General features: G+C 44.2%; 4 protein-coding genes and 1 long non-coding RNA gene across 5 annotated transcripts in view; 3 read left to right on the top strand and 2 right to left on the bottom strand.

Annotated features, from left to right (window-relative positions):
• Positions 1-856: 856 nt before the first annotated feature.
• LOC132589682 (olfactory receptor 10V1-like) lies at positions 857-21913 on the bottom strand. Its single transcript, XM_060262414.1, has 4 exons — positions 21314-21913; positions 19830-19879; positions 9314-9475; positions 857-1823 (listed from the first exon to the last, which is right to left on the bottom strand). The coding sequence occupies exons 1-4, from the start codon at positions 21911-21913 to the stop codon at positions 857-859; spliced, it is 1779 nt and encodes a 592-aa protein (XP_060118397.1).
• Positions 21914-39139: 17226 nt separating this feature from the next.
• LOC132589754 (membrane-spanning 4-domains subfamily A member 12-like) lies at positions 39140-77955 on the top strand. The gene is made up of 8 exons (XM_060262478.1): positions 39140-39189; positions 54121-54166; positions 57177-57388; positions 58406-58531; positions 60959-61015; positions 66985-67092; positions 71949-72062; positions 77197-77955. The coding sequence occupies exons 3-8, from the start codon at positions 57182-57184 to the stop codon at positions 77290-77292; spliced, it is 708 nt and encodes a 235-aa protein (XP_060118461.1). The 5' UTR covers positions 39140-39189; positions 54121-54166; positions 57177-57181; the 3' UTR covers positions 77293-77955.
• A 9718-nt stretch (positions 77956-87673) lies between these two features.
• On the top strand, positions 87674-112503 carry PATL1 (PAT1 homolog 1, processing body mRNA decay factor). The gene is made up of 19 exons (XM_060261234.1): positions 87674-87835; positions 93335-93446; positions 93716-93930; positions 94041-94115; positions 94856-95050; positions 95543-95644; positions 96744-96833; positions 97235-97446; positions 97545-97634; positions 99014-99197; positions 99583-99706; positions 100303-100400; positions 100606-100665; positions 101302-101450; positions 103246-103405; positions 104462-104617; positions 106190-106281; positions 110179-110328; positions 111334-112503. The coding sequence occupies exons 1-19, from the start codon at positions 87821-87823 to the stop codon at positions 111353-111355; spliced, it is 2301 nt and encodes a 766-aa protein (XP_060117217.1). The 5' UTR covers positions 87674-87820; the 3' UTR covers positions 111356-112503.
• Positions 112504-122846: 10343 nt separating this feature from the next.
• Positions 122847-124065, bottom strand: LOC132588795 (uncharacterized). Its single transcript, XR_009556525.1, has 2 exons — positions 123613-124065; positions 122847-123390 (listed from the first exon to the last, which is right to left on the bottom strand). It is a non-coding gene; the product is annotated as an uncharacterized LOC132588795 (long non-coding RNA).
• The window catches only part of OSBP (oxysterol binding protein), a 26404-nt gene continuing 5964 nt past the window's right edge, over positions 123740-144179 (top strand). The window contains exons 1-5 of the mRNA XM_060261219.1: positions 123740-124095; positions 131516-131724; positions 139329-139579; positions 142735-142933; positions 143123-143225. Of these exons, the coding sequence (XP_060117202.1) occupies positions 123740-124095; positions 131516-131724; positions 139329-139579; positions 142735-142933; positions 143123-143225 (1118 nt within the window). The remainder of the gene's footprint in view (positions 124096-131515; positions 131725-139328; positions 139580-142734; positions 142934-143122; positions 143226-144179) is intronic.

Consider the following 144179-nt stretch of genomic DNA (forward strand, 5'->3'; position numbering starts at 1 on the left):
TTTCCTCATAGGACTGAGGTCTTACCAGAGCAGAGTAAAGCGATACCATCACTTCACGTGATTTGGACACTATACTTCTGTTGATACAGCCCAAAATTGCATTTGCCTTTTTAGCCACTGCATCACACTGTTGCCTCATGTTCAGCGTATGGTCCACTAAGACCTCTAGATCCTTTTCGCACATACTACTGCTAAGACAAGTCTCCCCCCATCCTATAACCATGCGTTGGATTTTTTACAATAAGAACAGACCAATTAGCCTGCCAGTGGAGGGAAGGGGAAAAGCCCAAGGAAATGTTTCAAGTTTAATGGCTTGGAAGCGATTAGGGGAGGGGGGGTACTGCTCTGAAAAACCACTCTTGGAAACTACGGAGATACAGAGAAGTGACAGCAAAATGCTGGGGAAAGGATATGGAAGGAATTTCAAAATATGATGGGAGAAAGGTGAGTGCGCATGTGAATATGGAAGCAGGTTTTTAAAGTGACGGAGGTGGGAGGTGAGACCTGTAGTAAACACAAAAACAGAAAGGGCCACTGTTGAATAAAATATTTTAATTTGGAATATAAAAACTTCTCAAATGCCATTTAAGTTGTACAAGTACAAGCTGGCTCCCATTCTTTCCTTCGGGTTCCTTGGCTGAGCAAACAGCAAAAATATTACACTGTGACAAGACAGGACAGCTAGAATTCTTCAGAAAAGAAGAAAAGAGATAGGGCGGCTCAGTCATGGAAGGGGGGGGGGGGAGGGGACAGAGAGAAAATCTTGCATCTGAAGGAGGGAAGGGGCTAGGGCCATCATAACTTGTGCTATTGTGCTCCCACCATGGTGCAACAGTAGTCAGTATGTCCAAGGCTGTCATTGGAAAAACACTTTTCTCCTCAAGATTCTTTTCAGTGCATTTTTTAACTCCTTGTTCCTCATGCTATAGATCAGGGGGTTCAATACAGGAGTGATAAAAGTGTAGACTACAGCAACCACCCGACCTTCCTCTGGTGAGTAGCTAGAGCTGGGGCGTAAGTATATTAAACTGCCACAACTGTACTGTAAAAGGACAACCATTAAATGGGAAGAGCAAGTAGAAAAGGCTCGTTTCCGGCCTTCAGTGGAGTGGATGTGCAAGATGGCTGTCACTATGAAGGCATAGGATATGCAGACTAGGAGGAAAGGGATTGTCAATATTACAACACTGATAATGAAGAGGGTGACCTGATAGGCATGAGTTTCACTACAGACTAGCCTCAAGACAGCAGGAAAGTCACAGAAAAAATGATTGATCTCATTGTTGCCACAGAATGGAAGTTGCAATATCAAGACAGAGAGCTGAATGCCAAACAAGAAACTTATTGTAAATGTCCCAGCTACAAGACTCACACAAACTGTCCAGTTCATAATTGCAGGGTAGCGCAGTGGGTAACAGATTGCCACATATCGGTCATATGCCATAACCGACAACAGGACACAATCAGCACCTCCCAAAAAGATAAAGAAGAACATCTGCATGCCACATCCAACCAAGGAGATGGAGGCTTTTTTCACAGATGCAAGATTGACTAGAGTAAGTGGTGCAATGACAAATGAGTATGCAATCTCCAGAACTGCTAAATTAGCCAAGAAGAAATACATGGGATTATGGAGAGACCTTTCAGTACAGACAGTGAACACAACAGCAGAGTTCCCAAGGAGGCTGAGCAGGAACAAAATCAGAAAAGTCCAGAAAATCAGCAGCTGTATCTCTGGCAGAGTTGAGAAAGGATGGAAGTGAAACTGTGTCATTCCAGTTTGGTTTTCATTCTCCAATGCCATGTAAACTGGGATATATGATCTGGCACAGGATAAAATGAAAGATAAAATCAATCCTAGGGAAGCTGATGCCACTCTCAATATGTTCATTTTCTGTACCAGCCAGGCAGACTGATTTTATAAAATGAACCAAGTTGCCACTGCAGGGCATAAGTCTCCGTATTGCAAATGAAAATCTTGCTCTCCTAAAAAGGTATTTCTAATGAATATGCAATTGGAGTGCACAACCATAACCTGGAAATTTCATTTTCTGCTTCTCAGACCAAGCGTAAATGTCAGCAAATCATTCCTACAAGGGTTTCTTGTGCTAAATCTTTCCTGGACCTCTCTGTCACCACTTTCCCTAACAATCCTTCTGTTACTAGTTTAACTTTTCTGACATTATCCTTACTAATCCCTTTACTGAACCCGATTCTTTTCCTACACTTTTGTCCAGTTCACCTTTTTGAGACCATATTTGTTTGGAAGTAAAGCTCCATTAAGATCAATGGGTCTTACTTCTACAAAAAAATGTGTTTGAGATCAGTTTGTAAGCTGTGTCATTTTGCATTCTACATAGCATCTGGTGCCCCACAGATAAGAAATAAATGTTAAATAATTGTAACTCTAGCACAGTACATTAATGTTATTATCTATTAGACTGATTTAAGGATTGCATTTCAGTGTTGGAAATAATTTTTTTTCTTTTTCATTTTTATTAAATTTTAAAAATGCAAACATTAAAGATGTAGAATTCCTAGAGTGCACTTAAGTTTATAAAAATCATATTCACATTTTATATATACACACAAATATACATACATTCATACATACATATATGCACATAATTTTTCATATAATTAAACATTCCCATTTTCTTACAGAAATGCAGATCAGTTACGGAAATTAATACTTAATCCATATTTGTGATGCATAACATCAATGAAGAAGGCTACTAGTATTCATGAAAGAAAGCTTTTGTCTCCGGTCAACATACGCTATCCATAGTTAATTCTGAACAAGACTAACTTGTCTTGCATTGTGCCCATTGTTGTTATATTTAAGTCATTGTAAGAATAACATAATGGAAATTGATAGAACTTTCTAAAGAACCACCATATATTTAAGAGTTTGAAGGGAAGAACAGCCAGTTTATTGTTCCTCATAATCACATAGAAAACTCAAAATGATAGAACATTATCCATAATTTCAGTGTTGTCCCTCTTCTGCAATTGGAAACAATGAAAGTGATACAAACAGTCGCACGAACATGGGAATATTGTTACATTATGTTAATTTATTTATGTTCTACAAATATGCTAAACTAGGTAACAAAAACTAATTAAATTTATGTTTATGCCTCTTGGTACCTGAAGATTCAGTCCTATGGTGAGCAAGTAAGAATTACCATAGAAATATATAACTGCTGCTCCTGTTCACCATTATCACCTCCTACCCAGCCCTCAGCAACCAAATGAAGGCATTCATTTTGAACATTTTTCAAGACTGGGGACATCATTCTTAACTATAGCAAATTCACTGGCAATGGCAAATATATTGTCAAAGCTCTTGGAAGACAAACATCAAAATTCTGATCCATGTTCAAACATCTACCACACAACCAACATTATTTATTTGGGCCAATTGTATTTTTACCTAAATAGAGCTGAGGCAATCCCTCTTAGATGTTATCAAAAGTAATGTCAGCAGTGTTTTCACCACAGCTCTTAAGTCTTTACATATCTTGCAGGGTCCTTAGGGAGTGAGCTAATCCCAATGCCTCACTCAGAAAGGTATTTACAAAAATTAGTTGCTCATATACATTGCACAGGCATATAAGAAAGACTATGGCCATCACTGTAATTGGACAGGTATCTAACCAGTGTGTTTTCCTCTAGCATAGAAATGCAGCAATAGGAAAAACAAGGTATAATTTTAGAAATGTAGATGAATTTATTAGGCAAGTTGTAATGGACTAAGCAGTTAGCCTAAGTAAGCAGGAAACAGCTTGCTCGGATTGGCTAAGCTGCAGCCATGGATACCAAATGTATCAGTTTGCAAGAAGGTTTGCAGTGGGTGGGGAAACACCTCACATTTCAATTCAGCTTGAGTACCAAAGCAGTTCAGAGTTGGAAGTTAGCTCTGAAGGAGTTCAGTTGTGACAAGCAACTGGAAAGGAGTTGAGAAAAGCATGTGGACTGAGTTCCTTGTAAGACAGGACTGATTTTAGGGTTTCTGTCTGTGAGAGAGTTATTTGGAAGAAGGGGCAAAGACAGGCTCTTTCTGTGAAGAAACTCTTTGAGAGGTAGCAAAGGGGAACTGAAGACCCTGCTGAGGCGATCTGTCAGCACTTCAGGGCAGACTCCTGGTTTAATTTAAGAACACACAACCACACTAAGAGAGAGGCCAGATCCTTGTGACTGAGAAGAAATCCCAGGAGACAGACAGGGACATTAGCTGGGTGGGACTGAGACACACAGGACCGAGGGACTTGTGAGATAGCACTCAAAGGTGTGAGTCCTGAGGTATCACTCTAAGGGCTGGGGTGTGCCTGTATGCTAGTAAGAGAGAGTCTGTGTGGGGAAAATTCTGGCACAAGTCAGATAGTCCTCAGTGTGAAAGACAAAGAGTGTGTGGCCCTAAGAACATAAGGACATAAGAGAAGCCATGTTGGATCAGGCCAATGGCCCATCCAGTCGTAGCGCCCCATTTACCTCCGGATCTTCTCTTGGATTTCGCACATCTTGCTCCGGCGCTGCGGTTTGCTCCGGCGCTACAGGGATTTTACGCCGGAGTATGTTTTTCAGCATGTTGCCGGAGTTTCCGAAAACCTCCGGATCCACTCCGGATCCACTCAGCGGAGTTTGCTGTGGGAAATCCATCCACGCCGGATCGACTGCTTTGTGGGCGGCACCCTCTCCCTTTCCGTCCTCCCACCCCATCCACCCCCTTGGCCAATCATCAGCCTTTCGCGGCGCTTCCCCGAAGTGCCGGCGCGGCCATTTTTTTTTTTTTAAACTTCACAGTTTTGCGTAATAGCGATATTTCGAAATTAACAAAGGGGAAAAAAAAAACCCTCCTGGAATAGTTGCGTTATTTCGCTGTTGCGTTATCCCCCGCCTCTTCTCCCTTTAGGGGCCCCGGTGGGGGGACCGCGGCAGCCCCCCCAGCAGGCCTTTTCCAGCCAGTTCGTTTCGGGTCTAGTTTGGGGAGGGCGAGCGGGAAGGAGGCGGTTTCAGCGGGCCGGCGGAGGGGCCCCGGCAGCTTCGACTCTCCCCAGCTCAAACCCCCCCACTTCACTTCCATTTGCGCCCCGCTTGACCCCGCCGGCTTCCCGCTGCCGCCGCCGCCTTGGCAAAGGGAGCCCAGCCGCCCAGAGACATTTGGCGGCGGCGGCACTTCTCCATTGTTGGGGGGGGGGAATCTAGTGCCGGTGCGGGCCAAAGCGTTCATGTGTGTGTGTTAAAAACGGAATGCCTCCCTCAGCTGTGCCACCAGGATTTCTGGACCTGCACAAAATCGCCATGTATAAAATGGGAAGTTGGAGTCCTGCATTCTTCTCCCTGGCTACATTCCGCTCGGTTAGAAAATAGACGGAGCTCGCTCTTCACACCCGCCACAGAAGGGGAAGGAGAGAATGGGGCGGGGGGGGGAGCTCTGGCAGCAGGAATCAGTCAGGTCCCCCGTTGCAAGCGCCAGCCGGGGAGGGGAAAGAAAGAGAGCGGAGGAAATCCCAGCTTCGCCACCCGGGAGGGAGCGAAGGGAAGAAGCTGCCACACACACACACACACAAACCCCTCGATTTCTCTCTCTTCGTTATTGCGATATTTCGCAAATTCAGAATTTGGGGGGGGGGATATAGTGCTAGGAATGCTTCTGTTAATACATAAAGGACTGTGGAGGACTCTACAGCTGCAGCCAATCCATGAGCAACAGCAGCACACGTGATGCGGTTTGTCCACGAAATGAAGGGGAGGGAACAGCTCGATGTTACGTTAGTACGTTAGTAGGTTAGTACGTCATTACGCAACCAGACTTGCGCTTAAAAAAAAAAATGATTGACAGGGCATCGAACTCAAGCCGATGCCAGTGGGAAAACGATTTGAGCCGGGGCTTCAGGGAAGGCGACTCCGCAAAGAGTCACTAGTGGGAAAACGAAAAAAATGATCCGGAGATAATTGCGCCGGGGAATAAGGGGAGCAAACGCTAAGTGGGAAAACGGCCTCTGTGTCACACATTGCCCAAAAAAACCAAGTGCCACCAGTGGGGCTAGAAGCCCTCCCACTGTGCCCCCAAGCACCAAGAATACAGAGCATCACTGCCCCAGACAGAGAGTTCCAACAATACGCTGTGGCTAATAGCCACTGATGGATCTCTGCTCCATCCCCTCCTGAAGCTGTCTATACTTGTAGCCACCACCACCTCCTGTGGCACTGAATTCCACATGTTAATCACCCTTTGGATAAAGAAGTACTTCCTTTTATCAGTTCTAACCCAACTGCCCTGCAATTTCATTGAATGCAGGGGCGTAAACTTTTCAATTTCCAGGGTGGGGGCTGAAGCCCAGCCAGAGACATTTGATCCAGTGACATCATAGGGAGGAGCCAGTGACATCACAGGGAGGGGCCTCCGTTATCACTACCTATGAATTTATGGAGAAGCTCCCTCCCCATAAATTTAGGGAGCACCGCCCCCCCAAAAATGCCCATCTCTGGTGACTAGAAATTGTTTGTTTTAGTTGAACATCTGCCTGCAAACTGATTTGTTAAATACCAACCAATTAATATTATTTCACTCCCTTCCTTGCCTTTTGTAAATCAATAAATACACTTTTTGGTTTTGAATTTAAAAATGTCTGGTGCTTAGTTATTATCTGATGGGATTTTATTTGGTATGCCTGAGGTACTGGGTGAAGGGGACAGAAAACTTCCCCCCAAGCTGACCCTGATGGTCCCTCACACAAGTCTTGGTTGCTAGCAAGTTTACATTATAAACTTTATATGTCTACATTATATGTCTTTTTAGCCTGTCAAATTGTTGTTCCTTCCATATTGGCCATCACTATATCAGATCCTGTGCTCCCCACCTAATTAAAAAACACAATACTTTCAGCTAGAGAAAGAGCCACGCCCATGACCTCCCTAGCAACTGGTAACTGACCATGATAGAAAAATTAATATGACTTCATGAAACTCATCTCAAACACTCTCTCACACTAACCAAGAAAAGACTACAGTGCCTCCTGTACCACAGACCTAGTGGTCAGTAGGGCTCCACATAGAACATATAGGTGACCGGGTTCCTAGGACAGTGTTCTGCCTTGGTAATTCCATAGCCAATGTTCATAAAACTATGAAACACATTTTTATAGATGTTTCTGTGGTGGGAAGGGAACAGGAATTCTGGTGAGGGATGTATGGGCAAGGAAGAATAGGCACTGCAGCTGCAGGTAATCGGCTTCTACACAATGATGGGTTGTGCCTCAGTGAGGAAGAGGGCCGCAATGAAAAAGGAGAAGTGGGTTCAAGGTCAATTTTACAAGGCAAAACCTTCATTTTTAGTCTCCTTCTAGCAATACCTTTAGCTGGAAAGGGATGGGGCAGCAGGAACAGACTCTAAATCTCCCACACCAGAGTATAATTAATTAACCACTGAGCTACAGAAACAGAAGGACTTCTCTTTTATCTCCTGTGATAGTTTGTTCTCTGCCAGCTTAGTCCTAGGACTCCCAGGCAGATATAAAGTACTGAAAGAATGCTATTTTGAACTGTAGTCTCATATAAGGACTTTTACATTTCCTCCAATGGGACAAACAACAGTTCTCCGGGACTCTTTGCAAACAGTGTGAGAAGAAAGGATTAAACATTTTCCTTTATACATTATGGGCTTTTGTCTAAATTAGCATCCCTCATACTTGCTTTTTAAAAGAAAAAATGAATCTCCCTGCATCATGGCTTATTTAGCCTAAGATATAGCAAAGTCCATATAATCAAAGTGATCTCAATCTCTCAATCTTGGCTTGACTTTGCGAATGAAGATTTAAGAAAGGTGCAGTAGTCCACGTCTGCTGCAGGCTTGCTGGTGGCTGACAAGACCAATGCGGGACAGGCAGGTCCGGCCACAGTGGCTGCAGGGAAAAGTCTGATTTGGGGTTGGTGCTGTAGCAGTACGATTCTTCCTCAATCTCCTTTTGTCCTCAAGACCAGCTAAGCGTGTGTTCTCAAAGGAAGAGACAGCCTGGTGGATGGTGTGCCTCCATGCTTTGTGATCTGAGGCTAGGTCAGACCACTGGTGATGGTTAATGCAACAGGTACCAAGGGATTTCTTCAAGGAGAAATGCCATGAACAATAATTTCCTCTTATCCTTGCTCTTTGAATATTTCCTGGCAATTCCACATCAAATATTATATTGACCTCATATTAAGCTTGGGGCACTTTAAAAACTAATGGATTTATTGGATTAATAAATCTTATTGTTTAAGCAGCTGCAAGACTCCTATTTTGTTTTGCTGCCTTATCATTCAGCTGTGGACATACCTTATGTGTTCTCACTGATAAAAGTCTGCTCTACAATAAAGCAGTCTCTAAGATGCCACAAGAGTCCTCTTGCTTGCTTGTTTTTTTTTCTGTATTAGACAAACATGGCTACACTCTTCCTAATTCGTCATTGCAACTGGAAGCTTTAATTACAACCATCAACAAACAAATATAACAATTTCCCCACAGAACTCCTCATGGTTAAAGTGAGAAGTGGCAAACAATTCAGTGATCTCTAAAACACAAATCCTCCAGTGATAATTCTTTGAGTACATACCTGCCATCAAGTAGAACACCTTCAATAGAGTGGTAGCATTAGCACTCACAATGACAGAAAATGAGTGGACAGTTTCCACTTAGAAAAGATCTGGATGCACATTTGTTAATTTTAGATTCAGAGGCGAGGGTGCTTTTTATGCAGTCTCCAGATCATGGAACATTCATTTTGGATGCCTGGCACATTATATTCTGTCTGCTACATTTTCCCTAAAGAGCTTAAAACTGAACTGACAACTTTCAGTCTAGAACTGTCTTTTTTCCTCTTTTGCTGTCACTTTTTATGTATAGTTATATGTGAGTATAAACTGTAACCGTAGTAATTAAGAACTTTTGAGGTGAGATAGAGATATTTTAAAAATGTGTTATAGCCTATGCAGAGCCTTCAGTTGCTGAAAAATTAAAACACTGATAGACCTCTTAGCCCTCCTAGCCTGACCCCGCCCCCCCCCCCCCCAAATTAAGCCACCTTTCTACCTATGATCAGATGAATGGCCAAATATTTTTGGAAAAGAATTGGTCTAACTTTTTATATTTGATTACATGTCTCATTCTATTGGGTCTGCCATAGACTGATCTGACAAAATTCCAGAGGAATGTTTCCTATTATTACAGGCTCCTCAGCAATTTTGTTATTTCACATGCAAAGCATTTTCTTGAGGGTGAACAGCGGACACAGCTTCCTTAGTATCTATACTCTTAGAAGAGGTTCTTCCTTACCTGTGTTTAACATAAACATTGGCAATTGCTGTCTGTCCTGGCTGTGGAGTCCTTTCATACCTCCCACAGTCCTTGGGGAGTGAGTGGCTGATGCAGCCTTCCTTCACATTGTGGATGTCTGAAGGTGCACCTAAGAGCCGACCAAGATCAGTAAAGAAGGCACTGAGCAGTGTTAAGGGGAATTCTCAGGAGTGCTGAAAAGAGCAGGAAAATTAATCCCAGTTTTCCATAGTACTCACTTAACATTTAATGCTATAGGAAGGAGTGTTTTAATCAAATATTGCCAATAGAGATTTCTGGGTAAAAAAGGGTAAACAGTGACTACAAAACAGACTGACTGAAGATGGATGGATAAGACTGGCAGAGAACCAATGAAATTAATATTTGTATTAAATAATGCTGATTGAGTGATGCAGACAACTGTGTGTGCACATGTGCATGTAGGTGTGCATGCGTACAGGCGTGCGCACACACACACACACAGGGCCAGCTCTACACTGTTATTGTTATTTTTACACAGCTGGTCAAAACGTCTAGTGAAATGGAATATAAAGTACTACCTCGTCGCTGTGTTCAAGACTGCTGTGTACAAGACATATTTGACTACTTTGGAATTGAAATACTACATGGTTTCCTCAGGAGCTGCAGGACCGAGGATTCTTCTGAAGTCGAAGGGCCATTGGTTGAAACTCAAGACTTTGCCTTTAAGTGTTCTCATTTTTGTCCTTCTTCTGTATTTAATATGGGTTTTCTGTACATCAGGATATGTTAATATAGAATATTTTGTATGAGAGTGTTTAGAATAATAGAATTTATTCATTTACTTATTTGTTTTCTTTTTTTGAGGCTGGTTGTCACAGAATCTTAGGGTTTTCTCCTGTCATCCACCTGGGAATTGGCCACCCTAGCCCTGCCATTACTGTTAGGGTTACTTGCTGCATATAGAACAGCTCTTAGACATCTACCAAGAGTACCTACATACATATCCTTATTTCACCTCTGTTCTAGGGTTAACAGTCCCCTATGATGACAGCATTCAGTTGTGTGCAGTCATCAAGTTGCATAGAAAGAAATGAAAAGTAGCTCATTGGGTACTGGGTACTCAGTGCATGCTGTAATTACTGTTACAACAGCTGCAAATCAAAGGTGTGTGTAGCAAATGACTGACATCATGTTGCTATTCAGTTGCACAGTGAAGTCCAACTCTTTATGATCTCATGGACCACATCACATCAGGCCCTTCTATCTTCCACTGTCCTCCTAAGTTCGCTCAAATTCATGTTTGTTGTATCAATAACCCTGTCTAACCATCTCATCCTTTGCCATCCCCTTCTTCTTGTACCTTCAGTCTTTCCCAGCATCAGGGTCTTCTCCAGTGCATGCTCCCTTCTCATTTGGTGGCCAAAGTATTTGAGCTTCAGCTTCAGTATCTGACCTTCCAGGGAACAGTGAGGGTTGATTTCCTTTAGGATTGACTGAGTTGATCTCCTTGATTGTTACCAAGAGAATCTCCAGTATATTACTCAGGGAAGTAAAACAAAAATTCTTGTACAGTGTTGTGCGTTTACTGCAGTGAGGCTAGTGTTCTTTACATGGAGTATCCATGAGAAAGATGAGTGGTGTGTGGAGGGTAGCATGGAGACAGTAGGAAACTCTTGACCTCCTTTCAAAGTGGGGGGGAGTACAAATGCATAGATGCACACGATTCCAGGTTGCGGAATGCACTAGCCACATGTCTCTGTTATAGAGAGCTGCATAGTATTTTGAAAGGAGATGTTTTTGTTTTTTTCAGGTTTAGATGGTTTTATTGAAGAGAATTCTTAGTATAAACAAATCATGAGTTAATACAAGGGTTACATATACACTAATGGGAATAACCAATACAATAACACACATTGGATATAAAAAAATAACAAATAATCTTCCAACAATATAAATAATACTTCATAACCAAGAAAAACTACGTAACAAGACTAAAAAGAATAAAAGGGGCAAACCAATACTAAACTTACGTGATTAAATACATTAGGGTAAATTATAACCGCAAGAAATCTTTATATAGTTTAGATTTGTTGTAAGAATTAATATAAAATGGATCACTATCAATTTTTTCCAAGATAGGGAGCCAGGTCGCAATGTACTTGGAGTAAGCCTGGTAGGGGAAAGGAGATGTTAGTGTGAAGCCAAAGAGGGAGGGATGGTGGCTCAGTGGTAGAGCATCTGCTTGGTAAGCAGAAGGTCCCAGGTTTAAACCCTGGCATCTCCAACTAAAAAGGATCCAGGCAAATAGGCGTGAAAAACCTCAACTTGAGACCCTGGAGAGCCGTTGCCAGTCTAAGTAGACAATACTGGCTTTGATGGACCGAGGGTCTGATTCAGTATAAGGCAGCTTCACATCTGCACATATGATCTTGATAAGTCATTCATGTGTTTTTCAACTTGAGCACTGCGATCAAGCTCTAAAATCTTTTGGCTGTCCCTGGGCTAAAAAAGGCTAGGCTTAATTCCACCAGAGCAAGAGCCTTCTCGGTTGCGGCCCCAATACTTTGGAACACCCTCCCAGAAGCCATCAAGGCCCTGCGGGACTTATCGCAGTTCCGCAGGGCCTGCAAGACTGAACTGTTTCGGATGGCATATAACATCTAATGGGAAAGGGCTGCCACCACATCTGGATCTATCGCGCTTTACTGCCTAGGATTTGTACGTGCTGAGAAAGAAAAATATGATATGATCCGCCGGAAGTAGCACCATTGCAATTTATTTGTTTATTTTATTGTTTTAATATTGCTTATTGTTTATTATGTATTTTATGCTTTTAGCCACCCACCGTGAGTCCACATAGAATGGGTGGGATATAAATATAACGTAAATAAATAAATAAATTCTGAAGATCTGTTTGTGTTTTCTGACAATTGGATTTTTGTAAACTAGTAGTATACTTTTCATTAGCTGCACGCCATTTCAAATTAGGTGTCAATGTTCCACAGGTTGATATGAGGGGACAGAGTGGGAATGAAGCACTTTCTGCAGTTTAATGTGCTGTGTATGGGGCTTTCTGTATGCGCTCTTACTTCCTGTATTACTGAAGGGTTCAGTAAAAAGAACGAAGGATAAGAAGTATGTATGTGGGTGAAGGAACTACATCCCTGTTTTCCACTTCCAAAGCTGATGCCATTTCTTGTCTTAAAGAGGAGCTCACTGTGTATATTGTACTTTGCAAATCTAGCACTATGTGTATTACCTACTTTACAGGGTTGTTTTTAAATTATTGTTTTTAATTCAGGAAAACAGTGTGCGTACGGAAGAGAAAAGGGAAAGAAAAAAGGGAGTCACACAACATAATTGAGTTTGTGGAAGTCAACCATGTAGTACAAAATGTATAGGACAGAGAATATTTCCCTTTCATTCCCTTCATTATAATTTAAATATTATTAAATAAAATACAATAGTTCTTATTTATTTTGGGGTACATTTGTGTTCATCATTTAGGTTCAAGAGTAATAACTAGTCTATTTTGATTACAACTCTAGTTTCATAATTACTACACATTCAATATAACATTTTCACCACTTCTACATATTCATTAGAACCTTTAATAGATTAGAAGTATACCAAAGTATAAATAAAATATATTATATATCTCATATTGAGAACCCATTTGTATTTGAGATATTACATTTGGAACATATTCTAATTCTATTTCATTACTATACTAGGTTTGCCAGGTCCAACTCAAGAAATATCTGGGACCTTTGGGAGTGGAGCTGGGAGCAAGGGTGTGACAAGCATGATTGAACTCCAAAGGGAGTTCTGGCCATCACATTTAAAGAGACCACACTCCTTTTAAATGCCTTCCCTCCATTTGGAATAATGAAGGACAGGGGCACTTTCTTTTGAGGCTCATAGAATTGGACCCCCCCAGTCCAATCTTTCAGAAACTTGGGGGCTTTTTTGAGGAGAGGCACCAGATGCTATGCTAAAAATGTGGTGCCTCTATCTAAAAAAAAACAGCCCCCCCCCCCCGAGCACCAGATACCCATGGATCAATTTTCCATTATACCTTATGGGAATCAGTCTCCACAGGCAGGGCTTTCATTGTAGAAAAAGCCCAGCAAGAACTCATTTGCATATTAGGCCATAACCCCTGACCAGTGTTCCCTCTAAGCTCCCTAGTGTGAGCTAGTTCACAGATTTTTAGCCTCCAGCTCACACATTTTTTTTCTTAGCTCAGGAAAAACGGCCCCAGAGCACAATACTTTATGCTGTAGCTCACAATTTTAATGCCAGTAGCTCACAACTTTAATACCAGTAGCTCACAAAGCAGAATTTTTGCTCACAAGACTCTGCAGCTTAGAAAGAACATTGCTGCTGACATCACTATAGTTTCACACAGACTGAAGATTCAGCAAGCTGACCTCATGATACGAGATAACATTCTCAGGTGCAGGGAGTGGAACTGTGCTTATCTCTGCCTCCCTCTTTGTTCCCAAGGCTAGAACTATGGCACCCTGGTAACCATAATTAACTGCATTCCATCAAATTAGCAGTCATAATTTACATCAGTGGGAAATGACCAAGCTAGGCTGCAGATGGCTCCACCATTTCACCTTACTCTGACCCCCAAGGCCATATGCCTAGTAACAGGGTTACATCAATTTGATGTAATCTGCTAGAGATCTGCTTGGTCTATAGGGCCCCAGACCACACTGAATCTTTAGCCATTAAAAAAAAATAGCTATTGCAACCTAGAGCATGGCTCACCTTTCGGAAGGTACCATTCCTTGGTTCCGGGTTGTGACATCAGAACATCTTGAATGCTTGCTTGCTGTGAGTCTGGCACCTTTGCCTGTCCGATGCTAACTCCGGAGAGAGTGAACTTTTGATTGTTGAATGTCTTCAGCTAAGAAAGGTAATATCTGGTAATTTTGAACCGATATCTTACTGCATAGCTCTCTCTCTCTCTCTCTCTCGGCTTGGCTTCGCGAACGAAGATTTAAGAAGGGTGCAATAGTCCACGTTTGCTGCAGGCTCGCTGGTGGCTGACAAGACCAATGTGGGACAGGCAGGTCCGGCCACAGCGGCTGCAGGGAAAAGTCTGATTTAGGGTTGGTGAATTTAGCTTTGTTGTTTTGATTTCTCATTGCTAATGTTCTCTTTTAAATATTCTCGCACACTTTTAATACATTATTTTAAATCACATTTGTGGTGTTTTGTCCTTCAGGTGTAGAGTTCCCAGCCTCCCGCTGGGGGCAGGGCTTCCCCCGGTTTTGGGGCCTCCAACCCACCAGCACAGAGCTGGCTGGCAGGGGGATTCCTGTGCCCAATATGCCCAAGGTGATGATGTCACCCATAAAGTAATGTCATTACGCTGGGGACACTAGCATTTGGGTAAAAATTGCTATTTATATTACAATTATATTTATATAATATATAAATATTATATTTATGTTTATATTAAAAATAATTACTGGAGAGCCAGTTTGGTGTAGTGGTTAAGTGTGCGGACTCTTATCTGGGAGAACCGGGTATGATTCCCCACTCCTCCACTTGCACCTGCTGGAATGGCCTTGGGTCAGCCATAGCTCTGGCAGAGGTTGTCCTTGAAAGGGCAGCTGCTGTGAGAGCCCTCTCCAGCCCCACCCACCTCACAGGGAGTCTGTTGTGGGGGAGGAAGGTAAAGGAGATTGTGAGCCTCTCTGAGACTCTTCGGAGTGGAGGGCGGGATATAAATCCAATATCTTCTTCTTCTTCTTCTACTATAGAATCCAAAACTGAAAGCAATTAATGTTTGATCAATATATCAGAAGTGAATCAAAATGAAATATACTAATAGATGAATTAGTCAATGAATCTATCAAGTAAACTCCCCCCCTTCCCCCCCCCATCACTCTATAAAATTGTTACTCAAAATCATGAAGTAATTGATCCCTAAGTGCAATATAAACAGATGACAAGTATAATATTCAAACCTTAAATGTGAACAAGTATTCAGATAGTCATCTCTTGAACAAGGCTATTTTAAAAGAGAGAAGAAGAGTATATTCCAAGTTGTTAAAGAACAGGTGGTTGCCTAGCGCTGCTTGAAAGTTGCAGACCATAGGCAAATCCCCAACCATGAATTTTACCTAAGGGAGCAAAAGAATCTATAACCTTCCCGCCCCCTTCCTTCTTAACATCTATAGTCAATGCTGTGGAACTGTTTAAAAATAGAAAGTCAACTGTAGACATATAAACTAACCATACAAAACAGAGATATTGTTGAAACCAACTTCTGTGATATTGCAAGTCAAGTAGCAAAGTGTCAAGTAGCAAGTCAAGTAGCAAAGTGGAAGTGGCTTCCATCGGAGAAATACCATTATGCCCAGTTATACTGGGTAGATTGTCTGGAGAAGGCAGGGAGTGGTAGCGTTGCTTCATTGATCATCAAGTATGGTAATAGCCAATACTCCCTGTAAGCTGTGGAGTCTTGTGAGAAAAAATTCTGCTTCATGACCTACTGGCATTAAAGATGTGAGCTACTGCACAAATTAGTTTGCTCTGGGGCCATTTTTCCTGAGCTAAGACAACAATGTGAGAGCTGGAGGCTAAAAAAAAAGTGAGCTAACTCACACTAACTCAGCTTAGAGGGAACATTGGTCATAGCCTTTGGAGATATGAAGCACTTGCAGTAAGTCAAGTCCAGAGTTCTCATCTGACATTTGCAGAACAGCCCATTATGTGTGACTTGAAGCTTGCTGGATGGAAGCCATTTGTAGTGAACATTGGAGGCTTATAAATGGGCAGCAATTGGCTTCAGTGTTTTCTGAATTTTAAGTGCTTCTTGGAAATGTCAGGAAACACCAGTACATGAAGGTCTTTGAAATGAAGAAACCCATGCAGTCTAGCTTCCTCCAATATAGCTTTCCTCTTTCTCCAGCCACCACATTGTATGAGGAGATCTCTAGGTCCCTCTCTCTGCAGATTTTAAAAGAGGGAAGAAGAATATATTCCAAGTTGTTAAAGAACAGGTGGTTGCCTAGCACTACTTGAAAGTTGCAGAACATAGGTAAGCTTGTAAGCTTTTAAAATGTCAGGTGCCATATTCAATTCCAAATTTTAATGCAGAGGCAAGCAAGGAAGTCGAGAATTGTATTAAATCCTGGGATTCCTCCACCCCCTCTGGGATCCCTCAATTTCAGTTGTTTTGATTGTGATTCAAGCATAAGAAATCTGTCCTGGGATTGCACTTCAAATACCCTTAGGCCTGTTACTTCCTCCTGTAGTTTAAGCCCTGTGGAGTAGACAGTTTGGGAGGTTTTAGAGAGAAGCATTGATTAACTTCCAAAGTGCCCCTTGCCAGTTGCATGACTTGCATCATTTGGGTCCCGAGTTTCTCTTCCATGCTATCAAACAAGGTAAGCAAATTCATTTTCTATACCACAGTTTCAACAAGCTGTGAGATAGATTCTTTGTCCGCCTTTTTTGGTTTTTCTATCTTTTGTGTCCCCTCAGGATTCTCAGGAGGAGACAGAAGTTATGGGAGAATGAAGAGTAGTTTCACAGTTGGTGGAGAATCCCTACCAGTTTTGCCCACAACACAAGTAATTCTGCAGCTATTTATATATTTTTATTCAGGGAAGTAGTGAGGAGAGAACAGGAGTGGGAAAATTAGGCAGCCACCATCTTGCTCAGTGTTGCCGCACACACACCAGCATGTACATTCTTGGTACTTTGAATAATGGTTCGTTCAGTACACTAAGGTGTTTGCTGGGAACGATTAACAGACAGGATTCTTTATTATGATGTAATTTCTTATCTCAATTCAGTGCCCAGCATTCCTGAACAAGAAAAAGCTGGACCTTCCAATCAAAGCAACCTGACTCCTGAAGAACCACCTGTTGCAATGGAAGGCCTTGAGTGGCTCACAAGGGCCAGGTATAGAAGGGTATACAGCCTCTATGTCGTAGCAGACAAAGTGATGGCCCAGTCTCAGAGGCATCAGACTCAACATATGGAGGAAGGAAGGCATCATATGAACCTGATTCAGCAATGTGCACATGAGGACAAGGAGATACTGTATCAGCCTCTCAGTCATCTATCTAAAAACACTAATTGGGAAAATAATAAATTTGAATAAACAACATTGATTAACAATACTAAACAGCATAATAAGAAATATATTTAAATTTAACTATGTACAACAGTCTTACTGTTCCCCCTCCCACAAGTCCAGCCAATGCCTCTCTCGTGGACCTGTTATCATTCTGCACAGCCTCATTTTTTCTTTGCATTTTTTTTTCCCCAAACAATTTTTATTTTGAATATAATGTTTGTAAACAGAGGATAACTTTGTTACAGTAATGCCTTGATTTTCATTCCACATACATACCGTTATATAAAATAAAGTTATACAGCTATAGAGTGATCACGAGAAAAGAATACTCTTGTGGGTAACCCGTTGGTTAAGTGAAGAAGAAAGAGTGGTGTCAACCTCTATCCTATCCAGAATTGGATACCACTTTGCATAGAAATCGTTAGCTGCCTTTATCGGATCTATGGTGTCTATGCCGGCTGTGATTTTTTCCATCGTGATGAAGTCCCAAATTTTGAGGATCCAATTATCTATGGACAGATTGAGCTTAGATTTCCAGTTCAGGGCTATTATGTTTTTGGCTGCAGTTATAAGCGAGATAATAAGGGATAGTTTAGAACTTGTAGCCTTTACAGAGTGCCAATCATTTAGAATGATGGTCTCAACTTGTCTTGGGATTGTAGTTCCGGAAATGTTTTCTACCTGGGTAATAACCTTTTGCCAAAAAGAGTTGACAATCGGACAGTCCCACCAACAGTGTAGTGATGAGGCTTGCATGCCACAATTACGCCAACAAAGTGGGGAATAGTTATTGTCGATACTGGCGAAGTGCAAGGGAGTGCGGTACCATCTTGACATAATTTTGTAGTTCTGTTGAAAAATTGCTATTGATTTGGTCTTGCAGACTTCTGATTCCCATATGGCTTCCCATTGTGTGTTGGTAAGTGTGAGTTTGCATTCTTTGTGCCATTTTTCGCAGTAGGATGGTAGACTGCTACAGGCCTGCTGTAGTAGAATGCGATAGATTTTAGAGATGAGGCCCTTGGTATTTAAAGAGGGTTGAGAAATCAGATATTCAAAGTCCGTTTTGGGCCTAGTGGTAGCCAATTTTGAGAAAGAGCTGTTAAGGAAGTGGCAGATTTGTAAGTATTCAAACCAGGGGATCTTAACTTCTTTGCATTTTAACATATGAGCCAAATGCTACAACTGTTGAGGAAAAGGAACAAATGTTCATGATTGTAGCTGGACAGTATGAACTGAAAAAGAACACACTGTCAAAAAAGGCAGAACCTTCCAAACACCACACTGCAGCAATTTAGAAGCACAAAGATCACCTGGAAACAGAAGAAAGGAGTTTTTAAAAAACTGGCTCACTCCTGCTTTGTAAATGGGACATAAGCCTGTTTGTATGAAAAGATAAGAGAAAACCATTGACAGCCGTCAGCAGAAACAGATTACAGAGGCTGTTTGAAAGGGGCCTAGGCTGCAAATTAGGCTTGCCAATTCCAAATTTGAAAATTCCTGAAGATTTGAGGGTACAGCCTGGGGAGGGAGGCATTTGAATAACAGAATCATAGAGCTGGAAGGGACCTCCGGGGCCATCTAGTCCAACCCCCTGCACAATGCAGGTTTGGGGTAGGGATACACCTCAGTGGGATATAATGCCATCTATCCTTCCAAGCAGACATTTTCTTTGTGGGAACTGTTCTCTGTGGTCTGGAGATCAGTTGTAATTCCAAGAGATCTCCAGGCCCCACCTGGAGGCTGGTACTCCTACTGCAAATACCTGTAGGTCAGCACTCTGAACTAAAGATACGTCTTCTTGGTATGGTTTTGGGATCTTGCCAATTGAGATCCAACAATACAAATTCTGAGACAGAACCAAATAAACAGCTTTAGTTTGTATTACTGGATTGTCCTGGACTGGCTTTTAAGCTTTTTAAAAAAGTGATTATTCTTTTTTAGGCAAGGATTTAGATGCTGATAGAATTTTTTTCAGCCATTTGTGAGAATGGTTTATACTAGAGCTTTGTAATGGAAATAATGTTTCCATTACACAGCAGCCCAGGGCTTTTTTTGAGCAGGAACGTACAGGAACACAGTTCTGGCTGGCTTGGCAACAGGGTGTGTGGCTTAATATACAAATGAGTTCCTGCTGGGCTTTTTCAGCAAAAAAGGCCCTGTGTGAAACAATGGTGATGTCAGGGGTGTGGCCTAATATGCAAATGAGTTCCTGTTGTGATTTTTCTATTTAAAAAGCCCTGCAGCAGCCTAAGCCTTTTTAAAGAGATTTTAGGAGGTGTTACAAGGTCATTTTATTTGCTGGGGCTTTTAATGGAACGGAGTCTAAAGAGAGGGAGGATTATTAAGGGGTATATTATATCTAAAATTTGAGTTTGTAAACTACCATGAACTACAGGGAAAGGTGGGATATAAATATTTTACCTAATAAACATGGGTTTCTGGTTCATGGTTGTAGCCATGGCTGACTCGATCTGTTGGGCAACAGACTTTGATATGGGAGTGTTTATGGGTATACAGTTTGACTGATATTTGTCACTTAAAATATGTAGCCTGGAGTACCACTGCTTCCTAGATAGAACCAAAGCAATGAGCACATTAAAACTTTAACATATCAGCATTTACATCCCAGACAAAATGATGACAGTGAATTCTGCTTCAGCCACTGTTTTCTTTAAAGGATAAAATATAATTTTGAAATGCATTAAAAAATTGTCCCTCTCTTAAAGATTCCAGAATTTCATGTAGTAATCTAAGTGACACTGAGACACTTCTCCTGTTTTGATAACTTTCTTACTATTTTATTTTAATTCAGACTAATGTAATTCACCTTGGGCTTTACAGATGAGGCTATGTGAAAAGTTGTTATGAAGATTAAAGTTTTCTTTTTCTATTAAGCCTGTTAATTTCAAGATCAAGTACCCTGGAGGCTTGTTAGAACAACCGGATCTCTTTTGAGACATTCACAAATTAACAGAATTCTCTGATGATTACGAAGGATGCTTCTGGATTTTACAAGCTGATGCATCAAAGAGACTTGATTCTCTAAAGAAAACATTAACCCATGCAGGGAGCCAATTATCTCTCTGGGCCAAGAATCTCACAAAATTAGGTTTCAGTTCTCAAGACACATTCCCAAGCAGTAATTCCCTTAGAGAACTGGGTTGAAAGTTACTGAAGTTTAAGTTCACATCAAGTATCATTGGCTCTAATCACTTTCAACCTCCGTTCTCTCTATATGAACAAAACAGTGTCTCCCAATATGCAGAACAGTTGGCTTGTACCTAGAAGAACTGGATTCAAATCTTATCTCATAGGTGATTTAACCACAAACATGAGGTTATACATGCAGGTATCCCTGCACATGCCTTTCCAAAACTGGGTTTTGGATCCTCAGTCTCTGTATATATTGGTACAGACTGAAGGAAATCAGCATGTGCATTTAACTATGATGGTTTTATTACTAAAAGTGGATACAGCAAAAGCAAGAAGGAAAGCAGTTTAGCAACTGGCTATGAAAAACAGGGTTAAACGGAAAGAATGGGGGATCTCTGCTTAGACTGAGAAGGACTGGAAATTTAGGGAGAAGAGTTATGATGGAGGCATGGGTCGGGGTAACCAGCAGAAGTCAAGCTTGACTGCAGTTTCTCACAGAGTGTCTATGGAGCCGCGATTGTATGAGGCATCCCAAGCTTCCCGAAACCATCCATAATCTGTTGACTAATAAAACAGAGTGGATCAGGTACCGGTTGTCAGCATAATGCAATACAATGACCACATATTATCGATGGGAACCCCTCTCCAGCATTTAATTGTAACATAATAAAGCAAATCTAGCTAGGAAAATGGATATAACATTGTAACGCAAAACTTGCAAGGAAAATAATAAAAAAAAATAGAAAACATACCTTTCCAATCTCATCACCAAGACGTATGACCTTGGAAAACAAACGTGACTCGAGGGCTTCACAAACCTCCATCACTATTCCATGAACGGTGGACACACCGATGCCGAACTGGACACTGACCAGACGATAGGTTATTCCATTAGCAAGGTACCAGATTCCTGCAGCGAGCTGTTTCTCGGAGTGAACAGGAGACCTCATCCTTGTTGTTTGTCTGTCCATTTTATCCTTAACAATGGAATAGATCTCCAGGAATGTTCCTCTGCTCATCCGGAAGTGTGTTATCCATTGCTCGTCACTCCAAACAGCAAGCACGTAATTCTCCCACCAACCTACGCTACGTGGGTACACCCAATAATTGAGTGAGAAGCGCAAGCCTGCAAGATAGTGCCAATGAAGCATATTGCAGCGAGTGCACATTCCATGCAGTCCAAGGCCACTATCGGACACCGACGATGAGACTAGAGACCTAAAATTGCGCCTTCGTTTCCGGGATCTATTGACATGTGCATTGATGAGTTGCCTTGCCGTGTGTAGACACAGAACAAGTACCTCTATCATTGAATAAAGGCACGCCACAGTCTCGGTATCAAGACTCTCCATTGTGAGTGCTGATATCGCAGTAGAAATGGCTATGGGGGATGCTACCGCCAATATTAAGGTATGCTTGAACCAATAGTGCAGCTGAAACACCACACGTGATGTAGTTAGCCCGCGAAAAAAATGGGGGAGGGCCAGTGGTTTACGTCATTGGGTTATGTCGTTACGTTGTTACTCAATAACGCAACCAAGCATGCGCTTAAAAAAAAAAATCTGAAAGGCTTCCGATGTCAATCCGATTGTAATGCGAAAACAATTTGCCGCGGAGCTACACACGAAGTTACCCCGCAACAGAGACCTGGTGCGAAATCCACAGAAATGATCAGAAACAAAAAAATCCGCAGAGAAACGGTAGCAAACGCTGAATGCAAAATCAGTAAGAGTGTCTATGTGCCTCAACCTGAAATGGCATTTTATATGGCCAGTTTCCCTATGGTAGTCCAACAGGTTCTTTGCCTTATTTAAGTAGTCTCCCTTTCCTTTTTCTACTGTCTTAGTAAAGTTGTCAGCTAGGCGTTGGGAAATACTTGCAGAATTTGGGGGTGGGGCAGGGTTTGGGGAGGGGAAGGACCGCAGCAGGTTACATTGCCATAGAGTCCATGAACTGATCTTGGTTGTCTGTAGATCAACTGTATTATAAAAGGAATATCTCCAATTGCTATCTGAAGGGTAGCAACCCTATGTATTAGGAAATCCAGGGAATGGGTCTGTGGCAGAACTCAAGAAGGCTTCATTGCAGGAACTAGGAACTGGATTGCTGGAGCAGAATATGAGTGAGGATGAAGAGCACAAGATATGAGAGCCCAGAAACCATGGGTTAAAAGGGGAAGGGGGAGACAGTGCAAATTCTGCCTTTCCAGAAGTGTGAATGGAATCTATATGGCAGGGGAGACAGACTAGAGACAGAACCCAGCCTGTAGGGTTGCCAGGTCCAACTCAGGAAAAAGCTTGGGACTTTGGGGGTGGGGGATGGAGACTTTCCCATTCCCTAAAAAGATAAATAAATAAAATACTTGAGTGCAGTTCCCCTGAATACAGTCTTTTTCTTGTCCTCATTTTTTGTCTTCAAAGGGTTCCCAAGTAGTTATATTTCCACTAATGAAATTTGTCATACCCCCACAAGTCCCTTGCCAGGCTTTGTGAGCATTTCCAAGCATGGCTTTGTTAAGGAACACACACTCACAAAGCAGCCAAAATAAACACAAACAGTTTGGAAGCTCACATTTTGTGGTCTCACTGGGCAATTTACTCATGGGAGTTCTTCAATGTAATAAACTGATGTATTCAGACCAACTTCTTCAGTCTAACACAGAAAAATCAAAGTTAGGAACAGAGCAGTCTCCCACAGACCCATAGGAGGTGGAGTTTTCTTCCGTCCCATAATCAGGCACTAGTTTACTCTTTACTATCCATTTTATTATACAAATGATTTCTGTAACGAATGCAAAGCACACAGAGGGACTCTGCTCTTTTTCTTTCTTACTCACTTCACACACTCAGCAGGAAGATCCACATGGCTCTGCCTGCTCACCCTGACCCCCATGCAGATTTCCTCCTGCTGAGATTTAAAGGCACACACACCTTCCAAAACACAGTTTGCAAACTTCTTCTAAACGTGCCCAGATTTAAAACCGGTGGATAGCAGACTGCTGCCTTAAAGATACAGTACAAATCTTCACAGTACTATCTGCGTCTGAAAGTTGAAAAATACAGCAGGAGGCAGTACCTTTCTACCTCAAGCATCCAGGACTGGATTCCATTTTGAGTTTGTTGATGAACTTTGTATTATGAGTTGGACTAAAAAGTTATATGAATTATGAACAAGAATAATTATGAGTAAATGATGTATTGAATGATTATAATATGATTAGTGTTCACAGCGTTTTATTTATTTCCAAGCATCTGTATGCTGTGGTTTCCTATTGTGTATAGCAGTCATTTTGGAGGTGGCAGGGAGAAATGCAACATGCCCCCTTCCCTTCCTGACAGGATGCAGCAACAGGAGATCTGTCCGCTGCCCTCTACCAGGAGCCCACTGGCCCTGCCACCTCTCTGCCCAGCCCAACTGAGGGGAGCGTTCAGCCAGGTGGAGGGTTCAGGTAGGTGAGGAGCAAGTAGGATGTTTTGCAGAGGGACCGGTCGCCGCAGTCTGGCCCCGACAGGCGAGCTCTGGCAATGGGAGAAGCTGAGCCCACTAGGCACGCAATTCCCACTCCCGGGTGCTCAGCCAGGAGGAGCAGGTCTGAATGGGTGGTTGCAGGGGAAGGGGAAAGGGGAAAGGTGGAGGGGGCTGTCCTTCCCTTAGCCCGGGTTGCAGCACCACTTCCTCCACTTGCACCTGCTGGAATGACCTTGGGTCAGCCATAGCTTTCACAGGAGTTGTCCTTGAAAGGGCAGCTGCTGTAAAAAGCTCTTTCAGCCCCACCTACATGGTGTCTGTTGTGTGGGGTGGGAAGGTAGCGGAAATTGTGACCGCTCAGAGTATAGGGTGGGATATAAATCCAATTTCTTCTTCTTTTTCATCCTCCTCCTCCTCCTCCAGCTCAGCCAGCCTTGCAAACAAGCCTCATAGGCAACAACAAGGAAAAGCTTTGCAGTCAGCCCTGGGAAGGGGAGGAGAAGGAGAAGAAGGGGGGAGAAAACTTCCTCAAGAGAAGGAGCGGCAGCAGTAGAGAAGCCAAAGTACACCAGCGCTGGGGTGGAGGGAAGGGAAGGACATGGATGCTGCTTGATAGCGGCAGCACAGGCACCGCGGCTGCCCTTTACCTGCCCCTTGTGGCTGCCAGCCCTGGGAAAATAAGCCAAGTGAAAAAAGCAGCCCCGAGTTTTCCCCTTCCCAGGGTGGGGAAGGCAGCAATCTAGCGCCGGTGCTGCCCCCCCACCCCCATTTTTGAGTGGGGTGCATTTTTTTACTCTTGCACTCTCCCTCAAAAATATGTAGATCCGGCCCTGCAAGTAAGTGGGTGGGTATGAGTGTGTGTGTGAGAGAGAGCAGCAGCCCATGTACTTTTCAGATCTCGTTGTGGAAGCACCAGAGCCAGTTAAGAGTGTGTGTGTGAGAGAGAGAGAGAAAGCACAGTGAAATGTGAGCTTGCAAACTGTGCATTTTGGCTGCTTTTTGTATGTTTACACTTTCATTTACTAGAATTGCAGCTATTGGTGGATGAGGAAACGATGACTATTCAGGTGACCTGCACTGCTGTATTTTTATGTATTTATTTTGGAAATGGAAAAGTCTATGACTTTGAGTAACTGATAAAGACCCTGTGAGCTCATATTCCAATCCTTTTTTTGTTTCTTTTTAACTCCAGAGAAGTTAGGCTTCCCAACCCTCCCGCCCTGGCGAGGGACCCCAGGATTTCCAGCCTCTTCCCCCGCTCCCCAAAAAAACGGAAGCAGGGGGAGGGGGGAAACGGCACCAAGGAGCGTCACGAGCCACCCCATCTCGGAGCGGGCGACACCGCTGCGCAGCTGCCGCCTCTTCTCCGCTTCACCGTAGCTCCTCCTCCGAGATGGGCTCAGGTTGAGCCTATCTCGGAGGAGCAGCTAAGATGAAGCGGAGAAGAGGTGGCAGCAGCGCAGCGGCATCACCCGCTCCGGCTCTGAGGTAAAATCAGAGAAGGGGAGGGTGGAGGCAGGCCAGGAGCGTGGCGAGCCGTGAGTCTGGGTCCTAGGTCCTCAGGCTGAGCCCATCTAGGAGGAGCAGCTACGGTGAAGCGGAGAAGAGGCAGCGGCAGCGCAGCGGCGTCGCCCGCTCTGCTCCGCCTCTGAGGTGAAATCAGAGAAGGGGAGGGTGGAGGGAAGGAAGGCATTTAAAAAGTTGTGAGGTCCCTTTAATTGTGATGGACAGAACTCCCTTTGGAGTTCAATTGTGCTTGTCACACCCTTGCTCCTAGCTCCACCCCAGTGTCTCCTGGCTTCACCCCCAAAGTCTCCTGGCTCCACCCCCAAAGTCCCCAGATATTTCTGGAATTGGACTTGGCAACCCTAAGAGAAGTGTCTGGGGAAGGAACATGATTATGGTCTGGTTCAGGTCCATAGGCCTAAATTCCGGTTCAAGAGGTCATCCATAACATAAGGGGAGATAGATTCAGGTGGGTAGCCATGTTGTTCTGAAGCATCAGAACAACATTTGAGTCCAGTGGCACCTTTAAGACCAACAAAGTTTTATTCAAGGTATAAGCTTTTGTGTGCATGCACACTTCTTCAGATACAATGAAATGGAAATTACCAATCCATACATATAAGTAGAGGGTAAGTAGTAAATTAGCAGACAACATAATGAAGATGTTTAACAGATTCAAAGAACAAACAGGAATAACAAGCTTAGTTTATATGATTATCATTTGTTTGGGCTCAGTTCCCTGCAGGGGGGGCAGGGCATAATGAAGGAAAGAAATACATCACATTTGGAAAGTGATGGGCATATGTACCCTTCTTGATTGTGGAATGCTGAGAGTAATTAACTGAGACCCTGCCATTATGCTCCATCCATCTTCTCTCAAGCATCCAGTATCCTCTTCTTTGAAGTGGGGCAATTGGCTGGGTGCATCTAACTCCCTGTCAGTGAGGTCAAGTTTACAGCAATGCAAAAGAATATTCTCTGCACTGTAGAAATGGACATGCTGACTTTACATGTATTTGTCCCCAGATTACACCTTCTGCTGTGAACCTCCATGGCGGGAGAACCTCCCCCTCCGGCCCAGGGGCTTGGCAGCTCTGTGTGACTCCCACGTTGCAATTTGGCCTCCCCTGTTTTAGTGTTTCTTTTAAAAGAAAGAAACCATTGGTCTTCAGGATGGGGGAGAGGATAAGGAGTATGACTATGAAAGTCCATTGAACAATGGGGTAGACATGGAAGGGAGTGGGCAGAACAAAGAAAACCAACAGTCCAATTTTTTTTAAGGGAGTGCTGTGATGCCGCTAACAATACCATTGATAACAACAGAACCCTCCCTTTGAAATCCTCATTACTGAAAGCATGTATGGAAGAAAATGAACAGTCTCCAGAAATGTAAGAATCCATGGATAGGGCAGACATGCAGAACAATCATGCCCAAACCAATTCCGATGCTTGTGGATTCACTGTCAAGAGAATCAGGAGTAAGTTGAGCATGTGAGGAAGCCCTCAGTTAAAACTTACAGGTGGAAGACAGGAGGGGGAGGTATTTGGAACAGGAAAACAGGAGGCAGGGAAAATGTTGCCCCCTCCCCCCCCCTCTTAAGGTAGCTACTAGAAGAGCTCTAAAGTAGGGAACACGTTGCAAAAAAGACCATAAGAAAACATATGTCAGAACATAAGTGGTACTTGATAAGAATATATCATCCTTCTGTAATATATATTAATAAGTGTAAACTTCTGCAGTTAAGGTGCATCTCTTTTCTTGCATTGATATTTCTACCAATACTCAATAAGAACAGTTCTTGAAATAAGGTGGCTGTTTGAGTGCTGTCAGTCACCCCTACCAAATATGGCTTCTCTTGGCACATTGGCACTATTACGTGTATTTTTATGCATCTTGTCAATGGGGACTGAGACCTCTCTCAGTCTTTGATTTTCCAGGGGGAGAAATGTATTTGTATCCTGATCCCTTGTTTCTAGCATGCAGTATGGTGTGCTGTCGAACCATGGCCTGGGACACCCAAGTCCTAATCCCCACCCTGCCATGGAAGCCTGTTTTGTCACTCATTCCACCTTGTGGGGTTGTGGAGAGGATACAGTGGAGAAAGGGGAATACTGTAAGCCACTTTAGGTCACCATTGAAGAGAAGAGTGAGGTATAAATGAAGTAAAATCAACAGTGGTATCCAATCCCTTATCCTCAAAATCTGGTAGAGATTTAAAGACAGATAAGAATAATGGTTTACATTTAGAAAACAGGGCAGTGAACAGCCATTTCTTAAGTCTATACTGTCATGAGCCTTAGCAACCAATAGTTTGGGGACCAGGTCATTAAATGATGTAAGGATGGAAATACCTTTGCTTTCTCTTCCATATTTGCAATTGGGGGAGGGGGCAATTAAGAGTTTAGCTGCACCACTTTGAAGGCAGTGCTTAGCTCTGCCTCCCTCCCTGAATTGATTGCAGGAAAAGTGTCCACATGGCCACTCTCCCTGCAGCCACCCTGCTTTCCCCCCTTTGAGCTACAGGATTTTGCTTGGTTTTACTGTTTCTCCAGGTCAAAAGAGAAAAATACAGGGGACCCAGAAGTTGTGCTCTGAATGAGCATGACATCATGTAGAACAGCGGTGGCCAACGGTAGCTCTCCAGATGTTCTTAAATCTTTGTTCGCGAAGTCAAGCCGAGAGAGAGAATTATTATTTCAGCAACTTCATAATTTTATATACCGCATGTGCATACTTATGCACATATATACACAATAGTGTGCAAATAGTCCAAATCATGAATAAGTCCAAATCATAAATCCAAAAAGAGCTTCAACGGACCGCTAGCAGAGTAAAAGCCCATTTTGGATGGCTAGGTCCTTCCTCCAGGGAGCGTCTTGCAAAATTTGTGGCATATGTGTAGAAAATATTCACAATGTTCAAATCCAGGTGGAGGCAGCAGCGTTCCAATTTTGTGCATGAATTTGTGAGAGATTTGATTCTATGCAGCTTCCTTTGTTTTGGTGGGACTTCATGGGAGAACTTTCCAGGTGGTTTTTAGAATGGCCAGATTGTTCAATCTCCACAGCTGAGGCAGAAAGTTCTTAGTCCAATCTGCACATGTCAAATGATTACTGTGGAGCAAATTAGATTCTACATTCATGTCTGAGTCTGATTTTCTGAGAACTGAAACCGCCTTATAGAAATCCAGATTATTTCGTACCATTTTACACTCCTGGTCTTGTTCACCGCGTTTTCTGAATTATATACAACACAATGGTTGTATCGACGTGCTTCATCCACAAAGTGGGGTCATTGCTCTCATTTTCTGTGGTGCCGTGTTGGTATGAATTTCAAGATCGACAAAGCTTTACTCATAATAGAGAAGATCCAAATAGGCAGCTGTGTTGGTCTGAAGTAGTAGAACAAAATAGGAGTCGATTGCACCCTTAAGAGCAACTTAAAACCTTTTTGAGATTGTATCCCATTACTGCCTTCCTCACTCTCTTGTTAACTATAAAGGCCACACCATTTCTTCTATGGGACTCTTGGCCACAATAATAGATGTAGTGATCCTCTGAGTTAAATTCACCCATTCCCGTCTATTTTAGTTCACTGATTCCCAAGATGTCGATGTTCAGTCTTGCCATCTCTTGTTCGACCACATCTAGCTTACCTTGATTCATAGATCTTACATTCCACGTTCCAATGCAGTATTGTTCTTTGCAGCATCGGACTGTTCTTTCACCATCAGACACATCCACAACTGAGAGTCCTTTCGGCTTTAGCCCAGCCGCTTCACGATTACTTGAACGCTCTTCCCCAGTAGCATATTGGCCAGATTTTACTTGCATACATTTAGGTTTATGCATGCCTGCTTTGAGAATCAACATGGGCTAACAAGGCGCCATTAGCACACTGACCTTTATTGCTAAAATGATCTGCCTCTCATTTTGCACTTAGACTACTGAGACGCGTTCCTTGACAAACTGTTTAGATGGGGCTTCCTTAAACACGGAGAAATGGAAATTAGGCTGGTTTAGCCCGCAATACTCTTTTGCAGGGGTGGCCAATGGTAGCTCTCCAGATGCTTTCTGCCTAAAACTCCCATCAGCCCGAGCCAGCATGGCCAATGGTTGGTGCTGATGGAAGTTGTAGGCAAAACAAATCTGGAGAGCTACCGTTGGCCACCCCTGCTAGTCTACTCTATGTAGGCGGTCAATTGCTGCAGCATCCCATGTTCTGTTCAAGGCAAGATTTCTGCTTATTAGTATATGTTCTGTGTCAGAACTGCAACTCAGTGGTGGGGGGTGAGTACAATATTGCAGCTAATATACAGTAAGAATTTATCCTACTTTTAAGCATATGTGTGTCAACTGGTGAGATATTGCGCTTTGATTTCTAAGGTCAACGTAACTTAGGACAATGAGATGATTGGACAAGGAAGCAAATTTTGAGAAAATCACTACGTTTTTATTTGTTAATCTTGACCCAAGTTACTGTTAGGCAAAACTTGAAAATGACACTGAGGCTTACATCAAGGTTTTCACACTAAGGGAAAGCACGTGTGAGCACATATAGGGATGTCAGCGCTGAATCCCTCCCTCCCCTCATTTCTTCCTTCATTAATTCCCTCCATAGTGGATCATGAACATCTGATTTTCATTTTTTTGGTAACTCAAACAGTGACAGTTCTGGCTCGCTGCTATAAAAGTATTTGACATTCATGTTTTGAGGCTCTCAAACATCTGCAGTGTATTCTATGGGACTCTTAGTTAAGCAAGGTTTGCCAACCCTGGAGTGCAGCCTAGAGTGTCTGAACATATACATACATATGAGTAGTATGTGTAAAAATGCAATAATAAAGGTGCATTACATCCCCTCCCCCCAAAAAAACCCCCAGTGATATCTTGAAGCAATTCACAGCACAAAGCAGCCATGAAAGTAAGCTGGTGGGTTACTGCCTCAGGGAACGTAGGTATTCAAGACTGCTTTCCGGGTGTGTTGACAAGAGCTAATTTGCCATGTCTGTCCATTGCATCCTCCTAAAACTTTTTTTAAGCATTTAAAAAAGTTTCATTTGAATATTAAGTGTAGCAATGCAAGATCTTCATGTCCACTCTTCAAGGCAGCACGAAATTAAAGCTTTAAAGAAATGCAAAACAAAAAGTTAATTGTTCACCCATCATCAACCTAAGGTTATTCTCCTGAGAGCCCCTTCCTTCCACCCTCCCCCCTCACCACTCCTATCTCTCAAACATCTGTTGTTCATGTTTATTTGCTCTGAAATGTTTGAATTTCATGTCTTTAGCCTCTAAAACATATGCTGCTTATTATATGTTCTGCTTAGGTTAAGCAAGTTTGGGATCCAATGGTGCAGAGTTATAGTGTCTGCTTATGTGTCCTTCTGCAGCAAATGCATGCCCAAGTTACAAGCTGCTTGAAACTATGGAGGTGGGAAGGGGGGGGGGGGGCAGGTTTTCCAGAGAATACTGTTCTGCTTGAAAAGAGTTCCTTTGAACAGTCTTTAGAAACAATCATTTATTGCTTTATGACCTTCCATTTGCCAGACTGGAGAAAACATTTGTCTCTTTAAATCGCTTACAAACAGATAGGTGGCAGTTCGGAGAAGAATTTGCATTTAAATGTTGCTTTATCCCCTCATTCCATGTCTATTTGCCTTCCTTTCTTCTTTTTTTAATGCTTTGCACCCTCCCTTCCCCCCCCCATCGCTTTGTTGAGGCTTTGAAAAACTCTTGATATGCCCGTTTTGCTGCTCTCAGAAATCTGATGTTTATTCTATGTGGCTCTTACATTGAGCAAGTTTGGCCACTACTTATCTACACCAAGCAAAAACCATGTAAGAAAGCTGGGTTACCACTTCAGAGAATGTAAATATTCCAAAATGTTTTTGATGGGGGAGGGGGTTTGATAACGGGTGATTTGGAATTTCCAGGACCGTTGTACTCCTCAGCCGCTATTTTCAGCATTGGAAATGATCCTTTATATTTGAATATTAAATGTGGCACCGTGAGATCTCCAGTTTCTCCCTTTAATTTAGCAGGAAATATAAAGAAATATAAAACACACCATTAATTCTCAAAGATTTCAGGTTTTCACGGCTGGTAACATCATTAGGGATTGTAGAATCTTTAGGGCTCAAGTGCCGTGCTCTACTGGAGAAAGTTTTTCCTTCTAGACGTTTCGTTCTCAGCTGCGGAGAACATCCTCAGTGGCGTTGCAGCCGGAGAAGGCGCTCTGACCTTCTTGGCTGCTGTGCATTGAGTGAGGCCAGGGCTGCTGGAGAGCTGCTATTTCTAGGCTGGAGAGGGTGTGGTGAAAGGGCAATTGTTTTGTGGATGTGCCCATTGTTTGGTGGGGCTTCCTGGAAGGGTAGTGAAAAGGAAACTGGCTGTTGAATGTGACCATTGTTCTGTGTTAATTGCTGGGAGGGTTGGAAGGGGTGTGAAGAAAAGGAAGATGGTTGTTGACTGTGTTGATTGTTCTGTGGAATGTACTGGTTGTTCTGTGAATTTCTGCAATTTATAGTCTGTAGGGTGTTATGCAGACCATTAATTGATAACATTAAACAGTTATCAAAGGAACAGTAGAGAAAGGGAACACACACACTTTCCACGGGCAGTGCCAGGGGTTGGCAAACCACCTTTTCCCCTTTAAATCCAGTGCCAGATGCTGGCAGACTATTTTTCCCCTCTGACAACCCAGCCCTAGAGGCTGGAAAACACCCTTTTCCCCTGGCAATCCAGTCCTGGAGGCTGGCAAACTACCTTCCCATCTTAAAAGTTAGAGAACTGGAGAACAGAATTGGTGAGTAGCTAGCTGTAGAATGAGAGGCACTTTCTAAGCTCACAGCAGAAGGAACGACAAGACACACGTCACATAGGAGCCACCAACAGCAATTGTTGCTGAAAACGCCACCTGCTGGTGGTAATGAAGAAATGCAACACAAAGAAGTCAAGACATCTACACTCATGCCTTAGATGGGGAGCAAACAGGAAAACTCCACTTAAAAAGTGGTCTCGAAAGTCAGGAAAAACACCGTGCTGGAAACGGCTTCAATGCCGATCCAGGATTTGAAGTGTAAATGATAGCCAAAACACTGGAGCAAAACAGAAGTGAGGCCAGTTTGTAATGTAGATGGTCAAATCTGAAAGCGCAGGATTGCTGGATCTTTTGCCCAGTGTAAAATCCCCCGAGATCTGCAGAGATTTGAGAATGGCTGTCCCTCACATTTTTAAAATTGTAACTAGCAGCCAAGGATGCCCCCAACTCAGATCAAGACTGTGGCAAGGGGGGGAGGTTAATCCTTTCTCCTGTGCTATTTGTATAACATCAGTTTTGTCCCCCTGCACCCTGTGCTGGCTAGAAGAAACATGCAGGCAATCATAAGGGTCTTCTTTTGGCTCTTTCTTTATATTTGCACTAGAGAAAATGTCCAGTCAGTGAGCTTACAAAGATGTAACTCTGCTAAGGACTGTACTGTCAAACAAATCTCTTCTTAATCTTTCACAGGAAGTGAAGTACGTTTCCCCCTTCTTACACACACACAAAATTAAAAAGCATGAGAAAATGTTCAAGCAAATAAGGATGGAGCATACAGTCTGATCCTATGCAGATTTACTTAGAAGCAATTCCTATTGAATTTGATGGGACTTACTCCCAAGCAAATGTGGACAGCATTCTTTGGTAAGTTATCACAGCCGAGAAGCACCACATTATATGTGGCAAAAGATCAGCATTCTTTTATCACTTCACCTAAAGAAATCTTGTACCGGTCATTCAATAAACAGCTACCTAGTCCAAAATTGCAGAAACTGTTAAATTAGCCTTTGAATATGAAATCCTCTTGACTCATTGGCCCTGTTGTTAGCGTATTTGCAGGATTACATCCGATCAAAACCTCAGATATTAGTTGGCAACCTACAAGTCTGTTAGAGAAAGGCAGTGTAAATGTAATTTAAATTAAAATAAATACCTTCATTTCAGCCATAAAGACTGAAAGACGACAAGCATTCCCTCCATTTCAAGTATGGATTGTTAAATCGCAATTTGTGAGCAAGAGGAGCACTTTTCAGCACCCTTGAATGGCAAGAGCAGGCCTCAGCAGAAGTATTTTAATAAATTAATGTATAAATACAGTAAAACAAGCTGAACAACTTGTTATTACAGATGATGGGGAGGATCCACTTCTAGTTGTTGGGACTCATAGAAAATCTAATTTTGTTCCCTCTGTGAAAAATCTGACCATCCAAATCTCTGGGAATGCAGAATATTTTTCGAATTATTAAAACGTACATTTTAAAAAAACATCAGAGAATGGGGAAATGTGAAAGGCAGCTTGACCAACGCTCATAGCTACGTTTGTGGTTATTTCAAGGTTCCGGGGAAGGGGAGGGGGGAAGGGAAGACAATGAAAGAACAATCAAGAACTCACCTGGTGGTTCCTGCAGGACTGTGCAGTAAAAGTGTCTTGCAAGTGTCATTACTTATCTGCTCTTCAGCCAGGAAAGAAAAAAGAGATCATGATGAAGAAGGGAGGGTGGCAAAGCTCATAACTGGCTTCATATATTGAGGGCAGGGCAGGAGACACAGCACTTCGGCAAGACCCTCTCATTTCCCATTTCCAAAAAGCCATGGTATATAGCATGCCTAGTCCCATAGGGGAGTGGCAGGGAGACAGGGTTTTTGTTCTTCTCTGAAGTCTAAGATATGTTTACAGGCACACACCTGATAGGAAAGTGAATTCTCTTGGGCCGCAGTGAAGCAGGAGGGAGCAGAGGCTTGAAGCCACCTGGTGATGAAAAGTGAAGTCCAAATACAAACTCAGTTCACTAATGTATGTCCTGTTTCTTGGGCTAAGAAAATAGCAAACTGCATGTTTACAGAAAGCAAGAGAAGAATGTGGCACAGGGGTGCCAATCAGAGACTGCAATTCCTAATTAGAATCTCCAGGATAATTGTCATCTTAGAAGTGAGAAAGAAGATAATTCTTGTCAGAAAAGTGAAGGCAATTTGCAAGCAGTGTACAGTTTGTTTGTGTACATATCATGGTGTCTGTAGCTGTTCAGAGGCAAAAGAGAAAGAAAAGCTATTTGTGCCTACACCATATGGAGTGCTGTATCTCTCAAACTCTCTTTAAAACAATTTAGTGAACAAGGAAAAAAAATCCCTGATAGCTTGCTGTCCTGCCCAAATATTTTCTATCATTGTCAACAAAAAAAAACCCTACCCCCCTGGGGTGTGCTGCTTTCTGCAGTGACTCTAACGGGACACTCCTCAGGCCTTAAAACAAGAGGGAAGGGAGATTCTCATACCCACCTCTTCCTCCTCCTCCCTGCTGCCATCCTCCTTGGCCTGTTTCATGAGCCTCCTTTTATCTCTCTCCTCTCTCAGGGTTAACTCCCCCTCCCTTCCCCCTCATTAGTACTGACCCCTGCTTGTCAGGGTTGGGCTTCTGCCATTGCTCCGTGGGTCCCTGCCTGCCCTTGAACGTTGGTAATTCTACACCCAGATTTACCCCAGTTCTCATGGTGAGGCATGTCTTTCCCAGCAGGCGCAGTGGTGGGACCAGACCAGATGAGGTCATCCATGTCTCGGGCTCATATGACTTCTGCTTCTCCTGGCTCCCTCCAAATCCCATCAACTGCCTGCCCCTTTGGGTGGCTGGCCCAGGCCTCCAGGATGGGCCCAGTCACTGTTCCCAGCTGCTTCCAGTTCCAAACAACCTCCGTAATCTCCCTGTCACGCTGAGCCTTCTCCTCCCATATCTGCTGGCTCTGGTCATTCTCCATGGCCTCCAGATCACTCACAGCCTCCTCTCCTGGGCTCTGTCATCTCCAGTTTGCCTGCTCCTCCTAGCTGCAAGTCACGACTCCTCTTGACTACAGCCAGCCCATGCTGTTTGCGCACCCTCCCAGCTCCATTCCCATAATTCTGCTGAACTGCTCTTCAACTGTCCTTATGGCTGAGATAAGGGGGTCTGGCAGATCTTCATCATGGGAAAAGAGGTGTCCTGAAAGGGGGTCGTAACCCCAGCCACTGGGGCCAACCAGCCAGGAAGGGCCTAAACTGGATGCCCCCCAGCTGTTCACCCATTGCAGCATTCTCAAAGACTTGGGACATGTAGTCTGCGTTGAGATGGTTCTTCGTGGGGTGGTGTCTCACTGTAAAGCTGAAAGGAAGCAGAGAGAGGTACCACTTGAACACACATTGGTTGTGGTCTTTCATTCACTCCATCCAGAGTAGTGGGGCATTACCACTAAATTGAAGGGATTATTGAAAGGTAGTATTGCAAGCCCCCAACAGGCCACTTGATGGCCAACACCTCTGTGACAAGGCGACCACCTTAGTATTCACCCCCCACTAAAACTATCACCCTGTTGCTTCAGTTATCAAAATTTTCCATCAGAAAATGGCATGGTAGACACAGGTAAAGATTTAAACAACTTTTGTTTATTTGAACAGACTGGAAGGGAAGGGAATCAATATGTACATAGGGTTTGGGATTAGGAATATGTAGGCAGACAGTTAAAAACTAAACACAGAAGTGCCTCTGTCAGAGATTTCTGACTTCACAAGAGACAGTTTTACACTTATAGATGTTTGACTTTCACTGAAGCTTTAGCCAATGTTGGTTGGCTAAAAGGTTGGTTGGCACAGATTTTCTTTTTACTTTACACTTGATAAGCATATAGTCTTGAGATTGTACTCACCGTTGTCCCTTTGGTTAAGACTAAGGACTTCCCTCTAGACCAGCAGTTCCCAACCGTTTTGGCACCGGGGACCAGTTTCATAGAAGACAGGTTTTCCATGGACCAGGGAGGGGTGTATAGCACTGGGGTTTTGCCACCCCTTCACCCCCATCCCTGCCCCCCCATGGGGGTCTTTAAATGGGGGGAGAGACTGGGGCTGCTTCTGCTGCCTCCCCACAAGGTGGTGGAAGCTGCCGATCTGCCTCCCCATTCCCATTTAAAGACCCCCGCCGTTCAGCTGAAAGTAATATTATCTGCTGTTGTCTAGGCACATGCTTGCTATGTAAATAGCATAAACTACAATAGCCTCAGAGCGAGACTGCTGTGCCAATGCCGACACGCCATTCTACCACTTTCAGTCTTCCAAATCTGTGACCTGGGAAGCTGAAAGCACCATTCCTGTGCGGCCCAGATGCTAACAGGCCACGGACCAGTACCGGTCTGTGGCCCGGGGGTTGGGGACCCCTGCTCTAGACCCCTTTTCTCTGGCAAGACTGTTAGTATCTCCTCTTTAAGATAAATAACCCGGGACTTTGGTGTTTGAGGGCCTTTCAATGCCACTGCACACCCTTGGCCAAATCCTAATATTTCAGACTGACAGTCTTCTGCCAGGGCTCTTTTTGTAGCAGGAGCTTCTTTGCATATTAGGCCACACCTCCCTGATGTAGCCAATCCTCCTGGAGATTACAGGGTTCTTCTTACAGGGCCTACTGTAAGTTCTTGGAGGATTGACTACATCGGGTGTGCGTGGCCTAATATGCAAAGGAGCTCCTGCTACAAAAAGAGCCCAACTCTTCTCCCACTGGACAGTAAGCTTAATACTGGAGAACTAAACTCTCCTCTCAAGATGTGATTCTTCATTTTACACACAGAGAGACTGTTTGTGCTTTTGGGAACAGTCTCCCACCAGAGTCTCTCATATATTCCAAGCCACTCCACACTGGCTCTGACACAGACTCTGCTTTATTAGGCTTTTCTCACACAAGAGAGTGTCTCAAGCAATCACTCCAACCAATTTCCAACTGCCCCTCTCTCCAGTGGCTTTCTCCAACTGCCTGACCCCCTTTCCCAACAGTTAGCTGCAGTTCCCCAATCAGAGTGAGTTCCCTCAGCTCTCACTCATATGCACTGTCTCTAAGCATGCGTATGCCTGCAGCCCTTCACAGCCTCTTTCTCTACCGTGGTGTATTTCTATTCTGTTGGCTGTAATTTCTGACTTATGAAGAAGACCTCCCACAAGCTGTCTGTCAGGGGGCTGGCAAGGGTGGTGAAGTGGGGTATGAATTGACTGTAGTACCCCACTAAACTGAGGAAGTGCTGCATCTGGCATTTGGTTACCAAGCAGGGCCTCTGCTCTAGTGTAGTCACTTTATCTGGCACTGGGCAAAACTGCCCTTTTTGTTCCAGGAAGTACTAAAGTCTGCAGAACTCCATGTGGCTTTCTTCAGTTTGGTCCAGAGCCCGGTGCAGGCCAAGGTTTGGAGAACCTGTTTGAGATGCTAAACATGGGTAAACCAGCCTGGGCTGCACAAGATAATGTCAAGAATGTAGGCTAGGATGAACCCAGCACACTGGGTTAGAACCCAGTCGCCCAGTCACTGTAATGTAGCCACTGCCCTGTGGAGTCCAAAGGGCATCATGCAAAAGTGATATAGGCCTTCAGGGGTAGTGAAGGCAGTCGTCTCCCAGTCTGCCAGATGCATTGGGATCTGCCAGTACCCCTTTGTGGGACTGAGAGCCATGAGGTATTGTACAGACCCATCCCCAGGAATGTTGTTATGCAATGGGTGGGCAGGGTTATCCACCCTGGCTGGTGGGAGAAGATGCCTGGGCACTGTTCTAGGAGGCACTGTACATCCAGTTGTTGCACCCTGGTCAGGTTGGGGTCCAGGTGTGGTGCCATGATGTCAGGACCACGGAGGCCCCGTGGGGGCCCTGTGGCTGAGATATGGAGCCTGGCAGAGCTTCAGCATGAGGGGGAAAGGCATCCTGGGAGGGGGTGGTAGCCCTTGCTGCTGGGGCCAACCAGCCAGGTGGGGTCTTCTTGTCCATCAGTCCAGGCATGGCTGTGCTGGGGCTGGATAATCATATTTGTCCACCTACAGTACCTTCACTTAACTTGCCAAATTGAAACAAATGGCAAAAGATGTCCACCTGGTGGTATATATGTATACTATAATTGTGTGAAAACAGACCTCATAGCTAAAAAGGCCTTCCATTCCCATGCCAGATTCCTTCTCCTATTCCTTCTTTTGATGAGCCAGCACAAGTACACTTTCTGCTTGTTCCACCTCTAGATGCTGAGTCCTGCAGCTCTTGGACAAATATCCTTCCTGACTATCATCAATATTCTTCCAAGTACAACCAAGTTTGTGATATTGTGAAGAATACAAGCAAGAACAGAAGAAGGAAAGAACAAAAGGGAAAGAACAAAAGGGAATTACTCTGTCATCAGCCTCCGACGTCAAGAGGCCATCCGATAGACAAGTTGTTTGCAGCCCTGCTGGTTCAAAAGCCAAATCTCCAAAGCCAAGAACACAGTCCATGTAATACCATGCATTAGGACCAATCTAACAATACATAACAGTGTAAAAGCTTCCACATGTACCTAGGCTTCCCAATCCCCAGGTCCCAGCGGGGGATCCCCTGTTTTGACAGGCTTCTCCCCGCCCCAGCCAGCTGGCTGGCGGAGGAAGCCCCGCCCCAGAGTCATCCTGTAGTTTTAGAGCTCCTGCAGGTTTAGAAACCTGCAAACAGTTTTTAACATGTGTGCCTTTAAGGCTGAGTAGGAAGCAGGAAACAGGAAGGGCTTCATGGGAAAGGATCAGTAACAGTTTCCTCAGAGAACGGCCCCTCCCTTTCTTTTGCTTTCGCTTTCAGAGCAAGAAAAGAACAAGACCCAGTAAGTATTTGTGTGTGAGAGAGGGGAGGGGGGGCAGGGGATTCCCTGGTTTGGAGGCCCTCCCCCCGCTTTAGAAAGTTTGAGGGGGGGAGGGAAATGTCTACTGGGCACTCTATTATTCCCTATGGAGAACGATTCCCATAGGGAATAATGGGGAATTGGTCTGCGGGTATTGGGGGCTCTGGGGGGGCTATTTTTTTGAGGTAGAGGCACCAAATGTTTAGTATAGCATCTAGTGCCTCTCCCCAAAATACCCCCCAAGTTTCAAAATGGTTGGACCAGGGGGTCCAATTCTATGAGCCCCAAAATATGGTGCCCCTATCCTTCATTATTTCCTATGGAAGAAAGGCATTTTAAAAGGTGCACTGCCCCTTTAAATGTGATGGCCAGAACTCCCTTGGAGTTCAATTATGCTTGTCACACCCTTTTCCCTGGCTCCGCCCCCAAAGTCTCCTGGCTCCGTCCCCAGATATTTCTTGAATTAGACTTGGCAACCTTACATGTACCACAACTCTTCATCAGACCAGACATTACAAAAAATATGAAAAAACAAAGAAAAGGTTTTTTCAGGTCATGGTTTAAAGACCTCTGCCAGCATATGGAAGCAGGTAAAGAAGAATCAGGTTGCAAGTTACTGCAGGCCACAAAATCAAGAGGTAATCAAAATCAAGAGGTAATAAATCCATTACATTCCATAGCAATAAATCCCCCTATTTCCACTGAGAATCCTTTAAAATGCTTTTCATTGGAGCTGTCTGAAGTGTATTCTCTAATGCAAAAAATTCCCCAAAACCCCCAGATATAAGACACCTTTATATTTGAATGACACAGTGACCCACAATACGATTTCACAGGCATCTTAACAGCAATAAAACGCACAAAATGAGGATGGACTCTCACCAAGTGCAGTGAATAGAAATATCACAAAACAGAAGGCATAGACCACATTCCAAGAAATGTATACATTCAGCTAGTGTGACATTTCACGTATGAATAAATAATTTTGGTTTAAATGTGGCAGATATTATTTGTAAAACAGTGAGACAATGTCCTTGTGTGTCAAAGAGCAGAAAGAGAGAACACTGTGCTCAACAGGCCATCATCAGATTGGAAGGACACTGATAAACAATACACACAAGTTACTTGCCCCAAATATTTGTATTCCTCAGAATGACAAAATGGGGGATGGAGGAATCAGTATTAATCAGGAATGAGATGTGAACTGGGCATGTGTGAAATAATTATACGATTACCCATCACTGTCCAGATCCACTGTGACCACATTCTGCTTTCTTCAGTCTGGTCACAAGCACATAATTATTCAAACGGATATTGGGGGAGGACAGTGTCCTAGTGCAGGTTTTGGAGTGGCACATGCATTGAATGCTACATAGACAGCCCCACAGTGGGGCAAATAATGCACTCTTGGGCCATTCTGGGGTGAGAAAATAGCAAAGAAGGAAGGCACAAGCCCACTCCGCCCCCTGCATGACAGTCCTGCGGTTGACTGCGAGAGAAGTGAATTGGGCTTGGGGAACCCAGACCTGACATTTAAAAAGATGTCTCGTTTGGCCAGCTGGGCCCATTCAATATCTATCATGACCACCTCTGAATGTCTGTAACAACAGGAGGGGAGCACAACAACCTATGTTAACTTTGTAGTGGTGTACAATAAGCAGAATCCTGGAGGACTGCAAAATGCATTATGAGAGGGAGCTGCTTTTGAAAAGTTCTCTGGTTCCAACTGCTGCCATTGAAATGCTGTTTAGGATCCCCACTTTAATCATATAATGTCATTTCTCTTTCCATGCTCAATTTACACAGCAAGTTTTAACTTTCAGAACCATAAATGGTCTTGAAACCACGATATCCAAAGGACTGTCTTTTCCACATGAACATATCCAGGCCTTATGGTCATTGCTGAAGGCCCTGCGTTGTGTGAAAACACCGTCCAAACTTCCTCCTCCATAAGGCACATTGGTAGCTTCCCTTTTCTATTTTTAGGAAGGTTACATCTGCGCATAATTGGATAGCGTGCAACCGTTGCACTATAAGCGGTTATGTGACCAACCATGAAAACATGAAGCTGCTTATCTGAATCAGACCATTGGTCAATCAAGATCAGAACTGAGTATTCAGACAGGAAGTGGCTCTCAAGGGTCTTAGGTAAAGATCTTTCAGAACACCCACTACTTCGTTCTTTTTTCAAATAAATGCAGTTGCCAGAGACTGAGCCTAGGACCTTTTGCATAATGCTCCATCACCAAGCCACAGTTCCTTCCAGTCATTTGCAGATTGCAAGTTACAATGACTGCTATATCACAACTATATCCAAACATGTCTAGAGACAGCCAAAACCTGTCAAAATCCTTCCCCCCCACCCCCGTCCAGGACTAGCTGGTTGATGTAGGATTGTCAACTTTGCGTTGGGAAATTCCTGGAGATTTGAGGGCAAAAACAGGAGGGCAGGGGTGGGGAGGGGAGAAACTTCAGCAGGGTATAATGCCACAGAGTCCACCTGCCAAAACAGCCATTTTATCTAGGGAATTGATCTTTGTAGTCTAAAGATCTGGGTAATGCCAGAAGATCTCCAGACACAACCTGGATGCTGGCAACTCTAGCAACAGACTGAATTTTCTTTCCTTCTGCTCATTTTTTGTTTGCTCCATTGTTACTTTATTTGTGTGTGTTGTTTTAAGATTCTCTTCAAGGATATTGCCTGTACTGAAAAATACAGTATATTTTAATAAAATAAACTAACTTACAGTAGGTTGAAGCCGCTAGAAATTAAGGCTAAAAACATAGGTCCCTTGCATTTTTAAGAGAATGATCTATAATTGGATATTCATGAAATGTAACAATAATGAATGAAAACTTCATTGATGTGAATTAATAGTGTGAAGCTGTGGGGGGCATCATCTTGTCTCTTACTGCCCTCTAGTGGTGGCTTATAGCCTTAATAAAAATCATAATATACCCTGTTCAAACAATTTAAAAAGTTACAAAAAAGTTGAATTTCTAAAAAACAAGTACATATTCAGTACATGGACCAACTGATCTCATTTCACAAACAAATGTCAATTACAAAGATATTCCAGTCCTTTTCTAAGACTTTGCTAGAGCTTTGGGAGTCTAAACCAGGGGCTTTGAACTCATTTGTTATGAGGAACAGATCTGACATAAATGAGACCTTGTCAGGCTGGGCCATGTGTGTCATAAAACGTAATACCAGGTAGCGGAGATATAAACTTTATAAAGGACACAGACAAACACAATTAAAGATTTTGTATCCCTCCCGTGTGATCGAGGAAACTGGGCAAAGGAAGCTCTGGCTTTTTCCCTCCCTAGGGGATGAGGAGGGGGCAGAGCCTCCACCAATAGAAGGAAAAGAGGCTTGGCTCTGCTGTGCGGTTGAGACAACCTGGCAAAGCAAACTCTCACCCCCTCCCCTTTCCTCCCCAAGGGAGGAACCTCAGCCAGTGGAGAAAACAGAGGCTTTGCTCTGTACCTCCTGTGCGATCGAGCAAGCCTGGCCAAGCTGTGACATAGAAGGAAGCAAGAGGGAGGGAGAAGAAAACAGACTTGCTTGCAGGCCTGATAGAAGCCCTCTGGGGGGGCCTGATCCAGCTCCTGAGCCACATGTTTGACACCCCTGGTCTAAACTACACCATCAGGGCTTCCATCCAAAAAGCTCTACAGTCCCTTGTTAATGGTGAGTTGACCTGAAGCAGTGATTGAACATGATCCACACCACCTGATGCAAACCTTGTTGGGAAAGATTAGGTATGGAGAGATGTGATCTTGCAGATACGCGAAGCTAAAATAAGCGCTGTAAACTGAGCACAGAAACTAACCACCGCAGAAATGAAATCACACATCACCATTATGTCCTCTATAAAGCAGGAGGCAGTGTTTTGTACCATCTGAAACGGCATTCATGATTACCCCAACATAGAACATATTGCAGCAGTCAGCCCACAAATTACAAAAATATAAGAATGAGGGTGGCAAGATCCTTCTCTGAAAGGATGAGCATTGCCTGTGTAGTAGATGTAATTAACAAAAGATTGCATTTGCACACTCACCTCCATGCACAGTGCTCGGTCCAGGAGAAGCCCCAATGCGGTCAGAAAATTTCTGCATGTTAAAATGGTGAGGTTATTGTAGCGTATTTTAAGATGTTATTCTCATTCTTTTATTACCTTAATTTGACTGAACAACAATGTCTGCACCACAGTGCCAAATCACCAAGCAGCTAGTGATAAACAAAAATACATCCAATTTTTAATACGGCCCCCTTTGTGAATACTTAAATTCATAGACTGGAGGCATGAACAGACGAGACACATCATTTTAAAAACTTGGGGGGGGGGGGGGGAGAAAAATAATTTTAAAAATAGATGCATTGAGGGGCTATCTCCTCATAATAGAAGTAATGCCTGTACCTTTAAGAGATCTCAATGGCTGCTGTAGGGCTTGCTAGGCAACTGCAATAATATTGCCAGTCTTCAAACCTTGAATACGATCACTAGAAGGTGGAGGGTGCACAGGGTCCTTTCCAGGGCTGTTTTGGCTTCTCAACCCACCCCGGTTCTCTTCCTCCTTGCCCTAGAGGGAGGCTATATTAGGGGCAGGACCAGCAGCAGCTACTGTGTAGCTTACTACCATGCAGTCTGCACAACTCACCCAGGTGTAGCAATGGTTGTGATTTGATTACACAAATCTCACTTGAGCCCAGCAGCAGCCTCCATACAAATTCAGCAAACTGTCCAGGCCTAGCAGCGGACAGCACACAACTGCGAAGGGGAGAGCAATGAGCCGGTTGGTTTTAGTAGTTAGAGATGGCCATCTGACAGCAATGCTGATTCTGTGAACTTAGGCAGATCATAAGAAGGAGAGCAGGAAGGGTTGCATCAGTGCTTAGTTCTTGTGGCTCTTTCTTATACACCCTGGGAATGATGTTCACCACTTTGGGGGCAGGCAGCATTTTTTCTCCAGGCCAATGTGGCCTTGGATCCTGGAGGATTCCCCTCCACCATTCTTCTGGACATGCAGCAGGTGTCACTGGGGGTGTGGGGAGAGGTATTTGTGAGTTGCCTGCATTGTGCAGGGGGCTGGACTAGATGACTCTGGAGATCCCTTCCAACTCTATGATCCTATGATGCTATGATTCTTGCAGCTTATTCACTCCCACTAAGCTCTAGGGAAGTGGCTTCTATTCTAAAATGGCCATTGTGTTACTCCTATCCTGGCTGGAATATGCTAAAAGATAATCATATCTTTACAGCACTGCTGTAAAAATTCTCAGTTTTGTTATTCTACAGGGGGAACTGAGACATGGTAGCTCTCTCAAGGTTATTTACTTGTGAGCTTCCGGTACTAGTGAAAAGGTAATCAAGTATTTCCTGCTTCACTGCTCAGTCTCATGACTACACTACACTATTTATTTATTTATTTATTTATTTATTTTATTTATTCGGGATTTGTATCCCGCCCTTCCCACGAGTGGCTCAGGGCGGCTTCCAACAATAACAATTTAACAATTTAAATATAAACAATTAAATACTTCACATTTAAACATTAAAACCAATACATTTCAATTCATAAAAACAATGCAGCTTAAAACCAATAACATATCATTTTATATAAACAGATGGCAGGCCAGTTACGTCAGGTTCCATCCCGGCTAGGTGTAAGCTAGCCGGAAGAGGGTCGTCTTACAGGCCCTGCGGAATTGAGCCAAGTCCCGCAGGGCCCTCACCTCTTCCGGCAGCTGATTCCACCAAGTGGGGGCCATAACGGAGAAAGCCCTATCTCGAGTGACTTTCAGGCGGGCTTCTTTTGGCCCGGGGATAGAGAGGAGATTTTGTGTTCCTGACCTCAGTGCTCTCTGGGGAACGTATGGGGAGAGACGGTCCCTCAGGTAGGCAGGTCCCAGGCCATATAGGGCTTTAAAGGTAATAACCAGCACCTTGTACCGGACTCGATACATCACTGGAAGCCAGTGCAGAGTCCGAAGACCCGGCCGAATGTGTCCCCACTTTGGGAGACCCAATAACAGCCGGGCCGCGGCATTCTGCACCAGCTGCAGCTTTCGAGTCCGGGACAGGGGCAGCCCCATGTAGAGGGCATTGCAGTAGTCCAACCTCGAGGTGACCGTAGCATGGATCACTGTTGCTAGGTCGTCGCGCTCCAGGAAGGGGGCCAGCTGCCTTGCCCGCCTAAGATGAAAAAATGCGGACTTGGCAGCGGCTGCTATCTGAGCCTCCATCTTTAAGGAAGGCTCCAACAGCACCCCCAAGCTCCTGACTCTGTCCGCCGCCATCAGCGGCGCACCGTCAAAAGCTGGCAGGGGGATCCCCCCCCCCGGGCCGCGGCGACCCAAGCAAAGGACCTCTGTCTTCGTAGGATTTAGCTTCAGCCCACTCAGTCTGAGCCACTCAGCCACGGCCTGTAATGCCCGGTCCAGATTTTCCGGGGCGCAGACCGGCCAGCCGTCCATCAGTAGATAGAGCTGGGTGTCATCAGCATACTGGTGACACCCCAGCCCATACCTTCGGGCTATCTGGGCAAGAGGCCGCATGTAGATATTGAATAACATCGGGGAGAGAACCGCCCCCTGGGGCACACCACAATCAAGTGTGCGCCTCTGGGATAGCTCCCCCCCTACTGCGACCTTTTGTCCCCGACCTTCCAGGAAAGAGGAAAGCCACTGTAAGGCCAACCCCTGAATCCCCGCGTCGGCGAGGCGGCACGTCAGTAGCCGATGGTCGACCGTGTCGAACGCCGCCGACAGGTCTAACAGCATCAGCACCGCCGAGCCACCCCGATCCAGATGCCGTTGAAGGTCATCTACTAGGGCGACCAACACTGTCTCCGTCCCGTGTCCCGGGCGGAAGCCGGACTGAAATGGGTCAAGGATGGAAGCGTCCTCCAGGAAATTCTGTAATTGCATCGCCACTGCCCTCTCAATAAGTTTACCCAAAAAGGGCAAATTAGAAACCGGCCGATAATGTGCCAATTGGGCCGGATCTAAAGATGGTTTTTTTAGGAGGGGACGGACCACAGCCTCTTTGAGTGGCGTTGGAAAGTGCCCTTCCGTTAGGGATCTATTTATGATATCCCGCACAGGATATCTAAGATCCCCCTGGCAAGATTTAATAAGCCAGGAAGGGCATGGGTCCAATTTACAAGTTGTTGGGCGAGCCAATAAGAGAATCCTGTCAACTTCCTCCAGGCTGAGGGGTCTAAAGCCATCCAGAGTATAATCCGAAGACAGGCTCGGGGCCTCAGGTTCGCTAACTGTCTCCAAACTGGCAGGGGGGTCGGGGCGGAGTGACGCGATTTTATCCGCAAAAAATTTCGCAAAAGCCTCACAGCCGATTTCCAATTCAATAGAATTTAACCTGCCTTGTGGCAGCGTTGTAAGTCCTCTAATTATATCAAATAATTGTGCCGGGCGCGAAGTTGCGGACGCAATCTTAGCCGCAAAGAATACTCTCTTTGCGGATTTGATTGCCATCTCATAGGCCTTCAAACTCTCTCTATAAGATGTTCGGGTCACTTCGTCTCGAGTACGCCGCCATTGCCTCTCTAGTCGTCTGAGCTCCCGCTTTTGTTGCCGCAGCTCCCGGTTAAACCAGGGCGACGGTTTCGGGCGGGGGCGCAGAGGGCGCCTGGGTGCGATCTCCTCAATGGCCCTGGAGAGCCCATCGTTCCAGGACTCTACCAGATCATCCAGGGAATTGCCAGCGGGCCAGGTATCCCGTAGAGCCGTTAGGAACCATCACAGTCTTACCAGCCCAGCAACACATCCAGACAACATTGCTCCAAATACCAAAATTTAAGTCTTAAAGGAAGAAAGTGGTGATGTTCTGAAATCCCCCCCTCCAACTGTGACGACTACTTTTCTTGCAGAGCTGAACCAACCTACTGCCACTTCAGTTAATGTGCATGCACAGCAATTGGTGTTTCATAGTGTTTCCCTAATGTTTCTATTAGCAGCAGACAAAGAGATAGGAGTTGGTCATGGAAGAGCTCATATCAAGATGAGATACAGGGTTGTCTGGCCATTATGTCTACCAGGATGTTTCCCAGAAGGCCAATGGCTTTCCCCTTACCAAGGCCAGACCAGCTCAGTGGCTGAAGGGTTGTCCCCCCCCCCCGTCCTCTCATGGCAAGGGAAGACAGTGCCTGCTCAGCCCTCACATGGTGATAGGGAGAGGGTGTTCACCAGGCTGCCATGAGGCACTTATACAGCCCTTGCACAGGAAGGAAGAGGAACTTCCTGGCTAATGCTTGCGTGGCTCATCTGGTGAGGGGGAGGCAGTGCCCATCTAGTGTTTGGATGGGAGTGGGGATGGGCATGAACTGATTATGAACCAAAGTGTGTGACAAACTGGGCCAGTTTATTGGTTCAGAAACTGCAATTCAGGCAATCATATCATTCGTGAACAGCCCACAAATCACCATGCTTTTTGTGGCAGTTAGTTTGGTTTATAGGTCTCTTTAAATACCTTTCCTTTACTTCCTGAGTCATGCCACCATGGCAGCATGCCTCAGCAAGTGAAGGGAAGGCATGTAGTTCTCTTTAAATATGTGCCACTGCTGCAACAGTATTTAGCAAGTGAAGAGAACATAGGAGAAGCCATGTTGGATCAGGCCAGTGGCCCATCCAGTCCAACACCCTGTGTCACACAGTGACCAAAAAACCCCAGGTGCCATCAGGAGGTCATCAGTGGGGCCAGGACACTAGAAGGCCTCATATTGTTGTCCTTCCTAAGCAGCAAGAATACAGAGCATCACTTGCCCCAGACAGAGAGTTCCGACAATACGCTGTGGCTAATAACCACTGATGAACCTCTGCTCCACATGTTTATCCAGTCCCCTCTTGAAATCGGCTATGCTTATAGCTGCTACCACCTCCTGCAGCAGTGAATTCCACATGTTAATCACCCTTTGAGTGAAGAAGTACTTCCTTCTATCCATTCTAACCCGACTGCTCAGCAATTTCTTTGAGCGCCCACAAGTTCTTGTATTGTGAGAAAAGGAGAAAAGTACTTATTTCTCTATCTTCTCCATCCCGTGCATAATCTTGTAAACCTCTATCATGTCACCCTTGAGTCAACATTTCTCCAAGCTACAGAGCCCCCGGCGTTTTTACCTTTCTTCATAGGGAAAGTGTTCCAGCCCTTTAAGCATACTAGTTGCCCTTTTCTGGACTTTTTCCAATGCTATAATATCTTTTTTTGAGGTGCAGTAACCAGTAGAAGGCATTTAAAGACCTACATGCCTTCCCTTCACTCACTGTGTCGCACTTCCACGGCATCACACCCCAGCAAGTGAAGGGAAGGCATGTAGGTCTCTTTAAATGCCTTCCCTTCACTTCCTGAGTTGCACCATGAGTGAAGTTCTCCTAATTCACAAATCAATGAACCACAAACTGGTTTGGGAAACTGAAAAGTGTGTAGGGGTTCTTGGTTTGTGGTTTCTCACAAACCATGAACTACTATAAACCTCCGTTTTCCTGGTTCATGCCCATTCCTAGATAGGACACCTCCAAGGATACCAGGGTCATGATGTGGTGGCAGGCAATGACAAACCACCTCTGAATGTTTCTTGTCTTGAAACCCTATGGAATCACCATAAGTCAGTTGTGACTTGAGGGTGCAAACACACACACACACACAAACGCCTTGAGTTAACTAGTTTATGAGACCTGCTTAGCTCTAGAAATAGCAGACAAGTGAGTACTTGTTTCGAAGATTACTAGAATATGTTATGATGTAACTAACATGAATTTGAGTGGACTTTAGAGGATGGTGGAAGACAGGAGGGCCTGGCGTGACTTGGTCCATGGGGTAGCAAGGAGTCGGACTTGACTGTTCGACTGAACAACAGCAAAAGAATAGGAGTGTAAATAAAAGGAATACAGATTACCCAAATGTTTCCCCTTTAAGGGAAAAATAATATTGAGGCCGATAATGGCCAGATAGAGCCAGGAAGGAAATCAAGGCATGAAAGAATCCATACAAAGTGGCTGGCCCTGTAACAGAAAGCAGAAAAATATCTACATTGCCTAGTAGGTTGGGTGGCAATAGATAAGGGCACAATACAGAGCAAAACTCAAAGTTCAATACTAGCAATACTCTCTATAGATTTAACATCTTATCACTTCCTGGTGAAGTTGCAGTTACATTGGGAGGCTGAGAACAAGTGCATCACAGAGTGTAAAGTAAGTACTTTAAGTTACATGAATTTGGGGACGCTGCTTAATTTGAAGGAGAACACAGCTCTGGAATGCCAGAGTGCCTCTGAACATGTACAGAGGGCCTTTTGATCACTACTAAATAATCAAACCCACCTTATAGAAGAGAAGGCAGATAGCATTTGATCCTTCTTCACGTACCCAAAAATTGGGGCAGCATTGGGTCAAGCCAAACTGGACCAGCCAAATGGGTTTGAGATCATTTCTGAGGTCCCCTGTTGGTGTTATACAATTTTCCTATGGCGGTCTTCATAGATGAAGGCTATTTCTCATGAGGATAAAATTATGCTGCTATTTCTGAGCACTTTACCAACCTTAGTCATATCAAGTGATATTCCCATCTTCATGTAACAGAAGGGTGAAGGTTTATTCTTATTGCCAGGGGATAGCTTTGCTGTTTAGGGAACAGGATAGCTGAATGTTGTTGTTGTTGATGATGATGAAGAAGAAGAAGAGTTAAGCTGAAAAAACTGAGCTCACACAATGGCTGTAGAGATAAATGATGGGGCAGTTTCAACTGAGGGACATTTAAGGACTAAGTTAAAAAGTTGGTCACCCCTCACTTGACATTATATCTGACTCATAAACTGTACTTATTTTCTTGACCACTATCCTGGATTCTAAACCAGGATTAAACTGCAGTTTGGAATCCTCTTAAGGGGTGATTCTCCACTAGGACCTAAACACAGGGGTTTTTCCAGAGTTCTCTCAGGGCCATTTACCTTCCATTTATCCGTGATTATTTATCCCTGATCATTTTTTCTACACGGCCATTTGTCCCGGTTCAAATTGCCTGCTTGTTCCAGGTTATTAATTCTACATTCAAGCTCCTAGTCCTCAACAGAGGGGAAGGTGGAAGGAGGGGAGAGAAATAGAGAGATCCCGGAGGGCTCCTATCAGCTCCCTGAGCAACTGGCTCTTGTCTGCTTTCTTCTCCCTCTCTCTTGCTTCCTTCTGCATCTCAGCTTGCTTTGCCAGGCTTACTCAATCGCACAGGAGCTACAGAGCAAAACTGCTATTTTCTCCATTGGTTGAGGCGCTTCTGCCTCCTGGTCCCCTGGAGGGAAAGAGCCAGAGCTTTGCCCAGTTCCTTTGATCCCATGGAAGAAATACAAAGAAAGGACCTTTAAAGCCAAGTGCTAATGTTTCAAGCATGTTTTATTTCAAGTTTTTAAAAATCTTTAATTGTGTTTGTCTGTGTCCCTTAAAAAGTTTATATCTCTGCTACCTAATCTTAAATAGATACACACATGGCCCGGCCAAACTCACCCCGGCCCGATAAGGTCTTATTTATGTCAGATCTGTCCCTCATAAGAAATGAATTTGACACCCCTGCTCTAGAGTACCAAGGGGCAGCCAAACTTGGGACTCAGCGCCCAAAAACCCTGGACATCAACAGAGGAGAATATGAGGCAGGAGATCTTCATGGGGGAAGGCATCTGCCTCCCAAAGGGAGAAGAAGAATATCCTGGCAGTTTGACATATGCTGCCCGCTAAGCTCTTTCCTCCACAATCAAGGAAGGGGAGCACCCACATCACATCTGAGTCCCTCAAATCTATATGATGTGGGTGGGGAAGAGGCCAGCCTCTCCCCAGCCCACTTCCAATCAGCCCTGCGGCAGGTTTTGGGAAGTCGAGGGGGGCCTCAAATATTTTCAGGGAGCACCCCTCCCCCCCCCACCCCGTAGAGCTGCCAAGCTCACAGGTGGGGTGGTGGTTCTCCCGCTTTGGGGGTCCCCAACCTGCTGGCCTGCAGGTACCATAGAGTTTTCCTCCCAAATTGCTAGGGTGTCCAGGAAAACCATAGAGTTTTCCTGGAAGCTCCTAGAATGGTCGGCACATGACATTGCTGGTGTGATGATGCCACGAGTGACATCATCACGCCATGCATGCAAATCCCCCACTGGAGGCCACCAGGGACTTAGGTTGAGTGAGGGGAGGACTCTCTCTGTTTGGTAGAGTGCTCTCCAGCGTATCAAGGGGCACCCAGACTTGGGACCCAGCCGGTGCTTTGTTTGTAGAAAAAGCCCAGCAGGAGCTCATTTGCATATTAGACCACACTGCCTGGCCTGGGAGCAAACGACTGCCACACGGTGGGCCAGGCCAGCCAAGACCCTGGCCAGCCCAAGTGGAGCTCTGCTCCTGTGGACTCTGGCAGAATAAAAGCTCTGGATCCAGCACCCCAAAACCTTGAGAATCAACGCAGGAGAAAGTGAGGCAGGAGAGCTTCATGGGGGAAGACGTCCTCCTCCCAATGGGAGAAAAAGACTATCCTGGCAGCTTGACATATGCTGCCCACTGTAATGTACTGAGTTTGGACCCAAGGAACAGTCAGCATACTTTAGTACATCACAAAGACAACATGGTGGGGTTGGGTCCCCGAATATATACATTCACCCGGAACAACCCACTTCCCAGTCAGATCCAATCCTTACCAGTTAAACTTCCTGCCACAGGTCTTCATAGGCAGTTAACATCTGTCCTTTACAGTCAGGTGACCCACGGCTTCCCACCGATCACCTCACCGCAGTACCCGTAGCCACTCTGTGTTGTAATTTCAGGGAACAAATTGCAAGACACAACACCCACTAAGTTCTCTTCTCCACAATCAAGAAGGGGGGCACCGGCACCACATTTGAGTCTCTCAAATCTATCCAGTGTGCGTGGGGAGAAGCCACTGCAGCCCACTTTCAATGGAGCCACAACCCAAACACAAAAGAAGATGGATTGGTAGTAGCAACTGCACAGCACACAACCCAAAATGAATTACAATGGTGCATTTACACTATGTTAAATAATGTGTTTTACATTCAGATTTTTACTGCGTAAGAATAGCAAAAAATCCGTATATAAAATGTATTATTTAGTGTACTGTGAACACACTAAAATAAAAGAAAGGGGAAATATATAATAGAATCTTCCTACAAAAATAAAACCTTACATTGACAAGTGACTGATCAGTAAAAGTGCAGGTGAAGGGATAACAGAGGCTAAAAACCAAGTTATGCTTCTGCACTAATATAACCTGGGATAGCCTTTGAAGGAGTGAGAAACCCCTGGTACAAACAACATGATAACCTAGGACAATGAGACAGGGGCACGGGGTGACTTTACTTTAGTATAGAAATGAAAAATAACCCAAGAGAAAACCAGGGGTGAACCCGAGTTTAGTATAGAATGTCATTTCAGGGACAGGGTTGAACCAGGTTTAAAGTCCTAGTGGGGAAATCACCTTACATGACCAAGGTGGGGATCATTTGTAGTTCACATATAACTACGAACTAGAATTTGTTCTAAAACAGTCTTCAGCTTCTGAGTGTAAGGGAATTTATGTCCTTATTATGTTTATTATCCAGTCCAACACTCTGTATCACACAGTGGCATCCCTTTTCTCCAGGGGGGATGCTTTTCTAAAGCATCCCTTTTCTCCAGGGGGGAACTGATCTCTGTAATCTGGAGAAGAGCTGTAATTCCAGGGGGTCCCCAAGTCCCATCTGGAAGCTGGCATCCCCGATTTTTGGCCACTGTGTGATACAGAGTGTTGGACTGGATGGGCCATTGGCCTGATCCAACATGGCTTCTCTTATGTTCTTATGTTCTTATTATGATGGGCACTCTTTGAGTTTTACCCAATCACAAAACTTACCACAACTTCTCATTACATAATGTTGTTCCCAGCGGCTAAATTCGTGAGACTAAGACCCAGTGCTCCTTGCACATATGATAGTGTTTTATTTCTCTATGTACCCAAAATACAGTAGAGCAAAAGAAAAACAATTTCCAGTTCTCAGATCTTAAAAGTTATAAGCTTATACCTTATTATTTAGCTTCTACTTATATCTGCTAAAATCTAAGTCAGGTAAGCGTTTGCAGAGACTAAGTCCCAAAAGCTTTCAGAAAATCTAAGTTCTCTCAACTAGGGTTGCCAAGTCCAATTCAAGAAATATCTGGGGACTTTGGGGGTGGAGCCAGGAGACTTTGGGGGTGGAGCCAAGATCAAGGCTGTGACAAGCATAATTGAACTCCAAGGGAGTTCTGGTCATCACATTGAAAGGGACGGCACACCTTTTCAATTCCTTCCTTCCATAGGAAATAATGAAGGATAGGAGCACCTTCTTTTTGGGGCTCATAGAATTGGACCCCCTGGTCCAATCTTTTTGAAACTTGGGGGTATTTTGGGGAGAGGCACTAGATGCTATACTGAAAATATGGTGCCTCTACCCCAAAAAACAGCCGCCCCAGATACCCACAGATCAATTCTCCATGATTTTCTATGGGAATAACAGAGTTCCCAGCAGACATTTCCCTCCCCTCCCCCCACTTTCTGACGACCCTGAAGCGGGGGGAGGGCCTCCAAACCGGGGGATCCCCTGCCCCCACCTGGGGGTTGGCAGCCCTACTCTCAACAGATATCTATCAGAGATCTCTACAAGAGAATTGGTTAGCCCCCCGCCCGCCGCGAGAACATTTAGCTCTCTGTGATGGCAGCAAGAAATAGAAATTCAGCCCATTATAGTATCTAATGTGTGAACCCCTTTCTCAGCAATGAGTTTTTTTAATATAAACATCTTGCCTATAAATCTTTATTTTGACATATCCCTCAACATCTAGATAACAGACACATTTAAGTGTTGGCTAATTTCCATCTCTTTTGATGTCATCAGGTCTTCAGGAGAAAAAGAAAAAGTCCAGTGAGAAACTCTTGATAAGGTCAGTTCTCATCTCTTGGTAAATCTAAATATTTTTGTGCCATTGGTGCTCTTCTTGTCCTCCCTCCCAACTGAATAGCCTTAACAGATCCTTTCTGCCCTGAGATACACTCTTTCAGGCAGCTGTCTTGCAAAGCATTCTGGGGCTCGTAGTCAGTAAGTGTTTGAATGCTTTAAACAGTGAGTGAATGTTTCATGAAGTGAGTGGATGTTTCATAAAGGGACCAACCTAGAATTTTTCCCATGACACTGAGCTGCATGCAAGAAACATATGAAAAGAGAGGGGATGGCAATCCCAAAAAATTCCAAGTCTAGTTTTAACAGAACTGCATACAGTCAAAGGCCTATTATGCACACACAGTTTACAGCAGAGAATACAAGCAGTCAAGCCTTTAAGCTTGACTTCAGATTCTGTGCCTGCAGTATGCACCATTCTTTTTCTCCAAAAGACTGGGCTGTGCACTGCCTTCTTGTGCCCCACCCGGTTTGAACCAGGTCGCATGAGAAGGCAGCCCAGCCAGGCTCACTGTGGGTGTAGGAAGCCAATGGATCCTGGCATTAATCAGTACGTATTTTTCGGACCATAAGGCGCTCCGGACCATAGGATGCACCTTCCTCCTGGGGGGCGGTCCGCTGCCTTCGCCTCGGATCCCGGCGCTTCCCCCGCGCCTGCCTGCCTGGCTCCAGCTTCTTCCAGCAAGCGCTGGGATCGCTCCACGCTGCCCCCACCGCAAACCCAGCGCTTCACGAGCGCCGGCTGCGGAGAGGGCAGCATGCTTCCTCTGTGCCTGTCTGCCTGGCTACAGCTCTGACGCTTACAGCAAGCGCCAGGATCACTCCCTCCGCCCTCCGATCCCAGCGCTTGCTTTAAGCATCAGAGCTGAAACCAGGCAGACAGGCACGGAGGAAGCACCCGCCCCCTCCGCAAACCCAGCTCTTCGCAAGCGCCGGCTATGGAGGGAGCCGCAAGCGCCGGCTATGGAGGGAGCCGCTTAAAGCAAGCGCTGGGATCGGAGGGTGGAGGGAGCGATCCTGGCGCTTGCTGTAAGCGTCAGAGCTGGAGCAAGGCAGACAGGCACGGAGGAAGCATGCTGCCCTCTCCGCAGCCGGTGCTCGCAAAGCGCTGGGTTTGCGGTGGGGACAGCATGGAGCGATCCCAGCGCTTGCTGGAAGAAGCTGGAGCCAGGCAGGCAGGCACGCGGGAAGCGCCGGGATCAGAGGCGGAGGCAACGGATCGCCCCCCCCCCGGAGTAAGGTACCTTCCCTCCATAAGACGCACACACTGTTCCCCCACTTTTTGGGGGGGAGGAAGTACGTCTTATGGTCCGAAAAATACGGTAATTAAATGTTTCCATATTTGCTGTAAATCACAGTTTATTGTTTGTGAACTTCAAGCTGCTTCCAAACCAGGACTCCTTAGTTTTTACTTGAAAATACAGCTTATGATTTAGAAATAACAACAAACTATAGTTTGCTGTGAAAATGGAAGTGCTGCATGCAGATAGGAGGAGGTAGTTAAGAGCCCAAAGACCTGTTATTGTTTGTTTCACCATATTTGTATACATGTAAAGTTCTGCCACTTATCAACTCCACAAATCTGTGTTCATGCGAAAATGGTTAGGATTTATTAAAGTCAGATACAAGAGATAACCTTCTGCTAGAAAGCCATTGCCAGGAATGACCTGATAGGCAAAGGCAAATTATACACAGCAAAAAACATGGGCTAACATTATCCCCACCCCCTGGGTCCATTGGTTCCCAAAGAAGTTTGTACTTCAAGGCACAAGGCATCCTCTGAGGCTTCTCATCTAGGTCACAGTTGCATTCCTAGGCCAAACGGGCCCATTACTATAACAACTAGATGGTAAGATGGTGTAGCAGGACAGTATAGCAAATCAGTGCAGTAAGGTAGTACAGTAGGGGAGACCAACTGATTTAATAGATAGATGCCCAGTTCGGCACTGCCTTCTTGTGCTGCCCAGTTGAAACGAGGAGGCAGGAGAGCGCACTCCAGTCAGGAGTCTTTTTCTTTTTTTTTTACAAGCAGCATGAGACTAGTGATGGTCTCATATCACTAGACTTATGCTGCTTGAAAAAGAATTAAAATGTAGGCAGTGAGCAGCCGTTGAGGGACAGGGTGGGGCTAAATCCAAGGGAATCTATATGCTTTTGACTTACCTTTGTCTTGGAAATGAAGCAAGGGAAAAACTGACACAAAGGCACTCTGATAAAAGCTGGCAAGACAGCGAATGGAAGGTGAACGGAGTGCTGAAGGGAAGAAACAAAATACAGGATGAAAAGGAAAACCTGACAGACAGGCATGGTGACAGCAAGGCAAAACACACTCCTCCACTTGCACCTGCTGGAATGGCCTTGGGTTAGTCATAGCTCTCGCAGAGGTTGTCTTTGAAAGGGCAGCTGCTGTGAGAGTCCTCTCAGCCCCACCCACCTCACAAGGTGTCTGTTGTGGGGGGAGAAGATACAGGAGATTGTAAGCTGCTCTGAGTCTCTGATTCAGAGAGAAGGGCGGGGTATAAATCTGCAATTCTTCTTCTGTGCATAATAGGCCAAAGAAGCAAGTCGTCTTTGTATTTCCCATGTTAAACATCCTTTCCCCCCTTTTTGTACGCTGTCCATAGATGGAAAACAGCAGCACAGAAATTATTCTCTTAGAGCTCCTTCATGAGTCATCTTACAGGCTTTTTTTGTAGAAAAATCCCAGCAGGAATTCATTTGCATATTAGGCCACACACCCCTGGTGTCACCATTGTTTCACACGGGGCATTTGGGCAGAAAAAGTCCATTGGGAACTCGTTTGCATAGCAGGCCATACCCCTGGCACCAAGCCAGCCGAAACTGCGTTCTTGCTTAAAAAAAAACCCTGCTGGCGTGGAATTCCCTTCTGGGAATCCATTTCAGATTCTTAATGGGAGGGAAGGGATTTGTAATATTTGTTCAAATGTGTGAAAAGGTGGCTCACTTGGTTTTGTTCTTTTCTTTCTTTCATACAGATACGATGGCAACAGATCCGCAGAATGGAACAATACTTTTGGTTCCATCATATGGTGCCAATGTAATCCAGGCAGGCCAGATTATCCCTGGTACGGTTTTCCAGCCTGGTGGGGTAACACAATATGCAGGCCAGCCAATCAGTCCTTCTCAGCAGAACCCTCAGGCAGGGGTATTGGAGAAAATGCTCAAAGTAGAGGCTAAAACTCTGGGGGTAGGTGCCTTCAATTTCTATTCACATTTCCCCACAGTATTGGCTCTTTGTTTAAGACTAAACAGATAAAAAGAAATTCAGTCAAAAGGGACCTAATAAATGTTCATCTAAGATTATTCTTTGATTTTAAGCGAACGCATTACTGGTAGCTGCTTTGGGAGCCTACATTTGCCAAAGAAACCAAGCAAAACTAGACCAATTCAAATGTCCTTGGACTTCACAAATTATTCACTCGCTCACAGAGTGATAGACATTTCTAGAATATGTCCCAATGATATAGAATCCTAATATTCAGTAGTGTAAGGTACCCCAGTTATTAGAAAAGTCTGAAATGTTTCTTCCTTGAAGCAGGTAACTGAAAATATTTCCCAGAATTATGTAGCTATTCCCACACTAGATAGGTTGCAGAAGTTCAGAATACACATAGAACAAACCCTCCCCCAATTACTTAAAAAAAAAAAGCTGAAGGACAGCCTAGGGACAGAAGTTTAAAATTCTTGGACTGAACATACAAAGGACACATTGGAATCTGACGGACATTCAATGGCTCCAGCTGGAGTGAGATGTTTTTCATATATTAATTTTAAATTACCATCCAGGCTAGGATTTCAATGAACAGAGAAGGTGTTTTCAACTACTGATATTGTTTTGCTTCAGCAACCAGTAGCTTATATAGTTTATTAGTGTTGTCAAGATGAATCACCTGACGTTATTCCCAGGAAGGACCAGTAACCATGGTTTGCATAACAAGTAGGTATAAATAATACCACTTTGATGGCTAGGATGATGTCATTTTTCAACTTTTGTATTTCACCTGCATCCAAATATCTTGAAAAATGGCATGTTCACTGATGAGTTCTTGGAAGACACCCTGTTTCAGTTTGGAATTGGTCAAAAAGAATAGACCGAATGAAGATTTTCCCTTTTTAAAAAATGATTCTCTAGTCTGCACCAAATGATCAGAACTTGTCTCTTCCCAGGTCCAAAGGCATTATCTTGTATTTTCTTCCCACACAGGCCATTCAGATCATGATTGGACTAATACACATCGGATTTGGGGCTGTCTCACTGACTATTTTTGGTCAATCCTACTACCTGCCTTTGGCTGCAATTGGAGGTTATCCATTCTGGGGTGCAGTATTTGTAAGTACTAAATTGTCTTTAGAGCTAAAGCATTTCACAGTTCATAATTCTGAATTTAATCCTTGGAAGTGATACAGTTCCTGTTCAGTTGCCTATTTTCTGTGTCTTGATTACCTTGGTTTAATGTCTGTAAAATGGGATAGGAATTAGGAAGACGATTCCTTTGAAAATGAAGGAAATAAATGTTAGTTGTCCTGAACCTTGAGGACTGGGCATCATTCTCAACTTTTCATCACATGCTAACATAGCTCTGGAGCTATGTAGACTGGTGCTGGCTTATCAGTGGCTGCTTCATCAGGAACCCAAAGTTTGAGTCCAGTGGCACCATTAAGACCAAAGAAGTTTATACCAGGAATCAAACTTTGTTGGTCTTAAAGGTGCCACTGAACTCCAACGTTGTTTTGCTGCTTCAGACCAACACAGCTACCCACCTGAATCTATCTTCATAGGTTCATCAGGGGCAGGATACAGTTAGGTCCCCATCAAGATGCGTGTCTTTTCCTGTCTCCATGAATAATAGTCAATAATTTATAGGGAGAAAGGAATACAGCTCTGCTTGTGTAGGAGAACATAAGAGAAGCCATGTTAGATCAGGCCAATGGCCCATCCAGTCCAACACTGTGTCACACAGTGGCAAAAAATTTTTGTGGCTAATAGCCACTGATGGACCTCTGCTCCATATTTTTATCTAAACCCCTCTTGAAGGTGGCTATGCTTGTAGCCGCCACCACCTCCTGTGGCAGTGAATTCCACATGTTAATCACCCTTTGGGTGAAGAAGTACTTCCTTTTATCTGTTTTAACCTGTCTGCTCAGCAATTTCATCGAATGCCCACGAGTTCTTGTATTGTGAGAAAGGGAGAAAAGTACTTCTTTCTCTACTTTCTCCATCCCATGCATTATCTTGTAAACCTCTATCATGTCACCCCGCAGTCGACGTTTCTCCAAGCTAAAGAGTCCCAAACGTTTCAACCTTTCTTCATAGGGAAAGTTTTCCAGCCCTTTAATCATTCTAGTTGCCCTTTTCTGGACTTTCTCCAATGCTATAATATCCTTTTTGAGGTGCGGTGATGTTGTCTTCCATAATTGTCCTGGGCATCCACATGTTGTTTCATCTTCAAAAAATCCCACAACATACTGCATGCATGCACATACATCCAGAGTGCTCTATACCAGGGGTGTCGAACTCATTTGTTATGAGGGATGGATCTGACATAAATGAAACCTGGTTGGGCTGGGCCATGTCAGGCCAGGCCATGTGTGTACCTATTTATGATTAGGTGGCAAAGATATAAATTTTATAAAGAACATAGACAAACACAATTTAATTTTTTTAAAAAAACTTAAAACATGCTTAAAACATTAGCACTCATTGGTCTTAAAGGTGCTTTCTTTGTATTTCTCCCATGGGCTCCAGGGAACTGGGCAAAGGAAGCTCTGGCTCTTTCCTTCCTTCCTCAGAGGACTGCAGCGGGGGGGAGCCTCAGCCAATAGAAGGAAGAGAAGCTTAGTTCAGTAGCTCTGTTGTGCAATTGAGAGAGTCTGGCAAAGCAAGCTTTCCCTCCACCCCTCCATCCCAAGGAAAGAACCTCAGCCAATGGAGAAAATAGAGGTTTTGCTCTGTAGCTCCTGTGCAGTTGAGCAAGCCTTGCAAAGCAAGCTGTGATACAGAAGGAAGCAAGATATAGGGAGAAGGAAGCAGATGACAGCCAGTTGCTCGGGGGCCTGATAGGAGCCCTCCAGGGGCCTGATTTGCCCCCCAGACTTCATGTTTGACACCCCTGCTCTTTACACTGCCTACAGCCATCACAATGATGGGTAATTTAGTAGTCCTAAGGAAACAGACAGATTAGATGATGGAAAGATCTTTAAAATTATGTTGGAGTCAGATGCAAGGGCATATGCAAGGAACGCAGACACAAGGATTTGGAATTCCCTTGTTTTCACCCATGACAATACTTTTATTTGAGAAAGACAAAAGCTTAAGAAGGAGAGCCCTGACAGTCATTATCTAAGTTGATATCATTTAACATCAATATTTAAAAGGGCTATTGCTCATACAAAAACCACAATCACAAATTTTAAAAAATAGGCAAGCTAAGAAAAATGTATGGCTTCTTTGTTATTTCTAATGCATTGCTGCTGGAGTAAGAGGTGGAAAGTGTTTCTTCTGCTTTAAAGATGATCAGGGCTTTTTCCGAGCAGGAACCCACTTCCAGCAGGCTTGGTGTCTGGGGGTGTGGCCTAATATGAAAATAAGTTCCTGCTGGGCTTTTTCTACCCCCCAAAAAGCCCTGAAGGTGATACTAGTTGAGCTTAATGAGGATATAAACTGTTATCTAACATCCCTTCCATTGTTTCTATAGAGAGAGAATTGTCCTGTAAATGTTATGTGAATTACAGGGTTTTTTTCTTTTTCTTTTGATAGTTCATTATTTCTGGATCCCTTTCAGTATCAGCTGAAAATCATCTGAGCAAGCCTTTGGTGAGAGATATATATATTTCTTATTTGAAACTAGCGTTGTCAATAAACAACCTTCTGCTTCTGTAATATGTATCAATGGAGAGGTTCTATAAGAGGCGCTCTGGAAACTGCTGCTCACTTGGAACAGGAACCAGCAGTCCAGTTCCCATCAAGTTCCCCACCCTGTCTTCATCCTATCAACATAACAGTGTATACAACAAGCTTTGACTAAAATTGACCTTTCTTACAGAATGTCACATTTTGTAGAAAGCCATTCAGACCCTGATCCAAGGCTTTTTTTCTTGGGGAACACAGCAGAATTAAGTTCTAGAATCTCTTCATGGAAACAAAATTCTTTAAAAAGTCTACATGTTCATGACTGGCACCTGTGTGTTTCTCCTTCATTTCCCTCTTGAGAGTTCCACCATCTCTCTTTCCAGAAAAAAAGCCCTGCCCTGATCTCCCTTCATACTATGGAAACTACTGCAGAGTAGTGCTCTCATACAAGAAAAGTATTATCTAGAACCCAGGCCTCAGATTCAGTGGGAGCTCACAGGAGCACAGCTCCTGAACCTTTCTGAGAGTTCCTCCTCCTCCTTCTGTGAGTTCCACCTCCTTGCCCATTGAATAGTATGTGCAGCTGCATAACAATCCCTGAATGAGCTCCACCACCTATTTTTCTACAAAACGACCCCTGCTAGAACCCCAAGTCACAGAGGAGTCCACAAAGTGGCTCCTTCCATACCCGTACTTCCTCAATTTCTGTTGGAATGACCCTTATAGGGAAAGGAGAAATCGTAGGGTTGCCAGCCTCCAGGTGGGGCCTGGATATCTCCCACTTTTACAACTGATCTCCAGCTGTCAGAGATCGCCTCCCCTGAAGAAAATGGCTGCTTTGAAGGGTGGAGTCTATGGCATTGTACCATGCTGAGGCACTTTCCCTCCTCAAACCCCACTCTCTCTTGGAGCCACCCCCAAAGTCTCCACATATTTTCCAACACAGACCTGAAAACTCTACTTATAGTTCAAAACTTCTAACATTAACATTCTAGTGTGGGAAGGAACCACACAGGTCAAGTTTTATCTGCTGTGAATGAATCATCATAGATCCAAAATCAGCAATACAAAAATCAATTTAGTGAGGATGAATGCAGGTCACAGATAGGCAAGCAAATCAAATTAAGATTCAGGGGAGAATTTGTGTCACTTGCCCTCCCTTGATGTCCTTGGAAGACAGAGCCCTGACCTGTTGGAAGTACCAGATGTGTTGTCCCAATGCCTCGGCCTCCAGAAGCAAGTGGTCACAGAGTTGCAGGCAGATAGGCAGAGACTATGCATCTTCCTGCTTACTCTGACTCTCTTTGAAATGCCAATCAACACTCTTTAGGGAAAAGCAACTTCCTTCCGTCTTCTCTCTGTCTTCCAAGCTCACAAGATGGGAAGGCAGGATGCCTCCCTGCATCTACTCCCATCAGTTCACTAGATAGCATAGGAACTGGCTCTATCTCTTTACCCTGCGCTATCAAGCATGTATTTCTAGAATAAAGTAGTTATTATTTTGTTTCAACTGGAAATGTGGCTCTGCGTAATTCTGTAGTCTTGCTAGCACATGGTAGGTAATGAGACAAGCACTGCTATAGGCAAGTGCACTCGGTTAACTAAAAAAGCACCTGGATCACCAGAACTTGTACCCTTCCTACATGACCCTGAGCTGTTGCCTATCAGGATTCCATGCCCCATGTCCCATTAGGAGGTGTAGAGGTACTTTATGGGTCAAGAGGGAGTGGAAGTGTTTTGTGGCAAAAAGATTTCCTTGGGTTTTTTCCTTTTGCAGCTTCAGGTCAGTTCTGTTCCCTGGAGCCTCTTTCCCTGGGACTCCCAACCCACAGCACCCCTTCACCCCTGCCCAGGGCTTTTCTGGTAGAAAAAGCCAAGCAGGAACTCATTCACATATTAAGTCACATCTCTCATGTCACCATTGTTTCACATAGGGCTTTTTTGTAGAAAAAGCCCATCATGAACTCATTTGCATATTAGGCCACATCTCCTGATGCCAAGCCAGCCAGAACTGTGTTCCTGTGCGTTCCTGCTCAAAAAAACCCCTGCCCCTGCCAATTCAGTGCTTGGTGTGGGAAGGGGGGGGATGACCAGCCTTGGTTCCTACAGCATTGTAATCAGGAGGACCTTTGAGCACCCTAGTGGAATCCCACATGCTTCTTTCCTCACTTTATATGGGATATGACCACCACCCCCGCCTTTCTCCGTGACCTCACTTCTAGGAGCCATGGAAGAGTCTCCAGTAGCAAACAACAAGGCTCCTGGAGGCATTGCATCAAAGTCTAGGTAGAGTGGGCCTGTAGTTATGGGGAGGCCTGGGAGGCCAGGCCACTCCATTAAACCCCCCCTTCAATCTCTGTGGCCTTTCCGTTGGGCCGAGAAGCAGGCCGGAAGCTATGGGCTCCCTTTTGCTCTGCTCCACTGCGCCTACCCTGTGCTGTACCTACCTACTCATGGCACCTCAGGCAGACGCCGCCCACTGCAAGCCCCCCGCCAATCAGCTGATAGGTGGATAAAACACTGCTGCAGCAGTGGTCGCCTCCTCCTCTTCTGTGGCGCCATGCTCTACCACTGTCGCCGCATGCTGAGAGCGGCTAGAATTGGCCCTACCCTTAGACTTGCCCTATGCCTCTCAGCAGCAGCAGAAGAAGATATTGGATTTATATCCCGCCCTCCACTCCGAAGAGTCTCAGAGCAGCTCACAATCTCCTTTACCTTCCTCCCCCACAACAGACACCCTGTGAGGTGGGTGGGGCTGGAGAAGGCTCTCCCAGCAGCTGCCCTTTCAAGGACAACCTCTGCCAGAGCTATGGCTGACCCAAGGCCATTCCAGCAGGTGCAAGTGGAGGAGTGGGGAATCAAACCCGGTTCTCCCAGATAAGAGTCCGCACACTTAACCACTACACCAAACTGGCTCTCCACCAGCATTCTCCTGGAGGACACTGAGAGGTGCAGGCTGAGTCTAAGGGTAGGGCTGATTCTAGCCGCGATGAACACGTGGGGGGGGGGTGCGGGGGAACGCGCACCACTGCAGAAGGGGAGGGAAGGAAGGGGGTAGCAGCTGCAGCAGCATTTTACTGCCGATCAGCTGATCGGTGGGGGGCTTTAAAGAGGCCGGGAAGCGTCTCTTCACCGCCCCTTCCCAGTGGCGCAGAAGGGAAGTGGCGGGAGGAAGGAAGAGGCAGTGGCTTTCTAGTAAGCAGCCAGGTTGGGCATCAGATCCATTCAACCCTGGGATTTTTTTCATTGTGGTTTTTATTGTGACGTTATTTGTGATGTCATTCTGGGCCCCACGCCCCCCCCCCCACCTAGAAATTCATTCCCCCTTCAAAAATTTTCTGGCTATGGGCCTGAGGTAGAGACAGTGTCATGAGCTAGTTTATTAACAAAAATATAATTAATGAAAATATTTATACATTTTCTATGGATGATGTACATCCCTCCTTTCTTCACAGTTATGAATGTGCCTTATTTTACCATGATAAGAAAGCTGTCTCATATGAGCAAAGTGGGGTTTTCTTTAAGCAGACTATTCTAACCAAGTCTTTCTAGTCCTTATCAGAAATATAAATATAAAGACAAAGTATAGAAAGATACAGTCTCGTGAGGTTATGGCGAAAGGCAAACAAAAATTGAACCCTGACATAACAATGAACAAAATATAAATATAAAAAATAAGTAGCCAAAATTGTAAAGGTAAGTACACAATTATGTGTATAATAAAAGCCAAACATTATATAAGATGGCCACCATGATAAGAAATAGCAGTTTAATTAATAAGCTTGCTCCTAATATTCTCTGTAGTGGCAGTATACAGTTCAGTGCTTATTAAAGATGCTGTGAATTTTTCCACAAACACTTCCAGCTGTCAACCCCATCATCTTCAAAGATGGCAATCAGATGTGAGCCAACTGCTTGGTCTCTTTAAGTTCATGCCAAGCAGCTGCAAGCAACGTTCCCTCTAAACTGCAGAGTCTTGTGAGCAAAAAATTCTACTTTGTGAGCTACTAGCATTAAAGTTGTGAGCTACTACATAAATTAGTGTGCTCAGGGGTCATCTTTCCTGAGCTAAGACAAAAACATGTGAGCTGGAGGCTATAAATCTGTGAGCTGGTTCACACTAACTCAGCTTAGAGGGAACACTGACTGCAAGCACCAGCATATTGGTTTGCATCAGGTTTCCCAAAAACTTGTACCAAGATGCTGTTGGTCCAGTAGTGTCACTAAGGACTATGTAGATGAACACTGAAGGCTAGGCTTTTATTGCAACAGAGCATTTGTTGATGACTGATTTATATGATTTGTGAGTGATCCAATTATCTGTTTAAACTATTTCCAGAGCAGTTATGCAGAAAGGATGGGGGGAGGGGGGTAAGTAGAACTTAATTGGGCTGTGTGGGAAACACACATGTATGGAAAGTCAATTGCACTTGTACTGCGTAGTTAATAAGGAATGTCATGATGTAACCGACCAAACATCCAGGAACAGACAGATGAAATATCAAGCCAGTAGTCAAAATCAAGTTTCTGTTCACAATCAGGGAGCAAGACATGGAAGGTATTCAAGCATCCCTAGTGCTTTAGGTGACAAATTGTTCAGACTCAGATAACTGGGGGGGAGGGGGTTTCCTTTGAGACATTTATATAAAACATTTTTGTGTCATCTTTCAAAACATTTTTGTATCATCTTTCCACCTGATCGGGGTCCACAAGGCAAAGAACATAAAAACATCACAACATCCAAACAATTAAAAATACAGTTAAAACTACATTTATTCCAGCACTAGAAGGTCAACAGTCATTGGGTGCCACAGCTGAGAAAGCCCTTCCTTGGGTTGCTACCTGTCTAGCTTCAGATGGCAGGGGCAATCAAAGCAGGGTCTTCAAGGATGACGCAACAGATTCATGTGGAGAAGGTGCGCCTCAAGACCTCTACGTTCCAAGCTATACAGGGCCAGGAGAATTGACATAGTTACACTCCCCCTGCCCATCTCCTGGTGCATATCATCAGGGTGACCAGGTGGTTTCAGTCCCATAACCAGGCCTGAAACCAAATTGACACAATTCTAAACAATCCACTTCATCCAGTTCTAAACAATCTGCTATCATGTAAGAGGCTTTAGCAAGGCCTTTTTTGTAGAAAAAGCCCAGCAGGAATTCATTTGCATATTAGGCCACACACCGTGATGTCATCATTGTTCCACATAGGGCTTTTTGTAGGAAAAGCTAAGCAGAAGCTCATTTGCATATTAGGCCACACCCCTGGACACCAAGTCAGCCGGAACTGCGTTCCTGTGCGCTCCTGCTCAAAAAAAGCCCTGGGCTTTAGATTATATAAGGGAAAATGTCCTTGACTATATTGGAGCCATCCAGATATCTGCAATCACAAGCTCCAAAATAAGCAAAAATACCAATTGTGTTGGATCCAGCAGTAATGTCTGATGATGGACAGGATTCTGAGCACGGAGTGTGAATTTCTCACATCTCCCTGCCACAGCAGCAAAATATTGCCGTTGAAATTTTGTTCCCAGGGAGTGGAGATGAGGAAACACATGAAGAGTGGAGTCAGAGGACTGCTGTGAGAGGAAAAAATCAGTTAAAACAATCCTTTCACATCAGTGGAAATGTCTTGCAGGGTCCATCCCATAGATAGAGTCCTGACCCCATGTACAAAAGCTATCACCCATTTCCTCAAATTATATTATCCATATAAAACAGACAATATATGAATCTCACAACACACATGTGACATGACATTCTTTTCCTATCTGCCTTCTCCAGTACACTCTAATCATATCACACTAGCTACAAGAACCATACATAGGGATACGGTTGCAAGCTCTGACTAGAACATATTTTAATGGTAGATACACTAGAATTCAAGGCTATCAATGTTCTTTGAAGAAGCTTGATTGATTTTTGGACTCTTTCAGGTGAAAAGTAGCGTGGGAATGAACATCACAAGTGCTGTGATGGCATTAACTGGTGTGATTCTATATATCTCAGAACTGCTTATTAATGTCATATCTTCAGACCCCAGTGTAAGTGAACAACATCACTAATACTTTTGCTTTTATTAGTTGGATTCACAGAAGGGATGTGTGGTAATGGGACTGAAATACCTTGCAGCCTGAGCTGTTTGCTGTTTTCTAGACGCGTATGCAATAGTTTGTTTAATTTTGTTTTTAATGTCGAAATGGACTGTTCCATTGTTGAGTATTTTCATGTAGTGGTGTTTCATTCTTGTTCCTTTCACTTTTGTTGCTTCATTTTCGTAATTCTATATTGTTATTTCCCACTCATTTCAAATTAACACCCCACCCGCCCCATTTCTCAGGTCTGTGCCTGCGTGTTTTTCCATCCAAACTGGACGAATCTTAGAGAATTGTAGAGTTCTCAAAGACAATTATTAGAACTCCCACACCATCAACTTTCAGAGAGATAGTACTCCCCCCTTTTTTTGAGGCAATCAAAGGTAGTCATTTTTAACATTAAAGTCAAAAGACTGCAAACAGAAACACAAACAGCACTGCAGCCACAGCTTGACAAAGAGTAGCACAAGGAAGAGGCAGACTGACAAGAGGCAGACTTTGGTGGCCCAGGGAGCTTAAGGCATCTGAGCAGGCAAACAGCAGGAGGACAACCTTGGGGCAGATTTGCTGGGGGGCGGGGGAGGCTTGGTGAGTAGCAGAGAAGCAGAAGAGTACAGACTGCAAGGGGAAATGTGGGGGGCAGGCATTGGGAGAAGAGTTCCGCCCCATATCCTTTAGGACTGGAATATCTCGGATGTAGCTAATCCTAGCTGCTACAGTTTACAAAACCTCTCTCCTATCCTTCCCTTAAAGAACACAGTGTTCCTTCTATATACAATTGCCAACCTCCAGGTGAATCCTGAAGAACATCAAGTATTATCCTTGGTCTCCAGATGATAGAGATCAGTTCTCTTGGAGAAAATGGCTGCTTTGGAGGGTGGACTCTATGGCATTGTACCCTGATGAAGTCTCCCCCCCCCAATCCCACTCTCTGCAAACTCCACCCCCAAAATATTTCCCAGTGAAGAGCTGGCCACCCTACTCTATGCCCTTATTTGGAAAACATTGCCTGCTTTGAAAAAGGAAACCAAAAGAGACATTGTCTGCAATGACAAAAGAAACCAGAACAGAAGGAAAAAAAACCATGAGGGTGTTTTTGTTATAAGCTGCTTAGATGGGAGTTTGTTGCATATTCATATTAATTATGATAATTACAAAAACTCCATTTTCATGACTACTGAAATTAATCATGAAATAAACACCCAAGTCTACTATTTTCACTGCAGCATATCCCACTGAATCCCAAATGAAGTTGCCATTGTTTACTTTAAAAACCAGCTTGTGTTGGAAGTGCTGAGAGGAATATACAATGCAAAGCTCAAGTTGTTCACAGGGCTTAGAGCTGCCAGTCTCCAGATGGGGCCTGGAATTCTCCAGGAATTAAAACCAAACTCCAGATTACACAGATCAGTTCTCCTGTAGGGAACAGCAGCTCTGTGTGGTGGTGTCATAAAGCTGGTCAGGCAGGCAGGCAGGATAGGAGCAGAGCTACACAACAAAAGTCCAGAGTCCAGTTAAAATAGTCACAAGCATAGATTCATTAACAGAGAGTAGGGTTGCCAAGTCCAACTCAAGAAATATCTGGGGACTTTGGGGATGAAGCCAGGAGCAAAGGTGTGAAAAGCACAACTGAACTCCAAGGGGAGTTCTGATCATCACATTTAAAGGGACCATACATCTTTTAAAATGCCTTCCCTTCATTTGGAAATAATGAAGGACAGGGGCACTTTCTTCTGGGGCTCATAGAATTAGACCCCCTGGTTCAATCTTTCTGAAAATTGGGGCATGTTTTGAGGAGAGGCAGTGGATACTATGCTAAAAATTTGGTGCCTCTGCTTCAAAAAAACAGCCCCCTTCCAAGCCCTAGATACCCACAGATCAATTATCCATTATACCCTATATAGGAATCAGTCTCCATAGGTATAATGGAGTGCCCAGCAGACATCCCCCCCTTTGTGATAATCTTGAAGCAGGGGGAGAGCCTCCAAACTGGGGGATCCCTTGCCCCCAACTGGGGATTGGCAACCCTACCAGAGAGGTTGTCCAGATAGCATAGTCAGGAGCAGTGTTTCCTCTAAGCTGAGATAGCGTGAGCTAGCTCACAGATTTTTAGCATCCAGCTCACCCATTTTTGTCTCAGCTCAGGAAAAACGGCCCCAGAGCACAATAATTTATGCAGTAGCTCACAACTTTAATGCCAGTAGCTCACAACTTTAATGTCAGTAGCTCACAAAGTAGAATTTCTGCTCAAAAGACTCTGCCGCTTAGAGGGAACATTGGTCAGGAGACCCAAGGGTCTTTCACAGTCTAGAGCAGGGGTGTCAAACATATGGCCCAGGGACCAAATCATATCAGGCCCCCAAGCAACTGGCTGTCATCTGCTTCCTTCTCCCTCTCTCTCGCTTCCTTCTGTATCACAGCTTGCTTTGCCAGGCTTGCTCAATCGCAAATGAGCTACAGAGCATAGCCTCTATTTTCTCCATTGGCTGAGGCGCCTCCCCCTTCTGGTCACCTGAGGAAGGAAGGAAAAATCCAGAGTTTCCTTTGCCCAGTTCTCTGGATCCCATGGGAGAAATACAACAAAAGCACCTTTAAGACCAATGAGTGCTAATGTTTTAAGCATGTTTTAAGTTTTTTTTAAATTAAATTTTGTTTGTCTATGTCCTTTATAAAATTTATATCTCTGCTAGCTAATCTTTCCCCACACGTTCCCCAGAGAGTACTACGCTCGGGTTCACAAAACCTGTTGGTAGTCCCCGGGCCAAAGGAGGCCCGTCTAAAATCCACCAGGGATCGGGCCTTCTCAGTAACGGCACCTTATTGGTGGAACCAGCTGCCGGAGGAGGTGCGGGCCCTGCGGGACCTAGGGCAGTTCCGCAGGGCCTGTAAGACAGCCCTCTTCCGGCAGGCCTATAATACTGACTGACAAGGAAATCTTTTGGATGGAACAAAATGCATCTGTAGACCGCCGGTTTTTATCTATTTTGCTTTTATCAATTTATGGTTTTAATTTTACTTGTAAGTGTTTTAAATTGTAGTATTTGAATTATCATGTTGTAAGCCGCCCTGAGACACTTCGGTGCGAAGGGCGGGGTATAAATCCCAATATAAATAAATAAATAAATAAATAAATAAATAAATAAATAGGTACACACATGGCCCGGCCTGATAAGGTCTCATTTATGCCAGATTCAGCCCTCATAACAAATGAGTTTGACACCTAGGCTTGCCAATCCCCAGGTCCCAGCAGGGGTTCTACCGCATTCCCAGGCTCCTTCCCGCCCCGAGTCAGCTGGCCGGCGGGGGGAAGCCCCACCCCCAGAGGACCATGTGCCTTTCTACCTCCGGAGGCTTCAGTCTCCCATTGAAAGGCTTCCTCTTGGGATGGTTGCTCTGTGTGACTTTGAAGAAATTGGCAGCAACTTGTGAGTAGAGACGCCAATCCCTCGCTTCAGAGTCGCCAGAAAGGGGGAGGGGGAGGGAAACGTCTGCTGAGCACTTCATTATTCCCTATGTCGAGATCAATTCTCATAGGGTATAATGGGGAATTGATCTGGAGGTTTCAGGGGCTCTGGGGGAGCTGTTTTTTGAGGTAGAGGCACCAAATTTTCAGTATAGTATCTAGTGCCTCTTTCCAAAGTACTCCCCAAGTTTTAAAATGATTGGACCAGGGGGTCCAATTCTATGAGCTCCAAAAGAAGGTGCCCCTATCCTTCATTATTTCCTATGGAAGGAAGACATTTAAAAAGGTGTGCTGTCCCTTTAAATGTGATGGCCAGAACTCCCTTGGAATTCAATTATGCTTGTCACACCCTTGTTCCTGGCTCCACCCCCAATGTCTCCTGGCTCCACCCCCAAAGTCCCCAGATATTTCTTGAATTGGACTTGGCAACCCTATTGACACCTCTGGTCTAGAGGTTCACGAAGTCCAGGAGCCAGTCCGAAGTCACACAGAGTGAGTCACATTCAGGAGCTGCAAGCCACTGGGTCTAACAAAACGGCTTGTTACTTCCACACACAGGCTCCCAGAGCTGGTTTTTGTAGGCACTTCCTAACAAAACAGCTGTTTGGAAATAACTACTCCAAGCTGTCATCAGCCAGCAGCTAGCAATGAGCCATGAGATGTGCACTGTCTCCTCACTTGTCGTTCCCTTCTGAGTCTCTGCCTTCTGTCCTCAAAGGGTGGAGGTAAGCCTGGTGGGCTGGTCTCAAACTGAGGATCACCTGCTGCATCAAAGCTGGGTGCTGGTGGCACCAAGTCAGCGGCTGATTGTGCGCATGAAAACCTTCGAAGAAATACTTAGATGGTTCTTTGCATTCTTGCCATGCCCTGATAAATATTTTTGAAAAAGCTAGACAAAGTTGAAGTGAAATGAGGAATCAAAGTACTGCCTCGTTGCTTTGAAGATTTTCATGCTTGCTGCACATCTTGGAGGATTTTACTGGCCTTAGTGGCTTACTGAAATCTGACTTGATAATACAACTTATAGGAAATTGATTTAGACTCTTGTGGACATTATTAGCATGAGTTTGCTATTTGAATGTATGTAAAATTTATGGGTCCAATTTGTGTTGTTTCTATTTCTTGTATTATGGTGTTATTTAATTATTTATAATTCCTTCATTGTGCTTTATAGATTGAGGCTGGGATATTCACGGAAACCTTTGGGTTTTTCTCTGTTTACCCACCTGGAGGCTGGCAACCCTAAGCGGCTAGGAGGATGCTTGTTATTGTAGCAATTGAACTAACTTGTTGGCAGTGATAGGTGCATAAGAGATCACTTACATTTGTCTGTGCTCTGCAGCCTGCAGGTCTTGGTCTTGGTGTTCTACTCCTCCTCTTCAGTTTGCTGGAATTTTGCATCACTGTTTCAACAGCACATTTTGGATGCCATGTTGCCTGCTGCAACAATGACCCGGTATGCATTTGATCCATTGCTCAGTGTTTAAACTGATTGTGTTGAAAATACAAAAGATCAGAAGATGGTTCATGGAGTTGTTCTCCTTATGAATATGAATAACACGTGATTGAAAAATGCTTTCAGGGTGCTACAAGGACCTTACAGCTCCTTCTGAATCTTCGGATGATTTATGATAGCAGATGTTGGTTCTAGATTTCAAGTCTCATCCAGCTTGGGAAGCTGTCCCATGTGATATGGTCATCTGGCAGCTGCCAGCTGCAATGATAATGATCATGAGGAGATCCATGATCAGATCTTCCCATCATTTTAAATAACTAATTTCACTGATGCATGGCCCCAGCCATCTGGGGAGGGGAGTTTAATCTTTTTTTCTGTACATGGTTTTACCTATCAAATCCACTGCTGCTTTCTGCAGTTACCTATGAATGGAGAAGAAGTTGGGCAAAGATGGGTGCTCTGAGGATAGATTAGAACTTATTTATACTTTTAAGGACAAAACAAAGGACCAAGTGTTAGAAGAACAGACTGGCAATGGCTCAGTCCTCCAGGATTACAAACGCCATAAAGTTAGATAGGTAGTCAGGTTCATATCAGTTTCCTTCCTGTCTGGTTCTGTTATCACTCACCCTCTCTAACCAAAAGAATGCAATCTCAACTAATTTCCTTCCTCTTTGATCTCCTCTTTCTTCTTCTTCCCTGCATGCATCTGGAGGAACTACATGGTGTCTCTCCTCCTGCTCTGAACTAAACAGATGGCCTACTATAAATCAAAGCCATCCAGTTAGATAGAATAATTTGTCACTCTTTCTCTCCACGATATTTATGTTATATTTACTTTCAATAAATCCACCACTGTTGGTTTCTTAACTAAAAGCAAGGCATTCTGTGCAGTTTGTAAGATAGTGTAGTAACCAGTAGACTCGACCACACCGCTGTGCTGAAGCTCAGAAGGAGCACTCTACTAGGTGAAGATAAGGAAGATAAGGTCTGACCAGTCCAGCCATCCTAAACCAGGCCCAGCATCAACCACTAACCAGATTATGGAGGTCATTTCTTTTCAGGCATTGCTTTTCATCCTGACCCATATATTGTGGAATAAATGTGCATTTGTCTCTCACTTACTGAAAATCAGTGGGAGACTTCTGTCAAGCATTTCCTGCTCTCATTCAGCAACTACAAACTCACTGTGCTGTGATTTCTCTGTGTAACCCACAGAAATACAAGATTAGTTATTGGTGACATATCTCTTCCATCCTCTCTCCCACACCTATTAGGCCCACACCATTAAAAAAAAACAACAAAATACATAAACTGAAATGTAGAAATACTTTGGGAGTCTGTACACTATCCTTGAGTACAATTCTTCCATAATTTTTTAAGTTACAAGAAACAAAATACAACGCCCCCTTCCTCCCAACCCTCTCCTAGAATTTTATTTAATGTTTTAGATTTATATCCCGCCTTTTCCTGCAAGCAGGCTCAGGGTGGCTTACAACAGAAATGTAGACACCTATTACAGATTAAAAATAAAACATCATAAAAACTTAACAGTGTAAAACAAAGGCAATACAGCATCACAAACACAGACAGCAAGCCAAACAACAGCATATAGGCCGATATCTAGTGATACAGTACAGTCACCATGATGGTAAGGTGATGGGGAGACCAGTTAATACCAAAGGGACGCCTGCTTGATCAATTAAAAGCCTGGCAGAAGAGCTGTCTTGCAGGCCCTGTGAAACCTTGATAAGTCACGCAGGGCCTGGATCTCTAGCAGGAACTCATTCCACCAGATAGGTCCCCTGACTGAAAAGGCCCTAGCCCTCATTGAACCCAGTCGGCTGCCTCAAGATCAGAGACCATAAGAAGATGTTGTGCAGCAGATCTCAAAACCCTGGAGGGCTCATATGGGAGAGGTGGTCCTGAAGATATGCCGGCCCCTGGCCGTATGGGGCCTTAAAAGTAAGGACCAACGCCTTGAAATGGATCAGTCAACAACCGTGCTGCTGTGTTCTGCACCTGCTGGAGTTTCTGGAGCAGGATCAAGGGCAGCCCCATGTAGAAAGAGTTACAATAGTCTAATCTGGAAGTGACCGTTACATTAATCATTGTGGCCAGATCACGGGAAATAAGATAAGGGACCAACTGCTGAGCTCACCTCAGACAGAAAAAGGCAGCTTTTGCAGTGGTGGCAACCTGAGCCTCCATAAATAGAGAGACATCCAGGAATGCCTCCAAGCTCTTCACCTCTGTTGATGGCACGAGTTGGATACCGTTGAAGGTTGGGAGTCTGATTCTGACTCCCGACCCCTCCCCCCCCCCCCCCGTAACCCAGACACAGGACTTCCGTCTTTGATGGATTCAGTTTCAGCCAGCTCTGATGCAACCAAACAGCCACGGCCTATAGTTAGGGTTGCTAATCCCCAGGTGAGTAACAACCCTAGAGATCCACAGTAAAGAGTAATGAGCAAGTAACACAATTGTGGGACATATAGCAAAGAACATTAAGTTACAAACACTCAAATTATATACTCTCACAAATTATATATGCTCCAAATTGGCTACAGCTGAAACTTACCTTAAAGGTATAGTGAACAGACAACCAGCAGACTCAACTTACATGTAAATATTTTTACAAATTCAGAGTATAGGGCGGGATATAAATCCAATAGCATGATAAATCCAAAACAGAATTTAAACTCGATGGCTCTAATGAATTTAATTTAAAAATTCAGAAAGCCTCTTCCCTGAGCAAAATTTTCTCCGTCTCACTACTCCCATCAGCCGAACCCTGATATTTAAAAAGGACACAGAATCTCATCTCGTCCTCTCTGTGAGTTACAAAATGTTCCGTGAGGGGAGCTTCCATTTTTTCAGACGTACCCTAGATTGGTGTTCCAATACACATACTCTTATTGTCTAATTGTGTTTCCAATGTACAGCTTTTCACACCCACAAACCACAACATAGACCATATAATGGGTAGAACATGTACTCAGGAACTTCAGTGGGACTCTCAAATTCATAGTGGGCTGAACGAATTCTTTAGTTTGAATTGCTAAAGGACAAATCTTGCACCTGCCACAAGAAAAATGTCCATACGTTACAGGCAGATTTCTAGGATCAGCCCTTCCAATGTCAGATTGTACAATCATGTCTCTAATACTGTTTGTGCATCTAAACCCTATTAAAAGTTTAGATTGACAACCAGGTACTTCACTCAAAAGATGCTAGTGCTTAATTACAATTCTTTTAACGGTGTTGGAGAAGGGTGTGAAATCAAATGCACATGCACAATAAGTAGTCAACTTATTGCTCTTCGTTATATTTTCCACAGTTCTGTTACTTGCTCAATCCCCAGATGGGGGCAGAGGATCCCCCAGTTTGGAGGCTCTCCTCCCACTTCAGAGTCATCAGAAAACCAGGGGGGGAGGAAAATGTCTGCTGGGCACTCCATTATTCCCTATGGAGACCAATTCCCATAGAGTATAATGGATCCACAGGTATCTGGGGCTCTGGGGGCCACCTGTTTTTTGAGGTAGAGGCACCAAATATGCAGCATAGCATCTATGGCTGCCAAGCCTCAGGTTCAGGCGGGGGTTTCCCCGCCCGGGAGGTTCCCAACCCGTCAGCCCACACTGGACCAGCAGGGGGAACCTCCCTCACAATCGCTGGCACAACGACATCACCCAGAAGTGACATCAAAATGGCGGCACCCATGCAGGGCTGCTCTAGGCATTTCCGGGAAAACTCTGGTTTTCCTGGACGCTCTAGCCATTTGGGAGGTAAAAACTCTATGGTACATAGGCACCAAATGGCTAGAGCGTCCAGGAAAACCATAGAGTTTCCCCAGAAATGCCTAGAGCGGTCCGCACGGGTGCCACCATTTTGATGACATCACTTCCAGGTGACATCATCATGTTGCACGCACACTCTGCATGCGAGAGTCCCCTGCTACGGGAAGCTGAGGACTTGGCAACCCTAATAGCATCCGATGCCTCTCCTCAAAACACCCTCCAAGTTTCAAAAGAATTGTACCATGGGGTCCAATTCTATGAGCCTCAAAAGAAGGTGCCCCTATCCTTCATTATTTCCAGTAGAGGGAAGGCATTTAAAAGGTGTGCTGTCCCTTTAAATGTGATGGCCAGAACTCCCTTTGGAATTCAATTATGCTTGTCACAGCCTTGCTTCTGGCTCCACCCCAATGTCTCCTGGCTCCATCCCCAAAGTCTACAGGCTCCATGCCCAAAGTCCCCAGAAATTTCTTGAATTGGACTTGTCAACCCTACCTGCAATGCCTCACCAAGTTCTTCAGGGGCAGAGCCCAGACGGCTGTCTATAAGCAGAGCTGGGTGTCATCAGCATATTGGTGAAAACTGAGTCCATAACTTCAGACCATCTGGGTGAGGGGGCACATATAGATGTTAAATAATGTCAGGAAAAGGATTGCCCCTTGCAGCACTCCACATTACAATGGGTGCCACTGGGACAGTCCCCCCCCCCCCAAGGGCCACCCTCTGTCCCTGACCATGGAGAAATGTCAGCCACTGCAAGGCTAATCCCTGAATCCCCATGTCGGCAAGGCAGTGGGCCAACACTTTATGGCTGACCATACTGAGCGCTGCTGATAGATCCAAAAGTATCAGCAGTGCCGAACGATGATCCAGATGCCTCCAGAGAAACAAATGTATTTTGTCAAGAAGGCCTGGGACCAACATTCCTTCTCCTTATGAACCCACTCACTCACTCGGGTCATCCTTGGATGCCCTGCTTCAGCTATCCACACCACCTGAGGTTAGATGGGTGGCAACCCAGAAAAGGGCTTTCTTCATTGTGGTACCAAAATGTTGGAACTCCTTCCCCAGGGAGATTCATCTCTCCATCTACCAATGTCTTTTGCCTGCAGGTCAAGACTTTTTTGTTTCATCTGACATACCCCCAGTTAAGGTTATTATTGGCCATACTTCTCGTGTTGTTTATGTGTTTTAATTGAATTTATAATTTTAGCTGTATTTTTATGTTTAAAATGTTCAATGTTTTTTTTTTTGTTCACCACTTTGTGGACAGTAATTGGGTGGAAAGGCAGCATTAGAATGCTTAAAATAAATACATGTTTTTGTGTTTGTTTCAGGCCATGGTTTTTGTGCCCTACACTGTCAGTGGAGGTGTGGCTTGTGCTGAAGGCAATCCTGCTCCTCCAGCGTATGAAGCTGTTTCTCTGAAATGAGAGGCTCAGTCAAGAACTGGGCAGAGTGTCGTTTTATTGTTATTATTAGTCAGTATAGCAAGCAACAGTCCAACGACACTCTGTGCTTAACTATATACAATTTATTTACATAATTTACATCCACCGTCAAAGTGCTTCGCCAAGCAAATCATCTAGAGAAGAAGGATACAGTGAACAGTACATCACTGCTTATATACATATTATACATAGGATATGCACCAATGGGTTACAAATGCTGAGTCATTGTGCACTAGACACTCAACCTTTGCACTCGTTACCAAATGCCAGTCAGAACTGGTTTCACCTTGTTGAGACCTGATAAGCACTGAAGTCATTTTGACACTGTCAGAGCAGCATGATCTCAGTTGTCACTAGCCTAATGCCTTATTGAGCATTTGTATTTGCTGACACTCCACCTAAGGCATAGGCAGTGAGACCTAATTTAGACCTCAAATTTGTATACTTGTCTACACTTAGGCTTTTAGTCGTGTCATGTCAACCACATGTCACCATATTCATTACAGATGTACAATCCTGTAACATGATTAACCTTCTTTGCACAACATCTTTAACATTTTGATATCTTAGCCGCCCTGAGCCTGCTTCTGCGGGGAGAGCGGGATAATAAATGCAAGAAATAAATAAATAAATATCTGATGTTAATGTGTCTGCTTCGTGGTTTTATTCCTTGTGCATCTGCTAGCTGCAGAGCTGCAGTGTTGTCACAGAACACACGTATTGGCAGTTTGCATGTTATTCCTAGATCAATCAGTAATTGGTACAGCCATTCTAGTTGTATTACACAATCGTTAAGTGCAGCATATTCAGCTTCACAAGTACTAGTGGCCACATAGGTCTGTTTTAATGACTTCCACAGTACCAATGCTCCATTTATGTACATGACATACCCTGTTGTGGATCTACCATCCTGCCTATCACCCCAGCTTGAGTCGCTGTAGGCAGTGATTTGTGGAGCCTCATTAGTTTTCAACACCAATGTGTAGTTGGCAGTACCTTTAAGATATCTGAGTACCCTTTTTGCTGCAACCCAGTCTTTAGCATAAGGATTTGAGCTTTTCTGACACAACATGTGTACAGCAAAACATATATCAGGTCTGGACCAACAGGCAATATACAGCAATGAACTGATTAGAGATTGATACATAGACCTGTTCTCAAATACCCTATCATCAGGCTCGTTTTTATAACCTGTTGTCATCGGTGAGTCTACACAATGTGCATCCAGCATGTTATACTTTTCAAGGAGTTTAAATATTTTCTCTTTCTGATTCAGACTAAACCATCCTTGTGAGTCTCTGATTATGTCAACTCCCAAGTAGTGTTGTATGTTACCCAAGTGTTTCATCTTGAACAGATTTTGAGTTGACTCCATAAACCATTTCAATTGTGTATCAGTGTGGAACAAAAAACATATGTCATCCACAAAAACTAATAAATAACATTTTGTTTGCTCAATTGTTTTGCAAAACATACAGGAACCAGCTATACCTTGTTCAAACCCAAAATCAATCAGTGCCTAACTCAAGCACTGGTTCCATTCCCTGGCACTTTGTTTTAAGCCATATAATGCTTTGTTGAGCTTTAATACCAAAGTTTTGTTTGAGTTCTCGAAGCCTGGTATCTGTTCCATTTACAGCTCTTTCTCCAGACGTGCATTTAAGCAAGCAGTGGTAAAATCAAAGTGATGCACCTGCATCTTGTCTTGCCCTGCTTTACACAAAGCTGCTTTTAAAGTGTCTGCTTTTACAGTTGGAGCGAACACTTGATCATACTCTTTACCTTCTATTTGAGAAAAAGCTCTAGGAATCAACCTGGCTTTTCTCTGCATTTGACTATCTGGCAGAGTTTTCACTTTGTACAGCCACCGACACCCAATAGCCTTTTAATCAACTGGCAGACAAGTCAAAGAAAACACATTATTTTCGGATAACGAGCTGTACTCCCTCTGCATGGCCTCCTGCCAAGCAGCCCTTTCCGGTTCTGGCATATTTAATACTTCTTGAAAGCATTTTGGCTCTCTCACATAAACATGATTCACTGAGGTACTCTCAAACCCATATCCATTGGTTCACCCTTAGTACTCCTAGTTGACCTTCTATGTACTGATGCACTTTGTTCACCCTCAGAAACACTAGGTGAAGGAGAACCTATCTCCTGTTCCACAGTAGTGGTTTGTTCCTCAGTTGTTATAGGCGGTGAAACCTGATCAGGCAAATCATTGGCATGGATTCTTTGCCAACCCTGGTGTTTACAAAAGTTAGCAGATCTGCTGAAGCTAATATTCTGTTGATCGTTAGCAAACCGATAGGCTTTCATACCAGTTTGGTAACCCAGAAATAGAAGTTTTTTAGATCTTGCACCTCCCTTTCTCCTTTGGTTAACTGGAATGTTTACCCAAGCTCTTGTACCGAACACTCTCAGGTGATCTAGGCTGGGGTTTTTTGTTGTTTAGCATCTTATACGGAATGCTATCAATTGGTTTAGATTAGAGTCTATTGTTGACATAGCAAGCAGCTTTCAAAGCTTCTGCCCAAAAACTGATAGATAACCCAGCATTCTTTAACATAGAATGCATCATTGTTTGCAACACCCCACCTTTTCGTTCAACAACCCCATTTTCCTGAGGCGTTGCTACATTAGCCACTCTGTGAGATATCCCATGTGTGTGCATCTGCCTTTTAAATGCAGAGGACATAAACTCTTCTCCCATATCCGTTTGAATAGCACACAGATTACCCAACTGCTTTTGAACCTTTTTGTACCAGTATTTCACAGTGGTGAATACATCCGATTTCTGCTTTAACACACACACCCAAGAAAACCAGTCTGGATCGCTGCCAAGCCTGAGTGCAACTCAATTCCTGTAGCCTCTTCTCCTCCTCGAGAAGTCAACTGGTGACGTATGCCAAGGTCAGTTTGCTTGCTTCAGCTGTCTCCAGTGAAGTAATGAGCATATTGAATTCAGCAGACAGCGAGCTGAGAATCATGTATACTCTATCTTCCTCTGGCACAGTCTTCCCCCTCTGCTCTAGCTGTTGGCGACATTCCACCAGGGCATTTAAGTGTGCCCTGACAGACTCGGCTGGCTTCATAACCATCCTATATAGCCGACGAGTAATAGCAATCAGGGAGCCAGCAGTACTTTGTACATAGACCGCTTTTAAACTGTCCCAGGCTGCTTTCGCAGTGGTTTTACTGGACACATGAACTAGCTGGTCGTCTCCCACACTAAGGACGATGTTAGCCAGCGCCTTCTCATTCTTTACCGCATCTTCATCATCAAGCTGGGCTGGAGGTGCTTCGACCATCAATCACAGACCCTCTCGCTTGAGGAAATGTTCCATACGGAGTGCCCACTCACTATAGTTTGTGGAGGTAAGCTTCTCGACAAGCTGGGCTGAGTGATTGTGCACTAGACACTCAACCTTTACACTCGTTACCAAATGCTAGTCAGAACTGGTTTCACCTTGTTGAGACCTGATAAGCACTGAAGTCATTTTGACACTGTCAGTTAGATCAGCATGATCTCAGGGGTCACTAGCCTAATGCCTTATTGAGCATTTATATATGCTGACACAGAGAAGTCATGCCAGCAACCTTCATACTAATCAAACAGCAATTTGAACACAGGTTACAAACTGTGCCTTAAAATGTTCCAATGAATGTTCACTTTTTATCTGACACTCAAAACTGCTGTAAAAGTTTCATGAAGTCATCTACTTGCACTTCTTTTCTACAGCAGTTTTTGAGGTCTCATGTCATTTATTTCAAGGCCAGAAGATTACGTGTATGTACGTTATATTCTGCCTGGTTGCTTCCAACTGATGGTGAACCTATTAATTAACAACCTCCAAGCAGCCTTGATCAGGTCTTGCAAACTGAGGGCCATCTTTCTTTTCTTCCTCTTTTCCTACTGCTTTTAACTTTTCCTAGCATTATTGTATTTTCCCTTGGGTCTGGTCTTCTCATGCTGAGACCAAAAGGTTAGGTTAGAAGGAAAACTAGAAAGCAACACTTAAAAATAACTGGGCAAAGAGAATACCACTTAACTGCAGCAACCAAAGACCAGAGTTTTCCTTTAGATATACTCAAAGGTACAGTTAAGCTATTATATAGAACTGTTCCATGCACTACAATGGTGAGCTTTTTTTACTCCTCTATATCCAAAGACCAAGTCTCTGTCTCCTGAGAAAAGATTTTCACCAAGGTGACTTCACCTCAGAGTACCAAGTAACACTGTACACATGTTCATTCAAGCGTTGCCCCTTTCCTTTAACATGCAGCCACGCATCTTCCGAGCAGTATTTCACATGTCAATCATTTCAACATTTAACACCACATCTACATTTTCAGCCTATGATTAGATTTGCTTGCTATTGTTTCTTCAATCACTTGATGTTACTTTTGGTTTTGAAATTCTGCCCACAAGGAGGGGGGCAGTAGCAGATTTAGCCAAGGTATACACTTCTATACTTTAATGCTTTGATGCTTTACATTTACTTTCATTGCTACTGGTCTACTGTTTTCAACAACTGGGAAAAAATTAAAGAAGCAAAGAAAAAATGAACTGAAGTAAATCTGCTAAATAAAGCTTTATTAACAAAGTGATTCGTTGTATGGCTTTCGGTTCTCGAGTTGGTTAACACAACAGAATCAAAACCTTTCCAGAGCTCAGCTGGAGGAGGTGTGATAGGTAGTTCCCGAAGTCATGAATTCTTCATTCTTGAAGGAGTCAGGGGACCACGTTATGGGAATAAACTTGTCTAACTGCATACCCGTAAATAATGGGTTTTGCTCATAAAATGATCAGGTTTGGGAAGACATACAGAAGGATGCATGTTAGGAGGGTTTTTAAAGGCAGGAGCCTTGGTGGGATTTGCTCCTGTTGTTCATAGTTTTCAGCAGTATTGCGATCTTGTGTTCTTGATTTAGACAACCTAACAACTTAAACCTAGGTTTCCTGATCTCAAGGGCATGTGGGTTTTTTTAAAGCAGTACCGTCTATAAGTTAGAAATAAAAATCATTACAGGTAAGAAAATAATTTCTTTTAGCAAAGTATTGAATTAAAATACTATCCAAAAGGACTTTTCATGGATGGTTTCATGATCCTATGCATTTTGCGCAGGTCTAGTCTTTAGTGTCATGTTGGTAGGCTAAGCCCAGTTTGCACCAGGTTGCCCCATATCTAATGCTTTTTAGATCTAATTGCAAGACTTCCATGGAGGGCTTCCTTCCTCATTGTTGTCTGCCTCAAAGGGCTGGTTGCTTTCACCAGCTTGCACAGTCCAGAGTCCTTTCTGACAACTTTCTTTTGGGGCTGGCATAAGAACGTCAAACTAGAGCAACTGGGTAAAGAGACTCCCATTGTTAAGTGGTGAATTTTAATTAACCAAGACAATGATTTTAAACACGTACATCTTCATGTACAGAGTGCTTTGTAGTTCTAATAAGAATGTTCTCTGATGATATTAACAAAAGTTAGAATATTAAATCATATTTGAGGTAATATTTGTTAGATATTGTAACTCTGCATGTAAGAGGATCTGGGAGGAATTTTAGGGGCTCAATAGCATACCAACTCAATAGTTTGTGGTATAAAAGATGGGCTAACTCATCCTTAATGTAAATGGTGTTCTCAAGGTTGTGAATGAAACAGAATAAATACTACATTCCCCAATGACGCCAAGGCAACTCCATTCCTCAGATTCATATTTCATGTATAGGTTTTGTTCTTTTTCATTCCTCCCCCCACCCAACAAAATCCGCTATCTTCTACATTTCTTCTAAATTTAACCATTTGCAGCTTGATAACTGCCCCAACAGACAGTGTTGTACTTAATAGAACTTGTCCTCTTTGCTGTTGCATCATGACGATGAATCAGAGTCACACAGTGATTGACCAGAAACCTCAAGGCTTCTACTTCCTTTTCCATCAGTTGCACTGACCAGCTTGGAGCTTATTCTAAGGAAGCTGGCTTATTAACTAGGAAAATAATTTCTATTGATTAAAAATTCTTACTGAAAAGTATACCTTTCAAAAATAAATATAAACAATGCTTGAACAATACAATGTAAAACATACAACCAAACTATTAAACATTTCTACACATTATAATAAAACTTTCTACAGGTTACAATAGATACATTAGTTACATCAATACAACATATAAAACAAATTACAGAATTATAACTGCATTACATGAATTTGTAGATATGTTACATAAAGATATGTATTATATCTTATTACATATTGCTAGGGTATTAGTTAAATGATGGTTGAGATGGAAATGGGGAAGGGGAAAAAGGCTACGCTGTTCTGCAACCTTTTGCCCTGCTTGGCTTTCCAGATGCTTCATCTTTGTTCTCTTGCTTTTGCTGTTTCAGTGGCAATGGACACTACAAAAGAAGGGAAAGTAGAGAGCAAGGGGCAGGCTTACATTCAGTTTTTCAGTTATGGTCCTTCCACATAATATAAAGACAGCTCTGCTAGATCAGACCAATGGTCCTTCTAGTCCAGCATCCTGTTTCTCATAGTGGCCATCAGAGGCCTCAGAAGACCATTTTCAATAGAGGCAAAGAGGCCAAAGCCTCCCCCTGTTGCATTCTGGCAGTGGTAGTATATTGTCTCTGAAAATGTAGGCCATGTATTTGTCTAATCTACTAACCAATCTGTCTAAGATAATGTTAAACAATATTTCTCGTGGCAGTGAGTTCCAAAAGCTAATTGTATTAAGAAGTTGCTCTAAATTGATCCTGGCTCCCACCTACTGAGGAGGCAAGAAGACATTCTTACTTTGCAGTGGAGGAAGGTGAGGTTCTGCTTTGCCACCATCCTTCCTGATTTTTAGAGCAGGTTGAGGTTTTGGAAATGTATTGCTCTCCTGTCTTACAACCTTGAACTGTTCCTTCAGAGAATATGGAATGCTGAGGGAAGTGGCAGTTAAAGGGGGAAAAGGGGGAAGGCAAGAATAGGTAAAATACACATCCCACTGAAAACTTTTCCAAACTCCCTGTCGAGATCCACTGGATCTGGATCATAAGTCAGAACTGTCTCTCTCTGGGGTTGCTTTTTGTAGGGCAAATGCCCCAAGATAGAGCAAGTCACCCAGTTTCATCACTGTGCTCACCAAGTACCTATTACCACCTGCCAAGGAATCAGTCTGACTTTTTCTCCCTGCCTTTTCCTGGGCACACCTTTTAAATGGTTCCCCAAGGGAGTGCTATCCCTGGACTCAACCAACCCTCTCTCCCCAATCCAGTCCTGAGGAGTGGTAGATCCTTCAGCCAATGGACAGTTGCTTTGGATTAGTAAACTGAATTTACTGGCCCTTCCCCCTGAACTTCTTTAAAGAGCTGGCTGCCCCACCCACCTCCCTGTAAGATCAGTACTGTCTGCTGTGCCTGGCCCCTGGACAAGCTTATCTAACATCAAACCTCACCAGTTATTGCTATATTGTTTAGTTTTAGATAGTCCTGCTCTGGTCCTGATGAGCAGAAAGCTATTTGTCTATCCCAGCAGTCTTGTTTATATATCTCTCTCCCCATTCCCTTAAAAATGCCTACCATTCAAAAGCCCCTTAAACTTGGCAAACAGGCAGGTCTTGCAAAGCCTCTGGAAGATCTCCAAGGAGGGAGACTCCCTTCATCTCTTAGAAGCCATTCCACAGGGTCAGAGCCATGATGGAAAAGGTCTGGGGCTCTAGTCAGTGCCAGATGGGGCACCCTAAGTGGTAGGATAGCCAACAGATGGCTGCTTGATTACTGTAGCTGGCACACAGGGACATATGAAAAGAGATGGTCTCTCAAATATGTAGGTCCCTGGTTATGAAGGGCCTTTTAAGATCATAACCAGCACCTGGAACCGAACACAGAAGCAGACTAGCTGCCAATGTAGCTGTTTATAATCAGGCAACATATGTTTCCAGCAGCTAGCCCCTGACAATAGCTGAGCTAGCGCATTCTGCACCAGTTGCAGTTTCTGGGCTGTCTTCAATGGCAGTCCCACATAAAGTGTGTTGCAGTAATCCAACCAGGAGGTTATAAAAGCATGGGTCAGCATGACCAGATTGGCTAAGTTTAGGTGACAAGACAGCTGGCAAATCATATTCAGCTGTTAGGTGTTCCCGACTACCATGCCAGCCTGCCTGTCAAACAGCAAGGCAGGGTCCATGAGCAACCCTGGCCCAAAGGCCATCTGCTTGGCCTCAACCAGGACCAGGGCTTTTTCTGCCCTGGCTCCAGCCTGGTGGAATCGGCTCCCCCTGCAGGACCTTTTACCATTCTGCAGGGCCTGTAAAACAGAGCTGTTCCACCAGACTTTGGATGAGGCAGAGAGTGTCCATTTTCGTTGATCTTTCCGCCCTAATTCCCAATTTATTAAAGGACTTATTAATTCTATCTTGGTGGCTCTAACAGCTACCTTGTGAACGATTGTTTTTAATGATTTTAAACTGATGCAATTTATTGTAATGAATTTGTTCCTGTTGTGATCCACCCTGAGCCTGCTTGGGGAGGGTGGAATAGAAATCTGAAAAATAAAAATAAATAAAACCCCAAACTCTTAACTTGCTCTAAAAAAGCCAATGTCATGCCATCTAAGTCAAGCTGATTCAGTCCCTCTAGAACAGGGGTCCTCAAACTACGGCCCGCGGGCCAGATGCGGCCCGCTGAGGACGTTTATGCGGCCCGCCGGGATATGGCAAAATCAGACCGGAAGTGACGTTCGACCTAAACTCGCGTTAGCAACGCACACTTCCGGCACTGGGCTGAGGCGGCAGAGACAGAGTGTGAGGTGATACCGAGGTGAGGTGAGTTCCCAGGCCAGGGTGTGTGCTGTGGGGAAGGGAGAGAGATGCAGAAGACGGAGAACTGACAGTCCGCGGCCTTGTACAGTAACGGCAGTCCAGCCCTCCAACAGTCTGAGGGACAGTGAACTGGCCCCCTATTTAAAAAGTTTGAGGACCCCTGCTCTAGAATATCAGCCTTCCCAACCAGCATTACTTTTGTCTTGTCTGGATTCAGATTCAGCTTGCTTTGTTTTAGCCACCTGATCACAGCCTCAAAGCCCCGGTTCAGAACCAAGACGGATGCATCCAGAGGCTGACTTGCTAAAAAAATGCACACACAGAAAGAAATGTTTTCAACTGCGAGGGATACAGAATCCCTCACATCTTAAAATGATACAGACAACATGAACATAGTACAAGATGGTATGTATCAGGAAATGCAGGATGAAATAAAAATACCACTACCACCCTGGTGCTTTTTGACACTCACGTTCAGGGTTTATAGGAGTAGCTTCCTGCTCACTCAACCCCATATTTCATAAATCATGAATACAGACAACTGCATTCCAGGCTTAGCCTACTAAAGTTCAGATCTTTTGAAGGGCACTTACACTAATCTCAAGATTTTAGCACTCATGTTTTGGGGAATGTAGCAACAGCAACTAGTTTAGCTAGTTTTAGAGATTAGAAAAATTCACGGAGAATAGGTCTATCAACGGCTGTGAGCCATGATGATTAAGAAGACCTTTCATCTTCTAAAGACAGTAAACCTCTAAATTCTAGTGCTAGAAGGAGGAACGGATTTCGGGAGATGGTTTTGCCTCCACGCTTGGGTACAGGAGCATCTGATTGACTTCTGTGGCATAAAGGATGCTGGACGAGATAGGGATTGGTTTAAAGCAGCCAAGGCGGTTTTTATGAGAGGAAAGGGGTTTCTAACTGCACTCCAGCTCTGAAGCAATGCCAGTAGCAGGTGGTGTCTGCCCTATGCTAAAAAGAAAAAAGGGAAATCTGCACTGAGATAACTACAATTTTTGATTCCCATAAATAAAACAGATTGTGATGTTTGCTTATTTTGCATAAGTATTTTCTGTTTCTTCTAGTCACCATCCAGGCAAAAGAAGGGGCACCGCAGGCTCGCCTCCTGGCCCCTCTACTCAGCTGTACGCTAGAAATTTGGGGTTTGCTCTTTTATAATGAAAGGAGAGATTCTCACGATGCTGCATTCTGCACCCAAACTCCAGCACTGTTTCTGCCATACTCTGGACAGACAATAGCAGACTGGGGTGCAAAGGCTGTGGGGCCCTCTCTTGGGGAGCAGCCTGACTGCCGCCGCCTCTCTTTTCTGAAACTCAGACAGTGAGTGCCACAGACCCTGTTTTTCTGGAAACCGAACGGACTACAGATGGGGAGTTTAACTAAATAATTAACCGTTCTTCTTAAGCACATAAGAAACGACTCCTGGAGAGTTGTGGCTCGCTGGGCCTTTAAGAAGTCACTCCCCCTCACCGAAGAACGAAGCAATAGCAGGACCGGGACTGAACTAACCAGTGCGCATGCGCGATAAATTTACCTACGCAGGAGGAAATCTGTGTGGTTAACTTTTGTAGTTACGTCAACACGCAAGGCGCGTAGCAAGGGGTGGGGACCTAAAGCTGGAGTAGGGTCCGCGCGGAGCCTCCCGGGCGGTGGGGGGGAGACTCCGCGCCCTGCGCACACCATGTTCCGCTACCAGGTGAGAACATGCTGCTGGTTCATGCAGTGCGGGTGCTGCCCGGCCTATCGCGAAACCGGGCCTGACCCTCGACAGAGCAGAAGAGGACGGCGCGGCCAGGACCACCCTTGCGGTGACCTTTGACCCTTCTGGAAGATCTTGGTTCTTCGTTTCCTTTCCGAACTTTCCGGTGGCGCGTGCTAAACCATAGGGGACGCTCTAGGACTGAGGGGGTCTTTGACCAGTGACCCAGGATGTCCTCAGAGCCTGGACGGGATAGCAACGAGTCTAGCCTCTGGGAGCGGGGCAGCCCTTGGTCGCGTAACCCTACGCTCGGGGAGGCCCCACTTTTTATCTCTTCATGATGAAGTAGCTCTAGTCAGTGTGCACTATAGGCAGAAGTGTAATAGGTGGTGTTAACTTTGTTTTGTTGGGCAGTCTAAAGCATTCTTCACCAACAACGGACTTGGTGGTATTCACTGACTCTTGTTTTAATTGCCCATTGGGGAGGAGACAGTTATTCCTGCCTTTGACAGTTTTCAGTTCCTGAGGGCCACTTCATGCAGGAACGCAGTTAATAACATACATAGTGGCCTTGTGACTGTACAACACATTATGTTGTGTAGAAGCTCTGGAATTAACTACGAGTTAGAGGGCACGAGTTTCTTATGTAGAAGGAATGGAGACTGCAGTCACAGATGCATAGGTTATGATGGTAAGAACGAAATTTGGTAGGCTAGTTTGATCAATAGGGGTCAGTTTTTGCTCTAGCCATGAAAGTATGAATTAAAGCCAGCAGTTAAGGTCCTTCTGCTGTACTGAACTCTGACATTTGTAAGTGAATTCAGCATTTCTGCATATAGAAACACTTCATTTGAATGGGTGAGAGATGGAACTAGCTTGCCTGTGGAAAAGAATCAACTGTGTGTAGATTTAACCAGGGCATTTTTTTTTAATATCACAAGCGTTCTCCTTTGTAAAATTACTATTAGAAACAGCTTTGCTCAGGTGAAGTGAATAGTGAAAAAACAACAGTGGGACAGTTTCGGTAATGGTGTGGCATTTTAGTATGCTCTCTTTGTAGTGTTTGCTTGTGGTGGCTGCACTCAGATGGGCCACTTTAGTAGGGGAAACAAAGATGGTTGTTAGTCTTATGATCTATGCAACATGGCTTTATGACACAAGTCCTGTAAAATGGGGAGTTCTAGGGAAACTTTCTTAAATTAGGAATAAGTAACTTGGGCTGCATTAAAACCTGAAGTGGGTTGCATTCCAGTGGTGATTTTGGCATACCTATGTAGTATGCTTCCTGACTTGGATAGCCCAGGCTTAGCTCCACCTTGTCAGATCTCAAAAGCTTATCAGGGTCAGCCTTTATAACTAGTTGGATGAGAGACCACCAAGGACTTGCATATGGCCAGGGAGCTGCATACCTTAGGGACCGCTTTCTCTTCATGTACCCCAGAGAGCACTTCGGTCAGGGTCACAAAAAAAAGATATTACATCATCTGGCCCAAAAAAGAAATAGACACTATTGGCCCACCTCAAATACTCCACTGTGACCTGGGACCTTTTGCATAATACGCAGTAATAGCAAAACAATAGAACTTAATCTATTTAATTGGCAGTTACGTGCTATTATTAATACAATCTACTGTTAGATCTAATAGCACCTATCATGGTTATATGATACTGTTATATATGTTTTTATCTAAGATGTATTTTATATTTTTATGTTACAAGTTGTTATTACTGGTTTTTATGACCTTTTAATGTGAACCGCCCTGAGCCTGCTTTGGTGGGGGGGGGGGGGTGGCGGGATATAAGTTAAATAAATAAGGATTGCCTGAGTAGCATCAACCCGCCTCTGAACATCTTTTGCCTTGAAAACCTCACAGAAATTCCACAAGTTGGAGGTGACTTGCTAGCAAAAACATCAAGCTAGTATATTGTGAGATATCTTCTCTTTTTTTTAAGTGACTAAGGGGTCAAGTGTTCCATCACCAATGGAAAGTGAAAGTAACAAAAGAATATTCAGATTCTGCCTTAAGCTAGAATCCTAGGAAGGTGAAACCTCAATGTTGGTTTCCTTTTCCCTCTTCTGATGTCACAAGTGAAATTGACAGATCTTACTTTGCGGTCAGTCAGCAGATTTTTTCCAGGCCAGTTTGGTAAGGGATCCTGGAGGTTTTTAACATCTTCTGGACATGGAGCAGGGGGTCACTGGGGATGTATGTGTCGTGGGAAGGTATTTGTGAATTTCCTATACTGTGCAGGGAGTTGGACTAGATGACCCTGGAGGTTCCTTCCAACTCTATAATTCTACTTTAGGCCAAGAAATGTAAGATGGACTTTTCAGCCTTCTTCCCCCCCTCCCCTTAAAGGTATACATAGTTATTCCTCCCCCTGCAAGGATGTCTTCTGTACAACACAGGGTTTGTAACCATACATTCTGTGAGGATATTACATAGAGTTATGTTAGGAAGCTGACATAATAAAATAATGTAGCTGGGGTTTACTGCACCCAAATTTATGGGTAGGCTCTGGGTGGAAATTCCTCTGTGAGGCTATCTTCTCTGTTTTCCATGTTGGATTTTCACATACACTTAAGTTCTGGATTATTTGCCAAAATGCGTTTCTGTCCTTTAAAAATAACCATGATGAGAGGCAAGATTCTGTATTTGCGTTAATCAGGGGGGAAATCTTAGTTTGTTTCCTGCCTTGCTTTAATTTCAGCTTGATGCACATTGTCTTTTCATGCTTATCTCTAGCCAGCATATCTTGTGTACTGTCATTTTAAGGAGCACTGAGTAAAGCCTTCTTTGTGCTTATGGTCTGAAACTGAAATATTTAATCCAAATGCAGCTCATGAGTTAAAACACTCCTTCTAACAGACATTTTCTGACATAGCAAGAAAGAAGTAAGAATTGAGAGCCGCTAAAGCCATCAAAACTGCTGCGTTGTAAATTATCTGTGGGCTACGGCCTTGCTTGTCCGTAGAATACAGCATTTTCTAACATCAGTATTGATATCACACCTTTATTGGCATAACCATTTTCTAACATTCACTTACTTTTTCTGAAAATACAGGTTGTGAGCTGAGTAATTGTAATTTAAGTAACCACAGTCTATATCGAGGTGGCTAAACTATGGCTCGGGAGCCACATGCGGCTCTTTCACACACATTGTGCAGCTTCCAGAGGTTGAGGAATTTAATGCAGGCTTACTCTCAAGTAAGTGTGCTTAACATTGGATCCTTAGCCTCTGAATGCTGACCCATAAGTAGATGACTATTTCTGCTGCGTGTGAAGTGGGGAAGGAGGGGGAAATAGGCAGGCTTGCAAACTCTTCTCCACCACAGAGGTTGCCTGGAGACCTAGAGTGGGGAAATAGAGAGCAAGAGCTAAGGGAGCCACTGGAAAGAGGGATAGAATTAAAGAGGGTGGTGCAGGATTCCCCCTTAGTTTCATAGCTCTTGTGGGAGCTGTATGGTGTTAAGACAAAGAGAGATTCATAATGATGCAACGGGGGTCAGTGAATTACATGGTACATGTGTGTTTCCTTCTCCCACTGGTATAGAAAAATTATTCCCTAATCTTTCCCTATGTTAGTCTTATGGGGACTGTTATTCCCAGCTTTTGATTTTTTTTAAAAAAAGTCTCCTAGCATTGTTGCATTGTAAAGTGCATACATATGCATGTTACCATTCTGTGCAAAGAAAGTATTAAGAGTTTTAACAAAGACATGTGTGTAATATTTGTTCATGTCTTGTGGCTCTCAAACATCTGACATTTATGTGGCTCTTACGTTAAGCAAGTTTGGCAACTCCTGGTCTATATAATCTTCTCATTTTTGCAAATAGGGATAGAAAGTGCTGCTCACCAACACTTTTGTTCTGCTGTATGTCCCCCATGTGTTAAGAGCCCTGTTTCAATTTCATTACATTCTCATTCACCTGTGCTTGCTAGTGAGTTAATACAACACTCTGGGAAGAAGAGTATGGAATAATATAGTAGTATTAAGGTTCTGCAGGTTTTGTGAAATAACAGTTGTGAAGATGGGTGTTGGCTTGATATGACATAAGGAAGCCTTTTTTCAAAAGCTTCTTGTCTGAACTGTAGTTTTTGAAAATCCTTGCACCTCTGTTATACAGTCAGAAGAGTTGGTGGAAATTAAATTCACTTGATCATCCTGCAGGTAGAGATTTTGTGTTCGTTCCTGGGAATATATTTTTCATATCCTATTAATAAGCAAGCCACTTGGCTTGGTTAACCTACAATATAGCTTTGTTTTGTTGCAATCGACCAAACTGGTGGCTTACTAGCCGTGGTGCTCTGTGGGTTCCAGCCTCTGGTGTGAGTATGCGGTACTTTTTTCTTAACAAGCCAAACACAGCCCATCAGTTGAGTATTTTGACCATTTGTGTATGTGACAATTACCATGTTTTTTGCACTCTTGAGTGGGTGCAGACTTGAGTGGCTTCTTGAGGCCCTTGGGGACCACCAGCCACATATAGTTGTTCGGTTGCTGTCATTTTTGGTGGACGACAGATTTTGAAGGCCTGCTTTAGCTAGAAGACTTTTTGGGGTTGTAGTTTAAATGCTTTAGAATCTCTTGGGGAATAAGCATATGGATTTTTGGAGGCATGCATGTGAATAAGAACATAAGAGAAGCCGTGTTGGATCAGGCCAGTTGCCCATCCAGTCCAACACTCTGTGTCACACAATGGCCAAAAGAATCAGGCACCATCAGGAGCTCCATCAGTGGGGCCAGGACACTAGAAGCTCTTCCACTGTACCCCCCAAGCACCACAAATACAGAGCATCAGTGACCCAGACAGATAGTTCCAACAATACGCTGTGACTAATAACTACTGATGGAACATATGTTTATCCAATCCCCTCTTGAAGCTGTCTGTGCTTGCAGCAGCCGTTACCTCCTATGGAATTCCACGTGGGTGAAGGAGTACTTCCTTTTATCTATTCTAACTCGGCTGCTCAGCAATTTCATTGATTGTCCACGAGTTCTCGTATTGTGAGAAAGGGAGAAAAGCACTTCTTTCTCTTCCTTCTCTATCCATGCATAATCTTGTAAACCTCTGTCATGTCACCCCTCAGTCGACGTTTCTCCAAGATAAAGAGCCCCAAGTGTTTTAACCCTTCTTCACAGGGAAAGTTTTCCAACCCTTTAATCATTCTAGTTGCCCTTTTCTGCACTTTTTCCAATGCTATAATATCTTTTTTGAGGTGCAGTGACCAGAATTATACACAGTATTCCAAATGAGGCTGCACCTTCGATTTATACAGGGGCATTATGATACTGACTGTTCTGTTTTCAATTCCCTTCCTAATAATTCCCAGCATAGCATTGGCCTTCTTTATTGCAGTCGCATACTGTCTCGACATTTTCAGTGAGTTATCTACCAATACCCTAAGATCTCTCTCTTGGTCAGTCTCTGCCAGTTCACACCCCATCAACGTATATTTATAATTAGGATTTAAATTGTTTTTCCCTTTCAAGTCCCTTGAGGATTGCCCTCTGGATGAGGATGAAGAAGCCTTTCAGACCTTGGCTGAGGAAGATGAAGATATTGACCAGTTCAATGATGACACATTTGGAGCTGGGGCAGTTGGTGAGTTTGTATAACAAATAATATTCCAGTTTTCCTATTCCTGTTGTTCTTGTATATTTTCTTCTCTGTTCTGGTGGACTGATGTGTCCTAACTTCTTACCTATGGACTATCCGTTTGGCACAGACCTGGGTTGCATCACTGCAGTTCAGATATGAAGTAGAGTGCTATTTCAGGGTTTTTTGCCTACGAGGTGTATGCAGGTGCTGTACCTCTGAAAGAAGAAGTAAGGATTATGACAAGAATGCCAAGCATTTCTTCTCCTTTGTAGATGATGATTGGCAAGAAGCGCATGAACGACTGGCAGAGTTGGAAGAGAAGCCTCCATCCTCAGGAGAGCAAGGGGATCAGACAGTCAATGATGAGATGGACCTCTTGGGGGACCATGAAGAGAATCTGGCAGAGAGGCTGAGCAAGCTGGTGATTGACAATGAGCTCGAAGACCCAGCTATCATGCAGGCTGTACAAACCCGCTCCTTGGTACAGGTGTGTAGCAGGTGATGATAGAGTTAGAGAGTGACAGAGAAGGGATAACCTGATTCTGGTGGCAGGATGATTCCTCCTGTAGTTGTAACCCTATATGTCTGTCTTTGCAGCAGCCAAGCGGCCTCAACTCAATCTGGGATGGCCCTTCTGTTCTCAGATGCATTACAGGACCCCTTCTCACTCAGGTGCAGTGCTCTGTTTTCCTTTGTTTCCTTAAAAGAATGCTCAGCTTTTCCAACAAGCTGACTATTCTTCCCCATTAGTTCCATTATTTAATGTTTATGTAAGGTTGTGTACTTTACAGAAGATGATGAATCTGTAAGTCTTTTGGGCAAAGACAATCTTAAATTACGCAAATGGGGAGAAGAGAAAGGATGGTGTGGTGGTAATGGAAGGTGCCTGTACTGATACAGTAAAGGCATTGTAGAAGGAATAGAAGCCCTCCTCGAGAAAGTGATTGAACTGGCCATATCTTGCTTTATTTCAACAGTTGTGGGTGGACCAGGTGCCCTGGAGAAAAGTGCTGTACATAGCACAGTCTGTCTCCCCACCACTTGCACATCTGATCACTCTAGTGTGCTATGGGTGAGAGGGTACTAATCTTGGAATCATTTGTACTGTGCACAAAGAAATGATGCATTTTTTTCAGAGAACTAAAGTTTTATTACTTCCAAGTTAGCCTCCAGTGTCTAGGGATATGTTGCGAAGCATGATCCTAAATCTCAGCTGAGAATTTTCATTCTGTATTCCTGATCTGCATTTTCTACAAAGCACTTTTTGCATGTGCCGGCTTTGAACCAATGTTGCTAGCACTTACACTCCTTGAGAACCAGTTTGTATTACTCTATAGCCTGCCTGTGTTTCTTTCTCCAAATGTATAATTTTAAAAAGTAAGTAGTGGGCATGTTTTTCCCCTTATGTGCAGGAGGTCCCCTCTGTATCTGTGCTGGAATATGCCCTGCCACAGAGGCCACCACAGGCTCGAGAGGAGGAACAGGATGTCTCAGAACGTGCATTACCTAGACGATCATCCTCACCCGTCATTGGCAGCCCTCCTGTCAGAGCTGTTCCCATTGGGACGCCTCCTAAGCAGCCCACCATGCCCAACTTTAACCAGCAGGTATTACGTCTTGTTTTATTCTTCTGGAACAGGCAGTAAGTGGGGAGTTGTGGAGGGGAAGGGAGGAGAGAACCTGTGCTTCTCTCTCTCTCTCTCTCTCTCTCATATGGCTTGTCTCTACCTCTTGCTTGTTGGCAGAACAGGGAATCTGTTCTGGTGCCTGAAACTTCATGGATGCCACCCAGCATTTGTTCTGTGAAAAGTAGTATTAAAAAAAACCCTGGCTAGGACTTGACTTCTATCCAGTGTGTCTGTTGTATGTTTTATGGGGCACTGGGCTCACCTGCTTCTTAGGAAGTTCTTCTGTTTTCACTCTTTTAATCTTCGCTGTATTACCTTTTAAGTGTCATGATGATGAGGAAGTGCTAATTAAATAAGTTAACCCTGTTATATTGAAAAAGCAGCCTTGTATTTGGAAGTTTGGGAAATTGTTCAAGGCTTAAGACACATCTTTGCATTGATAATTTGGGTTTTCCCCCCTTTGTTCCATAGATCCTATGTCCAAAGCCTGTTCACATCAGAGTCCCCATTCAGCAGCGTTACCCAAGTCCCTTCAGTGAGAGGATGTCCCCAAACCAACTCTGCAATGTTACGGTAGTACTGACCGAGTACTTGTGCATGTGTTTGGTTCCTTTTTCTAATATCCAGCATTAGGACGAAACTGCGCACAAATTGAGCTACAGTTTGGCCACAGGTTGAGTTACAGTTTTCCCACTCCTGTTTGCTTTCCTTCAGCTGTAGGGGAGCTTAATTCCCCAAGTGTTGCAGGATCCCATTAAGATCAGGACTGTGGTGCTGGGAGAGATGGCATGGAGAGGGCTGCAGCCCTGTTTCTCCAAGCTGGGATAGTGGAGCTGCATGCATGCTGAATATAAGAGGAACTCCGATCCTTAATTTGTGTGTTTTAAATTTCCCATGCCATCTAAGTTCAGATATCAAAGTGGTTTGGTTTTTTTATATTGAGAAGTTAGTGTGCATTTGTGTATTTTATTTTCCAGTATTGCATTTTTCTGAAAACCTGAGAGTTCATCAAGGTTTGCAAAGTATTTCAGTATTTCAGGAGAGCCATTTTGGTGTAGTGGTTAAGTGTGCAGACTCTTATCTGGGAGAACCGGGATTGATTCCCCACTCCTCCACTTGCGCCTGCTAGCATGACCTTGGGTCAGCCATAGCTCTGGCAGAGATTGTCCTTGAAAGGGCAGCTGCTGTGAGAGCCCTCTCCAGCCCCACGCACCTCACAGGGTGTCTGTTGTGGGGGAGGAAGGTAAAGGAGATTGTGAGCCGCTCTGAGACTCTTCGGAGTGGAGGGCGGGATATAAATCCAATATCATCATCATCATCTACTTGAGGGGCCAGCACTTGGCTATTAGATACAGTGGCAAACTTCATGATTACTGCCCTTTCAGCATATGATTATGGTTGGTATGACCCTCATTGTTGGAACGCATTGTCAGCCACTATATTTTTTCTTTATCACTCTCCTATCCTTTATCACTCTCCTTATATTCTGTCTGATAGGAATGGTCAATGTCTTGAATGTTCACTAGAATCTTTGCTTCTGTGTTACCTGATGCATATGATTCTCACTTCTGTATTTTACCTGTCTTTCTCTTGTCTTCTGTTTTGTGTCTCTGCAACACTACCATTGAGTTAGTTGATTTAGAATTAGTGTGTTCCATTTTTCTCTTGTCAGAACTCCTCCCTCCTGGGCCACCCATTCCCTCCCAGTGTTACTCCTGTTCTCACCCACCTCCAGAGAGCACAGCTGCTGGGAGGAGCACAGGTAAACAAGTGTCTATGTCTGTGTTCTCCTTCTGGATTTTTTTATAATTGCTTCTGGGATGGGCTGTGGGCTCTTTGCTCTACTGCAACATGTTTTTTCTCTGTGTTCTTGATGACATGTGTTTGAATCAGAATCATAGAATTTGAAGGGGCCTCCATGGTCATCTAGCCCAACCCCCTGCACAGTGAAGGAATTGCACAAGTACCTCCCCTCTACACACACACTCAGTAACCACTGCTCCAAGCCCAGAAGATGACAGAAGTTTGCTTCACTTTCCACTTAGAATACTCAGGGGATATAACAGTTGTTAACAATGCCGTATCTGTCTCTGTCTCTGCTCTGCATTGTCCTATGGATAAAGGTCATGGCTGGTGATGTTTCTTTCTGTCTCATGCCTCTAGGCAGGTAGAATGTCTCCCAGCCAGTTTGCCCGGATCTCTGGACTTGTTAGCAACCCTCTTGCATCTATGAACCCCAAGTTGCTTCAGGGCCGGGTTGGGCAGATGATGCCTCCAGCTAGTGGGTTTCGTGCCTTCTTTGGGGCACAACCTCCACCTGTACCACCGTCACAACACCAGCCCCCGTGTCCTGGAGCCCACTTACAGAATTTAAGGTATCTCACTTGCTTCCGCCCTATTTCCATGAGACAACTAAGTTAAGTTTGTGGGTCCTCACCTGCTTTTTTACCTGACAGTGAGCTTTATTCTCTAGGCCTCAGCCCCAGATGTTCAGGCCTGATACAACCCACCTTCACCCTCAGCACCGACGGCTCTTACACCAGAGGCAGCAGCAGAACAGGAAGTGAGTGTTGGATGCATCTGTGGGCTTCTACTGAGGTAGGGAAGGAAAGCTTAAGCACCTTCACAATACAAGGAGACTCGTGTGAGTCTTGGATGCTAAGAAGTAAGGTATTCTCAACATTGTCTGTTTTTGCTATTTGTTCTGCATTATTTAGATTTTGAAATAGTAGTTAGGGAAAAAAATTGCAAGGACTTCAGTGCACAGGAATGGATTGTGTAAAGACAGTGTGGTCTAGTGGACTCTAATGTGAAGAACCGGGTTTGATTCCCCACACATCCACATGAAGCTTGCTTGGTGACCTTGGGCCCATCACAGTTCTCTCAGAACTTTCTCAGTCCTACAGGGTGACTGTTGTGGGGAGAGGAAGGGAAGGCAACTGTAAGCAGTTTTGAGACTCCTTAGGGTAGAGAAAAGTGGGGTATAAAAACCACCTCTTCTTCTTGGAGACTGTCTTGGATTTCTAATTCTAGTTAGAAACGTAGGGTAGAAATAGCGCAGGAGATAGAACTGTTTTCATAGAATCCATAATTACCTTAGGGAATGCATTTCTACAAAGCAGAAGCTGCTGGCTTAGAGGATTATACCACTTCATACAGCTAGCTTAGTCAGTGGTTATCACAGGGGTTGTTGAAAATAGAACCTCCTAATTTAGAGGTAGTATACCTCTGATTAAATGCTGGGGACACACCACATGGCTTTTACCATTATTTCCTTTCTGTAGGTTTCTTAGGGGCATTTGGTTCTCTACTAATAGAAACAGAATGCTGGACACCATGGATGTCTACTTCTCCCCACCAAGGCACTTATTTTCTAAGGGCTAATGCTACCTAGGATACTATAAAGGCCCTGCCTTACAGTCTTCAATTCTTTGAGTCTTCATCAACACTTGTCCACCTCTGTGTTGGATTTTTCTTCTGTGGTCATGACTAGACTCCTATTTTTAAAAGAGAGGGAGGGAGAGAAAGTCCTATTTTTGTGCTAGTTGGTGGAACAGGTTTTGTCTATATTAATCACACTTGTACCTCAAATACTCATAGCCTAGGATATTGTTAACGTCAGTCTTTTGAGGCGGAAAGATCCCTTCAGACAGATGATCCTTGCTGGGCAGTCCTGGCAAATGACTCTGTGACATCTAAACATAGGGCAGGTTGCTGATTTGATTGAAGTTTGCTGACTCAGATTAAATGAAGCCTCTGTCAAACTCTTCTGTTTTGTCAAGTGTGTATTTGTTTGCCCACGGCTGACTTCAAGACCTGTAAGACTATAGGTGTAGAGATTTGCTTTGAGGGTATGTTTTCTACATCCCTGGTAAAGTTTGATTCTGTCAAGAATTTTTTCTAAATCTCAGGTCATTGAGTTGTTCCTGAATTTTTCCCCAGTCAGCACCGGAGTCTAAATGGCTCGGTAGGGGACCGAGGGAGCCACCGGAATAGCCATCAGGAACAGATACGGAAGGACCCATATGCCAATCTCATGCTGCAGCGGGAAAAGGACTGGGTGTCTAAAATCCAAATGATGCAACTGCAGAGCACTGATCCATACTTAGATGACTTCTATTATCAGGTTGGTGCTTTACATACCTCAGTAGGCTGTTGCTGATCATTGGGTCCCAAGTAATTGGTAGTAGATGGGCCTGTCAGATATCCTTTGTCACCCATACAAACAGGACCCTCCAGTAAGCCCTCAGGAGCAGATACAAAAGGAACTGTGTGCCAGAACCCACAGGCACTAGTAGTTGGGCTTGTTAGACACCCTTTTCCTGATGCTAGCAGCATTCTGCAGTAAGAAACTGGGCAAAAGAGGAGGGCTTCTCCTGGAGAATTTATTTTCCTCCTCCAAACCGACTGAAGACACACAGCAGCACTTCACTCTCTGTCTTGGTGGGGACAATAGACTGATAAGTAATCCAAACTGCTGCAGAGCTTCTAACCATCTCTCTTTGCCTTAGAATTACTTTCAGAAGCTGGAAAAATTGTCTGCAACAGAGGAGATGCATGGTGATGGTCCTAAAAAAGAGCGTACCAAACTAATCACCCCACAGGTGGCCAAGCTAGAGCATACCTACAAGCCAGGTAAGTGTCCTTCATCCCTGTGCAGAAAGACCTGGTATATACAATGACCAGTATGAGGTGATGGAATGAATTGGACTGTCTCACACTGCAGGTGGAGGGATGCCCCTTTTTAATAGTCTCCTGTTGTGTTAAAAAAAAAAAGCAAAATAAAAATGCATTGTCCCTTGAGTCACAGTGCAGTGTGGGGAATTTGTTCCTTGCTATGCTACTTTTCTGCATACAGGAGGCTTTTAATATAAGGAAGAGGGTGTTTGAAAATGTGACTTTAACCATATGCAGACAGAAGTCCATTTCTGCTCTGGAATTCTGTCATCTGATTCTACCCAGTACAGGACCCCTTACCTCATTGCAGGAAGGCTGGGGGAGAAGGAGAACAAGTTTGGCTTGGCAAGGAACAGCAGGGCTTGTAAGGCTTTGTTGCTGTAAGCCCTGGGCCATTTAAAGCACAGCTGCTGCCTCCAGGTTGCTGCACTGTTTGGCTGTTGGAGTTGCAACTGAATTGGAGAGGGCAGGAAAATTAGGATTCAATGTTAGGGTATGTTGGGTGACTAGGCTTGTGCAGTTCCGCCTGCATTGTTCACTCTTTATGCTTGCAGTGCAGTTTGAAGGCTCCCTGGGGAAGCTCACTGTCTCCAGTGTGAATAATCCCCGCAAAATGATTGATGCTGTGGTGACCCTACGATGCGAAGAAGATGTAAGTTTCCTTGGACAGAGTTCCCCAACTGGTCACAAGTGTCTCATTGTCGTAGTACTGGCTTTGCTTCTGTCTTGCATCTCTGCTTGTGTTCTTGGTCTTCTCTGCACTTAGATTCTGCCTTGTCTAGAGTGCAGTGCTGGATTTTATTTTGTTGATCTGTGTAAAGCTTTCCTAGCATGTCCTACCTTCTTTTCTCACTCAGGAGACAAAAGAGAAGCAGGTTCGTGATAAGAGGCGTCAGACTCTCTTTACTATTGAGAAGGTGAGCTTGTATTGCAAATTCTTCCTGTTTGAAGAAGCATTTAGCCATTTTTTCAAAGAGATCTGGCAGCCCTGTGCCTTATGATGGCAGCAGTTTAACTGAAGTCAGTTCCAGGCTGTTAGCACACTACAGGCAATGAGTACACATTCCTGTCTCCTTAGCTTTAGATTGCAGAGAGGCTGCTGCTGAAATCACTTTTCTTCTGGTGGTTTAGCTATACGTGTGGTTGTCCCAGGCATCCTGAGCAGTTAGTTGTTTTAAATTAATGGTGTGACACAGCAGATACAAATGCTCTAAAACAATTATTAACTTAAGAACTTTCTGAATATTTTCTTTTAAGTATTAACTTTTTGAAAAGATTGGATTGCATCCAGTAGATGATTTCCACTGATGGAACAGGGGATGAGTAAGGGGAAATGGGGGAAAACAGGAGATGAGTAAGTTGCATTTTTCAGATAAAAATGCCTTCTATCTGCAGAAATTACCACTGGATCCAAGCCAATTGCTTCAGCAGCATAAATAGCGTTCTCCAGCTCTTATACCTGGAGAAGAGAATGGTAATCTCTGTAATTCTTGGAGTACTCTTTAGCAAGGAATTTTATACATGCACTTTAAAACTTCTCTGTCGCTAAGCAGACATACAGCCTTCTCCTGGATGTGGAGGATTATGAGAGGCGCTACCTCCTAAGCCTGGAGTGTGATAGGCTGGCTTTGATGGAGGAGAGGAAGCAGAAGATCTGTGACATTTATGACAATCTGAGAGGGAAAATGCCCAACCAGGAAAGGTAAGAATCTGCCTGTTAAATTGCTATGGCTCCTGTAAAATTCCATGAGAAACACAGACATAGTTTGGTGATGGTGGGGTGAAAAATCTGCTTTTTCTACTCGTTACTGACAATGAATGCTATTCCTCTGTTCAGACTGGCTTCCTCCTACTGGAGAATCTGAGAAGTTTTAGCATGCTTACCATAATATTTGTGGGGACAGAGAACAGATTACGCATATGTTACTAAGCAGAACTTGAAGGAAAATTAGTAGATCTGGCAAATGAATAGCAGTGGCCTCTAAAACTAGGTCTTCAATCCCACTAAAAGATCTCACTTGTTGGTTCATTGTTATATTGTATCCTTCTGCTTGTGTGATAGATAACAGCCTGCCACCTTCAAAGCTTCTTCAGTATTGTCTGAAGATAGTCCTATTTAGCTGAGTGCACGAAATTCCACACACGCTCCATGTATTGGTGCCATAATTCCTGTTACTATACTCAAAACTGAGGGACATAAGTTTATTGAGAGTGTGTTCTGTTTTGCTCCATCATGAACACAGTGTTGTCTGTGAAAAGAGTTTTCCAAGAGAGTAAGTATTATAAAACTGTCAGAATAGACAGTTTACAGCAAGCTTTGCTAGGCTATTTACTTCTAAGATATGTATTGTACCTTAGGCTGCAGAAACTTGCTCCAGCTTGAAGATCTTTCCTCCAATTTGTGGTTCTTCCTCCTATTAAAAAAAATCACTTAATTTGTAGGAAAGCTTCAATTGAAACATTGCTCAGGGGGAGTGGTAGGATATATACAGTGTTTCCTTTAAACTGTGTACCTGAGTGGTTGCATGTTAACACAGGAAGCCCCGCTCAGCAGCAGTCTGGACTCGCTCAGGGTCTTGCACAGCCCATTGCCTGTTTTAAGATTACAGCAGTTATATTCTGCTCGGAATGTGAATTGTTCTCAGGAGGAAAAAAATTTAGAGGGAACATTGGATGCAGACCATTAATTTAAACAAACGGAGTAGTTTCACTCCCGTATTTCTGCACCCTTTTTTTTGCTCCTTTATTCCCATTTTGAGTCTTGTTGGCAGAAAGGTGGGGTTAGAAATGGCATAAATAAATGGCAAATACTTTTATGAATCTGCTGGTAAGTGCTCTGGCTGCAGTCTCTGCCCCCTCCGTGCTCCTTGCTTCTGATTTGTGAACTGACTGGACCAGCCAGCACCTCTCCCCACCCCCAATAACTGGGTTAGGTCCAGAGGACTGCCCTTGCCCTAAGATAATGAGAAACTGAAGCAAACTTAAATTTTTTTTTAAAGGCTGTAATATAGTCACTGGACACACTGAAATGTTCTTCATATAAGACACTGAAAGGTTTTGCATGGACGCTTAGGTGGTTACCTTCAGGAAGATTGAACAGTCAGTTTTACAGTGCTGGGGAAAGCTTAATTTAGAGAAGAAGAGGAGATTGGATTTATACCCCACTCTTCACTACTCGCAGAAGACTCAGAGTGGCTTACAATCTCCTTTTCCTTCCCCTCCTCATAATAGATACCATGTGAGGTAGGTGAGGCTGAGAGCTCTGACAGAAACTGCTCTTTTCAGAACAGCTTCTGACACAGTTATAACTGCCCCAAGGTCACACCAGCAGCTGCATATGGAGGAGTGGGGAATCTAAGTCCACACACTTAACCACTACACCAAACTGGCTCTTAGATTTAGAGACTCAACAACTGTGCTTGCCTGCTGTGTGTACCAAAGGGGAAGTGCTATGTGCTTGATTTCTGCCTAATAAATTGTGTGATCTGTGCTGGCAGGCTGAGTGATGACCCTTTTGTGCAGATAATGTGTATTCGGAAAGGAAAGCGTCTTGTTGCCCGGATTCTCCCCTTCCTGTCCACTGAGCGAGCAGCTGACATACTTATGGCAACAGCCCGAAATCTGCCCTTTCTAATCAAGAAAGATGCTCAAGATGAGGTAAATGCAACTGAAGAGACAAGTGTTGCTGTCTTCAAATATTATGTTCAAGAGTTTGCTTTACCATGTTCTTTTAAACAGAAAAGAAATGCCCCACATCTTCAACAAGAGCAGTAAAATTGTTTTCCCTCATTGTGCACTATGGCCTGCAGCATGACTTTGGGTATTTGTATTAGGTGTTTAGAGACCACTGGAATGGTATTTACAATGCACAATCCTTGTGATTTTCTTATAAATTTGAAAAGGGGACTAAATTTATATTTTCTCTGAAGTCTCATCGTTAAATGGGTGCTTGGTGTTGAAATATGTGATAGTCATTTAAATAGACTTTGTAATATGTAGCTTCAAAACTACTGAAGGCATAGAAATTAGTGCTTATGCCAATAAATATATGAAACTGAAACTTGAAATGGGTATGCGACTACTTTGTGTAAGGGAAACAACTAGTAGTATATTGAAAGGAAAACTGATTAAAAAGAGGTATGTGAATGTGGTATAAAGTTTAGGACAAAATGAAAATGCAGAATTTATCCATTTCCCTCTGAAATTGCATGTGAATCACATAAAAATGTTAACCTCAGCACAAATGAACTGTGTTGCTTTTTCTGCAAAGCTTTGAAGAGATTAAACAATTTGGAACAAAAATTTCTTTATATTTCCTTATTGAAATGGTCAAAAGTCTGATTTTTTTTCTTGGCTCTTTGTCTTCAGCTGGATGCCAAACAGTTCCTCCCTGGTTTATGAAAATGTGTAACCAATATTGAATCATGGAAGAACTCTTGAGATCTCTGACCAGAACAACTTGTGTTTGGTGGGGAGAATAAATTGGTCAGTTCCCAGCCTTAACATGATGCTGTGTCATTGGATCATACATTTCAGGCCTATCTTCTTGTCCCTTCTGTTGAGTATCCTTGGCCACTTCAACAAGAAATTGATGTACTTTGTTTCTTTCCTCAGGAAGTGGCTGCTGGCCCCGGGATTTACTCCAGGACTGCAGCTCTGTGTTGCATGCTTCCAATTCCCAAGTAAATGATACCACTGTCACTTTGCTTCCAGGTGCTGCCATGCCTGTTGAGACCCTTCTCTCTCGTACTCTATCATCTTCCGCTGGGGACTGTTGCCAGCATCCTGCAGCAGCTAATGAACCTACCTCAGAGCGCAACAGTGCCAGCATCTGCCAATCTGCACCTTACAACTGTGCTCCAGAATAAGGTTCCTGCTTTTCTGCTCTTTATGCTTCACCACTAGGTGCTTATTTAAGGGTATAATTGCTGTTCAGGTTTTATACATATAAATAAAATCTATTATTACTATTATTATTACACTAATGCAGGCTCAGCCACAGTGCTAACGAACCTAGTGCTGGTATGCAGAGCAGTGTTAGTGTGTCACTGTTATAGGGATTGTTTTTCATGAAAATGCCATTTGAGATTTTCCTGTATTCCCAGCATATGGAGATAATAATAACAAAATAATGTTTGTGGGCAGCGGTGGTAGTTATTAAAGTACCTGAATGAGTAGATGTTGTAAAAAAAATTGTCTTTTTAAAATGGAAAGCCTTTTTTTTAATATACAGAAGCCCTCCCCTCCCAGCTTATAATGTAAAAGGCAACACTAGGGAAGGGGGAGGAGCAGCAGCAATTATTAGAGGGCAGAGGCACAGGAGGAGAAAACGTTCACATGTTATTTAAATAATATCAAGGGAACAGGGAGGTCCAGGGAGAAGGAGGGGAGCAGGTGGAGGAAGATCAGTATACCTAAAAGAAGACAATTTCATAAATGGTGTGCCCTTGTCCAGAATGCAAAGATGTGTCGTAGGCTGTGTTCCCTCTAAACTGAGTTAGTGTGAGCTAGCTTACAGTTTTTTAGCCTCTGGCTCACACATTTTTTTCTCAGCTCAGGAAGGGTGGCCCAGAGCCAAATTGCTTGCTCACAACTTTAATACCGGTACTAGCTCACGAAGTAAAATGTTTGCATGCAAGGCTCTGTAGCTTAGAGGGAGTATTGGTTGTAGGCATATTAGCAAGCACATTTATTGCTAGAATACAACTTGGAGGTCTCATAGGGAGCCTTTCATCCTCTTCTGAGTGAGGCGCTCAGTATCTTGCTTCCACATGGCTGTTCCTACACTTTTTTGTTGTGTTTGGGGAAAAGATTTGTGACTTGTTCCAACCCTTACAACATCTTGTGTAGTTGACTATTCTGTAACCTTTTTATCATCTTTGGTCCAATAACCATCAATGGAATTTGTTTGAGACTTGCTTCTAGTAGAACTGGCTTCTGAGTAAGTGTGCACAAGCACACAATGTATGCGCAGCTGTGGAAGCAAGAAAAAAATACCAGAGAAATGGGATTGGATTGTAAAAGTTATGACATGGAGTGAAATGGACAAATTAACAAGAACTTTAAAAGACTATGATCTAGAAGTTTTTAAGATGGAGTGGGAAAAGTTTAGAAGATACGTAGAAAAACAGGGAAAAAATAAAAGGACATTGGACGATTTTTGATAATGATTAAGTAATAGAAGGAAGAAGGATATTAAATTTGTGTTCTTACTAGTTAAGGGTACCTTTAAATATTAGTACTTTAAGTAAATAACACCGGCGAGGGTCAAGTAATGGGGGGAGGGATGGTTAGGAAATAATATATGGGATAGATAAAAAGAAGTTATTAATGATTCAAGAAATAGTTGTTACCATATGTTACTAAATAAAAATTGTTTTAACCAAAAGTAAGTGTGCACAAGGTTCCGCTGTTGATCTTTCTTTCCCTCCTGCTGTGCAGTTTGGCCTCTCCCTGCTGTTTTTGGTCCTGAGCCGTGGGGAGGAATTGCAGAGTGCTGATTCTACTTCAGAGCTTGCACAGGACAACCAGTGGTGAGTCTGAACAGCCGATCTTGAACTAAATCTGCTTCTCAAATTTATTCTTTGACAGATCAAAGAATTAAATTTAGTTTTTAAACTGCTGCCTTCAACATAGGCAAGGGCTAGCATGATAACTGGTAGGTCATTGTGAGGAACCACTCAGGGTCAGCTTGGGTGGATGACCACTAGACATTTCTTTCCATCACCTTCACCCAGTACCTCAGGCACACACACTGAAATCCTGCCAGAAATAAACTAAGCGCCAAACGTTTCCAGACTCAAAACCAAAAAGTTATTTATTGGATTGCAAAAGGCAACAGTAGGAGTGAAAATAATATTGATTGGTTATTATAAACAAATTGGTTGGCAGGCAGATGGTTAACTAAACCGAACAATTAATCAATCAGAGTTTGGGCAGGCTGAATAGTGGAAAATATACAAAATACTGGCAGGCTTAATATATATAAAATCTAACAAGCAGGCAGGCTTTTAAAATATATAAGAACTCCGAACAGGCAGGCAGTGCTTACTTAGCACTAGGAACACTCTTTATGCAGAGATGGATTGTTCCACTAAGCTTGGGCTTCCCAACTCCCAAAATAAAAAAGGGTCACACACTCTTTGCCATTCACACTGAGGACTTTTGACTTGTGCCGGATAAATCCCCTCACAGACACTCTTTCACTAGCATACAGGACTCACACTTTTTGAGTGCTATTACCTCAGTCCTGTGCGTCTCAGTCCCACACAGCTAGTTTCCCTGTCTGTATCCTGGGATTTCCTCTCAGCCACAAGAATCTAGTCTCTCTTTCTGTGTGTCGGTGTTCTCAAATTAAAAAGGAGTCTGCTTTGATGTGCTGACATGACTCCACAGCTTCCAGTCAGAGACTTTCTCCCCAGTAACTCTCTCACTCTCAGACAGAACTCCCAGATCCAGTTTTGCCTTACAATGAACTCAGCCTACAGGCTGTCTCAGCCCCTTCCCAGTTGATATTCACAACTGTCTTCCTCAATCTCCAGATTGAACTAACACCAGAGAACTGCTTCAGTACTCAAGCAGAACTAACTCTGTGAGGCGTTTTTTCTTCACTCTGCAAGCCTTCTCAAAATTGATACATTTTGTAACCAAGGCTGCTGCTCAGCCAATCAGTGCAAGCTGTTCCCAGCTACTTGGCTAACTGCCTGAATTCATCACAGTCATGTTAGAGAAATTTCTTCTGGTTCTGTAAGAACATAATCACACACTGGTGTCATGATTGGGTGGCTTACTATGTGTATGAGGAATGGTTTGCTATGTATACTGTCCTTCATTTGTGGTGCTCAGAGAGAGATTTTGGTTTACTAAACAGCCCTGTGAAGGAGGCAGATTAAGCAGTGGGACTTGACTCCCAAGGACATAATGCAAGTGTTTTTAATCTAAATCTCCCCTGTCTAAGACCAACATTCAGACTATGACACCACATGAAACAATGTAATCTCTACGTAAACCGTGTGTAAATATATTTAGTGCAAAATTTAAAAGAACAAAAAATACAGAACACTGAGTATGCAGTATGTGAACTGTCCCCACAAAGTCTTTCCACAGCCTGATAAATGGCTTCTTCAAGTAGACACAGAAGTGGGTGAAAGCTTTACAACTCAGCATTCAACTCCAAACGGTTCGGAGAAAGTAAGGAACCGCTTATTGCAGGACTCCTCGTGATTTCGATAGTAAACACTTCATCAGCCTCCTTCTCCCGACTTTGTACGGAGCCTTAGCTAGATTTTTTTTAACATGGATTAACGCATTCTCTCTCCAGCTGGGACTGCTCTGTATTGGAAGCATTTAAATTAGAATCCTTGAAGTCACGGTGACAGTGCAAATGGGTGGGTGCAGGCAGTCCTACAATTCCTGAGACATTTATGCCAATTTACAGTGCAACAGCCCTGTTTCTCCAGGAAGAACTGTATTTTCCATGGTACGAAGCAGTGCAGAAAATGCAGTATCCTCACAACAAAAGCATTGGGGGTTTTTTGTGGGGGGGAGGGATCTAGAACCCCTCCAATGCAGAAATATCAGCTCCATGTTTATTGTGCAAAAAACCCTAACCAACACCATATATGGTAAGGCAGCTGGATGGCCTGTTGATGATGAGTTGTGGCACTTCCCTTCCTGCTGTGGTGAAGTTTAGTGAATGAAGGCTGCCAGTCCCCAGGCGGCGATGCACAGTAGGCTACACAGAGGAATGAAGTTGCAACTAAATAAAATCAAAACCACTCTGAAAAATGATCTGAGTCTTGATCAGACTTAGAAGATGTTTGGAGGAAATGGGGATTCAGGAGGAGTCTTGCCACTTCCATCTCATAGAATAGTGACTTCTTTCAAAAAGAACACCTGGGACATTCAAGCTTGCAAAATATCTCTTTATCCTAGAGGCTATTTTATAGTTTAAGCACGTCTGACGCCTCAGATGAGATTCTTCCACATCTTAACCCATCTCAGGATTTAACATAACAGTCTCCTCTGTGTGAATCATTAAAATGCTCCCTCAAAAATATTGAGGTACTTCTGAAAGCAGCTCACAGACAGGGTCAGTCCATACACTAGGCAAACCAGGCATTTGCCTAGGGTGCTGGCAGGGCAGGGACACCAAATTCGACCTCCCCCCCCCCCCGACCTCGCCCCCTAGGCAAATCTCTATTTGCTTCCTCATCCTTCCCTTGTCCCTTTGTCAAAATGTTAATGCCCGGGAACGGCGGTGAAGCACTGCGCTCCTGAACTCTCTAAAGGCCGCCACACACACCGGCTGATGGGTGGGTAAAACCGCGCTGAGGGCTGGGGACTCCTATGCTGCCCCTTGGGCGCGCTCAAGATAAGCGCCGGGGCAGCAGCGGCGAGCCGGCCGCTGAAAGAGCAGCCTCACCACTTTCTCCTCCCCACTTCCTTCCCAGATTGCTTGGGGAGGAGGCAGCAGCATGGCTGCTCTTTCAGCAGCTGGCTCACCGCTGCTGCCCTGGTGCTGATCTTGAGTGCGCCCTAGGGGCAGCATAGGAGTCCCCAGCCCCCAGTGCGGTTTTACCCACTGATCAGTGGGGGGGGGGGGTCAGCCTTTAGAGAGCCCAGGAGTGTGGGGCCTCACTGCCATTCCTGGGCATTAAAATTGTATCGAAGGGACGAGGGAGGGAGGAGGCGGGGGGCAACGCAACACCGTGGGGGGGCAGCGAGGCTGCCTGGGCTATGCGCCCTAGGGTCGGCCCTGCTCACAGATGTGGCTTTACCTTACTTTCTTTACACAATACATGGTGCCTCTGACTCAGATGAATTATCTCACTTGTATTTAATTCTCTTTCATCCCTTCCTCACTGCAGTCTTTGACTGGTGTGGCTGTTCTCATGGGTCCCACAGGTCTGGAAAATTCTTTCCAGGGGGTTGAAAGGAACCACTGTGGAGAAAGGAATGTGGCAAAATGTACATGCCTGCTCACAGCTGTTCATTAGATCCCAAGCCATTTATCCAAGGTTCTGTAACCTCCCGAATGGACTGTTTTTAAAGTGTTTTGCATATGGCTGCTCTTGAAAGTAACTTGGAACATTCAGGTTGTGCCAAATGCTGCAGCCCATGTCTTACACCGACATAATATTACATATAGCAACTCTTTTGCAGTTATTGCTCTGGTTCCCTGTTTCCAAGCGTAATTCAAGGTGCTGGTTTTTAACCTTTAGACCTTGGATCTGCAGTTTTAGAACTCTCCTGTGTGGTTTAACTGGGCTTATGAATTTGGCTATTGATTTCATGGGTACATTTTTTAGAATGGTGTGAATAATTTTTTGAAACATTTTACTTTTTGTTTACGTAAGCTGATTTTGTGCTTCTGAAGAAGTGGAATAGGGATTTTTAATTTAAAAGTACCGCCACTTTGTCTTTTTCAGGGCAGAGCTGATGTTCATGGCAACAAGAGAGCTTCTCCGGATTCCTCAGTCAGCCTTAGCCAAACCAGTGTCTACCCCCTCTAATCTTTTATCTCTCTTCTCTCGCTATGTTGATCGGCAGAAGCTGAATGTGCTGGAGACAAAGTTGCAGTAAGTACAGAACCCTCCCCCTACATTAATAGAAAAAAACGAGAAGTGGAAATAGCTACAGAAATCTTGGTAATGGCCAGAATGGACAACCAAGAGAATAAGGAGCATTGATGTCTGATTTTTTGGAGGTTTCTGTACAGGGGAGGGGTGGGGAGGTGGATTCTGGAATAGAACTGGATAAAGAAGATAAACAGAATTTTTGGTCCACGTACCTATAATAGCTTCATAGTAGTGTCTCAGAAATGGGAAGATAACCCTAGAAGAAAGGCTAAATTATTGGGAGAATTGTGTGATGGTGCATTAAGCCTGAAATTTTAAAAGACATTTTAAGTGTTGAAGATTTATTTCTTTGGGCAATTTCTAGTTCACATTTCTTGGTGGGACTCAAGGTGGATTACAGTGGACGGAGGGTTTTGTAAATAAAAACCATATAATGTGCATAATAAACAGTGCAATTAATGGAGCCTAAAATTTCTCAGACATTAAAACCTGTTCCTTTTATAAAAATGCTTTCCTGAATTCTGTGGAATGATAACAGTGTAGGACCCTTCCTGATTATATATGTACAGTGTTACAAATTACAGGCTGCTATCACACATACAAAATGCAGTTTCAGTGCACTTCCCAGCTAGATTTTATTGTGTGAACTGGCAAAATCCAGTATGAAAGTGCATTGAAAGCGAATTGAAGCTGCATTATTTAGCATGTGTGATCACAACCTTAATGTGTTCATGACAGAGATCTGTGTGTTTGTTTATGATGTGTTGTACACAGCCATTATTTTATAAATAATCTCAAGGAGTTGATGTAAAGGAGGCGTTTGCATCATTGCTGTTTATATTCAAGTTGTCAGACAGCTAGGCAGCTTGAGGACTTTTAATTGATGGATGTCTTTATTTAAAAAACAAAAAACCATTATTCTTGGGCCTTGGGAAGGGAAATGCTTTTTTACCATTCAATTAGTGCTTCTGCAGCCAAAGTAACAGCTCTTGTTTGCTTTTTCAGGTTGATTCAAGGAATACGGTAGTGGGCCACAGAGCATCACTGCTGGTTGCCATTGTTGCTGACACTACTACAGTGTTTTGAGTGGGCGAAGAGGAGGCCGTGCCTTCTCGGAATCAGTTCTTGTGGGACTGCGTCTCTGGTCTAGCAGAGAAGATCGCTCTCTTGCTCTGAGCTTGGCTGCGGCTGTGCTTTCCTTTTGCCCCTCATTGCCAGTTTGCAATTGTGCATGTCTTTGCTACATTGAATTCACCCTTGGCCCTCTCTTCCCTCAGCATTTTCATGACAGCTGCTGTTCCTCCTTCCTACACTGGCCCCTGTTCTTCCCAACACACTACTGATGGACTAGTAGGGAAAGTACTGCCTCCTGTCAATAAGAACACAGAGGAGAGAAACAGAATAGTTGTAAGTTGACTCCCTCTTTGTGAAAACAGAGAGATCAGATGCTTCTGTATTTCCTGTATGTTGGATTGTTTTAAATTATGGGACTTCCTTCTGATTGGCCCACTGAGATTTTTCTCTCCCTTTCCTGCAGCAGGCTTCCTAGTGTGGCAACACCCATTTCCAAAACTTTCACCTTCCTAAACCTTGTAATGAAGCAACATCTTTGCACATTTGTCTGGTCTTCCCACCACTCCTTTTCTACCTGAGCTTTTGTGCCCCAGATTCACATCTTGCTTCAAGCACCATCTGGCCATGTTCCCTGGTAGACTAACCAGCAAGGTACCAGGAATTAATTTCCCTGGAACAGATTTAATGAATTTCATTATCCATATACTACTTGGTCCTGCTTTTTTTTTTTTTGCTCCTTTTCTGGAATGTGGTGAGGTTGAACTTTTATTTGCTTTTTTAAAAAAACAAAAAAAACAATTTGCACATGTAGGTATTCTACAACCAATAAACTGTTACTAATTGGCTGCCTCTCCACAGTATTCTCCTCTCTCCTTTTCCCCTCTCCTGTTCTCTTGAATCCACATTTTGAATTTGCTTGTCCTCTTCTTGTATACCTCCTCACACTTTCCCAATCCTATTCTTCTACCCTTTTTCCTTTCAGCACTCATGATCAAGTGGTCCATTATTATTATTGTGCTTTTACTTTTTTTGTTGGTTATGATGAAAATTTCTAAATTTGCATTTTTATAGGGTATTGTAAATAAAAAAAAATATTCTATACTTGTGGGGAGAGTGTATAGCTTTCTTCTGTACTCGTAGAAATGCAGGCTTCCTATAAAAGGGGCTTACAGACCTTCCTTAGGCAAACATTTTCACACAGCGGAAGTAGCATCAGTTGGGAACAATTGAGTTTATGCTATATGGCCTGGGAGAAGGCCATTAGGGAGCACCAGCTGTAAAAAGAAATAGCAAGTACAGCTGTAAAAAAAATCAGTGAATCCAGAAGGGATCTAGATTGGGGCAGTGAAGTCGCCAAGGCTGTTGATGACCAGGATGGTGTGAACCGAAGTAGCTTGTTAGAAGGGCTGAAAGGAGTTCTCCAAACTGGGTGTATGGGGAGCAGTGAAGCAAATGAGGGTAAGTATGAAGCAATGTACATTGTGGTAAAAGATAAGTATACACTTTCGCAGCCTGAACTGCTAATGACTGACCAGGAAAAAAGATCTGAGGGTTACATTAAATTGCTCGATGGCTCAGTGTGTGGCTAGGACTTGTTAGGAAAGGTTTTGAAAATAAAGTATTATGGTGTCTGTGAAAATGTCAGTGAAGTATTCTGATGTCTGTGCGTACGTATTTGGTGCAGTCACGTGGGGCACACTGCATACCGTTTTGATCTCCTCGTGAAGGATACCATAAATCTGGAAAAGGTACTGAAGAGGTCAACCAAAGTTATCAGTCGTTGGAGCACCTTTCCTTTAGTATTTTTTTCAAAGTACTTGTAGCTTTTCAGTTTAGAGAATAAATATTTATTATAATTTGGATTTATGGATTGCCCAATCCCTGAGTTTCACAGGGCTCTGGGCAATGCAATAAAATAAAACACATAATAAATATTGTTACAATGTAATAAATACATCATTACATTCTTAAAAATAATCCCCAGATGGTATTAATAAATCTGTCTTTAACCAGTTCCAGACTGTGATGCCTCCTCATGAGTAGGATAAGGAAGAGGCAGAGAGAAAGAGGAGGGCGCAGCCATAATACTACCCATTGTCCTCAATCAAAAGCTGACTTACAGACCCTGCAGAATTGTATTAAATCCCACAGGGTCCTGATGTTGTTTGGCAGAGAGTTCCACCAGGTCGAGGACAGCTGGATGTCTTTAGGGCCAGGGATCACCAGTAGGCTGTTCTCAGCAGAGCATAATGCTCTTTGGGGAACATATCACAGGAAGCAGTACTGAAGATACTACTCAAGACCTTAAACCAGGGGTTTCAAACTCATTTGTTATGAGGGCTGAATCTGACACAAATGAGACCTTGTCAGGCCGGGTCATGTCAGACTGAGCCATGTGCGTACCTATTTAAGATTAGGTAGCAGAGACATAAGCTTTATAAAGGACACAGACAAACACAATTAAATGTTAAAAAACCCAAAAACCTTAAAACATTAGCACTCATTGATCTTAAAAGTGCTTTCTTTGTATTTCTCGCATGAGATACAGGGAACTGGCAAAGGAAGCTCTGGTTCTTTTTCCTTCGGGGAAGAGGAGGGGGAGGAGCCTTGGCCAGTAGAAGGAAAAGAGGTTTGGCTTAGTAACTCTGCTGTACAAGTGAGAGAGCCTGGCAAAGCAAGCTATCCCTCATCCCCAAGGGAGGAGCCTCAGCCAATTGAGAAAACAGAGGTTTTGCTCTTTAGGTTCTGTGCAATTGAGCACATCTTGCAAAGCAAGCTGTTATGCAGAAGGAAGCAAGAGAGGGAGAAGGAAGTAGATTACAGCCAGTTGCTTGGAGGCCTGATAGGAGCTCTCCAAGGGCCTGATTCGGCCCCTGGGTCACATGTTTGACACCCCTACATTAAACCTTGAACCTGACTTGATACTCCACTGGGACTGTGTGCTGTCCATGACCCCGTCAGGACTTGTGCTGCCGCATTCTGGATTGTTTGGAGTGTCCACATAAGTCTCAAGGGTAGACCAGCATACAGCAAGTTACAGTAACGGTTGCATGGATTACTGTAGCTAGGTCAGGGTGTGACAAGAAAAGGGCCAGGTGCCACACTTGGCATGAATGGAAAAATGCCAGCCTAGCAACATTCGTGAGCTGGGACTCCATGGATAAGGAGGTATCCAGGACCATTCCCAAACTCCTGATGGTCTGCACCAGTGTCAATGGCACCCCATCAAGAGTGGGAAATTTGTGCCTTGACTCTTAAGGCCCCCCCGAACCTCCATCTTTGTTGGATTCAGTCTCAGCTGGCTCTTTTTTAGCCATCTCATCACAGCCAAATTATGCGGAGCCATATTTCGGTGTCCATCCATGAACAGTTATAGCTGGATGTCATCAGTGCACTGATGGCATCCCAGCCTGAAACGCTACACTAGCTGGGTGAGGGGGCACACATAGACGTTAACAGCAGGGAGAGGATTGCCCCTTGGGGAACCCCACATGTTAAGGGGTAGCTGGCTGACACCCTTCCTCCCAGTACCATCCTCTGTCCCTGACCAACAGAAATGAGGAAAGCCAGTTCAAGGCTACCGCATGAACTCCCACGTCGGTGAGGCCATGGGTCAAGAGATCATAAATTGACGATGTTGAATGCTGCTGTGAGATCGAGTAGCAGCAGCATTGACCTTCCTTGACACAGCTCTGTGGAGATTGTCAGGACAATCAGCACCATCTGCATCCTGTGGCCAGAGCGAAAACCAGACTGGAATCAGTCCAATGCTGATGTGCCCTTCAGGAAACCGGAACTGCTTGGTTATCACTCTTGTTACCTTACCCAGAAATGATACCTTCAAACCTGGGTGATAAATGGAAAGATCAGTATGATCCAAAGTTGTTTTTTTCCAAAGTGGTATCACCGCAGCCTCTTTCAGACACTCTGGATAGACCCTTGTCTCCAGGGACAGATTGATAGTGTCTATTAGTGGGCGTCATATCCTCTCATCATTAGCTTTCACCAGCCATGAGGGACATATATCTATGAGACATGTGGTTGGCCTAACAGCACGCAAGATCCTGTCTACACCAGCATGGGAGAGTCAGCTGAAGTTGTCCAGTACTGAATCCAAAAGCTGCCAAGGGGGCTCTGCGTCATATACTATATCAACATTGGCAGGTAGGTCATGGCAGAGCCACAAGACTGTGGGAAAAAAGCTCACAAATGCCACACAGCCAATGGCCGAATTACTAATTTTTTTATTCGTCTGTGAAGGATGTTGAAGATCTAATTACCCTGAACAATTGTGCTGGACGAGAGCTAGCAGACGTGATGGAGGCTGAGTAGAATTCCCTGTTTGTATCCTTTACTGCCACCTCATAGGATTTCATAAGCATCCTAAAAAGCAGTATTTTACACACTCTTAAGAGCAGTACTTTATACACTCTACATGTGTGAAGGAGTCCTCCGCACACAAGTGCATGAGTATGGAAGTCCTCTGCACACAAGTGCATGAGCTGACTGGTCTGGCCGGCTCCCCTGCACTTGCACACTGCGCTGCTTCAACTCCCAGGTGCTTAGACTGCCTGAGAGCCAGGGTGGGTGGGAAGGCCCAAATGGCGGCCTGGCCATGGCCCCGTCTTAGGCAAATGCCTAGTTTGCCTAATGGGCAGGCCAGCCCTGATCAGCTCATCCAATGAGTTGCTGGAAGGCATTCGATCCCGCAGGGTGTTTTGGAACCCATATGAATTCATTAGTCTCAGCAGGCAAGCATAAATCAACTTGCTGCCTTCAGGAGGAACATGATCAAGGCTTTAAAATTTTATGTGGTGTAGATAAAATACCGAAACAGGGAACTCAAAACTGATTGTTAGTAGGGTCAGGATATAAGTACTTCATATAACAAATCAACTTGTAGAGCTGTCACAGGATGCGGTCATGGCCTCAAGTTAGATCGCTTTGAACAGAGGTAGATAAATTTGTGGAGCGTAGATATGTCAGTGGCTATTCGCCATGGTGGCTGAATGGAACCACTGGGTTAGGATGCAGTATAGATGTAAATACCCATTGCAGAACAAGAGACTTTAGATTTCAGAATGTTTTGCAAGGCTTGTGGAGAGTATCTGGGTGGCCACTGTGGGGAAAATAACACTGACTAAGTTGATCATTGGTCTGAACCAGAAGGGCTGTAAAATTCATAGTAGTCCAGGTGCAATGACCTATATTACTTCATGTTATATTCTTAGTAGTGACAGAATGCTTTCAAAATTTAGATATAATTTTTTAAAAAAATGCTGGAGGCTTGGATCTTTACAATACAGTATAATCGTGGAAGTGAGTTTCCTCATGTTTTTTATGAAGCAAAAATACTGTCAACCAGGGTTTTTTTTTTTTGAGCCGGAACGCACAGTAACAGTTCCGGCTGGCTTGGTGTCAGAGGGTGTGGCCTAATATGCAAATAAGTTTCTACTGGACTTTTTCTACAAAAAGCCCTATGTGAAACAATGGTGGCATCATGGGGTGTGGCCTGATATGCAAATGAGTTCCTGCTGTCAACTATATTTTATATGTAGAGTCTGTATAGTACTGCTCTTATTGGTAACTGAAAGAGGTTTCAGGGATATAGTTAAGCAAGCTGTGCTATGTGGTGGGATGCTGTAATGTCTTTCTAACGACTGGGGAAGAGGGACCAACTGATACAATGAGTAATAACAAGGTATAAAGACACAAGCATTGTGAGACTATCCTTATAATTGCAAGCTGTTGAGATTTTCTGCTTTCGTCTGTGAAAGGGGACTGGAGAAATCAGCATCCCAAGCAGCTTCCTTTACTGATGGTGGTTTAGCATTCCTGAGAACCCATAGCAGCTTTAATACATCTAATAAAACAGAAATGGAGAATAGGTCCTACCTCCAACTCTGTAGCAAAAAAAGACATTAGGGTTTGTAGAATCTTTCGGGCTCAAGTGCCGTGTTCTACTGGAGAAAGTTTTTCTTCCAGACGTTTCGTTCTCAGCTGCGGAGAACATCCTCAGTGGCGTTGCAGCCGGAGCAGGCGCTCTGACCTTCTTGGCTGCTGTGCATTGATGCTGGGCATCACTCAGTGCACAGCAGCCAAGAAGGTCAGAACGCCTGCTCCAGCTGCAACGCCACTGAGGATGTTCTCCGCAGCTGAGAACGAAACGTCTGGAAGAAAAATCTTCTCCAGTAGAACACGGCACTTGAGCCCGAAAGATTCTACAAACCCTAATGATGATGCCAGCCGTGAAAACCTGAAATCTTTGGAAAAAAAAGACATGTTTGTTCTGTTAAGGTTGTTGTGAAAAAGCTTTGTAATCTGTTGTACATAATTGCTTTAATGACCTGGAGGCAATTTAATTTGTTTATCACAGTGATACTCAGTGGCATGGGAGCCATATATGCCTCTTTGCTGTGCCACCTGTGACTCTTTGGAGTGCAACTCCTCAATGTGGCAGCTGCCCTATATTCCAGGAAAGTGGGCAAGGTCACTGGTGGGACTTGTGATAGCAGATAGTTTTCACTTTGAAACAAGGAGCACTGGTTCAAGCTGTGAGCCTCCCTGAGTTGCAGGCCTCTTGTTAGGGATAAAAGTAAAGTTCTATAGAAACTGGAATAACTTCATCATTAATATGGGCACAAGATAAGTACAACTGTGTATGAGGGTGGGTCAATATATGCAGATGAATAAGGTGGGGAATTTGGGCACTAGCACATAAGACAAAGTTTCTTACAATAGAAGACTGAGCATAGAGATGGATTCTAATCACCCTGTCTCCTGAAACACTTAAGAATTCAAGTTGAAGATAACTTTTAACATAAAGAAGCATTAATTTTTTCACCCTAATAGTTCTGGAGCCCTAAGTCTGCCTTGCAAGTTTTCCCCCCACCCACCTCCAGTTATACAAGGATCGGCTAAGGTACAAAAGTGATGGGGAGAGACAGCCCTACATGCTGAGAGGTATTCTGACAATTAAATTACAGATATAATTAAAAAATCAGTATTTATACCTTATATTATTGTATGGGTATGTTAGGAATGGGCGCGCAGGACAAACAGTAATCATGTCATTCTTTTGGCGGTGAAAAATGGCATCAAGTTGTAGCCAACTTATGTTGACCCTGTAGGATTTCCGATGCAAGAGACATTTGGAGGTGGTTTGCTATTGTGACCTTGAGTTCCCTTGGTAGTCTCCCATCCAAACACTAACTAGGGCCAACCTTGCTTTGTTTCCAAGATCTAATGGGCTAGCCTGGGCCATCCAGGTCAGGGTTTGGCTCTTTTGGTTGATGGTAATTGTGAAAGTAGCTCTCTGCAAGTCACAAATAAAAATCAGCGGTTTATCATAAGCTATTAAGAGACTGATGAGCCAACATGAATCTTTACATTTCTCACTTAGACAATGGGCCAGACCAAGATGTATACCCCTCCCCCAGTTCCAGGGTTGCCAATTCCCATTTGGGGGGAGGGAATCGCCTGGTTTGGAGACCCTCCCCTGCTTCAAGAATAAGAAAGCGGGGGATTTATGTATTTATTTATTTCTCAAATTCATATCCCGCCCTCCCCGCCGAAGCAGGCTCAGGGCGGCTAACAACATTCAACTAAAACAATAAAACAGTAAGCAACAATTTAAAATTTTTAACAATAATTAGTACCGATTAAATAATTTAAAATGATTTAAAACAATTTTGGTGCTAGCGTTGATTCCATTAAATTCAGCAATGTTGGGCATCATGCTGTAATTCAACTAAAGGCAAGTTGAAATAGAGCTGTTTTACAGGCCTTGCGGATGGGAGGTGGGATGTCCACTGGGCAATCCATTATACCCTATGGAGAATCAATCAGTGGGTATAGGGGGCTCTGGGGGGGCTGGGTTTTTTTTAGTTGTTGGCACCTGATTTTCAGCATAGCATCTGATGCCTATTCTCAAAGCCCCCAAAAATTTCAGACTGGAGCAGTGAGTCCAATTCTATGAGCCCCAAAAGAAAGTGCCCTCATTCTCCATTATTTCCAGTGGAAGGCAAGCATTTAAAAGGAATGTGGTCCCTTTAAATGGGATGATCAGAACTCCTTTTGGAGTTCAATTCTACTTTTCACAACTTTGCTCCTGGCTCCATCCCCAGAGTTGCCAATCTCCAGTTGGGGGCAGGGGATCCCCCAGTTTGGAGGCCCTCCTCCTGCTTCAGGGTTATCAGAAAGTGTGGGGGGAGGAAAATATCTGTCAGGTACTCCATTATACCCTATGGAGACCAATTCCCATAGGATATAATGGAGAATTGATCTGTGGGTATCTGGGGCTTTTGCGGGGGGGGGCCTGTTTTTTTAGGTAGATGCACCAAATTTTCAGCACAGCATCTGGTGCCTCTCCTCAAAACACCCACCAAGTTTCAAAAAGATTGGACCAGGGGGGTCCTATTCTATAAGCCCCAAAAGAAGGTGCTCTTATCCTTCATTATTTCTAAATGGAGGGAAGGTATATAAACGGCATGTGGTCCCTTTAAATTTGATTGCCAGAACTCCCTTCGGAGTTCAGTCATGCTTGTCACACACCCTAAAGTCTCCTGGCTCCATCCTCAAAGTCCCCAGATATTTCTTGATTCAGACCTGCCAACCCTACCCAGTTCTCTGCTTTAGCTGTTGAACTCCAAAAAGATGTAAAGTACGTACAAACACAGGTATAAGTGCATATCTGCCTTCTTCTATAGGAATATTCTTTAAAGTACAAAAAAGTTTAGCAACCACTGCCCTAAGATATTGCATTGATGTAAAAATCAGCTTCCTAGCAGAGCAGGAACTGAGTGACAATGAACAGCTTTGTTTATTTATTTATCATTGAAACGCAAGATAGATTACACCGTATACATCAATAGGATGGCATATCTATTAAGCAGTGTAATAGGATTAGGCTGTGGACATTAAAACCAAGTAAAAAACTTGGAACAAAGCATAAGTATTGACATGGTACATTAAATGAGAGGAGGGCAATGTTTGTGATCCACATGACAAGTATGTTTTAAGAGAATTCACAGCCTGATGTTTACATAGCAATGCTTCAAGGTTATGTTTACCTTTGGAATTTAGGATTTAAGAGATATGTAAACAGTCTATCGACTCTATTGTTACCGATAACATTAAAAAAGAGAAAGGTAGTCCCCTGTGCAAGCACCAGTTGTTTCTGATTCTGGGGTGATGTCGCATCACGACATTTTCACGGCAGACTTTTTTCGGAGTGGTTTGCCATCGCCTTCCCCAGTCATCTACACTTTACCCCCATCAAGCTCATTTTACTGACCTGGGAAGGATGGAAGGCTGAATAAACCTTGAACTGGCTACTTGAACCCAGCTTCCACTGGGATTGAACTCAGGCTGTAAGCAGAGCTTGGACTTCAATACTGCAGCTTACCGCTCTGCACCACGGGGCTTTCTGCTACTGATAACATAGCATGCATAAAATTATATATGGTTGGAGCCACCCTACTCTTAATTTCTGCTAATGTTTTTTTTAATGCATAAAATTATATTTGGTTGAATCCAACCCAATTCTCATTTCTGCTAGTTTACAAAAAAAAAAAAATGAACATTTAAGGATTAACGTTATGTCTGGGGTTTGCTGTGTCTGTTACTGCAATGGTTCCGCATAGGCATGCCTGAACTTGTTCTTCTGGAGCAGGGGTGTTGAACTCATTTGTTATAAGAGCCGGATCTGACATAAATGAGATCTTGTCTGACTGGGCTGGGCCATGTCCTATTTAAGATGAGGTAGCTCCGAGGTTCAGAGCGGTAAAGCTGCAGTACTGCAGTCGGAGCCCTCTGCTCATGACCTGAGTTTGATCCCAGTGGAAGCTGGTTCAGGTAGCCGGCTCCAGGTTGACTCAGCCGTCCATCCTTCCGAGGTCGGTAAAATGAGTACCCAGCTTGCTGGGGTGGGGGGGGAGTGTGGATGACTGGGCAAGGCAATGGCAAACCACTCCGTAAAAAGTCTGCCATGAAAACAACGTCACCCTAAAGTCAAAAACAACTGGTGCTTGCACAGGGAACTACCTTTACCTTTTTTAGCAGAGATATAAACTTTTAAAAGGACACAGACAAACACAATTAAAGATCTTTTAAAAAACCCTTAAAATAAAACATGCTTTCAAAAACATTGGCATTTTTTGGTCTTAAAGGTACTTTCTTTGTATTTCTCCCATGGGATCCAGGAAACTGGGCAAAGGAAGCTCTGGCTTTTCTGCTCCCTCCCTAGGGGACCAGGAGGGGGAGGAGCCTCAATCAATAGAGAAAACAGAGGTTTTGCTCTGTAGCTCCTGCGCAATAGAGCAAGCCTTGCAAAGCAAGCTGATGCAGAAGGAAGCAAGAGAGGGGGAGAAGGAAGCAGACAACAGCCAGCTGGTCGGGGGCTTGATAGGAGCCCTCCAGGGGCCCGATTCAGCCCCCGGGCCTCATGTTTGACACCCCTGTCCTAGAGCCTTAGTAGAGCTTGGAGTTCCAGAACAATAGACCACCTGGATTTTGGAGTCTGCCTGCTGATTGGACTTGCAGTTGTGGACAGCCGGTAGGAAGTAGGAGGGTAGTTCAAGCCCCCAGTAGTTTGGAACGTGGAAGGAGTTTTTGTGGGAAGGAGGCTGAGGCATGTACATTCTTACTGAAATCAATAAACTGAGATGATCACTGACTAGCATCTGTCTGCATATTGAACCAATATTTAATAGATAATAAGGTGGTGTCCTGTCCTGCAAGGAACAATTTGGAATTTCCTTTCTTCATGAGTTACAACACTCACGGATTTGAGAACTTCTCTCCCCCTTCAATTGGCATCCAGTGCTCTGTGCTCATAGAACTTATTCAGTCTTTGTGAGGCCATTTTTGGGGAAGGAATAATCTCTTTTATATTTCAGGCTTCAGCTAATATACAGAGAATTCTTTTCTGTATACCTATGAAGTCCCCTGAAAAAGTAGAGGCATATGGGTGGCCTAGTAAGTCCCAATCACACTTTGTGAGTGATCTCTCCCTCTGATCATGTCTCTCCTCGCAACAACTATGTGAGGTAGGTGAGGTTGTAAGTTTTACTGGCCTGTGGTACTTCAGAGCAAAGCCAAGCTCTGAACCAGGGCTGTGATCACACTCACTAAATAATTCACTTTCAATCCACTTTCCAACTGGATTTTGACAGTGCACACAGCAAAATCCAGTTGGAAAGTGCATTGAAAGTGGGTTGAAAATGCATTATATAATGTGTGTGATCACAGCCCAGGATCCTAATCTGGCATACTAACCGCTCCACCACACTGGTAAAATAAGCCGACCGAGCTCTGGTGCAGGCTCAGGACAACACACTATCCATTTATAAAATAAACATTGCTTGTACAAGACTATTCTCTATGAAATGTTTAGCCATTCAAAATTGTTTTCTTTTACCTAACTGTCTTTAATTCACACAAGCTTTTTTTTTTTTTTGACCAGCTTTTTATTGTAAAGAGCGGGAAATGGGGTTGTGCTGTTAAACGTTTTCTGGGGTCCCCCTGACTCGACAGCATCGGAATCACAGATAGTCTGCCGTTTCCTAAACCCTGGATTGAGGTCTGGGTGCGGCTCTACACGCTGCCGAAAAGACTAGCCCGCTGTCGCCGGGGAGAAGTTACAAGCTTTACAGACACAGGATAAGCCCACAGCAGCAGCAAGTCCCGCTACCATGAACAAGACTTAAGTGTCTAACATTGGGTTGCGGGCAATCTGCCCAGTGTTTGGACTAGAACGTGAATTGAGGACGAAATCCAGGGAGCGCGCCTGGGAATCAGTACGTCTCCCCAATAAACAGGAGATGGCTCGGGTCTGAGAGATACAACGTAAGATTTGGGGCTCCCATTCCTGGACTCCGCGCACATATGATCGCCGGGGCTAAAATGTCACTTGTAGCTAACCAATAGTCTCTGCTCCGTGACGACGTTCGATTAAACCCCCTTCTGAGCGACGGAATTGGCTGCAACCTGGAAAAGGCAGAAGAAAGGGCCAATTGCGATGGAAATACACACACAAGTCGGGGGAGGGGGCCGGGCTCCAGGGTTCGTCCAATGTAGCGACACATCCCTCCCTGAGGAGTTTTTTGAGCCAGTAAGCAGAGGCTGGGGCGGCGCCAGGCGGGATTCCAGCCCCCGGAGTGGGCGTCGCTGCTAATGGGGAGGGCTGGCGGGTGACGGCGCTGCGCGTACCGTTGAGGGGGGGGGGAGGAGGGCGAAGCCAAGGAGGAGGGAGGCGCTCAGCCTCCGGTGGTTCCTGGGCTCCGGTTGGCAGAGTCGGTTGGGACTCGCGGGGGCGGCGGAGCTGCTGCTCTGCGCGATGTCGGAGTTGCGAGTCGCGGGAGTCAGCTCTGGGACAGCGCCTGGTGGAGCGGCCGGCTCCAATGCCTCCGGCCCAGGGAGCACCTGTGGGCCCGGCCCAACGACCCCATTGCCCTCCCCCGGGCCCGGCGGCGGCAATGCCACCAGAGGAGAAGGAGGCACGTTGGGCCCTGGGGGACCGGCCCCCGGGGGGGTGACAGGAGCTTCAGGGGGGAGCTCTTCTTCCGCTTCCGTGCCGACCAGCTCCGCTTCCGGGTCGGCCCGCGAGGGCTGGCTTTTCAAATGGACCAATTACATCAAAGGATATCAGCGGCGCTGGTTCGTGCTGAGCAATGGGCTCCTGAGCTACTACAGGTGAGGCCACGCCCCTTCCGCGCATCCCGGTGGGAAGTGTTGGGCCCCGCCCCCTTGCGTTGGTCTGGCGACGCCCCCGGTTCTTACCTGGGGCTTGGCTGCTTTTGGGCCAAGCCTTGTTGGGTGCTGCTAAGTGGGACTGCGCCGGGCAGCCCTCCCTCTCCCTTCTCCCTTGCCCTGGTGTTGGCAGAGGAGCCAAAGAGCAGCAGCAGTCTTCTCCCGCGGCTTCCTTGCCACGTGGCGCCTCTGGAGAAAGAGGTGTTTCTTCCGGGCAGTTAACGCTCGTTTTCCTCTTTAGCGACGTGGAGCATAAAACATTTTAAAACTTTCACTGCATCCCCCTCTTTTTCTTCTAGGCTCCCTGTGCGTAGTTTTTCTTTTTATCCACCTCCCTACGTGTTATTGTATTACTTTGTTTGCCTTCTGTACCTCGTCCTAGCCACCACAGAAACGGATTGAGTCTTATCAGGTCAACCTCCATATTACCTTCAACATTTCTAGGTCACATGTCCGTTGCAGCCATTGTCCCACTGTGAGAGAGACATTCCAGTACTAACCTTGATGTCACTTGAGACACAGGTGCTTCTGGTACTGTGTGCTGTATACTAGAACGTCTTTTTAAAAACGAAATAATGGCAGCCTGTGGGTGTGATGATACACCTTATGAGGTGTCATGTTGATCACTTTGGTTTATAAGACATAGAATCCTCATATAGTGCATGTAGAACTAGAGAAATGCCAAATGAAACCAGGTGTCAGACATTGCTAACACTGAGGGGTACAGATTCTAGAAAAAGCTCTATTTTCACTAGTGCTAAAGATCCTTAAGGTAGGAGCTCTGTACAGTATTTTTTTTTTTTAGAACCTCTGTACTAACTAGTCAAAATTGAGGGCCAACATAGTGTTCTTGGTTCAAGCATAGGTTCAATCCCCTTTTAGTGCCTGAAATTTAATCTGTGGCTTTTGGTAAAGAAAGTTTGTAAGGAAGAGACCAGTGTTATGCTGAAAAACTGCTACCCCACCTGTTCATCAGAGCATATGCATAGAGCTGTGTGGAGACACACACCTTTCTCTATATATTACCAGAAGCCCTGCTTTTTCAGGGTTTCTGATTGCACAGAAAGAGCAATACACATATACAGCTTTGCATACATGGGCTCTATACATGTTATAATGGATAAGCATTGGATGGGACAGAGTTTGCCGTCATGATCCCATCTCTTTCTGCTCCCCCCATCATGTTAGTTCTACTCCTTTAAAGGTATGTAAGCCCTGCAGTTGCTTAAAGCTGAATTGGGGTAATCAAACATGTTGAGTTAAGTGCTGTTTTCCTATGCAAAAGAGAAAGCCAAGGTGGAGGGGGGGCGGGGTCTGATTTTTGAAACTTTTGAAAAGACGTAGCAAGTCAGAGGTGTTTATTATTATGGACTTCCAGTTCAGGGACTTGCTCATGGCTAGTTCAGGGACTTGCTCATGCTAGGATCAAGAAGGTGCCTTCTTGTATCACACCTGTGCGCCTCTGTAGATGATCTTCTGTCTTTATGTTCTCTGGTTTTCAGAGCTCTGCATTGTGTTCCATTTCAAATTATAAACAGCTCTGCAAACCAAACAGCATTAAGTTTTATTTTGTCTTTCAAGCCTGAACATTGTTCATCCCTATAAAGGCCAGTCCTTGCTCCTGGAAAGCTATGGATAGCTGCAGCCAAGCGTTGTCCATGTTTACTCTAAAGTAAGCTCCCCTTTGTTCAGAGGGTCTCTCATTTCCATATAAGTGATGATAGGACTGCAGCCTGAGCCTTCGAATGAGAAATCGTGCTTAATGTTCCTACAAGCTTGCAGAGACAAGTGAGCAAAAATCTATCCCTTGTCTCTAGGCAGATGTACTTCTGTAGCAGAAATGGTTTTCAGGACCAAAGGCCAAGAATTATGCTCCTGTGTTTCAAACAGTTTTGTTTGTGGGGTCTCTTAAGCTGTTCTGAAGTCTTTTAATACAAAGGAGGTAATGTTTGCTACTTAAGTATGTGATGATATGACATTTTTATTGAGGTGTGACTTAATTTCTTTTCCCTTTGCTGTTAGGTTTTCTGAGCTATACCCTGTTGTTACTTGGTGGTTGAGAAAGGGATGTAAGGTTGATGGCTTTGCTTTTCAAATGGATAAGAGAACAGTAAACTGCCTATCTACTAAGTAACCAAGTTCATCTTCCCCTCTACCCAGAAACATCAGCTCCTCAGAGATGTTCAGCATCTCACTTCAGTTATCTCTGCACTACACATTTAAGCCCGTTTAAATGGGGATAAGAATTTGGTGGTCTGTGGTTTTGTGAAGGTACTGCAAATTTTCTCTTGGATCTGTAGCCTCTTCATGTTGCTTCAGCTTCCAAGATTTCTTGGACAGAAGCTGTAATAATTTAGCAATTGTAAACATATTTGCAGACTGGACATATAGTACTCTTAGTGCTCTACGTTTCCTTTTTAGAAGCCAGACCTACTTTAAACAAAAAAATTTCTAACTGGCTTGAAATCCCTGATGGAATGTATCTTGTAGTTGAATGTACAGTCAGTTCAGCCCTGCAGTACTGGTGTGTGAAGGTCATGGAGTGAACCTTCTGTCATGAGGGTCTCCTTCCCCCTTGAACAGGGCTCTAGTAACCCCATGGGCCTCCGTCTTAAGGATATGGAAGGAACATTGAAGGTTCTCTAGTGCTGTTGTGATCACTGCAATTGTGATGCTAGCTTGGCCGTTTCCTGAATGAAAATATTGCTAAACTTATATCCTGTGGGGAAACACTGATTTTATAGATATTCACGATTCCTATAGTAATTAGTGTTTTCTGTAAATATAAAAAGGGAAGCTAAACAGCAAGCTCTGTTTGCCATGTAGCACTCCGAATCTCTAGACCAGAGTATCTGTGCTGAAGCCAGCTTAAAAGTGTTAGATGCTCCCTTATCAACGCCTGCATCAATAGCTGTCTTTGTTGGGGAACATCTTCTCCCCCTGCCACTGGCTGCAAACAGTGATGATGTCACAGTTCAGTTCCTCCCACAGATCTGGCTATTGGCTCTTCTCTGTTAGTGCCTGATTCCAAGGTGTATCTCAGAAAGCCCCTGAAAGTTGGGGGGGGGGGGGTGATTTGGTTCCATGCAGTTTTCCTGACCTTATAGCAATGTACTTTGAAGTTTTTGCACGAGGGAATGTATTCAGTTGGAAGCCATACTGTAATTGAACAGAGGTAGCTGCTGTTAGCTGGGTTCCTAAAGTACAGTCTGTATTATTCATAATGTAACAAGACTCTCAAAGGGATAAGAATAGCTGGCAATCCAGGCTTATATTTCCTGGGTAGGCTCAGCCCGTTGGGAGAGTGGAATGCACAGTAACTGTCTTCCCAGAGTCCAAGGGAGCAAATTGCCAATGGCATCTCTAGTGATGCCTGCTGGTAGTACCTGTATGCCGGTCTAAAGTGGGAAATGTTCCTTGTTGACTGTGCATTGTTACTCAGCATTGGAAAGAAAATGGTTTTTCCTTGCACTGAATTTCTTGCCTTAACAACTTGAGTCTCGTGCTGTTGGGGGCGGGGGTTGATTTGTGAGCACAGAGGTAGTGGGAAAGCATCCACTAGCTTTGGTGTCTGTGCAAACCTGCCAGGGCACCAGCTGCAGATTGACTAAAGAGAGTGCTGAGAAAAGCAGGGATTGGGATGGTTTATGACATACCTGTCCAGAGGTCCTTCTCTCCACATCTTGATTGCCTCAACAGTAATTGTAGTTGGACTTTGGAGTCTTGTTGAAGAAGCCTTCTGGTCCACTGTGGAGTTCCTTGCAAGCTCCTGTGTCTACATGCACACAGATATAACTATGTGTCTTGTACATGTGCACATGAACAAAGATAACTTTCCTGGCAATCTAGGGTTGTTAAAGTTCATGAAGAATAGAGTTAGCACACCAACCATTTGGCCAGACAGTTCACCCTGTGTTCTTTGACAATATTAAAATATTGTCAGGTATTTCATGAAGTAAAGAATAATACCCCTTCTGATTTTTATTTTAAGCTAGACTTAGAGGACAGAAATGTTTGCTGCTTTATGCCAGCAGCAGTCAGGAGTGTATGTAGCAAAACAAAAACTGTTCCTACTGGCTACTTGCTATAGTGCCATCTCTATGATAGAGATAATTGGCTTGCTAAACATTTAGTGTAACTGCCCTTTAAAAAGCAAAATTTGAGTCCGGTGGCACCTTTGAAACCAACAATGTTTTATTCTGGATATAAGCTTTTATAAGATATAAGCATGAATGGGGCTGTGGCTCAGTGGTAGAGCATCTGCTTGGGAAGCAGAAGGTCCCAGGTTCAATCCCCGGCCTCTCCAAAAAAGGGTCCAGGCAAGTAGGCATGAAAAACCTCAGCTGGAGACCCTGGAGAGCCGCTGCCAGTCTGAGTAGACAATACTGACTTTGATGGACCGTGGGTCTGATTCAGTATAAGGCAGCTTCATATGTCCATACACACTCCTTCAGATAAAGGCTTTAAAGACTGACTCTTGTTTTATAATAGTCCTTAACACTGTTTCTATTCTGAAACTGTTAACTATCTTGAGGGCAAAAAACAGCACCAGTTTGTAGAATAAGAGATTGATAAGTTGCCTAGTGGAACTAAGTTGTTTCATACTGCATATGTATCTTGAATGATTAAGTTTACCACCACACCCTGCCCTAGGAGGACATACATAACAGAAATAACGTGTCGGGTAGAATGCTGTGCTAGAATCTCTTTCCTGATCCCTAGTTTTTCATGCATAGAGCAGTTTTGTATATGGGAAATGATTCAGCCATGTGATTTCCTCCTAGCTGTAGCTTGATGCAACACAGCCCAGAAATAGTTGTTGCCGCACAGTGGGTTGTTTGACTTGAAAGATACTGAACTTGGATTCAAGTCTTATCTCTTCCATGGGCTTTGGGCCAAAATATACATGACTAAGTTTATGGTCTCTGTCCAATAATAGGTTTAAGAGGCTGGGGGGTGGGGGGAAGTGTCCCTTTAAAATTCTAGCAATAGCACAGACCAGTTTCTGCAAAACTGTGTCAAGCTTAAAGAGTTAAATTGAGTCTCCAAGGCCCTCAAGGACTTGGGAATGTTCCCTCTGGAGAAGAGGAGGTTGAGGGGGGGACATGATTACTTCCTTTAAGTATTTGAAAGAGGAGGGCAGGGAGCTGTTCCTGTTGGCAGCAGAGGAGAGGACTCACAATAATGGGTTTAAGTTAAGGGTGGGAAGGTACTGGCTGGATATTAGGAAAAACTTTTTTTACAGTAAAAGCTGTTCAACAGTGGAGTCACCTATTGAGGGAGGTGGGGAGCTCCGCCTCACTGGCAGTCTTTAAGAAGCGGCTAGATAAACACTTGTCAGGGATGCTCTAGGTTGGTGGTGGCGAACCTATGACACGCGTGCCAGAGGCGGCACTCAGAGCCCTCTCTGTGGGCATGCGCACTCCCTTGCCCCCTCCGCACGAGGCTTGGCTCCCCCTCCACAGCCCCCCTGCCACCGCCCCCCGCCTTTCCTCCCTCCCCGGAGCTACAATGCAGCGGCACTCCATGGCCCTCCTCCTCCTCAGAGGCCCGCCAAGCCGTGCTGCACTGAAGCTGGACCCTACCGGCTTTGATGCGGCCGGCGCACCTTCTAACTCTTTGAAGCCCATGTGGGAGAAGGCTTCTCCCCCCTCCTTCCGAAACCGGACGTGAGGGGGAGCGGGCTTCAAAGAGTTAGAAGGTGCGCTGGCTGCATCGAAGCCGGTAGGGTCCCACTTCGGCACAGTGTGGCTCAGCTCACCTCTGAGGAGAAGGGGGGGCCCTGCAGCTCCAAGGAGGGAGGGAAGGGGGGGCAAGGGAGCACAAGTGCAGTTTGGGTTGCAGTTTGGGCACACGGTCTCTAAAAGGTTCGCCTGCTCTAGGCTGATCCTGCATTGAGCAGGTGGTTGTACTAGATGGCCTGTATGGCCCCGTATAACTCTATGATAGTTAGATAGAACCTTAAAAGCTGACAAAATTATTTCAGCCTGAGCTTTTGTGAGTCAGAGCTCACTTCCTCAAGTGCATAAAAGTGTGTATCTGTAGGCCTGGTTAAACACTCAGGGAAGAGTGTAGTTACAGAGAGAGGGTGGTATAAAACGAGATCAACCAGTCTCTTTTTATAATTCTTCCCACCCCCCACCCCCCAGCTGGGTATTTCACCAAGCCTGCAGATGTACACTCCCGTGCATCTGAGAAAACAAGTTCTCTGACTCATAACAGCTTACACTGAAGTAAGTATTAGTCTTTAAGGTGCTGCCCAGCTTCCTTGTAATTTTGCTACAACAGGCTGACATGGTTACCCCTACAGAACGATTCACTCTCTAAATGCTCCCAATCCTGTTGCCTTTTGAAGGTGAACAGAAATTCATAGTCATCACTATGGCTTTAGCCAAATTAATAGGTTCACACTTGGCTTCCCGTCTATAAGGATAAATTTCTGTCAGGGTTAGTTTGTGAATCAAAACAGTGAAACTTGGAAGTTAGTGGTAGCACAAGGGGTGGGGACTCAAAGTATGTCAGAAGAGGGAATAAACTAGAAGCAATCTAGAGTCAGCCTATTAGTGGCTCTCTTCCTTTTACTGAGTTGCAGGAATGCTTCTGTCGTTATCAACCCCACTAGCTGGAAGTCTGAATGCAGTGGCAGATCAAACTCTGTGGAGGCCCCTAGGCAGCTGAAATCTTGGGGGGGCCCCTCACAAATTATCTCAGAGTCTGAGCACCTGCCCCACTGCAACCTTCTCAAAAGCCCCTTTTACTGCGGGGGAGAGGCAGAGAGAGGCAAACTTGGCAACAGCAGCAGCCACACCAGACAAGTTGGGCAAAGAGCAGCTCAGTTGTCGGCTGTGCGTGCCGGCTGGGAGGGCTGCAAGCAGGGGGGAAATGGAGGGAAGCTGGCCCGGGGCCCCTAAAGGCATGGGGGCCCATAGACCAGTGCCTACCTACTTTGCCTAATTGTTAATCCGGCTCTGTCTGAATGTCTCCATGGGTTTGTTGCTTGAGCCAATCTTCCTGTGCTCCGAAAACTTAAAACATGCCGCTGATTGACATCTCACTCTTAGGATTCCTTGGGAGCCACCTGCTTCTGTGATACTGATTTTCTACCTGGAGTTAGCAAACATGAACCTTGTGGAAGTTTCAACATGTGGAGGATAACAGCAGCCTGTTTCCAGAGCAGACATAGTGTTGGGGTGATTCGCTGGTGCTGACTTTTCTTTCTGTATTGTCTTGGAAAGGGAGGGGAGACAGTTAAGGGTGCTGATTGTTTTAGAAGGTGATTTGGCGCTTCATTTCTCAGCAGATCTCTAATACGTTTTACTTGTTTGGTTCTCTCCCCCCACCCCCCAACATGTCCTGCTCACAGATCCAAGGCAGAGATGCGGCACACCTGCCGTGGTACCATCAACCTGGCCACAGCCAATATCACTGTAGAGGATTCCTGCAATTTTATCATTTCCAATGGAGGGGCACAGACCTACCATTTGAAAGCCAGCTCAGAAGTTGAGAGGCAGCGCTGGGTTACAGCCCTGGAGCTGGCCAAGGCCAAAGCGGTGAAGATGCTGGCAGAATCAGGTAAAGTTGGGGCAATACATATACCTAAGCTGAGGTGTATGCAGGGGAGTGGTGACTCATTAAGGAAGGAAGCACTGTCTATTCTCACTTTCATTCTCTTGGAACCAGCAGGTTTAGTGTTGGCTAATGACAGTAGTGCAAGTGGAAAGCAGCTGAGGCCTCACCAAGGCAGTGTGGAGTTTTTTCCCCATCTCTTCCTCTAACTCCCCCCTCCCCTTTTTGTTTGTAAAACTGGGGCTTCCTCTGGCACTTTGAAACCAAGTGCCTGAGACATGTATAGGGTTAAAGTCCTATGGATAACAATGTCCAGTCTATTCTAAGCATGCAGTAGCATTCATATGAGTGTCTTCCAGTTTGTCCTGTTCCATCCTAGTTACAGTTCCAACTCCTTGGGGCAAGGATTTCTGCCAAATGCCTGTTACTCAAATTGCTCAGTGTCCTCTGAATCAGTGTGTTTGTCATACCAAGGCAACAAGCAGCCTGGGGATCTTGTACTTTAGTATGAGGCTCCTGAAAAAGGAATCTCTTTTTAAACGTCGGATTCCTCAGACTCTGTGGAGGCCAAAACACACTTCAGCAGTTGATATTGAAGCTGCCCTTCATAGTGCTCTGTCGACTGAGCCGCACTTTGAAACCTGATGGTTGCTGAGCTCAAGTGTCTGTCACTAGCTGGTATATTTGATTAGGTAAACTGAACACCAGAGTTTTGTGTCAAGTGGCTGTCCTTATACGGAATACAGTCGTTGTGTTGAAGAGATTGTGGGCCCTCCGTTCTGGGGCACTATATTTTCCTAGAGGATTGTACTACTTGTGTATTAGAAGTTGGTATTAGAAATGCGTTTTTAAAAATAATCCTTACCCAGTTTTCTTCTCTAGACATATTCCTCTCTGAATTGTCTTTCTATGTGGTAGAGATTTGCTTTTTTGTAGGAAGGAAAACAAGTGAAAATACTTGGGTTTGGGGTTTTTTTTACATTTACCTGTTCTAAAGACTGGAGATCTGAAAAGAGGCATTTGGCACACTTACAGTGGTGAATTTCAATCATTGTTCTGATAAAATGACATGGGCAACACAGGCTAACACACTCCCTGTTGCAGACCAATTGTCAGACTAGTAGTCCTCAAATGTCAAAGTTGCAAATCTTAGCTATATTTTAGCCTCATGTCATTTTCAGCCCCTTTTCTCCCCCCCCCCCCTTGCCAGTGTTAGGCTAAGAAAACACCAGGAAAGAAAGCCATTTTTAAAAAACTGAATTTGTCCAGCTCTTTCATAAAAGTGATCTAATCCAGTGGCTTTCACCACATCTTGTGAGTATGAATTACATTACTTACATACAAGCAAGGGACCTGCAAGGATTTATGACAGGGGAGGTTCACTTTCCTATTTATCCCCTTGGCAGCCCCCGTAGCTTCTGCCCTTTTCCTGCTTCCTTCTTTGCACCAACCTACTAGCCTACTATCTTCTTCTATCTTTCCTCCCTTCCCAGTCTTCTATCTTTCCTTCCTTCCTTTCTCTTGGCAGCATCACCCCAGGAAGTCAGGCTAAGTTGTGAAAGTTGTGCAGTAGCAAGTTGCTTGAGTGAGTTGTGTGATGGCCACCTCCAGGCCTAGCTAAGTTGTGTAAATTGTGTTGTGGCAAGTCACCCAAATAAGTTGCACAGTGGCTGCAAGGCCCAGCTGAGTCGTGCAGTAGCAAGCTGCCCATGTAAGTTACCTGCTAGCAGCTGAATTGCATGGCTGTGAGTTGCTTGGTGGCCTCCACGGGGCCTGGCAACCTTTGCAAGTTGCACAGTAGAAAGTTGTTGGTGACCATCACCAGGTCCAGCCAAGTTGTGAAGCCACCGCCACCAGGCCTGTCCAAATCACACAGTTTATCCAAGTGAATCAAATGGTGGCCTCACAATGGCTGCTGCTGGGCCAGGCTGAGTTGTGTAACTTGTATGGTAATGAGGAACTCAGTGATTGCTGTCAAGCCTGGTCTCAGCAAGTCCACCTTCCATTAAAGACCTGGCAGAAAGAGGAAGCAGGACCTTTCCAGGACTATATTGGCCTCACAGTGCACTACTTCCCAGTCTTTTATTTATGGGAACCAGTGTTTCAGATACTTGAAAACACTGTGATTGTCTGCCAACTCCCAGAATGACCACCAGCAGCTCAAAGCTACAGCTTTCTGTTATTTTGGAAGGTTTTATTTTATGTGTGCGTGTGTGTATTAAAGATTACAGATATTTTGGCAAACTTCCGTGAGGTTTGTAGAAAGATCTTCCTTTTTGTTCCTGGCTGTGTGGGTTTTTGATCCATACTCAGCGGCCAGGTTCAGAATTAGATTTATGACTGTGTGAAGAAGTATTTATTTTTATTTATTTATTAAATTTCTGACTCAACCCCCTCTGCTCTAGCAGGCCTCAGGGCAAGTAACGTGTTATAAAAACAACCATAGTTATTAAAAGTTATTTAAAAATTAAAACTCATCACAATACATAGACGGCACATACCATACAATTTCATCAGAGCAAAATATAATCATCAGTACTGGGGAAGGCCAAAAGGGAAACAGAAGGGAGGCCCATCAAGGAGGCTGCCATTTCCCTTGGTGAAGGGTCTCCATCGTTGGCCTGGTGGAACAGCTCTGTCTTACAGGCCCTGTGGGTGAAAGATCTCATAGGGCCTGGGTCTCAGCTGGCCAGGCCCAATGCATCCCAGTAGGCCAGGTAGGCACCTGGTCACGGGCAGGTGCGGGCATCCCATTCCCCCCCAATTGTGTGCTCCTCGGAGCCTGCCTTTCCTTGCTGTGGAAGTCTTCTGCAGCAAGGGAGGGCAGGCTCTGAGCGCACCTGCCGCTTTTGCCTTCCTAGGTCTGTGCAGATCCAGGAAGGCAAGAGCAGGGGGGTGGCACGGCAGCAGCATGTGTGCTCCTTGGAGCCAGCCTTCCCTTGCAAGGAGTACACATGCTGTCCCACTGCTCTCGCCTTCCTGGGTCTGCCTGACATGGGGGTGGGGCCTAGGGTGCTAGAAACCTTGGCACCAGCCCTGCAGCTGGCAGAGCATTCCGCCAGACCAGGGCCAGAGCTTAAAGGACTCTGGCTGAGGCTAACCAAATACTTCTTGGTTCAGGAACCACCAATAGATCTTTGTTCAGTGAATGTCGTGCTCTCGGGGAGGGGGGTGGTATACAAGGAGAAGCAGTCCCAAAGGTATGCTGGTCCCAGACCATGCAGGACTTTAAATGTTAAAACCAGCACCTTGAACTGAATCTGGTATTCAGTCTGGAGCCAGTGCAGCTGACAGAGTTCTGGTTGGATGTGTGCTGTAAGTGGAGTTCAAGTAAGAACTCGCGCTGCCACGTTCTGGACCTGCTGAAGCTAAGCCAGTCTCAAAGGTAGCCCCGCGTACAGTGAGTTACAATAATTTGCCTGAAGGGTGACCATTACATGGATCATTGTGGCCATGACAAGGTGAGAAAGGAAAGGGGCTAGTTTCTTGACCTGACACGGATGTAGAAATGCCAGTCTGGCAAGGTTTGTGACCTGGGCCTCCATTGGTAAGGAGGCATCCAGTATCACAACCAGACTCTTCACTACTGGCACTGGTGTTAAAGGCACTCTGTCAGGAGTTGACACCCCAGACCTGGATCTCCTCAGCTGAGCCATAGGACCTGTGTCTTCTTAGAATTTAATTTCAGTTGGCTCTGCTTTAACCATGCAGCCACAGCCTTCAAATCCTCTGCCAGATTTTCAGTGGCAGAGTCCAGTTGGCCATCCATCAACAGATATGGTTGGGTGTCATCAGTGTACTGGTGGCAGCCCAGCCCAAATCTTCATGCCAGCTGGGTGAGGGGGTACATAAAGATGTTAAATAACACTGGGGAGAGAATAGCCCCCTAGAGGACTCCACATACCAAAGTGTATCAGGGTGAGACTCTCCACAGCAACACCCTCTGTCCCCATCCTAGTAGAAAGGAGACAAACCTCTTCAAGGTTGTCCCTCATATCCCCACATTGGCAAGGCAGTGGGTCAATATGCCATGATCAACCATGTCAAACATTGTCAGATGAAGTAGCAACAGCAGTGCTGATCTGCCTCAATCCATGTATCTGTGAAGATCATCTGTGAGGGTGACCAATGCTGTCTTCATCTCATGGCCAGGGTGGAAGACGAATGGGAGAAGGGATCTAGGACCAATGTATCATTCAGGAGAACTCGGAGCTGTTCAGCTGCCACTCTCTCAACTAGCTTACCCAGGAATGGAAGGTTTGACACTGGGCAGTAGTTAACTAGATCAGAAAGATCTAAGGATGCCTTCTTTAAAAGCGGACATACCACTGCTTCCTTTAAACTCCCTGTGAAGACCCCTGGCCCCAAGGACAAGTTTATAACGTCTGCCGGGGAAGCGGAGGGAGGTATTCCATCCCTGCTGGCTTTTTCCAACAATGATGGGCACAAGTCCAGGAGGCAAGTGGTAGGCTTCACAGCACTCAGGATCTTGTTGACATTGTCCCAAGAGAGTCGGCTGAATTGGTCCAGTTCACATACTCTATCTAAATTGGTGGACAGGTTCTGGTGGAGCAACAAGACTTTATCTGCATAAAAGCTTGCAAAAGCCTCACAGTTAATTGCCAAATTTCTGGTATTTTGGGTTCTCTCAGAGACCTGATTACAGTGAATAACTGTGCTGGGCATGAGTTTGCAGCTGCAATGAAGGCTGTATAAAATTCCTATAAGGTGTTCCTGTAGCTTCATCACATAGTCCACTGCCAACTCATTCTAGCTGTCTGAGCTCCCACTTCATACCCCAGAATCCAGGGATATATCAAGGTGCCAGTTTGGAGCAGGAGTGAAGAGGCTATCAGGGGATATTCTCATTGATGGCTTCAGAAAGTTGGCAATGCCAGTCTTCTACCAGCACATCCAGTGAATCACCAGGGGGCATCAGATCCCACAGACCATTCTAGAAGCCAGTTGGATCCATTGGTCTCTGCAGGTGAGTATGAATGTGCTCTAATCAGGAAGGGACTGATGTGCCCAAATGGACCTTCAGGATCAAGTGGTCCAGCCATGGCACTACTTCAGTAGTAATCGGATCCCCATTTATCCCCTCAGCAAAGATCTAATACAGCGAGTGCCCTGCTTGATGTGTGGGACCAAATATAATTTGAGAGCGTCCCAGTGCTGCCATGGAAAACACCAGGTCTGTTGCTTGCAGTGAGGCAGCACCATTGGTATGGACATTGAAATCCCCCAGGACTATTAGTCTGGGGAATTCCAGAGCCCAGCCTGACAAGTGCCTATGTTTGCCTGCCTCTGCAGCTGTTGTTGATTAACTTCTCAGGGTAATATTGAACTCTGGTATTATGAAAGAGAAATTACCCTTTGCAATATTCATGATTTTATAGACATTTTTAAAAATAAAGTCAATTACCCATGAGTTTTATTCATTGCTACTTACTACAGGAGGGGATGGTTAAACTTTATGAGATTAGGCTTTGACCAGCTCAAGGAATTTCACAGGGCTCTAGTTAGAATTGAGAAATGGAAAAAAACCAGCAAGTCAAACTATTACTTCCAACAGCTGCTACAATGGTAAGCATAGAACACTTCGTAGAATTTGCTCACCAGTAAGGTGGGTTTTCTGGAATAATTTAGAATTGGAAAAGTTCCTGAAAAATTGAGCGCCCTAATAGAGTAAAGTTTTTTTGTTTTTTTTTAAAAACACATCATGTTAGTTTTATTTCTCAATAACCACAAATACTTGAACTGAAAGATCTGATCAGGGGAATATCATGTGGTTACATTCAAACAACTTCAAAGCTGTTTGTAGAAAATGCTGTTATTAGAAGACTATTTACTATTATTTACTATTTAAATATAATATTGCAAGTGCTTTCCTTATACTGTTTATTTCGTTTATTTATATTTTATGTAAGAGGAAAAAATAAGGTGCTAAAAACAAAATAATTTTTGCATTCCCTCCAAAAATGCATGATATGCCAAGGGTGCACTTATCCTCTCCTCCGTTTCAACTGAATTTAAGTCTTGTCAGTTGAGGTTACAGGATCACCTCATCCTTTGCATGACTTGTTGGTTTCATATCAGATTGGAGCGACAACCGCCTTTCTGCCCCATAATAATATTGTTTTTGCTTTTGTTTTGCTTTTACCTGCATAGTGAATCTGGGGCATTCAAAACTTGATTTTCATTTGCATTATTATGTAAACTTATAATTTCATCCCCCACACCTCCTTACAAATCAGTAAGACATTATATATTCTCTTCCACAGTTTGTATGGAAAATTGGGCTAAGACAAATAAGATTAATTTTAATGGGGATAAATGTAAAGCTCTGCATTTAGGTAGGAAAAATCAAATGCATCATTATAGGATGGGAGAGACTTGTCTTAGCCAGTAGTATGTGCGGAAAGAATCTAAAGGTCTTAGTGGACCATACAGTGAACATGAGTCAGCAGCGTGATGCGGTAGCTAAAAAGGCAAATTCAATTTTGAGCTGTATCAGCATAAGTATAGTTTCCAGAACATGCCAAGATCATACTCTGACCTCACCTAGAGTATTATGTTCAGTTTTGGACACCATATTCTAAGAAGAATATAGACAAGCTGGAACATGTCCAGAGGAGGGCAACAAAGATGGTGAGGGGTCTGGAGACCAAGTCCTGTGAGGAAAGGTTGAAGGAGCCGGGTATGTTTAGCCTGAAGAGATGATTGGGAGGTGAAATGATCACCGTCTTCAAGTACTTGAAGGGCCATCATATATAGAGGATGGTTCAGAATTGTTTTCTGTTGCCCCAGAATGGTGGACCAGAATCAGTGGGTTGAAATTAAATCAAAAGGGTTTTCGGCTTTAGAACATTAAACATTAGAAAGAACTTCCTGACAGAGCAGTTCCGCAGTGGACAGGGTTCCTCAGGAGGTGGTTGTCTCTCCTTCCTTGGAGGTTTTTAAACAGAAGCTAGATGGCCATCTGACAGCAATGCAGATCCTGTGAATAAGGCAGATCATGAGAAGGAGGACAGGACGGGGATGTGGGGGGCCTATTTGTGAAGTTCCTGCATTGAGCAGGGACTAGACAACCTTGAAGGTCGCTTCCAACTCTTACGATTCTATGAACTTTGAAACGACAAAGCTTATCTATATTGTATCAGCACTGCCATCCATTCATTGTTGTTAAGAAACAATGTATCTAGAAATGGAAAACATTCTGCAGAAAAAACAAAACATTGGAAAGTTTTCTACCTTACACCTAAACACTATGGCTGATGATCTCTATATAGTCTGTAGATTTCTGGTGACTTGTTTTCTGAACATCTGTAGTATCTAAGTTAATAGTTTAATTCTATGCTGAAGGGTAGGAATTCCATTCTTTGCTTCAAATGAGCTAGTGAACTTGGACGGTTTCAGTGGCACCAGACGGTTTCAGTGGCACCAGCCCAGGTTAAGATAGTTGTCATCCTGTATTGTGGGATTTTACCTCATAATTCGGTGAAGATACTTCCCCATACTGTGGACAAAGAAGGATATGGGGATGTGGGATGTGCTGAGTTCAGAGATGGGGCTATGAAAGTATTACAGCTGTAGCTTACTCCTCGCAGATGAGTCAGGAGACGAAGAATCAGTCTCTCAGACAGACAAGACTGAACTGCAGAATACCCTGCGCACTCTCTCCAGTAAGGTAGAGGACCTCAGCACCTGTAACGACTTGATTGCCAAGCACGGAACAGCACTGCAGCGCTCTCTCAGTGAGCTGGAGACCCTCAAGCTGCCTGCTGAGAGCAATGAGAAGATCAAGCAGGTCAACGAGAGGGCCACGCTCTTCCGCATCACTTCCAATGCCATGATCAATGTAAGTGTGTGTCTCCAGAAGCTGGTTTTGAGCCTTCCAGGTCGCAGGCATGCTCTGACCGGTGGAAATTACTGCATTTGTTGAGCATTGTGACTTTTGTGGCTGATGTAGAGTACAGGGCATAGATCTTAGCTCTTTGAGGCAGAGGTGCCTGTCTTTGGGCAGACTACCAATACAATTGGATTAGGTCTTTTGGCTTTACTATGTTTCTGTTTTTTAAGAAGCGGTGGTGGTACTGGGTGGTAGTTAATTTCATTACTCTTTTCAATTCCTAGGCTACCTATGGCATTCTATGTGCAAATAAAATATAAATATTTAGGTTTTTTTTTTTAAAGCTACACATAAATTCTTATTTGTCTGGAACCCCTTGTAGCTCCTTATATTTCCTCTGTTTGTTGTAGGCACACTGAGAAAATAAAAGAATACCATTAAAAACATGATTATCTGTCCTGAACCGTAGGCAAAGGGCAGGATGAAAATCCAAGTAAAAAAACAGTAGAACAAATTAGATTTTTGAGACTAGGGCAAAGTAGAGGAAAAAGAATGGACTAGAAAAGGAAAACGTTATTTTATTATTTGTAGTCAAATCCTACATTTTCTTCAAGGAACTGCAAGGCAAACATGAATGGGATTATCTGTCCTTGCACAACTAGTCTGTTAAGAAGAAAACAATAAGTTATTCAAGGTGACCTGGTGAACTTCATCATTAGAACTTCAGACTGTTCTATGTCCAACACTTGGTCACTGCACCAGCTGTAGGGAGCACCATGGAAAAACAACTTTTAGAAGAATTGCACTAACGTTGGGTAATGCTGAGATCTGGTGACCTTCATCACAGCACTTAGAACTGCAGTTTTGTTTCCAGTCCTGTTGTGTGCTGTCATGTAATCAAACTTGTCCTTCAGGAGTTAAGATGTGAGGGAGGGATGAGTATATCCTGCTCAGAGCATAAGATAGCCCCAAGAATCAATCCTAGAGGAGATGTGCACATTTGTGTGGAGAATCCCATTGAATTCAATAACACTAATTAACTTATGAATAAATATGCAGGACTGGGGAAAGAAAGCTCAGTAGTAGAGCATCTGCCTGGCCTGAAGAAGGTACAAGGTTCAGTCGCTAGCATCTCTAGTTTAAAAAGGCTCAGGCATTAGGTGATGTGAAAGATCTCCTAAGACCATGGAAAACTGCTGCCAGTGAGTAGACAATACTGACCTTGGATGAACTGAAGGTCTGATTCAGTATAAGGTAGTTTCATGTGGTCATGTGATTTATTCTTGAATGAAACTATGTAGTCACTAGTGTCCTAAAGGCAGTGTCCTGATTCATAACATTCTTGATATCCCACATGCTTGTCCTTCCCAAAACTGTTCTGGGAAGGTTTGAACACAGTTGAGATAAAGTCAACCTGATTTTTATTTCAGAGCTCAGCTGGAGTAGTTGCCACCATTTAATGCCTTTCTTTACAGGTGGGTAGGGGTTTCCGGGCATGTAAATCTCAGGAGATTTGTGCACAAATTCCTTTTTCTTAATTCAGATTTATTGCCAACTTTGCAGGTCAAGCACTGTATCTTTAAATTGTCTGAGGTGGCTTTATATTTTGGTGAGAGCATGTACAACTCAGAAACAAACAAGCAATTGTTAAACAAAGGGTTTATTCAAAGTATTCAGACACATTTGGGGAAAAAAGTAACATTCTAATATCCTGATTCTGCATCAGTGTTGAGTGACATATATCATAGTATTACAGTTAGAATTACAAAGAATCTAGGAATTACCTAGGTCATTCTGAAGGAGCAAAAGCCTGTTCTGTTCCGCCATGCGGATGCCATCATTCTCACAGCGGCTGGAGAACAGCTGTAACTGGCACAAGTGATCTGGACTCCTAAGCCAAACCCCTCCTTTACTGAGGGAAGCCTCTTCTTTGAAGATAGAATGACATCATAGTGACATCATAACACTGCAGAAGGTTTAAGATTATGCTGCGTTCCTCAAGGAATGGAATGGCAGCCATGGTTCAGAAGTCTTCTCATTAACCAGGGCTGCTATTCAGATGTATAGGAAGTCTCAGGATGATTTCAAAGGGAAAGTTAAAAAGGTGACAAAGACTAGCCTCATCTGGAACCTTAATCTTTTATTTTTTGCAAAACTGATATCTAGTCTGTGTATTGTAATTTCATTGCCAGCTATCCAGCACATTTTTCAGATTGCGAGATGTTCCAGATCCCCCTTTTTGTTAAAGGAGAGGGTTGTTGGGTTTTCCTTACTTGACCTCCAAAGTGCAAGGGAAATAATACTATAACACCTTTCCTTAGCAATCCAAGTAAAAATGGTGTCTGCTAAAATGTGGAGTTGAGGAGGGACACCTAAGCAGGATTTGAAACTAGTTTACACTTTACCCTGAACCTTAACCTAAGCTTTCCTGCTTCCAGTGCTGTTTGTGAATAGGGGTCCCTTCTCTCTTGTTAAACTTTTGCTTTGTTTCCCATTTAAGAGAGACAAATCAGCTAAGGGTAACATTAAAAGGAGCCTGAATGTAGCTTGTAAGATCAATTGGTCACCTCACCACCAAATGCTCCCTCTAACTATGGAGTCTTGTGAGCAAAAATTCTACCTTGTGAGCTACTGGCATTAAAAGTTGTGAGCTATTGCATAACTTAGTTTGCTCTGGGGCCATTTTTCCCGAGCTAAGACAAAAATGTGTGATCTGGAGGCTAAATGTGTGCTCTGGAGCTAGCTCACACTAACTCAGCGTAGAGGGAACACTGGTCATGACTGCAGTGTCAGGGAGACTTGCAAAAATAGATCTACTTGCGCTTGCGGCATTTGGCCTGCTGGGTTGTGAAATATCTTGACTTAGAATAGTAACAAAATTCCCACTGCCTGTGCTTCCGTAGCCATCTCTGTTCAATGAGTGTGCACAATGGTGTTTTCTCTGAGGGTGAGGCTGGTACTGCATGCTCATTGGATCTGGTGTGTGGGGGGGGGGATAATGGCACATCTGTCATATTTCCCAACGGTTCCCCTAAGCCACAAGAGGGCAGTATTGACCCTGAAGATCACAGAGACCTAAAGAGCAGGGCCAACAAGAGATGTATTGGGGGAGCAGTACCTGGGTTTGGGTATTGAACGTTGCCTCTTCTTGGTGCTCTACGCAGGCTTGCCGGGACTTCTTAATGCTGGCCCAGACACACAGCAAGAAGTGGCAGAAATCTCTTCAGTATGAACGTGATCAGCGCATCCGTTTGGAGGAGACGTTGGAGCAGCTGGCCAAGCAGCACAACCACCTAGAAAGAGCCTTTCGTGGAGCCACAGTTCTACCGGCCAATGCCCCTGGCAGCATGGATTCCACTAAAGGTAGGAGCCTAGGGCTTTGGACTCAGTTTCTTCCTTGAGCCATGCTCCATAGTCACCTCTCTTGGCAAACTCTCCTCCTCATTATTTCCTGCTCCTCCCCCCCCCCCCGCCCACTGTCCTGCTGAGTGATCCCAGAGTGTCCTAAATAATAAAACAAGGGAATACAGTGTCAACCTGTTACTCTTACAGATCGATGTTTCCCATCTAAGGGGGATCTGAGCGATGAAGATGACGACAATGAATTCTTTGACGCTCCTGAGAATATCACGATGCCTGAAAACATGGGCCACAAGTGAGTGATTCCTCCAGCTCCCTGAGAACTCTGCAGCCCTTTTGGCACTTGGAATACGTTGTCCCCGTATCATAGGCTGCGGATTAATAATTGACAGGCTCCAGGCAAAGTCTCAAATAACTGAGCAAGTTGCCGTCATATCCTCCTTCCCAATCCTGTGTGTCTGGCAACTGGGAAGGAGGTTGTCCTGGCTTCCAGAGGGAAGGAAAAGATGACAGAAGGTTCAGCAGAAGAGGTGAGAGCATGACAGAGTGACTTGACTCTATGAAGCTGTCTTACATGGAGTCAGCCCATTGGCCCATCTAGCCAAGTACGGTTTCTGGCAGGCAGTTCCCCTCTAGAATCCCAGGCAGAAGTCTTCCCCAGTGCTAGGTCCTGATTCTTCTAGGCTGTGAACAAGAAAGCTGCAGGTGAGCTCCCCTTCCCTCATTAGGTTGGCCGAGGCCTTGTTTGGTGGACATTGATTTTCTTGATCCCCTTTTGCCTACTGAGCATGGTATGTATCCCATAAACATGCCAGGAGCTGGCTTGCTGCCCAGAGCCTGAATCCATAGATGCCTTCTGTGTTTGCTTTCCCACTGTGCTAAAGCCCTTCTCCTCCCTTCTTGTCTTGTCTCAGTCTTTCTCTCACTCAACCCACCATTATTTCTTTGCCGCCATTCCCAGTTTGGAATGAGGAGTGGAGAAGAAAATTATCTCACGCATACCCTTTCTCCATCAAGAACAGGAGCTATAGATATATCTGGCTGTTGCTAGGCAACAGTTTCACACTTAGAACTTCCAGGCTATCAAGATGGAAGAGGGAGAATATTTGTGGGGCACTGCTGACAGTGACCTTACGTGTTTTTGTTTTCTATCTCTAGCAAGTGAAAATAGTAGACAGAGTAAAAAAAAAAAAAAGTAATTGGGGAGCCATGACAAACCCAATTTTAAAATTGCCCTCAGGCAAAATTG

Source organism: Heteronotia binoei, chromosome 21 (genome assembly GCF_032191835.1).
Source record: "Heteronotia binoei isolate CCM8104 ecotype False Entrance Well chromosome 21, APGP_CSIRO_Hbin_v1, whole genome shotgun sequence".
In the NCBI taxonomy this organism is placed as follows: domain Eukaryota; kingdom Metazoa; phylum Chordata; class Lepidosauria; order Squamata; family Gekkonidae; genus Heteronotia; species Heteronotia binoei.

Excerpts from the sequence above, each read along its gene's own strand:
- LOC132589754 (XM_060262478.1), top strand. The coding sequence starts at position 57,182 with ATGGCAACAGATCCGCAGAATGGAACAATACTTTTGGTTCCATCATAT. Across the intron at positions 58,532-60,958 it reads CATTCTGGGGTGCAGTATTT|TTCATTATTTCTGGATCCCT; the intron begins GTAAGTACTAAA and ends TTCTTTTGATAG. Across the intron at positions 67,093-71,948 it reads TCATATCTTCAGACCCCAGT|CCTGCAGGTCTTGGTCTTGG; the intron begins GTAAGTGAACAA and ends TGTGCTCTGCAG.
- LOC132589682 (XM_060262414.1), bottom strand. The coding sequence starts at position 21,913 with ATGGAGAGTCTTGATACCGAGACTGTGGCGTGCCTTTATTCAATGATA. Across the intron at positions 19,880-21,313 it reads TTGGTGATGAGATTGGAAAG|ATCGAGTCAGCCATGGCTAC; the intron begins GTATGTTTTCTA and ends GTTGCCCAACAG. Across the intron at positions 1,824-9,313 it reads AATGTTTATGTTAAACACAG|ATCATATATCCCAGTTTACA; the intron begins GTAAGGAAGAAC and ends ATCCTGTGCCAG.
- PATL1 (XM_060261234.1), top strand. Across the intron at positions 93,447-93,715 it reads ATTTGGAGCTGGGGCAGTTG|ATGATGATTGGCAAGAAGCG; the intron begins GTGAGTTTGTAT and ends TCTCCTTTGTAG. Across the intron at positions 103,406-104,461 it reads AGAAAGATGCTCAAGATGAG|GTGCTGCCATGCCTGTTGAG; the intron begins GTAAATGCAACT and ends CTTTGCTTCCAG.